Source organism: Leptonotus elevatus, chromosome 18 (assembly GCF_054856555.1).
Source record: "Leptonotus elevatus isolate MCC_2025b chromosome 18, RoL_Lele_1.0, whole genome shotgun sequence".
Lineage (NCBI taxonomy): Eukaryota > Metazoa > Chordata > Actinopteri > Syngnathiformes > Syngnathidae > Leptonotus > Leptonotus elevatus.
The window spans coordinates 13,401,119-13,521,982 of NC_141256.1; the positions used below are offsets into that span (position 1 = coordinate 13,401,119).

The following is a 120,864-nucleotide window of genomic DNA, read 5'->3' on the forward strand; positions in this document are numbered from 1 at the left end:
AGTGTGTTTGTTTCAGTTACCAACTCAGTTAAAAAAAAAAAAATGAAAAAAAAAAAAAAAGGCTCATATCAAAGTTTAACCCGTTTTTCCACACCATGTAAAAGACCGTCATGCTTTTCTGTTAATGGGACACAGCAAAAATAAAGAATTAAAAGCGGCATCACTGCTGGTGTAAAAACTGAATATGCAAATTATTCATGTATCCCCCCCCACCCCCAACCCACCCCCCACCCCCACCACCACCATCATTTTGTACAAAGAAAAGGTTTTCATTCGTTTAGTGACTGTTTCATTGGCAGTTATTAAAGCTGTTTTGACACGTTTTGATCACGCTTGTAATATTTGCTTTTCTGCACAGACTAGACAAAACTAACAAAATAACAACTCAAAGGACTTAAGCGGGGGGGGGGGAGGGGGGGAGAAAGTGGTCTTAGACTGGCCGAGTCAATCACCAGACCTTAACCCAATAGAGAATGCATTTTACCTCCTGATGAGAAGACTAAAGGGAGAAACGGCCAGAAACGGAAAGAACTGAAAGAAGCTGCGGTAAAGGCCTGGAAAAGCTAACGGCTCGGTAATACGGGGTTACGCTATGGAGGACATAAACGGCCAAAATTCAAAATAAATAAATGACAAAAAGTGGAAATAAAAACATAAAAAATATCATTCAGAAATTACATAAAAAATATAGAAATAAAATGTATATACATGAAAAAATAAAAGTATACAACGATCTTGTCCTCTGTCACCTCGACTTGTTGTCCAGCAACTCAAGTCGTAAGTTGTGGCGGTGACAGAAGATAAGATTGTCGATAGGACCGCCCCCTCATTTGAATGAAATAAATAAATGTTAGAGCAGAGCGTTTGTATTTATTGATATTTAATTCTGTTTGTATATTTATTTTTGTATTTATTTCGACATTTATTTTTATATTTTGAATCTCATTTTTTACTTTTTTTTTTTTTAAACTTTATTTATGGATATATATATATATATACTGTTTTTATTTCCATTTATATTTATAATTTTTTTATATGCTTTTTTTTTTTTTTTTTTACTTTTAGTCATTTGTTTATTTATTTAGTCATTATTTATTTTGAATGTTGGCAGTTTTGGTCCTCCATATACCCCGCCAAATGTTGAAAAATGTTTGTTCCAATTCTTTTGCTCACTTGGAAAAACTTCGATCTGCCCAATACATTTGCCCCGGTCGGCCCACCCTTGACTAAAGCAGGTGAGCCGCAGTTGCCATGGCAATTCCTCAGTCACTATTATTGAAGTCAATGCGGCCATCCGCACGATTTTCGCAGCTCTTCAAAGCAATTACTGCCTCTTTCTGCTTCAAAACAGGCCACGGAGTGCAAACGGAGATAATACGCTTGTAAGCGTTCAGCCGTTCTCTCAATTTCACTTTTTTTTGCGCTGATCAGCAGAATTTGATCCGCTTTGTGGAAGGACCCCAACGCGCGTTCGTTCCCATCATCCGCCGGTAATTACGCGTACATGAAGAGTTGAACTTCCCATCTCTCTATATTCATCCTCGCCCACGTCTGTGTGTGGGCGAGGATCAAATCGATCCCGAATCGCTCGGCGCGGCCTCTCTCGCCGTCTCACTACACCAATAGAACCTCGTCTCCTGTTCTGGGCCCATCCGGGCTGCGCCAATGGGGGAGGCTGGCCTGATGTTTCTGCTCACATGAAGATGTGAATGTTTCATGAGTAATGTTATGATGCTGAGCAGGGGGTGGGCCGGGACGCCGACTCCCATGGGTGCCCACGCTAATGGGACCTTTCCGTGGACGCTTAGATCAGATCGACTTACACAGAGGGAGGATCATGTTTACGGAAATATAGTGTACGCGTACGGAAGCGTATTGCATTCACTTGAAGAAAAAAAAAAGTCCTGTTTTCTTGACTCATTTTTGGGGGGAGCTTTGTTTTTTGGAGTATTTTTTTTTCTCTTTTAAAAAAATTATTTTCCTCCGTTTTTCCAGATTTGTTTTTTTTTAAAGGGTTTGCCCTCAGGGATTAGAGAACAAACTACAATACAGTATACACATTCATTCCTTTATTGAGAGCCAGTAAGTAAACATGACCATCTTATTGCATATGTATGCGGGAAAGTGTCCGCTATACAACAAGTCACTTGATAAACATTTTTTAAATTACTCCCAAAAAAAGAACACCAGCTGTTTTTTCCTGAGTAATTTTTCCTCCTGTTTTTATGAATAACTTTTTTCAGCCTGTTTTCCTGAATATTTTTTTGACAGAATTTTTTTTCTGTAAAACTGATAAAAAAATATTCAGGAAAAACAGAAAATTAAAGAAAAATACTCCCAAAAAAAGAACACCAGCTGTTTTTTCCTGAGTAATTTTTCCTCCTGTTTTTATGAATAACTTTTTTCAGCCTGTTTTTCTGAATATTTTTTTGACAGAAAAAAAATTCTGTAAAACTGATAAAAAATATTCAGGAAAAACAGAAAATGAAAGAAAAATACTCCCAAAAAAAGAACACCAGCTGTTTTTTCCTGAGTAATTTTTCCTCCTGTTTTTATGAATAACTTTTTTCAGCCTGTTTTCCTGAATATTTTTTTGACAGAAAAAAAATTCTGCAAAACTGATAAAAAATATTAAGGAAAAACAGAAAATGGAAGAAAAATACTCCCAAAAAAAGAACACCAGCTGTTTTTTCCTGAGTAATTTTTCCTCCTGTTTTTATGAATAACTTTTTTCAGCCTGTTTTTCTGAATATTTTTTTGACAGAAAAAAAATTCTGTAAAACTGATAAAAAATATTCAGGAAAAACAGAAAATGAAAGAAAAATACTCCCAAAAAAAGAACACCAGCTGTTTTTTCCTGAGTAATTTTTCCTCCTGTTTTTATGAATAACTTTTTTCAGCCTGTTTTCCTGAATATTTTTTTGACAGAATTTTTTTTCTGTAAAACTGATAAAAAAATATTCAGGAAAAACAGAAAATGAAAGAAAAATACTCCCAAAAAAAGAATACCAGCTGTTTTTTCCTGAGTAATTTTTCCTCCTGTTTTTATGAATAACTTCTTTCAGCCTGTTTTTCTGAATATTTTTTTGACAGAAAAAAAATTCTGTAAAACTGATAAAAAATATTCAGGAAAAACAGAAAATGAAAGAAAAATACTCCCAAAAAAAAAACTCCCCCAAAAATTTAGTCAGATAAACAGGAGGGGTTTTTTTTCAAGTGAATGCAATACGTGTAGATGTCAAAAAATTATTTTAGTGACGCTGTCTAAGGGATATCAAGCTGTATTTTTTATTATTATTATATTAAGTATACCCACGGGCCAAATTCAGCCACACGACATCAACACAAAAACCATAAAATCATGTTTATCTACTGTCACTTCCTGGCACAAAGTAGTCTTTAACTCCTGTACATCCTGTGTGCATCAATACGCCACACTGACCCCAGACTGCATCAGTAAACTGACACCAGACGGGAGAGTTAGCCAAGGACGCTGTGTACGCTGTACGCTAGCTGTAGTACTACACTGAGCTTGCACATGGAAAGCTACAACAACAAAACATTTGCTTTTTTCAAAGATGAAAACACACAAAACACATGTATGTGCCATGAGTGAAAATTGTCACTAAACAAGAAAGACACAAACGTTTATTTTTTTTTAATCTATTTTTATTTTTATTTCAATTACTGTATGCTAACGCTTAAAGTAGCATTAGCTAACAATGCCACTAGCGGCAATTTTACGACATTATTTTCTGCCTCTACGGAGAAAATGCCACAGTGTCGATTATGAGAGTGTACCTAATAAAGTGTCCAGCATGCGCACATTTAATAAATTGCTCTTGTCGCCGATGACATGGCTGCGTTACGGTACGTTAGCCGTGGGTGGTCTTTTCATACTCAGATGTCAGATTTTGCTACACTGACAGCAAAAAGGGCAAAGGGCAAAGGAGGGTAAACAAACTGTGAATGTGAAACACACGCATGCGCACGCTGCCTTGTGTTGGTCACTTGAACAATAATTAGGAAGAAATTAGTCTTTAAAAAAAAAAAAAAGCAGAGCGGGAACTCATATATCGTAGTGATAGACATAAATACACAACAATTCTCCTCGCAATGTTTGTTGCTACGTACTGTGTGCATGTCTGTTTGTGCTTCTCGCTCAAATGTCAGCGTGCGGTGCAACCCAATCCGCCGTACAGTGACATGTGCAAGGTCAATTTGCGCCTCCTGAGCTTGACTGACGTTACAGAGTGCAAAATACCGTCAGGAGTTTAAACGAGACAAGGAGTCTCCAACACATACTGTAATAACTTAAGACGACTGAATGCATCCAAGATATTCTCAGTCTACTCCTTAACCCAACACTTAAGGGCACGGTCTTCTGCATTGCTAGCTAGCTAGCTAATATTCAAAATACATATCTTAAAAGGCTACAAAATCCGATGAATCAGAGGTCCATTTATTGACGTCTGTTAGGTCACACGATGATGCGATAATACTGTCATATTCCAAACGAAATGTCATTTTCTTTCAAAATAGCGCCCAAGCTAAAAATAGAATTTGATCTCCAGAGTTTGTAAGAGCGAAAAAATAACTAAATCTAGGATCAATAATAACATTAATCACATGAATACTGATAAGTTACATTTACATAGTAAATGTGGCACTTCCTGTATTAGGCTCTTATTCTGAAAATTTTGAATTTAGTAGCTCTGTCTACTAGCGAGCTGGTTTAGTAGCAAGCTAGCTAATCTATTAGCTCTACTCGCGTAAAACTTGCTTTGTAATGTATTTTTTTGTATTATTGTTTGTTCGATAAAACAAAATAAAAAAAATATATATATATTAGCTCTGCTAGCTATAGTGTACTAGCTAGCTAGCTAGCTAACTATGAAACACATACACGTGTTAAAATGAATACGCATTTAAAAAAAAAACATTTTATGTATCTGTTTCTTTTCCACCAAGCTTTTATCATGACGGTAACAGTTTCAGTTTTGTATTGAAATTGACAACTAATCGGAGGTTGACGTTGTTGTCCTCCTAAAAGTTTCATTTAATTTCTAATGAACTTACGTTAATTGAATCTCAGCGGCAGCCTTTTACTAAATATATCCGTGGCTTTATTTCTGCTGGTAAACAAATGCCTTTACATAAACATCTGTCATGAAAACACGTACCCGCCCACACTCACCTCAGCCTTGCGTGAAAGAAAACTTTGACTCACTGCGATCGTCGACAATCGGAATGATTTTGCAACATCACACATTCCTGTGTTGGTTGGGACATGCCACAGAAATATGTTGCGCTATGGTGAGCAATTACAATATGTTTGACTCACAATCGGCAAATAAGCCGCACTAATGCTTAACGCCGCTTTTTACTGACTGATGGCGACTGTATTGCACAAAAGGGCGGAGATGAAAAGTGATATCCTCAGGCAGCGCTTTTACCCTCAAGTTAAGATTAATGTTGTCACAAGAGCAGAAGAATTAGGGATTGCTCGTTTTAATTGCAGCGCGAATTTGTATTTAATAGCATAGCGGTGTGCCACACAATACAAAAAAAGCCAGGAAGCCTCAACATCAAATTTTCATTTCAAGCATTCCGCATATAATATCCTGCCAAGATATCTTAACCCATAAAACACTTCAAGTGTGATTAACGATATAAAATTCAACTGAAAGTAAATCCGAATCCCGTTCGATCCTTTAATCAATTGGCCCGACTTGACACTTGACAGGGTTGACCTTCTGAAAGTGATTGGGGGGTGGGGGGGTGGGGGGGGGTCAACTCCATCTGTGCTCTCTCAAGAAGAAAATGGAATAACGCCAAGATGGAAGTGATTGATTAGCATTTGTCAATGTTGGCCATTTTAGGGTTAAATGTCTAACATTGAACGAAGAAAACAAAGCATTAAGACCTAGCAATTTTTGTTTTTATCAGTTCTCTTTGATACAGAAGTCTAACCGGAAATATAATGTGTAACTAATGCCAATATGAGCTTTAGCAGTCCCTCACTTTATTGGTGTAATAAAAGCAGTGGATGTCCTCGGCTGGATCCTTAAAAATGCTCTTAATGACTACTGGTCTTCGCTTAAATGTTTTATAGGGATGATCAAATTCACTTCACATGGTTAATTACACAGGTGGCAACTCCAGGTCCAGAAAGTAAAAACCCTGTCACAGCCTGATGCTAGCCTAGCTAGCCAGCTAGCTAAGCTAGCAGGTAAACAAGCACCATGGGAGCTAGCAAGAGAGCTAAGTCAGGACTCAGGTCCAGATCATCCGAGTGAGGTTCTAGTAACTATTCAAACGACTTATTGTATGTCTCACCCCCCCACCCCCCCTTCCCGCCATTTTTATATTTCAGTTACACCTTGCCAAACCGTTTCCCATAAACCCACTAAATAAATAACGGTTGATAAGATTGTGTCCACCAACTGACCAACTAAGTTCCTGTTCCCACCCGGGGCAGAAAAGTACAGCGGCAGAAGATTCGGAGAGTAGAAAACACTTTCTTTTTACGACATCAAGGCAGGCGGCCTCGTCTGACAGGGAAATTGGATCCGGACTTAAGAGGGGAGGGGGGGGGGGGGCGTAATGCGGTTAAAGGCATCATGATAAAGGCAGCTGTAACAGCATTTTGTCAATCGTGACCGCTGCCGTGAGGCCAGCCATTATGGGGAAATGGCCGCTTTTGTGTTTGCGTGTGGGTCTCATGCGGGTCGGCGCTTGCGTGTCTCGTTGATGATAATGCAGTTAGGTCAACGGGTATTTGGGACGGGTTTCCAGGGGTTTGTCTTTACTCACCGGTTAAAGGGGCTCGCGATACTTGGATGGGGGAGCCTTTGCGATCGATGGTGGCCGAAAGCAGGGTTCAGCAACCTTTACTGTCAAAAGAGCCATTTTAGGCCAAAAATGTGTGCGGAGCCGCAAAATATTTGAACTTTGTGAGGAAGGAAGCTGTGTTTGTTAGTGTTTGTGTAATGTACTGAGGGCCCAAAAGCTAATTAGAGCGGCACCATAACACAAAAATATGCAGCATCCAATACTTTGACCTTCATTTTCTTCTATCCTTTCGTCTTGGAATTTTTTGGGGGGTGATTTTTCATACTTCATTTTTCATAAATTTTTAGACTTCTGCCTTTCTGTCAAATTTTTGGCAATTTTATGGTCTTCTTTTATGTTGACATTTTATGGCAATTTTTTAGGATTTCTTCTTCTTTTGTAAATACGTGTTCTGACTTTTTTTTTGGGGGGGGGGGCAATTTTGTGTTCATTTTATGGCAATTTTCTGGAATGATTTTTTTGTTTCTAGACATTTTGTAGTTCTTTCTTTTTTTCTTTCTTTCTTTTAATAAAGACATTTTTTTGCAAATACAAAAATATTTCATGGTAATTTTTTTTTGTTTTTAGACATTTTTAGACACTTTTGGCAATTCCGTGGACATTTTATGATACATTTCTGCTTTTCCTCTTCTTTTGGGGGACATTTTTTAGGTAATTAAAAAAAATAATAATTATTAATTTTTTTATCTTTTATGTTGACATTTTATGCCTATTTTGTGAAAAATTTATGGCAAATTTTAGGATTTCTTCTTTTGTTTTTGGACATTTTATAGTTACTTTTTCTGTTCCTTTTTTTAAATACATGTTCTGACTTTTTTGGGGGGCAATTTTGTGTTCATTTTATGGCAATTTTCTGGATTTTTTTTTTTGTTTCTAGACATTTTGTAGTTTGTTCTTTCTTTCTTTCTTTAGTAAATACTTTTTTTGCAAATCCAAAAATATTTCATGGTAATTTTTTTTTGTTTTTAGACATTTTTGGCAATTCCGTGGACGTTTTATGATACATTTCTGCTTTTCCTCTTCTTTTTTGGGACATTTTTAGGTCATTTTTAAAAACGTTTTCATATTATTTTTTCTTAAAAATTTGGACTCTGACATTTTTTTTGTTGAATATTTAATTATTAATTTTTTTAAATCTAAATCATTAATTAATTTGAAGAATATATTAGCTAAAAATACAAATAAATATCCAATAATAACAATAATAATAATTTCTACAAATTTTTTAAGAAAGCAACAGGGAGTCACAGGAGAGGGACTAAAGAGCTGCATGTGGCTCCAGAGTTGCAGGTTACAGACCCCTTGCTAAATGATGGGTTGTTGTTTTCCGTCACCATCCTTTTTCTCTCCCGATCATTCCGATAACAGCTTATCCTGGCTTCATCACTCCAAACAATCGTTTTCCAGACTTTTTTTTTTTTTTTTTTGCTTTGCTATACAGATGTTGTGGACCAAGACGACTGTATGTGTTTGTGTTCCATAGAAAACAATCCTAATAGCTTCTCGCCAAGGTCAGCGCCTTGACTGTGCTATGCGTGGAATGAGCGAAAGCCTTGTGGTGCTCTGCCTTCAGACGACTCCAGAGAGTCGCGCTCATTGTGTGGCAGCCGAAGGGGAACAAAGACATTTCCACTGGAGGAACTTTAGGTTCCTGTTGATAAGAGGGCAGCATTCTGAGCGCGACTGTGTTTACATGCGACTTGTACAGTGAGGGCCTACGAGAGCGACGCAGGCTCGCACTTTCCAGACAACAAGTGGTGACTGGACTGTATAAATAGTTACCCTTGGAGAACCATCAAAGGGAGGGAGAAAATTCCAGCCCGAGATCAAGATTGTCAGTTTGAATGAAGCTGATGTATGTGCGCGCCGTTCAACACTTTTCTTACCTACAAAACGTCAAATGCGCCATATTTGTCTCCAAACTGTGAAGGTAATATCGTTGTTGTTGTTGTTGTTGACATTTTCGAAATTAAAAACCAGGACACTACAATTTTTCTAAATAAATTCTCACCAGGAACGATTTATGACAAATTGAATCGGGAGTCAACCTGTTGACTGGTGGTTGCGTTGTTACTTTCGCTAATGCTATCTTGGTTGACAGTAGTGATGGGAAAATGAAGCTTCATGAAGCACTTGTAATATTTTTTGACGCCTCTAGATGCCACTCTTGGTTGAAAGATGCAGTGGAAATGTAATCAATTTCCTTTGCACTAGCTTGCTTTGGGTCTGACCAGCGACTAGCAACATTTCCTATTATTCTTAGGAATGGAAGCAGAGAGTAGACCCCCCCCCCCAAAAAAAGCTAGTGCTAGCGATTAGTTGAGAATGAGAACGCAAACGTGAATGTGAAAGTAAACAGGAAGGAATTTAACAGTTAAATTCAATGCTGAGTGAACTAAAAAAAAAAAACTAAAAATAATTTCCAGACAATCGTCTGTCATTAATGGTCACCCCAGATCACCTACATTAGCTTTAGCATCATGTTACTAGCCAAAATTAAACCGAGTTGGACACACGCTATATAAATAAAGCTTACTTACTCACTTACAGGGCTTTTCTTTTTTTTCTTTTTTTTAACGTAACGAAACTTGAATAGCTGTACAATAGCTAACAGTATTTTTGCTCATGCAAGCTTACTGACTTACTTCAGCTTTAGCTTCAGAACTGTAGCTTCCTTTGTAGCCTAATCAAACCGACAAGCCTCTCTTCAAGGACTCTTTTATCAATTGACTGGTTTGGGATGACGACTCTCTCGTGTGGTGTCTGAACTCCGTTGTGACATTCCCACACTGTCTGCCGCCTTTCCTGCCAACAGAAGCAGCCGCTAAATGCAATAAGGTAGCCGAGACAACATTGCATTTCAACCGTCTGTCCACTTATCCTTTTATGTCCCTCTATTCCCACGGCCCGCCGCGGGACTTTCCTAACTGTGTCAACACTAGCATTTAGCATTAGAATGAGAATTTGAACTGTGGACGGATGATCAAAAAGTGTATCTGTTTTTAATATACCACTTCACCTTATCTTTTGGGAACTTACTCGAAAGTGTAGCGGACGCTTCCTTTTGCCTACTGGCCTCGCTTTAAAAAAGCAAGGTGTGAACGGAAACAAACACGACTTGGGTGACACCGAACCCACAGCTGACACCTGATAAAGGGCTTGAGCGCAGCATGGACACCGGCAGGCGCGGAGCCAAAGATAAATCCGCGGCGGCGCACTCGCGGCGAGGGCTGAGCGGGGCGCTGAGAGGCGGAAGGCATGTGTGGAAAGGAGGCAGACTCGAGTTTTGATATTGACGGTTCCATTGTGACTGAAAAAAAAAAAAAAAAAAGATTCACTAATTCCTCTTCAAAATCACACAAGATGTTAATGTTGATGATTTGGCATTTGCATTCTGCAAAGAGGGGAATCGTTCCAGTGGGACTCAAAAAAAGAGAATAGAAATTCCTTTCACAAAAGAGATGACGTTGTGGCTAGCCGCTAGCGGGTTATGTGGTTGATGGAGATGAACCTAAGATGTTAGAAAGACGGGACTCAACCATTCACATTCTCGTGTTGGCCTTCCTAAGGTTCCACTGTGACTCAAACTGTTTATCCGTCCATTTTCTATGGCACTAGCTAGCTAGCTAACAAAAGAGAGGACGTTGTGGCTAGCCGCTAGCAGGTTAGCCTATGTGGTTAATAGAGATGAACCTAAGATGTTAGAAAGACGGGACTCAACCATTTACATTCTCGTTGTTGGCCTTCCTAAGGTTCCACTGTGACTCAAACTGTTTATCCATCCATTTTCTATGGCACTAGCTAGCTAGCTAGCTAGCTAGCTTCCTGGTTCGTGTAGGATGACACAAGATGACAGGACTGTTAAGATTTTTGATTACGGGGCAGGTGATTGTCTGTCCTTAAGTTGTTTAGCCTTCGACTTACTTCCTAGTTCATGAAGAATGATGACAAAAATAAGAGAAGAGAGAAAGAAAACAATCATTCATCTATCAATAGATGCGCCTGGATTTTGGATTTTGTGAAAATGTTTTGCATCATCCTGCTGCCAAGCAAACACACAGCAACAATCCTTGGCTGAGGTAACAAATCTTCAGTTTTATGGTGTTACCTATACGCCTAAACTCTGTGTCTATTTTATCCCTTGCTCATTGATTTTTGTTTCCTCCACAGAATGAGTCAATACAACAACGCGCTGGACTGCCGCAGAAAACGAGGCCAGTACAGCCAAATGAGGACAAGGTTGGAGATTTTAAAATATGTTCATACACAAGCGTTTCGGGTTATGCTGTTGAGATACCGTAATATGAATTTTACATGTGAGTGGCCTCTTTACACTAATAGTGAAATTACATTTGTAATCTTAATGATTGCACACTGTAGTAATGTATACACAACAAAATGCCATCTATTGTCCACATATTCAAATATTGGCTAATTTGGCCATCTAGGATTTGTTTGATACATTCTGATTTGGGGATTTTAAAACAAACCTCATGGCAAAAAAAAAAAAAAATCACGAGTCTGCTGTAGTACCAAGACTGACCTGTGAGAGGCAGCATAGTTCCACAGTGCATCCATTCAGTTGGGAAATATAAAGAAAAATAAATAGTAGGATTAGCACAAGGAAAATCGTTAGCAACAATTATGTTGGAAAATGAGAAATTGCAAGGCTGTTACAGTTTGTCATCCAGATTTGTGGATGTCCTTTGGCGCCATCAGCTGGAATTAACCTCGATGCAAGTGGACTGTGACATAAAACCGTGAAAACAAATGAAAACACGTGCCACTCCTCCACAACATTTCATGGAAATTACTATGATTACTGATTATTATAATTTTTTTAGAAAATAAATAAATAAATAAACGTTTACAACTAAAATGATGGCAACATTCCTGAGGGTAAATTGAGCTAATTTGGTTTCTAAAGGAAAAAAAGAAAGACATTTGCTCCACTTTTTGGTCCATGTTAAGCAGCTGTTTAAAAAAAATTAATAAAAAATTCAGAATGTGGAAAATTGCTCAGTGCAGGGGCGGATCTATTATAGTGGGATGCAGGGCTGAGGCCCACCCCATAATCCCGAAAAAAAATGAGTTGCCTTGTCACCGTTCACAGAAATCAGGGATTTAGCAGTTTTTCAAAACATTAACATGATATAAATTCTTGATAGATTGTTTATAAAATGTTTCGTAAATTAAAGTCAGGATGCTGAAAAATAGACATTTAAAATGTACTCAACATCAGATGCATGAGTAAATATAAAATAGCTGTCTGCCATTGTATTTGTGCATTTACTGTACAGTATAAAAAAAGATTCAGCAGCTGATTTAGTTCTCATGCATCACATTGCTCTGTGCTACACTTGATAATGCTGCCCTCTACTGTCGGAATGTTGCACTAATATATTTAGAAGTGGGGGTCAGAGGTCAAAACATTGGGGGATAAAGTGAAAATGAAAAGAAAAAAAAATCAAAGTGGAGGATAGTTCGTCTAAATCTACCTGAATGTTTGCTAATGGGAGCTGCAGGGACGGCTTAATGATTAGCACGTTCCCACGTTGAAGCACAACACGCTACCCGATCAGTGTAAGTCTTCAACATTCCAGACTTTTATTCCCGGCACACAAAGGGAACCTTTTTTTAGCCGCTCGGCTATAAATCAGAAGCCGTCGTCAAGCCAGCGAGGGCGGAACACAACGTAAGTGACGTTTGTGTCACGCTGGTGACTTCGGCGTCACACATTTGTGACCTCCAGAGTGCAAAAACCTTTTTAGGGTACCCTAAAGCATGACCGGGAGGTTAACCGTTAACTAGCACTCATGTGGGCTTGTTTGGATTCTATAGATCAAGTCAAAGAGCATTTTTTCCCCCCGTTAATTGAAAGACATGGAATAAGGATTCAACTCCTTTTTTTTGCGCCTGCAGTTAAGACTCGGAAGGTTATGAGCTCGCACACGGACGCGCTCACGCAGCAGGCCGGTCTCGGGGGCCAAATGTGTCATCCCGCTGAGAGCGAGTTGTAATCACAACAGGCAGGTGGTAAAAGCTGCAAGTCACACACATCACACAGGAGGATTTATGGCCCAGCTGGTGTCAGGCTCACACTGGGAAGCAACGCGCGCACACACAAACACACGACTCACTTTATGAAGGCAAAAAATAATAATAATGCAGGAACAAACATCAGATGGCAGATATTTATTATTTATTAATTAATTATCAATGATATATATGAGATCTGTAATATATGTTGCTCTAACTTAGCTGATTAACCCCCCCACCTCTCTAAAATGGGTCATTTATTTATTTATTTATTTTCATGTGTCTCATGAAATTGTATCATGAATTTTTTTTTAACTAATTAGTATTATTATTATTATATTTCAACTAATTATAATTAAGTTAATTTTAATGACTGTATATTGTTTTTAATATAATTAAAAAATATAAGTGCAACAATTTTAAAATGAGAATTAATTAAGAAAAAAGAGTTGAATGCACTCTGTGTGAATAATTAAATAAAGTATATTAGTAAAATATAACCAATTTTACATATACTATACATGAAAAATATTTTAACTAATTATTATTATTATTATTATTATTATTATATTTTAACTAATTATAATTAAGTTAATTTTAATTATATTGTTTTTAACATATTTTTAAGTACAACAATTTTAAAATGAGAATTGATTAAGAAACAAATGAGTTTAATGCACTCTGTGTAAATAATCAAATAAAATATATTAGTAAAATGGTACATGGAAAATATTTTAACCAATTATTATTATTATTATTATTATTACATTTTAACTAATCATAATTAAGTTAAATTTAATAAATTTAATTATATTGTTTTTAATATAATTTTGAGTACAACAATTTTAAAATTAGAATTAATTAGTGCTGCAATGTTTAAAATAAATTGAACTATTTTACATGTTTTGCATTAAAAAAAAAATCTTATTAATTAATTTATTTATTTATTTACATTGTCAACAAATGGCCCGGTTGCTTAACTAAAATTATTATATTTTTTTTTAATACACACTGCAGCTGTCAACTGTCATGTTGCAATGACCATAAATGCTATAAAAAAAACACAGTTTAACAGCATAAAACTGTTCCATGCATGTACATTGCTATAGATGTGTTTTGCTAGTTTTGCCAACCAATCAGAAGATGTACATCCAAGAAAAATCAATTTCATTTGATCAGGAATAAATGAATTAAATTTTATGGAAGAAATATTCAAATTAAATCTGTAAATGTTGGTCATACACAAAAGGAGGAAAAAATAAAAAATAATCAATGCGCTCGTATGGCGATTGATGAACTTCCGACTGAAAGCGTCTGACCGGCACTTATTGGAGCTAATGAATGTGGAAACAAAACACAGAGGCTGTAAGTGATCCATAAAATAATGAAGGTGCACAAATGGAGGCAAACAGCAGCAGATGGGAGAGCAATGCATCTACTAGGGGGGGGGGGGACTCAATTTGGGGAAGGGGTGTCTGGTGATGGAGTGCTGTCCTTTCCATCAGCCTCATTAGTTAATTATATTGTCAGAGATCCCATTAGAGTCTTACAGTTCACTGAACTCCTCCCTTTGTATCAACATCTATTCAGGGTTTGTGTGTGTGTGCGCGCGTGCTGTTTGTGCTTGTTTTGTGATTAAAAATGTATGGCACAAAAATGAATGGATATTTTCATGTATTGTTTATTTTATGGTGGGTGTTATCAACTGTATAGGCAGTGATTATTTTGCGTACCACCAGAGGGCGTCCGTGTACCAGTAGCAGCACAAGTACAGTCGACACCCATGAATCCTCGCATTCGTATTTTTGTGGATTTATTTCTCCACATTTTTTATTTTCAAAAACAAATAAATAAATAAATAAAATAAAAAAATCCCAATACATTTCATTTTACAATCACACTCCGGCATTATTAAAATAATAATGTGTATTATCTTGACTATAAAATAACAGCGTACGCTAACTGGGACACCTCTCATGTTTTGTTAGCAACTTAGCATCGATGCTAATGTTGTTGTGTGTACAATGTACAATGTGCATTCATTAGCATCAAGTTTATGAAATGTCTTTGTGGTTATTCCAAAAGTTGAGTACATTAACTAAGCAACTGGTGAAAGAGAAGATGCACGTTGACATGCCGAACAACTCAACATTTTTCCACTAGGTGGCACAATGTACATAAAAAAAAGGTTATTTAACTATTTTTAAAATATGGTTGTTTTACTATAGATAGATAGATAGATAGATAGATAGATAGATAGATAGATAGATAGATAGATAGATAGATAGATAGATAGACAGATAGACAGACAGACCATTGGTGTGCTGTTAGTGTAAGTAAGAAGATGAACCGCTAGGGGGTAGTGTAACACTGATTGTGTTTTATTTTCCCTCGTCTTTTTTTTTGTTTTGTTTTTTTGTCAAGCAAGATGATTTAAAGTCTTGCTGATTTTTACAAGCACAGAGTGGATATTTTATGGTCTCACACCACGGGACATCAGGACTGAGTCGTCTATTGGAATTAATTTTTTTGTTCAGTCTTTTTTTATAAAACCACAGTGTACTAAGAGAGATATTAAATTATACGGTCACTGCAAATCTTGATGCAAACTAAACTAGCTAATGAAGCCCATAAAAAAAACACACAAACTCATTGTTAGAATTTTTTTTTTTATAGCGCTTATTCTTGTGAGTCACTCATGAGTTCTCCTGCCGCTTCTGATTTAAGACAAATTTGTAAATAAAGTTGATAAAAGCATTCTAGGCACAAAATGATTCTCATAAGGTTGAGAATAGTAAAACAATAGAAAGTGCACAGCCATCTAAGCAAGTTTGGCTGTTTTTTTCTTCTCCTCCTGGATCATTGTAATTTATCTCGACACACCATAATGTTGTGTGTTTATTCGTGATTCATAGGCTCGCGTTAATCTGCGTCTGAAACTGAACTGTGACCAATATACTTTAAATCTGTCAGCTCGCGTCAAAACAAAACCTCGTAAACACGTCGTGTCTCCTGCTGACGACGTGATTCATATGCAAACACACTCAGCCAAGTCATTAAATGGCTTTTAAGTTTGGTCAGGAAGGAACACAATCACAAGATTTTATGAATTCCTCATGCAGAAAATCGGCAGAATTTCCTGGTTGGGGAATATTAAAACACAAAAGTACGGCGTTTGCCTTTCAGTATGCTACATCTGCACAAAGTGTACATTTTCCATGGAGTCAGTGGTAGAGTTGACTTCTGTGGGTTCAGTACGCTGCAATTAATATCATGGGCTGGTGAGCATGGAAAGTTTCAGAAATACTTTTCTTTCAGAGCAGTACTAGTGCTGAGGCTAACGCGTTAAGCTAACAGTTAGCCTAGCATCTTGTATTGATTTGTCTTCCGCTACAACGTCAACTACTAGATATTGTAAAGGAACAAACACGTTATTATGAGAATATTAATAGTGCTGAGGCTAGCATGTTAAGCTAACAGTTAGCCTAGCCTCTTCGATTTCTTGGTTTTCTACTACATAGGACTAGATATGGTAATACAACAAGCATGCTATAGGAGCAGTACGTGTGCCGATGCTAACACATGAAGCTAACAGTTAGCCTAGCTTCTGCTACTAGCTATGACAATTCAACAAACATGCTACAAGAGCAGTAATAACACACATGCTGATAATTTCCTTGTCATATGTGGGGTCTCTCAAATAAAAAAATATTTAAGATGTTAAGAATGAGTAAGTGTGTTTCGCTTACAGGTATTGAACATTAGAGGTCGCAGTTTGCTCCTTTTTCCTCTCTCGTTTGAGGATATTGAGTTAGATCGAATGAGATTTTTCCAAGACCATTCTAAACAATGCCTAATTATAAACAGAATACAATATCAACGGAATGTTTTAAATGTTGAAGGTGTCTCCCTCCTGGAAGACGAAAACGATTTTTGGGCTGAATGACAGATGGACAGGAATGTGTGTTATCTCTGGAATAGATGAATTTGATTTATTCTCGTTGGCCTTATTTTAAGAAAGCGCCATAAAAATCTAAACCCACTTCAACCTGTGAAATAAAAGAGATGAATATCATTTCTCAGAAATTAAACGTGGAATAATTGTGTGGGCTGCTTCTCTTTTTTCTTTTTTCTTTCTTCTTTTTTTAAATAGTGTGGATGGTTTTAATTGCTTTTCAGTGGAGCTGCATTACTCCCACATCACAACGTGTACCAAACGAGTATGTGAGGCACGCCGCTCTGCGGCAATAAATAACCTCTTCAGTCCATTGGAGGAAACCAGCAGCAAAAATCCAAAAAAATGACATGCAAATCTTTCTGCAGTCTCTCTCTCTCCCACACACTCCATGAACTTTTCCTTCTTTATGATCAGAATGCTGGCCAATTATTAAAAGCTTGGGACATTAAAATTGGACACTGAGATCTCAAACTCAAATTTCACAAACTGGGTGGACAATGTTATTATTCAAGTATAAATCAATCCAAATTTAAAATAAAAAAAAGAAACATAAAGTGCTTTATGGTTAAATTAACCAATCAATGAATGGCAAAAAAAAAAAAAAAAAAAAGCCTGAGCAGTGTGGAGCCAACAAGGGTTCAAAGGGTAAAAGTAACTCTAAAAGATAGGATGGCCCAAGACCATGAAGACACTTAAAAAGCACATGAAACACATGGTGAGCCGATGCAGTAATTGAAAAAATAAGGTAAAATAATGTGCCCTCACTGTAAACCTGAAATATTATTTTTGGGAAGACCAGGCGATAAAAGCAGGAATTAGGGTTTCCGTGTTCGGCCAAGACATAATGGCGTGGGCATTGGCTATAAGTGATAAAATCCTGTTTTTACTATATTTTTGATACGTGGCATAAAAGTGAGTCCAAAATAGCGCCCAGATTTCCACCCCGTGACGAAGGATTTAAAGACATTGCTTGCATTTCTTGAGCCTCAAGACAGACGACAAAAACGTCAGTTTTGTCCTGGTTAAGATGGAGGACGTTACATCTGCCATCCTGCATTAAATGTTTAAAGTGGAAGTCAGCCTTCAACATTTCTTGACAATAATATGCTATATGTCACCTCAATAGTCTAAACATGACTTTCTGATTAATTTTACATTTGTGTAATATGAGTTTTGCAGCTGTTTTTATCCATCTCAGGGGGGCGGCCATTTTGCCATTTGCTGTCAAGGGAAGATGACATCACAGTTGCTCAGGAGCTCAGACAACGGCCAATCACAGCTCACCTGTTTTCTGAAGCTGAGCTGTGATTGGGCAACTGTGATGTCATCTTCCCTCGACAGCAAATGGCAAAACCCAGAAAACCTACTTTGTCAGCACAGGTGATGTCATCATCAGTCGTCAGCAAGTGAGAAAATTTGTTTTTAAAGGTATTCATTGTACATGAAAAATAATGAAGTTATCAAATAAATTCTGGACAAAATATTAACTTTACAATGCTGAAAATGATTCAATGAGTCAAGTATCCCTTTAACTCATATTCCACTAAAGCAATATTTAAAAAAAAAGAAGAAGCCATATTTAGACTAGTGGGGCTGCATATCATCATTCACTGCCATTAACGATTATAAACGTCAAAAATCATTTTAACTATTTCTATAACATTTGTGATTAACTTATTTACTGCCATTGACAGAAATAGACCTAAACCTAGATTTTTTTTTATTGTACATTTAGAATAGATTTAAAATTTCTGATTAATCGTGAGTTAACTAGTGAAGTCATGGGATTAATTATGAAAAATTCCAAATTTTTAATAATCTTTTCTTCTTCTTTAAAAAAAAGTATTTTTTGTTATCTTTTTTTAAAGAAAATATTATTAAAAATTAAGGGTGTAAGGCAATTACATTTTTTAATCATAATTAATAGCATGACTTCACTAGTTAACTAACGATTAATAAAAAAAAGTACATCTGTTCTAAATAAACAATAATAAAAGGTTTTCATACTCTTGTATGTACAACAAAAGTGGGAAAAATATTAAACTAATAGAAATAGATACAATTTATTTTTAACCTCTATAGCCGTCAATGGCAGTGAATGAGTTAATCGTGAGTTAACTAGTCAAGTCATGCAATTAATTACAATTAAAAATTTGAATAGCCTGACGAGTTGTATATTAAAAATTAGGGGCGTCATATTTGATATCTGTTCTAAATATACAATAAAAAAAAATCTAGGTTTTCATACTCTTGTTAACAAAAGTGAAAACAAATATTAAACTAATAGAAATAGTTCAAATGAATTTCTGACGTTTATAGCCGTCAATGGTAGTGAATGAGTTAAAGTCAAGATTTTTTTGCGGGGGTTGACTTCCTCTTTAAAATTAAAATAAAAACGGTTAAAAAAAAAAGTTCATTCCATACCTCCTAATGACACCGCCAAGATAGGGCATGTATAGATTAAACAGTAGAGTGCCTAAAATGGACCCCTGTGGAACATCATGTAAAGACAGACACTGGAGCCATTAATTTGATTATTGCCTTTCCTCATCTATCCATCCATTAATGTTGTGCGCTGCTTATCTTTACTAGGCTCCACAAAACGCTTTTACAGGTCTTATCTGGTATCTGGATCATGAGAACACCTGCAACTTGCGCTGACCAAAGGACACTCACGTGCCAATAACGCCAGATGTCTGAATTCATTGTCTGGCTTTGCTAATAAAGCGAAATAAATTCACATCGATCGAACTTTCTTTCTTAATGATACTTTCTGCACTCGATAGCATAAATCTTACGATGTAAATCAGTCATAGAATAGAATGCACATCTAAGCAGCACAAAAAAAAAAAAAAAAAATACTGAGTTTTGGCCCCCTTGAAGAAATAAACCGAATTTGAGACCACATTTTATGGATACATTGTTTGTTGTTTCTAATGTGCAAAAGGGCACATTTCGAGAGCAAAAAAAAAAAAAAATGATGATAGATAGTCATGATCCAGCTGTATAAGTGTCAAGACATAAATCTCTGGATCGCACTCTGGCCTTGACTCTGGTGATCAAAAGAATTCTTGTCTTTTTTTCTTTTACTTTAGCAGACGGACTCGTTTGGAGACGAGTTCTATCGACCAATCGTCATTCAAGCCACATTATTTTCATTTCGAATCGAGACTGCTCCATCAAGCAGACCTCAGCGCCTATTATCTGATTTCCAAACCTGTGGGTGCTGCTGATTTGCCGGATCTGGTTGGTTACTGCGTCGCTTGGCCCCGATGCAAGTAGACTGGGAAAAGAAAAAGTGGAAAAATACATTCTTGTATCGACCCTCCACAAAATTTCATTTCTCCTCCGCATGCTTGGTTGTAAAAGTGCATGATGAATTGCCACCTTGCTCAAATCTAATGATAATAATGACTCTACATCATCGGGCTGTTGATCAACATTGAGGAAAACTGATCTCAAAATAATAATAATAATAATAATAATAATAATAATAATAATAATAATAATAATAAACATTTAAAATCAATCTCGGAAGCTCTTATGAAATTAATGAATGAAAATATTAATTAAAAAAAAACAATTATTTTAGTTTTAGTATTTGTTTGAGCTTTTTATATTTGTGCAAAAATAAAATAAAGGTTACAGTAAGTATTGTGTAAGAAAGTTAATTGTAATTCCCAAATAATATATAATAATAATAATAATAATGATAATAATAATAAGAATAATAATAATAGGAAGAAGAAGAAGAAGAAACATTTAAAATCAATCTCGGAAGCTCTTATGAAATTAATGAATGAAAATATGAATAAATAACCATTATTTTAGTTTTAATATTTGTTTGAGCTTTTTATATTTGTGCTAAATAAAATAAAGGTGTAAGAAAGTTAACTGTAATTCCCAAATAATAATAATAATAATAATAATAATAATAAACATTTAAAATCAATCTTGGAAGTTCTTATTAAATGAATGAATGAATGAATGAAAAGACAATGTTTTTCCACTCAATTTTCATGACTTAATGCCATTAACACAAACGTGTTTTTTACAATTCTAGTTTTGGTTCGTTTCTAGTTCACTCCAATAACCTTGCCGCGCGTTTCAAATGATGTACCCTCTGCCATGCCGTCCGCGTCACCCCGTGTGCCAGATCACCAAAATATGAGCAATAACTTCCCACTCTCACTTCTACAAAGCCGGCAGGCAGCATGTGATGCTGCCACGTCCCATGCCTCAAAGGTCAGCGTGAACCTCTGACCTTGGCCTGACCTTGCCAGCCTTGAGGTCAAGCAGTTTTGATTCCTGATTTTGAAAACATCAAATTTGCCCTTGGAAAAAGACTCGGACGCAGGGAGCACGAGGTTCCCCGGTGCGGGTCGTTGTAGCCGGAAATGCAAAACAGTGAGTCGGTTCCTCCGAAGTGTTTGCGAGGCACGTTTATGTCACATCTCGCAGTAAACAGCGAAGAGCTGCAAAGATTGGAGCGCTGGAGGACAATTCTTTGGGATAATGAATTTGAAAGGAGGGTATAATCATCTGTGTTCCTCTTACTGATGGCTCCATCTCTCTCTGTATGGGCACACAGGACTTCTCCTTTCTCTCTGCCAGCTGTTTCCGCCTCAAAAGAAAAACACACAAAAAAAAATGGTGATAAATAGCCGCGCACAACAACACTGGCGATATGTTGCATTATAATAATAGCAATCACGTAAGAGTCCAAACTCTCAATAGAAGAAATGTTATTGTGCTGCCAACCAAATTTGGATTAATATTACATATCAAATAAGGCCAATATTATATTATTATATGTCCCATTTTTAACAGCATTTATTAGACAAACTGCACTGTAAAAAAGAGATTCATATTTACTTGGAAAAAAACGTTTTTTTTACTCAGAAATTTGAGAGTTTTGAGGACATTTTACTAGTTAGAAAAAAAAAACTACTCAAGGGTTGTTGGACACGCCAGTAATGCAGTATCGTGGCAAACAGCAAGTGTGGCATGGCTCAGGCGGTAGAGTGGCTGTCTCCCAAGCTGAAGGTCATGAGTTCCTTCCTCAACGCTTGAGGAACGTTTTTTTTTAAATAATAAATTGGTAAAATGTACTCAAACTGTTCCTTGTAAAATTTACTTAGAATTTATGAGTGAAAAAACTTTAATCGTTTTTTTTCTTAAGTAATTTTTTTTAATTTTTTTTACAGTGTACTGAGAGTTATTCAATCAGGTGAGTGACATGAATTTTGTGAAGAATCGCTACGTTGTGGTTTTTGACATCTTGGATTTCATGGTATCTGTATGACACTTCCAACAAAGTCTATCATCAATGATTAATCCAAGGAATGTATTTTCCTACGCTCCATTTTAGTAGAATTTATCATGATTTTTGCCATTTTATCTTGTCTGGTGTGAAATATGTCAAACTTTGTAATTTTTTAAAATGATAATTTAGTGAGAATTTATTCATGTCGAAGCAGTTTTTCATTGTTCATTTTCCACCGTAGTCACAAGATGTTCTAGGGTTTCCCCTGACATTTGTGACACATTTGAAGACTTTGGAGTCATTCTAGATATTATTATTATTATTATTATTATTATTATATATTTTTTGTATGATATAATTTGTATTATAGATTTTTTAAATTATCGAATTAATTAAATACATAAATAATTAATAATAATAATAATTTGGGGCCCAACACAGACCCTTGAGGAGCCCCACAAGTGATCTTTAATAGCCCCCCCCCCCCCCCATTTTTTTTGAGGGTTGTTTTTTAAGCAGACACAAAAAAACACACAAACAGAACAAAAAAAAAACTTGGCCCAAAAGAAAAATAGAACAATATCTATCAATATCAACATCTTCAAAAAATAATCCTCCTTGTGATTCAATCGCCAGGTCAGATAGTCCAGGTTGAAAATAATCTCATGCCATTGTGTCACTTTTGTTAACAAGAGTACGAGTGTACTATTTAAAAAAATTATTGTACATTTAAAACCGATATAAAATTTGTGGTTAATCGTGAGTTAGCTAGTGAAGTCATTACAATTAAAATTTTGAATCGCCTGACGAGTTGATTATTAAAAATTAGGGCCGTCAAATTTGATATCTGTTCTAAATGTACAATAAATAAAAAAATCTAGGTTTTCATACTCTTGTTAACAAAAGTGGAAAAAAATTGTTAAACTAATAGAAATAGTTAAAAAGATTTTTTGACGTTTATAATCGTTAATGGCAGTGAATGAGTCAAAAAGGAATAAGAAATAATGAGTCCCGGTTCGAGAAATATAATATTATGCATTAATAACAATACGAAGCATATAAGGCCACTCTGGGTAAGGTGGACAGCTGGTGCCGAATAGTCTACTCGCAAAAATATTGCCTATAATCATTATAGCAATTATTTTATAACGATGCAAAAGGAAGATACAAGATGTCCAATCTGCCTTGTGACTGCCATAAAATGTTGCTTGCAGCGTTGCAGAGTCAGCACATTAAAGAAAGAGTGACTCAGGGAATTTCAAAGTCAAACAAAAGTAAGAGGAGAGCATGGTTATGCGGGAAAAAAATGGCTTCAGGTTACTGAACTTTGACTTGTCAAATTTTCGATCATAAAGCAAAGCCAACTTTTAAAATCCCCAAATTTAGGACGAAATTACAAATCAGACCGCTGATGGGAGAAAACGTTGCAGCCGTACTGACTTACAGTATAGCACAATTTACAACTCGCAGCTCGGGGGGGCAGGGGGGGGGGGGTGGTCCAAACCGACGGGAGTCCATTACCTGGCCACGTCAGATGAGCTACTGAAGCAGTGCTAGATTGTGCAACCACAAAACGTAATCACCAAAATTGGCTTTTGAGTGGTGGCAAATGAGTGCATCGTAATTTGGAAAGATTATCTTGGCAGGTGAGGTGCTGGTCCATGTTGGGGGGGGGGGCGGGGGGGGGGGGGGAAGTTACAAGGATGAAAATGCTCATTTAGACACACATCATGTCTTATGGCAGCGAGCAAGTGTGGAGAGGGGAACTGAGGCAGGAGAGGGATCCATTTTGTCTACCTCTTGAATTATTATTTTCATTTTTTTTCTTCTGGAAAAAATAAACAAAAACAAAAATATGTTTTAATTACTGAAGACATAAAAAATACCTAACTACCAAACTAATTGGAAGAAGCTTCACTATGCAACAAGAAAATGACCCAAAACACACTAGAGATGTTTTTTTCAGGGCCGATGCCGATGCTGATGATTAGCAGTCAAAAATGCCGATAACCGATATTTGGAGCCAATATTCATTGTCAGTAAAAAAAAAAAAAAATTTTTTTTAATGGGGTTAACATTTTTTAATCTTGACTCTGTTGTAATTTTCCTGACTTTTCAAAATGTACTTCTTTTTTTTATTTTTTATCTTATACATTAGACATTCTTTTAAATTTCTAACAAAATGTTCAGGGAGCTCCCAAAGTTATCAGTACGTCTTAAAAAGTAAAATGGAAACTTAAACAAGTAAATACCATATACCGCTATAGTTCTCGACAGTAAATATTTTTTTCCCAAAATGTAAAAATACCTGGGATGTTTCACATTTCTTAGTTTTAACTCATTCACTGCCATTGACGGCTATAGACGTCAAAAATCCATTTGAACCATTTCTATTAGTTTAACATTTTTTCCCACTTTTGTTAACAAGAGTGTGAAAACCTATATTTTTTTCATTGTACATTTAGAACAGATATAAAATTTGTGATTAATCATGCGTTAACTAGTGAAGTCATTCGATTAATTACAATTCAAACTTTTAATTGCCTGAAGTTTTAATTATCTTTTTTTAATCTATTTTTTTTAATGAAGGACTACAGAAATCAGTCACAGTTGATATGCTGAAATCAGAGGATTTGGACAGTTTTACATTTAAAAAAATGGCTCCAAATGATTACTTGATTATTATATATATATATATATATATATATATATAAAAGATTATTTAAAAAATTAGGGGTGTCAGGCCATTAAAACGACTCCACTAGTTAACTCACAATTAATCGCAATTTTTATATTTGTTCTAAATGTATAATTTTCATACTCTTGTTAAAAGTGGGAAAAAAAGTTAAACTAATAGAAATAGTTCAAACGGATTTTTGACGTCTATAGCCGTCAATGGCAGTGAATGAGTTAATGTCAACAAAAACAAAAGGTTGAGCATGATATCTTATAAAGTTAACTGAAATTAAGGAAGGGGAAACATGGTCTTAGACTAGCCAAGTCGATCACCAGACTCTAACCCAACAGAGCATGTATTTGACCTTTTCAAAGAGAAGACTGAAGGTCGAAACCCCCCAGAAACAAAAATAACTTAAAAAAAAAGCTGCGGCAGCTCTTAGGAAAGCACAAATACAACACAAAAAGAAATAATTCTCATTCACGTTGTCAACTTTCTAGTTTCGCATTAAATCGACCTAACATGCATTTTTTTGGGGGGGGGGGCGGAGGAATGAGGGAGGAAGCCGGCACATCCGGGACAACCCACGCAAGCAAACGCCACATAGGAACAAAGAACCTCAGAACTGAAAATCTGACTTTGCTTTCTTCTGTCACTCTTCATGTACTTTGTATTGTACACATCAGTCATTATAAACAGCAGCAAGGATTACGATGTTTACAGCAACACGCAGCACCTGGCCAAGTACACCTTATTTTATTGTTTTGTAAATATACAACCATCCATTTTCTATAGCGCCAGTTCTCATTAGGGTCGTGTGGGTGAGCTGGAGGCCAACCCAGCTGATATTGTGAGAAAAAAAAAGGTCAGTCACATGGTCAAATATGTGTCCAATGGATTAAAAAAAAATAATAATTTCTTCTGACAAAATGTTCAAAATAAAGAATCAAACTCATTCACTGCCATTGACGGCTATAGACGTCAAAAATTCATTAGAACTATTTCTATTAGTTAAAAACAAATTAATCAATTTTTGTTAACAAGAGTATGAAAACCTAGATTTTTTTTATTGTACATTTAGAACAGATATAAAATGTGTGATTAATTGTGAGTTAACTAGTGAAGTCATTCGATTAATTATGATTACAAATTTTAATCGCCTGAGGCACCAACATTTTAATAATTTTTTCCTTTTTTTTATTTTTTATTAATTCACTGCCATTGACTGCTATAAACGTAAAAAAATCTTTTAAACTATTTTCTATTAGTTTAAAAAAAAAATCCACTTTCGGTAACAAGAGTATGAAAACCTAGATTTTTTTTATCGCACATTTAGAACAGATATAAAAATTGTGATTAATCGTGAGTTAACTATTGAAATCATGCGATTAATTACAATAAAAAAATTAATCGCCTGTCGCCCCTAATTTTTAATCATCTTTTCTTTTTTTTAAATGAATTTATGGCAGTGAATGAGTTAATCGTATTATTACATATGTAGAACACATTCTTGCAAAATGCCAACGTTATTTATTACACGTAACAATTAAAAATGTTGGTCCATATTTTAGCAAGGATCATGATGGTTGAAACACATGGTTTGCTTCTTGTGAGCCACATAAAATGATGCGTGGGGGGGCATATTTGGCCTCCGAGCCTTGAGTTTGACAATAGTGAATTTGTGAGGCATCCAAACATGGCAATGGAGGACTGAATGCATTTTTTTTTTTTTTTTTGCAGCAGACTTTAATTGAGTTCAAAATAAATCATCTTTCACTGAGATACCAACAAAGAAACCTATTTAAGAAAGTAAGTTACTCAGACTTTTGCTAAGTGTTCTTTTTTCTAATGTTCAAAATGAATTCAAGCGAATAATACCCAATTCCAACATGGGTCGTGAGCAATGTATTGTTTATTCGCTGATGACAAAACCAGCACTTCACAAAACAAAAGCGACGGAACGACTTTATTTTGGAGGGACTAACCGGATCTTGCGCAATTTACTCTGCTGAGCTTGACCAGGTTCCAGTAGGTCGCCCTGGTTCGGAGCTGGATTCGCCACTTGCTCGTTTTCAACGCAATCTTTCGGCGAACTCGGTCCACTGGTCACTTTTATCCCAGGCTTGAGACATCGCCGAGTGACTTGTCGTGGCCACGCCGAGCCGCGACAACTTTGTGCGGCTGCCGCATCTGGCAGCGGAGGTGAGCGTTGTTCTTTTCATTCTCTATTTTTTTTTTTTTTTTATGTCCATTATTGTTGTTGCCTTCACGGGCACCACGCAGGGTCCAAGGTTCGATTATAGCCGGCGCATGTCAAACATTTTGTGCTCAAGCAACAAGTTGAAGGCCTGCGGCTGCGTGCGTGCGTGCGTGCTTCATCCGATTTCCCTTGAACGCCTCTGAATTGACTAGTCGGTTAAACAAACAGGTGACAGATAGTAGTCGCGCAAGAGAACAAGTTATAAGACTTTATGACGTGTTGTAGTTTTTTTGGAACCTTAATAATACTCTCCGCTCGGCACAAGGAGTGCCACATATTAACGTTGAACCGGCCTCCTCGATTCGGAACGAGTGTGGGGTCATAGATTTTAAACAAGCCTTATGAGAACATTTCAACAAGCACTTATCACCGCGTGTAAACAACAGTCTGCTATCACTCAAGCACGCAGAGGAGATAATTATTCTTATGTTTGTTCTTCTAGTTGCAACTGCAGCGACGCATGCAGATTTTCAATTAATTGATCACTCCCGTTTAGTTTCTTCGGCTTTTGCAAAAAAAAAAAAAAATAGTGACTAAATGATTTATGCGCAGGAAATTCGTCTCATGTGACTGACAGCTCGGCTGATACAAATGTTAAATGTTATTGCTTATCTAGTTGGCTACGTTTTTAAATAAATGATTTATCGCCGTCATTTATAGCATTAGTAGCAAAGTACAATGAATCGTCATCAAATTGAAAGTCACGCTAATCAACAGATTTCAAAATAAAAGCATATATATATATATATATATAGATATATATGCTTTTATATATATATTATGGATACAATTTCAAGATTACACAAATATTAACAAGTAAGACGCAGGCGGTTTAATTCGTCTCTTTATTAAAATCCCCACTTTTGACTCCCACCGGCTGGCACGGGCGGGGCGCCCCCCCCCCCCCCCCCCCCCCACTGCACACCCCAGTGGGGAAGGTGCAGCTCGTCGGTGCACAGCCGTTTCATATCCGCGATATTAAGGAGGCGGGGAGGTTTTATTTGGGAGGGGATGGATGGGAAACGGCAGCGACCTTGAGCTTTTTGTGTTCAAAGCAAAGCAGGGACTTGTCTTTCGTGGCTGGGAAAAGTTGTGTCATTTTATAGTCTGACCTTTTTGGGCTCATGGTGGGAGTGTGCGCCAATGTGAAACATCTTTAAATGTAATTAATGTAGCTTTACAGGTGCTCGAGATTTATTATCTTTCATTTAAAAACAACTTTGGAATGAAGAGTGGCGGAGCAAACTCGCTGCTTTCGCTACTAGCAAAATTTTTGTTAGTAAAAAAGAGACAAGAGGGGAGGCAACTTGAAAGTCAAGGCCAAAGCTTCCAACGAGGGCGGGTAAAGCGTCCACATCTGCGTTTACCCCCAAATGGCAATTTAAGAAGCACAGTTTTTTTATTTTTTTTATTTTGTTGTTCTCCTCGCGTGACTCATCTGATTTAGTAGTCACTTAGTTGGATGCAGACTTGACTTTATTGCAAACTTAATGGCTCACGACCATGTTGTTTTTATATAGTTTGCGCACGATATCGTCAATCAGGGTGAAAAGCCCGGTTGTTGAGTTACTGTAATTGCTTCTGGTGAGTCATACTCGTGTTGGTTAAATTAGTTAAGTGTAAGTCGGAGTTATTAACTCATTCACTGCCATTGACGGCTATAGACGTCAAAAATTCATTTGAACTATTTCTATTAGTTTTATACTTTTGTTAATAAGAGTATGACCCCAGCCCAAAAAAACATATTGTACATTTAGAACAGATATAAAATTTGTGATTAATCGTGAGTTAATTATTGAAGTCATGTGATTAATTATAATTGAAAAAAAATTAATCACTTTGCGATAATAAAAAAAAAAGATTATTAAAAATGATGGGCGTCAGGCGATTAAATGTTTTTATTGTAATTAATCGCATGACTTCACTAGCTAACTCACGATTAATCACAAATTTTACATGTGTTCTAAATGTACAATAAAAAAATTCGAGGTTTTCACACTCTTGTTAATAAAAGGGGGAAAACATTTTAAACTAATAGAAATAGTTCAAATGAATTTTTGACGTCTATAGCCGTCAATGGCAGTGAATGAGTTCAACTTCAGACCGAGTGTATGTCCACTTTTCTTGAGCTGGTTTAGAATAGCGATAGACCGATTGTCGTCCGGTAAGATTATCGGTGCAGCTTTTTAAAATTTTTATGGATTTATTTTGATTATTGCTCGATAAGAAAGCAATCAAAAATTTCATTTTATTTTTTTGCCACTGCATCAGAGGAAAACATTGGGAACTTTCAGCCCCGTTTTGATTTGATTTGAACTGAAAGCAAAAATTTGTGGAAGACTAAAATTTCTGTTATATTGGCTACTAATAACCTGTATCGGTATCAGCTCTGGAAGAAAAACAAAAACAAATCGGTCTATCCTAGTTACTGGCGAGACTTGATAAACTCCAAGGTGACTGAGGTAAAGGTCACCTGCAGTCAACACACTGTATTGGACTCACTTCTATCTGTTTGCCATAATTGGATCATTTTCAAAGTAAACGTTGAGCCAATGAACTCAAACGAACACAGAATCGCTCATATGAAACGATCGTTTTTAGGATGCGTTCACACAAAATGAAAAAGCGTTTTATTTTATTTTTTTGCGCTTTTGAAAGACGCAGACATGTTAGTCTGTTTTTTACCATTATCCTTTGTTTACAATACACGGCACATTTGGTGTGCTGGCTTCTGTTTTGAGCGCGTGATTCCGTAGGAGTTAATGAAAAATCAACAATTATTAAGTTGTAACCTGTTAAAAAAAATTTGGGGGGGATTTGCATATGACTCATATCAGATATCACTCCGCTTACATGTATGTATAGGACACAAGTCTTAAAACTGCTTCGCACCAATGCAGAAATGGAATCGTGATAAATAATTACTAACACAATACATAAAATAGCATCGCAACGTTCATTCTCTGCTTTCTGATGGTTAATTTTTTATTTTTTTTTAAAAGACAAATTGGGCAAAATATGTGTAATACGAATTCACGTGTACAACGGAACGTATGGTGTACCACAGGGTTCAATTCCGGAGACCCTGCTGTTTTCATTGTATCCACTGACTCTGCTCTCTAAAAACAGTTGGGTCAAAAGTGACCCAATTATGGATCATAAATGGACCGGGTCTACTTTCTGGGTTAATTTGACCCCCCAACTTTCTGGGTTGTTTTACACCCAAACAAAACAAAAGTTGAGGATGGGTCTATTTTGTTTTTGTTTTTAGAGTGTGGGTTCCATCTAAAGAAAATAGGTTTGTTTTAAAGTGCTCTATAAATTTGGTGGTTTAGTCAGCGTCCTAACATCGTGACTTGCAATGCCAAGTGTTGTCCCAACACAGCTAGCTTGCTAGCTAGCAAAACTAAAGGAACGTAAGTAGACGTGTGTGGATGAACATTTCCTGTTAGCCAACACGCCCCTGGTCAAAGGTAAAAAAATAAAATAAAAAGTTCCGGTACATAAAGTCCTTCTCAGCGCAGTTCTGTTCAAACTTCGGAGATTATTGTTGGAAACCACCCCCCAAAAATTTGTAATTGTATTTGGCACCAAAACCTGAGAGCGGTTAAAACGTGTTTGATTTTGACTAAGTGTTCCTTACTACTAATCAGTGATCACTTCGCAGGGTCACCGCGATCCGGGAACGCTCTCCCGTCGAATCCCCGCGTCAATAGATTATAGATACAAACATTTGACCGAATGTTGATACCAACATGGTGTGAAGTTCAAAAAGATGGATCACTCCTTAGTACATGGTTAACCTTCCGTCGCGTCGGACGACGCTGACAATAAATGAAAGCCAAAAAGAAGCAAAGAATGTTCTCCAACCGGGAGTGAAGATGAGACAGCTGCCACCCAGGAATGATTAACTCCGCTGGGGTTTGCTGTATCAGATGTTGTAAAAGCAAACGGACATGTCCTTTACTTTACTTTCCCGCGATCTGCTGTTGCGTATTGCTGTGGCACGTGCGTGTCTAAAGTACGGGATTAATTAGATTTCCTTGTCTGGCTAACGGCGTCAAATATGCAAAATAGCAGGCAAATTGAGAGGGCGGGCGGGCTTCGATGACTTTTTGACCTTTAACAACTGGAACTTTGCCGAGATCGCATGAGGCTTTCGAATGGATTTGTGCTCCATTGACTTGTTCACTGCCATTGACGGCGATAGACGTCAAAAATTCATTTGAACTATTTCTGCGAGTTAGATTTTTTTTTTCCACTTTTGTTAACAAGAGTATGAAAACCTTTTTTTTTTTTATTGTATTAGAACAGATATAAAATGTTTGATTAATCGTGAGATAACTAGTGAAGTCATGCGATTAATTACGGTTAAAAATGGTAATCGCCTGGCTCCCTTAATTTTTAATAATCTTTACTTAAAAAATAAAAGAAAAAAAAATATTAAAAATTAAACCAACATTTTTTTTTTTTTTTGGGGCATCAGGCGATTAAAAATTGTAATTGTAATTAATAAAATGACTATTAATCACAACTTTTATATCTGTTCTAAATGTACCCCAAAAAATCATACTCTTGTTAACAAAAAATGGAAAAAAAAAGTTTAACTAATAGAAATAGTTCAAATGAATTTTGACAGTCTAGAGCCGTCAATGGCAGTGAATGAGTATTAAAGTATGACGTGAAAATTCTAATTCGATAATTGTAAATATAAACTAAAAAGATTCTGAAATGTCTTAAAGTGCAATAGGTCAGGCCTTGCGTAAATGTAAGAAAATACTTTTAAATTCATGTAAAATTGATGGTTTTATGAATCGGTATTGGGCTGGAAAAGGAAAATTGATTCAATGTTAATTATTCAATTTTTTAAAAGCAAAGAAATAAAAGTCGTAAAAAAAAAAATGACTACATGCAAAATAAAAAATAAAAAACATGCGGCATAACAACTAAACGCAGCTTCACCATGTTTACTTGGAACTCTGCTCCACTATTTGATCCACTAGAATTCTAGAATCGTGCTGAGAGAAACTAGGGCAGTAAGGTGAACTAGTAGTTATTTATTATTATTTTTAGAAAATGATGGGAGATAATACGGAAAAGCTCAGCACAGCAGAATAGCTTTTGGGCGTTTGTATGTACTGTATAGTGTATTTGGGGGGGAAAAAAACCAAGCAATTTCCATGAGAAGTTGTAAAGAAGGTCAAGGAGGACCCCATTAAATCCGGTCTGGAGACTGTCTCGGTGTATTTAATGGAAAATGAAACGCTGGTTTATCGTCTTATTCACTGTAAAAAAAAGAAAACAAAGTGGTTACGCTTTGGAATCCATTTTCTTACTTTCAAGTCTCTCTCCTCACATCAAGCCAAGAAAAAGGATTTATTTAACAAAGAAAAACCTGATGTACAAGGAAAGGTCAGAGCTGCAGAGGAGTTTATACAAATAAGGTGCAGTTTTTTGCACTGAATGTAATCAACAATGGTAAGACATTGAGAAATGTGCGGTTGATATTTGACAGCGTGTGCAAATATTGTTTACAGTATGTTTGCAGTCCAACAGGGCACTGAGAGTATAAAATGTCTTTACTTGTCCGTTTGGGACATATCCGATAGGTCAACTTTGATGCGGCATCATCAGAGCTGGACGGCCATCTTGCATAATCTTTTTTTTTCTTCTTTTTTTGGGGGGGGGGGGGGGGTAGTCCTGGACGTCATTATGTTCCGCCATAAGGTCAGACGATTAAATGTTTTAATCGTAATTAATCACGTGACTTTAGTAGTTAACTCACGATTAATCGCAAATGTAACTCATTCACTGCCATTGACGGCTATAGACGTCAAAAATCCGTTTGAACTATTTTTATTAGTTGAACAGTTTTTTTCCCCACTTTTGTTAACAAGAGTATGAAAACCTAGAATTTTTTTTAATTGTACATTTAGAACAGATATAAAATTTGTGATTAATCATGAGTTAACTATTAGTCATGTGATTAATTACAATTAAAAATTGTAATCGCCTGCCGCCCTTAATTTTTAACAATCTTTTCTTTAAAAAAAAAAGCTTATAAAAAAATGTCTAGGTTTTCATACTCTTGTTAACAAAAGTGGAAAAAAATGGTAAACTAATAAAAATAGTTCAAATGAATTTTTGACGTTTACAGGCGTCAATGGCAGTGAATGAGTTAATATCTGTTCTAAATGTACAATAACAGTTTTTATACTCTTGTAAACATAAAAGTGGACAAAAATGTTCAACTAATAGAAATATGTCTGCATCTTTTAGTCATTGAAACATTAATTTCATAATAATTCATAAAATTTAGTTCAAATTGAAAATCTATACTGTAGTATAAAAAACGTTTGATATTGTTTTGTTTTTTGAGGGGTTTTTTTTGCCACTAGATGGCATAATTACATTTGTAAGACATTGGTGACAGCTCAGTGCATTTTTCATTTCATATTATATAATCTTGAACATGAAGTAACACATTTTTAAAATTGACCCTCATCTCTACAAATGTATGCATTATTATTTATCATTGCAAAATTTTGACGTGGACGTGTCTGGAACTGGAATTCCCCCAATACAGGTTTTCCAAGTAAGGGGCGGTCATTAATCGCGTGTTAAAAAAAATGAGTGGCGTTCTTTCAATCAACTCAAAATGAACGCACCGATTTTGACACTCCTATTCAAAACCAATCATTTGTTTTCCTTGCAGGGATGATGTCCCGCTTTCCTCAGTGACTCTTCACGGGCCGCTCTAAGGACAGACGTCAAAAATTCCCGGATATTTTGGAATATCAAGCCAAGCTTCTCAACATCTTCACAATGTATGGGATGCATCCTAACACTTAAGACGAAGCGGGTCACAGTGGCCTAACGGGATTTGATTTTACGCAGTAGAAAAAAAGAAAAAAAGAAAAGCGTATTGTTGAAAACCCGTATTTATTATCCTACATGGATGATGTAAGACTTCAAACCTTAGAGAGACATCCTCGTAGTCGCGATGGCCAGTCTGCCCCTCCTCCAACTCCAGGAGGTGGATTCCAGTCGAGTGGGCTGTCGCGTCCTGTCCCCCATCCACAACGCCTCCTCCCCGGGTCTGTCCCTCGAACCCAGCCAGCCCATCTGTATCCCCTCCCCTTACACCGACCTCAGCCATGACTTTACCGCCATCCCTTTCTACAGTCCAACTATCTTCTACGCCGGCCCGGGACTTTCAGACTGCTCACCCGTGCACCAGTCCCTAAGGCCCTCCTTATTCTGGCCCGGCCACGGCCACGGCCACATGGGCCCGCCCGGAGCGCTGCACCCCTCCCAGGCACGCCCACAGCAGAGCCAGCCTGTCCCGAGTCCGTGGGCGGAGCTTTCACCGGGGGCCTGTGAGTTAACTAACAGGTAGGACTCAACGTTTGCTTGTTGGACTTTTTACCCTTTGCTGCTGTGTTTCTCGAAGGCGGACATTTTGAATATCGGCCTCGCAAATTTTTTTTTAGTAATTGAGTCATTTGACGGCCAAACAATATTACTATTAAGAGTGAGTGATACATTTGTGTTGAGGTAATTTTCTGCCACTAGGTGGCACTGGTGTTTCATGTTGAACATTGGTGACAGAAGTAGTACGTTTTTCTTTTCAAATTCAGAGCAATTGGTATTTGGAACATGAAGCATGGAAACTCATGGCCATAAATTACAACTAGTCACCACAAATACATAAATATTTTAACTAGAGTTGTCAAGATTAGTGCAGTCATTTGGAGTTAATTTAAAGTGAATTTAAATCCATAAATTTTTTTAACGTGCGATTAATGACCGCCCCTTACTTGGAAAGCTTGTACTGGGGAAATTCCAGTCGCAACGCAGCAGACACGCCCACGTCAAGATTTAGCAGTAATAAATTCAATAATGCAGATATTTGTGGAGATTGGGGTCAAGTTGTATTTTACAAATATAAAAATGTGCAGAATTTCACGAGTAGCTCTTAATATGAAAAGGAAAATGCACTGAGCTGTCACCAATGTCTTACAAATGCAATTATGCCATCTAGTGGCAGAAAAATGACCAACACAAATCAATATTACAATAATTTAGTTTTAACTCAATTTTATGAATTATTATGAAATGACTTTATCAATGACTAAGAGTATGAAAACGTATTTAATTGTACATTTTATTGTACATTTAGAACAGATAAAAAAATAATTGTTAACTATTGAAGTCATGCGATTAATTACGGCAACAAATTTAAATAGGTTGATACCCCTAATACACGTATACGTGTATATGTGTTTATAGATACACACATAATTAAAAAAAAGACCAACACAAATCAATATCACATAGATCTTTTTTATTTTAACTCAAGTTTATGAATTATGAAATGACTAAAAGATGCAGCCATATTTCCATTAGTTTAACATTTTTTTCCTACTTTTCTGCAAACTTAGTAACAAAATATTTTAGAACAAATATAAAATTTGCGATTAATCATGAGTTTTTTCCATTTTTGTTAACAAAAGTATGAAAACCTAGATCTAAAAAAAAAAAAATTACACTTTTTTTTATTTTTACGAAAAGATTATTAAAAATTAGGGGCGTCAGGCGATTAAATTTTTTAAACATAATTAATCGCATGACTTCACTAGTTAACTCACGATTAATCCCAATTTTTATATCTGTTTTAATACAATAAAAAAATTATAGGTTTTCAAACTCTTGTTAACAAAAGTGGAAACAAATGTTAAACTAATAAAAATAGTTCAAATTAATTTTTGACGTCTATAGCCGTCAATGGCATTGAATGAGTTAAAAAAAAAATTTGTCTGACACATTCATTTATTTTTGGGGGGCCTATAAAGCTCCGGAAGAAACCCTGGATGACTTTATTATGTTTGCAAAATGAGTCTCATTCACAGGATTTTGCGATACATATTTTTGCGTGGTTGCCACTTCCAACCAAATTAGCATGTCTAGCATACCCCGGCTCTAAAATGTTTACTGATACGCCTGCTTGTTAGCAAGCGCAGGCGTTCCCAGGAGAGCGAGGAGGCTGTGGTGTCATCCGGCGGGAAAGCAGACCTCCACTTCTGTGCCGTTTGCCAGGATTATGCCTCCGGCTACCATTATGGCGTCTGGTCTTGCGAAGGCTGTAAGGCCTTCTTCAAGAGGAGCATTCAAGGCGAGGCTCCGTAAACGTCACGTCCTGATTTGAGCTCATTTGTCCTCGCTTGGCTTCATCTCTGATTTTCGTCTGTCCCGTCGTCTTTGATTCAGGCCACAATGACTACATCTGCCCGGCGACCAATCAGTGCACCATAGACAAGAACCGTCGTAAGAGTTGTCAGGCGTGCCGCCTTCGCAAGTGCTATGAAGCGGGCATGACCAAATGTGGTGAGTCATGTTTCGAAGGCGGTCTTCGGTTTACCCACGGCCCGCCGTAAGACTTTAGGTTTGTACAGCGTTGCATAAAAAAATTAATATATATTAAAATTTTTGACATTTGTCCATCAAAAGTCAGATAGCTTAATGCTAACATATAATATAAGCGCTAACATCACACCAAAATATTTCAGTAGTTATAACCAGTGTTGGACAGTAACTAGTTACTAGTAATGAATTACTGTAACTTAGTTACTTTTTACAATAACTAATACTCTTAACGCATTACTTTTTTTTTTTAAATACAGTAACTCTATATTTTAACTTTACATAATTTTTTACATTTATCTTTCAAAAGTCAGATAGCTTAATGCTAACATATAATATAAGCGCTAACATCACACCAAAATATTTCAGTAGTTATAACCAGTGTTGGACAGTAACTAGTTACTAGTAATGAATTACTGTAACTTAGTTACTTTTTACAATAACTAATACTCTTAACGCATTACTTTTTTTTTTTAAATACAGTAACTCTATATTTTAACTTTACATAATTTTTTACATTTATCTTTCAAAAGTCAGATAGCTTAATGCTAACATATAATGCAAAATATCACAGACGGGCTAATGGAAGTTAGCACAAATATTGCGGTAATTACACGGCGATATAGCGGAAGCGCTAACTTCACACCACAAGATTGCAATCGTTATGACCAGTGTTGGACAGTAACTAGTTACTAGTAATGAATTACTGTAACTTAGTTGCTTTTTACAATAACGGATTGCTTTTTTTTAAGTTACAATAGGTTAGTCAGTTACCTGATTAATTATTTTTAATTTCATAATTTAATCGTGCAACACTCGTTCAGAATCAAATAATGAATGGATGTCTGCTGTGTACTGTACTACTTCCTGTTCCTTTTTTTTAAATTATTTTTTTAACAAGCATTTAACATTTATTTCTTCCATCTTTCTTTCGCTGCCTCAGGCATGCGCAAGGAGCGTGGAAGCTACCGGAACCAGCAGAGGCGGCGAGTGAGTTTGTCCTCCCACAGCAAGACCCACGGGGCAAAGGCCCTAACGGAACCAGCGGCCCTCTCCGAGCTCCACCCGCCGGCGTTGAGCCCGGAGCAGCTAATACAGCGAATAATGGAGGCGGAGCCGCCCGAGATCTACCTGATGAAGGATATGAGGAGACCGGTTACCGAAGCCAACGTCATGATGTCTCTGACCAACCTCGCTGATAAGGAGCTGGTTCACATGATCAGCTGGGCCAAGAAGATCCCAGGTTGGTGGACCTGGATCTGTCTGGTAACAATATTACACACGTTTTTTCGATCAGGGATTGGCCGACTGATGCGTTTATAAGCTTTTTTGAAGATTATTTTTGATCATTATTTTTCCAGAATCTTTTTTGTTGTTGTTACTCAAATATATTTTTTAAAAACACGAATAAACATTCAATAATTCGTTCTCTGTAGAAAAAAATTATAAATGATAAATAATCCTGGAAAATTTTGAAAATCTAAAACATGAAAAAAAAAGTTAAATGTATTTTTTTTTTTTTTTGAAAAATCCACAATTATTGTCTTTAAAAATATATATTTTTACAAACCCAAATAATATTTTTTTTTAAAACACTGATAAACATTCAATATTTGGTTCTCTGTGGGAAAAAAGGGCGGGGGTGGGGGGGTGGCTAAATAATCCTGGAAAATTGTGAAAATCCAAAACATGAAAAAAAAGTAACATTTGTTTATTTTTTGAAAAATCCACAATTACAGTTTTTTTTAAATGTATTTAAAAAAAATTTTTTTTTACAAACAAATAAAAAAAAAATTTTAAACGCTGATGATCATTCAATATTTCGTTCTCTGTGACAAAGAAGGGGGAAAAAAAGAGAAATAATCCTGGAAAAATGTAAAAATTCAAAACATGGGGAAAAAAAACACAGTTAATGAATTTATTTATTTTTTAAAAAATCCACAATTACTGTCATTCATTCTATTTCCATGGCAAAATACACCACGCTAATTTAGTTAAGAAACTAAATATGCATGCTAATCAGCACGAGGGGCGCCGCTTTATGGAGTGCCGTTCAGAATCTGCCACATCCAATATGGCAGACATGCTGATGCGTTCATCAGCAGGCCAACTTCAGACATCCACGGCTTTGATTTGTTTACATTTAGCGAACAAGTTAGCGCCGCCGTTAGCACAACTAGCTAACGTGCTAGTTTGTCTTCTGCGCATGCTATGTTCTCTTTAGATACTTGTACATCTTTAGATATAAAAAATAACAGTTAAAAATACCAAAAAATCACCCTTCTCACTGTAGTAGTTTGCTAGCAAACGGCAGGTAAAAAAAAGAAAAAGAAAAAGAAGTTGCCATAAGATTTTTGACATGTCAGCGCTAAGCATTGCTACACTGTAACCTCTTCAGGGTTTGTGGAGCTGAGTCTTCTGGACCAAGTGCACCTGTTGGAGTGCTGCTGGCTGGAGGTGCTAATGATAGGACTGATGTGGAGGTCGGTCAACCACCCGGGGAAACTCATCTTCTCGCCTGACCTCAGTCTGAGCAGGTATTCATTTTTCATATGAATAGAATTGTCAGGTTTGTGATTCCAAGCGTTATCACGATTCTGTGATCGGCTTCAATTTGTTTCACAAGCAATATCGTATCGTTTGGCAACAGAGATTTTTGTATGTAAGTGCGGCTGGTGGCTTGAGGGTTGGAATATAAATAAACAAAATGAAGTTAAAGGGCAAAGAGAAGAATTAATGATTAATTCAGGGTTGGTTAATACAGCTTAGCAACAAGATAACATCTGATGTTTATTGTGATACAGATGAATTTATTGCTTTTGTTTTTGAGGTGTAAAAAAAATAAATATATTTGTCAAGTAATCGATTACCATCAAATTAATCGACAACCATATTAGTAATCGAGTAATCGTTTTGAGACATTTTTATCTTAAAATTGTCCAAATCCTCTGATTTCACCCTCTCAACAGTAATTATTCTCTCTATTCTGTAGTCATTCATCTGCTTTTATTTTGGAAAACAACGACCACACCAGTAACTGAATCTCCTTCATATGATGAGCACAATGATTTAGTTTTTTTTTTTTAATCACTGAAAGATGCTAAATAAACAACAATAATTGGTAAATAAACAGTATCAGTTTTGTAATAGACTTTATTGCAAATGAAAAATGTTATCCGATTATTTGATTAATCGATTTTTATCATTAAACAATACCAAATAAACAACAATAATTGGTAAATAAACAGTACCAGTTTTGCAAATTAAAAATGTTATCCGATTATTCGATTAATCGATTCTAAAAAATATTTGATAGTGATGTTTTAGCTAAAAAAAAAAAATACACGTGACGAAGACCTTAAATAAATAATCGCATATTCAATCATAACCGCAATATTGAGAGCGGGAAAAAATTGCAATTAGATAATTTTTCAAACTTGTTCAGCCCACCCCGGAACGAGTGTTCACTCCAACTCCTCATTAACAACATAAGTGCGAATGCTTAACTTGCTCTGCATTCACTCGATTATCCTCCTCTCCGTTTTTGCGCGGCGCTTTATATGAATAACAACGCTTGTGTTTGCGTGGCAGAGAAGAGGGCAGCTGCGTCCAGGGCTTTGTGGAGATCTTCGACATGCTGGTAGCCGCCACGTCCCGGGTGCGAGAACTCAAGCTGCAGAGGGAGGAGTATGTCTGCCTCAAGGCCATGATCCTCCTTAACTCCAGTGAGTCAACACAAAGACAGACACACACACACACACACACACACGCGCACGCACGCACGCACACACACACTGCTGCCGTGTGTTCAGTCAGCCGTGCCCTCGCCGAATGTTTTTTGCGCCACGCGTTTGTCGGTGTCTTCCTTTGAGATGACTCCCGGCTAACAAATCTGAACAGACTCGGTGTTTTTTTTTTTTTTGCGGCATCTCCCCCAGCAGTGCTTTCATCATGTCCCATCATTTGTGTAATGGCCGTGAGTCAGAACCTAAAATGAATTCGCGTTAGCGAAGCTCTGCGGAGCATATGCGGCGCTATCCTCCCCCCCCCCCCCCAACAACAAAAAAATCTGATTTAATGAATACATCTGGGCCAATTTGGATGCCTCTTTCCGTTGAACCTTTGACGGAGGTCTTGGAGAATCAGCCCAGCAGACCAACAATGTAGGGCTGCTCGGAGCTGATTAAAAAAAAAAAAAAAAAGCTCGGAGGTAAATTGCTCATATTTTGAAGAGAGATAAGAGATTAAAAAAAAAAAAAAAAAGAGAAAGAAAGAAACCTTGTTGGAAAGAAGAAGGGGGTTTCTTCCATTGGGAGTGTTCATACTAGGCACGGGCCGATATTACATTCTGACGAGACGAGCAAAAATATATCATGGTATTAAAATTATTCATTTATATATATTTTTTTATTAATTAGTTAAAACTAATATTTGGGTAAATATAAACACCAGCTTTTCCCCTTTGAACACTTTTATTTTTAAATAAAATGTCGAATATTTTTGTACATTCTGACGATGACAAGCAAAAATATCATGTTTCTTAAAATTATTCATTTTTTTACTAATTAAAAAAAAATATTGGGGTAAATGAAAACACCAGCTTTTCTTTTATTTTGAATTAATATACAGAATATTTTGTACATTCTGACGATACGAGCAAAAATATCATGTTTCTTAAAATTATTCATTTTTTTATTCATTTAAAAAAATATATTTGGGTGAATATAAATGCCATCTTTTCCCCATTGAATTATTTTATTTTGAAATAAAATATAGAATATTTTGTACATTTTGACGTTACGAGCAAAAATATCATGGTATTAAAATTATTCATTTATTTTTATTCATTATTTAAAAAAAATATTTGGGTAAATATAAACACCATCTTTTCCCCATTGAATAATTTTATTTTGAAATAAAATAATATAATATTTTGTACATTCTGACGGTACTAGCAAAAATATCATGGTATTAAATTATTCATTTATTTTTATTTTTTAAATAAATTATTTTTAAATATATATTTGATTAAATAAAAACACCATATTTTCCCCGTTGAACACTTTTATTTTTAAATAAAATCTAGAATATTTTGTACATTCTGACGGTATGAGCAAAAATATCATGTTTCTTAAAATTATTCTTTTTTTTATTATTCTTTTTTAAATATTTGGGTAGATAAAAACATAATCTTTTCCCCATTTAACACTTTTATTTTGAAATAAAATATAGAATATTTTGTGCATTCTGACGTTATGAGCAAAAATAAAATAAATAAATTTCTTAAAATTATTCTAATTAAAAAATTTTTTTTTTAGATATTTGGGTAAATAAAAACACCCATCTTTTCCCCATTTTAAATAAAATATAGAATATTTTGTACATGAAGAAACGTGTACCATGTTAAGTTTAAGTAAATATGTCAATTACAGTGTCCCATCACTGGTGAGCTATTTTTAGAACAGATCCTAGGGCTACTCATGTTGTCCTTGGCGCTAATTAGTACATGCTGGCACCACAGAAGGCGTTTGGGTAACTGTAACAGATGTCTTTCATCTCACCTCCTTCACCCTTCTCTGATTGGCTGCAGATCTTTGCCCGACCCAGCTGATCATGTCATGGCCGCAAAAAAACCCAAAGTGGTTCATATGCAAATGAGCTATTCAAAATTATTCAAACACAGGCAAATAAAAGATTTATGTGGCTGTTTAATTTGCCGACCATTTTACATACAAACAATAAAAAGTCAATTTTCGATCATATGAACTCCAGCTCTCGAAAACCGAGACATTTATAGAACTTCTGAATGAAAAAGAGTTTTCAGTCAAGACTTTTTATGGAAAACGATATATCAAATGTCCAATTTTATTGGATTCGTGGTTTCGACATCTTATTTTACAAGCCCAGAGAAGTCATTAAACGGGCCGTTTTCACTTTGCACTTACTGTTTAATGTCTTTCGGTGCTTTTTCAAAAGAGGACAACTGCGCTTCCCTCCAGGTTGTGAACCATCATAAAAAAAAAATCTTTGATTTCAATCTTTGATCGAATAGTGCGTGAAACGCCGCTATTTTCTCTCCACTTGAATATTTGGAGCTCAAAGACGCCATTTGTGACTGAAGAGCCCCTGATGTGTTCAGCTGCCGAAAGCACGCAAGGGTTCCCGCAGGACTTTTACAAGACCAAAAACAGATGTTGGACATAAAAAAATACGATGATTTGAACCTGGAGAGAGACAAAGTAGTGAAAAAGTCTCCCGAAAAGAATCGAATGTTGCCGGTTTCAAAAATGTTTATTACACGCCAGTTGAAGTTAACTCAAGCAAAACCGATTAAAAAAAAAAAAAAAAAAAAAAAAAAAAACTGAAGAGAATTAAAATGACACGATACGTTTTTCTTTGTTTCCTGAACGTAGCTAGCACAAGGCTAACGCACGATGGGAAATGCTATTGGCATGCTAACAAAAATTAGCACGCTACTATTGTATTCATAAAAAAAAACTTATTTCAACCATATTCGCATCTATACGTTCTACCTACGCTGCTTTATTGACGAAACTCGATCGCGACTTTCTTCTTCTACTCCTTAAAGAAACCGAAATGGTGTATCTCAATGCGAGGAGCCACACTGCCCCTCAGTGGCCAAATTGCGTACAGCATGAACAAGCACAAACGCAGGGGCAATACACTAGTCCCGAAATAGACATTTTTTTCTTTTTAACCAATAACATAATTCATTTTGAATAACATCTAAAACAGAATTTTGAATGACAGATAGATAGAAGAAAAAAAATCAAGGTTATTTTATTTTCAGTGCTCGCGTTCGTTGCATTTGTCACCTGATCTGCTTGAATTCTTTCAAGGGATTTTTTTTTCTTCCATTTTGTGTCACTGTTCAAGTTCACAATAGTAGTTGTTGCACTCTAGTGATCAAGGTCAAATAGTCCGGCGCTCTATATTTAACCAGCAGTCCCCACATCTTATCAGCGATGTTGTTGTGGCGGACTTGAGAGTCACCTGTGCGAGTCCAACACGAGATGTGGCTCGCGGCAGAGGTGGCAAATCCGGGTCCAGAAAGTAAAAAAACCCTGCCACAGTTTGGCTCCCTAGCTTGCTTCCCGGGTGGTTTTTTTACCTGTTAAGGAGCAAGCTAGCCTGCCGCAGTTTGGCTTTAGCCCCAGGCGCTAGCTAGCTAGCTCCCTAGTTAGCTCCCCGGGTGCTTTTTTTACTTGCTAAGGGGCTAGCTAACCTGCCACAGTTTGGCTTTAGGCCCAGGTGTTAGCTAGCTAGCTCCCTAGTTAGCTCCCCGGGTGCTTTTTTTTTTTACCTGCTAGGGAGCTAGCTAGCCTGCCACCGTTTGGCTTTAGCCCCAAGTGCTCGTTAGCTAGCTCCCTAGCTAGCTCCCTAGCTAGCTCCCCGGGTGCTTGTTTACCTGCTTGGGAGCTAGCACGAGGGGCTAATGCCAAACTGTGGCAACTTTCTGGACCTACATTTGCCATCTCTGGCCAGCGACTGCGTCATACTTTCGTAATGATCTTGCAAACGGAGAAAGCATCCATTTGTGACCCCCTCCTCCCCACACGTGTCTTTTGTTTCCAGACATGTGCCTCGTCTCTTCCGAGGGCAGCGACGAGATGCAGAGTCGCTCGAAGCTGCTGCGCCTCCTCGACGCCGTCACCGACGCCCTGGTGTGGGCCATCGCCAAAACCGGCCTGACGTTCCGCCAGCAGTACACCCGCCTGGCCCACCTGCTCATGCTGCTCTCGCATATCCGCCATGTCAGGTAAGGGATCGAACACCTGAGATGACGGTGACAATAGGCGAAATCCTCATTTGCGTCTCACGTCTCCGACGCGTAGCAACAAGGGCATGGATCATCTCCACTGCATGAAAATGAAGAACATGGTGCCTTTGTACGACCTGCTGCTGGAGATGTTGGATGCCCACATGATGCACGGGTCCCGGCTGCCCACCAGGGGTTCGCAGCAGGAGGCCTCGGAGCCGGAGGAGGTTCCCGCCAAGCGCGAGGACGCCGCCGGCGCCTCCGCCGATCGCTGCACTGCCGTCAACGGAGGTGATGCCCAGTAGCCGCTTTTGAAAAAACGCGTCCACATGCAAATTATTTGTTTCACTTTGCCTGAAAGTTGTTAAAAAATTCATGATTTTCTTTGCACATCTTAAATAACAACTCATGTCATTCTTGCCTTACCCGCACCAAGGCCCATAAGTACCACTCGTCGTTGTGAGAAGATCATCTCGTTTCAGTAATGATATGAAGCTTGGAAGACAAAAAAAAAAACATTTTGTTGACCAAATTGGTCCACGCGGGTGCCATTTTGGAGATCCGTGTTCTCAATTTGATTCGATTTTTTTTCTTCTTGTTGCTCTGCTCTTTTCTGTTTACTGGTAAAGAACATACTAAGAGGACCCTCTTTTATTGAACGATGACAAAAATGTTCTTACAATATGCTGTATGCACCCCCGCGAGTATAAACATGGCATTTCTGCGATGTCGTTTTCAGTTGACAGTGACAAAATGGCCGCCCCCAGAGATTGGTAGTGCCTTAAATCCTAAATGGAAATGACACTGAATGACTCCAACATTTGCCTTAACTAATAATTCAGACAAGTTTACAATTTTCTACTTTAAAGTAGACGATCCATTTCTATGAGAGAAAAAAAAAATGGGACCAGATAAACAAAATGGAGGAAATGGTCATTTTCTTCTTTGGGGCTTGTATAAAAGCATGGATGTCGCTTCACGATGTAAGCCAATATGAAAAGTGCCTTAAAGCTGTAGGATTGTCCTTATGGCCAGCAGAGGGCGACCTCATTAATTGCAGTATAACTTTAAACTTTAAAAATCATTTGGCAAGTTGTGCGGCTCGGCCCGACAAACATCATTTTTTTCAGCTGAAACGAAACCACGAGGAAAAAATTCCAAATGAATTTACATCAAAACTTTTTGTCATTATCCAATTAAAAGCACACATCTCAAAAGGGTAGTAAAAAATACTTTTCATTGGACAACCGACAAAATTGGTCCCAGCGAGATCAAGTGGAAATCTTATATCAACTACAGTTTTTGTATCTAGTGCCAAATTTCCTTCAAATGTGGCTTTTTGTTGTTGTTGTTGTCAAGTTTATAACCACTACTGTACTTATGACAAAGTTGCACTTACCTGTTGGGAATTTTGATCGTGAGGGGGGGGGGAGAAAAAAAAAGCAACAATTTTTGTATCTTCTTGTAGCTATTGCTGTTGTACGCCTTGTTAAAAAATAATGAAATGTTTTGTGAGAAAAAAAAAAAAAAAGAAGGTTGAAAATATGTACCAGTTCAGCCTGTCTGCTTTGTGCTTTTTGAACATGAATTATGACTGCTTCATATCTGGACCGCCGTGCTTATTAAAGGAGCAACATTTAAAGTGAAAAAGACCGCCGGGCAACGTTTTCATCATGAATCATCTCGCAAACACACTCTTTGTTGTACCTGTAAGTGTCGAGGAGAGCGCCTCGTTCCGCTGCTTATTTGTCACAAAATGAGCCCAAGGTTACGCGGATCCTAGAAATGCTTATTCGTGTTCATAAATGTAAACATGTTTTTAAAATGCACATAGTACACTTAGACAATAAATGATTGTGTCGTTGGCGAAATGTGATTTCATTGTCGGCCTCCAAATTGACTTGGATCAAAAACGGTTGTGATTTCTTTATGATTGAAATCCCTTCATACCAGGTCGCGCAAAAAAAAAAGTGGTCGTACGAATATGTGTAATAGGAATTCATATGTACAACCAGAGGTGGCAAATCCAGGTCCAGAAAGTCAAAACCCTGCCACAGTTTGGCTTTAGCCCAGGAGCTAGCTAGCTAGCTAGCTAACATCAGAGGCTAAAGCCCTAGGTGGCAAATTCAGGTCCAGAAAGTAAAAACCCTGCCACAGTTTGGCTTTAGCGCCAGGAGCTAGTTAGCTAGCTAACATCAGGGGCTAAAGCCCCAGGTGGCAAATCCAGGTCCAGAAAGTAAAAACAATGCCAGTTTGGCTTAAACCCCTAATGTTAGCTAGCTAGCTCCCTAGCAAGTAAATGCGCAACCTGAGGAGCTAGCTAGCTAGCACCTAGCGCTAAAGCCAAACTGTGGCAGGGTTTTTACTTTCTGGACCTGGATTTGCCACCTCTGTGTATATAACGGAACGTATGGTGTTCCACAAGGTTCAATTCTGGGGCCTCTGCTGTTTTCATTGTATCTGCTGTTCCCTGGGTTCCATCTTAAGAAAACAACGGTGGTCATTTTAAAGCAATTTGAAAAAAATATATTTTATTTTTCAATAAAGAAGGGTTCGGTGAATGCGCATAAAAAACTGGTGGGATTCAGTACATCCAACAAGGTTAAAAAAAACCACACAGATATAGACAGCAAATAGTTGCTAGAAATGCAAGACCAATATCCATTCAGGAGTGGTTATAAATTATTATATTATTTTTGTACATATAAAATGTGCTAAATCTACAGTGAAGAATTACCATAAATCTAATTCTGTTGGACTATTTTAAAAATACAATGAGTCGCTGATGACCTACTTTTAACGTAAATGAGGTTACTGACTAATGAGCAAAAGTATTGAGACACACCTCGGAAACATGTCACCCCAAAAATTTTGATTTGATGCCCCAATATTTTTTTGTCCCTATCGTGTCCTTTCTATAATAAATACATAATATTTGTAGACTTTGGATATTTTTTTGCTCCAGTTCAAATCCAAGCGTCAAGTTTTCAAAACATTTGTTCATCGTCCACGCCTATCTCTCGGATCAGGTGGGCGGGGGTCCGTTTGTGTAGTGCAACATGGGATGAAAAGATCGGGCAAAGTTGTTGGTGACGGTGCAGCTGGAGTCTCTCTCTGACCGGGGGACCAAACACGGGAGGAGCAGCAGGAGCAGCAGGAGGAGGTGAAACGGGATGGCGGCTCGTAGGACCCGACTGAAGAAGGATGGAGGTGGGGAGGAGGAGGAGTCTTTCTTCGTTCTGGGTGGCACATGCAAACAATTAGGAATAAAACAAACAAACAAAAAAGCTCTCTTAACTCATTTACTGCCATTGACGGTTATAGACGTCAAAAAATCATTTTAATTCTTTTTATTAGTTTGACATTTTTTTTCTACTTTTGTAAAGATTTTTTTTTTATTGTACATTTTGAACAGATAACAAATTTGTGATTACAATTACAATTAAAAAATTTAATCGCCTGCCGCCCTTAACTTTTAACAATCTTTTCTTTAAAAAAAAAAGATTATTAAAAAAAATTCTAGGTTTTCATACTCTTGTTAACAAAAGTGGGAAAAAAATTAAACTAATAGAAATAGTTAATTTGTGATTAATCGTGAGTTAACTATTAGTCATGCAATTAATTACAATTAAAAATTGTAATCGCCTGCAGCCCTTAATTTTTAACGATCTTTTCTTAAAAAAAAAAATTATTAAAAAAATGTCTAGGTTTTCATACTCTTGTTAACAAAAGTAGAAAAAAATTAAACTAATAGAAATAGTTAATTTGTGATTAATCGTGAGTTAACTATTAGTCATGCGATTAATTACAATTAAAAATTGTAATCGCCTGCCGCCCTTAATTTTTAACGATCTTTTCTTAAAAAAAAAAAATATTAAAAAAATGTCTAGGTTTTCATACTCTTGTTAACAAAAGTGGATTTTTTTTAAACTAATAGAAATAGTTAATTTGTGATTCATCGTTAACTAGTCATGTGTCATGTGATTAATTACAATTAAAATTTTGAATTGCATGACGCAAAAATCTTTTTTTAAATCGCGTCAGGCGATTAACATTTTTAAGTGTCATTAATCGCATGAATTCAATAGTTAACTTCCAATTAATCACACATTTTATATATGTTCTAAATGTATAATAAAACAATCTAAGTTTTCATACTCTTGTTAACAAAAGTGGAAAAACATGTTAAACTAATAGAAATAGTTCAAATGAATTTTTGACGTCTATAGCCATCAATGGCAGTCAATGAGTTAATATTGAGAATTTCTGTACCTTTTACTAGAAGGAGACTTTTTTGTTTGCGTGACGTCCTGAGAAGATTCAATAGTGATATTTTGACCTCCGGAAGCGTCGCACTCCTGTTTAAAAAAAAATAAAAAAATAAAGAATGTATTATAAAACATTTTTCAAATCTCAAAAGGATGAAAATGGGAGTTTACCAGACGTTGTCGCAGGACGCTCACATCCTCGGTGACGCCCTTCACGAGTAACTTCAATTTGGTGCCCGTCACGTGGAGCTTCTCCCGAACCTCGTCCTGGCCCTCGTCCCCGTCCTCCGGCCGCAGTTGAGACCACAGAGACTGGAGCGAGGCCTGCTGGGTCTGCCTCTCCAGCAGCTCCTCCAGCAAGGCCTGAATGCAAATATTACATTGATGACAGATTGCTTTCACAATTTTTTACATCCTTGACAAAGTGCAATCGTTTTGGTTTCGTTTCAATGACCTTGTGACGTCTTCCCAGAAGTGGGGAGCCACTCGCTGCGTTTATTAGGATTGCGTTCAATTCAAAGTCAGCTGAGCTGAGCTGAGCTGAGCAGAGCAGCCACAACAACAAAAAAGTTTGACTCCTTTTTCCATTCTCAAGTAGAGTTGTCAAAATTCCTCGATTAGTAATCGATGATCAAATTAAATCGACAACTATTTTAATAATCGAGCTATTTTTTATTTTTATTTAAAATGATCCAAATCCTCAGCAGTCATTTCTGTAGTCCTTCGTGAAAGAAGACTGATTTTATCTACTGTGACATTTTCAAACATCTGCTTTTACTTTGGAAACCACTGACCGAATCGGTTACTACAGAAGAGGATTCGGGCCAGTGAAGAGAGAGAAAAGGTTTGGCAGGATTCTCACTTTATTCTCAGAATCGTAATTTTGAGGTCAGAATTTTGACTTTAATCTCAGAATTACGATTTCACTCTGATCTCATAATTCTGATTTTGAAGTCAGAATTGTGACAATTCTCACTTCAAAGTCAGAATTATGAGAATAAAGTGAGAATCCTGCCAAAATGTCACTGGCCTCTATCCTCTTCTGTAGGTTAGTTACATAGTACAACATCAACACCCCACCTTTTTATTTTATTTTATTTATTTTTTTTATAAATAACTATACAAATACGAAGTACGAAATAACCACCAATCACTGGTTAAAAAACACTAAATCAGGTGAAAAAAATGCTTTTGTAATATACTTTAATGCAAAATTAAAATGAATCCGATGAGTCAATTAACTGATTGGATAATCAACAGCTTAATAAATTTATGCATTCATTTATTTTTTATTTAACCAAATTAATCCGATGAGTCAATTAACTGATTGGATAATCAACAGCTTAATAAATGTATGCATTCATTTATTTTTTATTTAACCAAATTAATCCGATGAGTCAATTAACTGATTGGATAATCAACAGTTTAATAAATGTATGCATTCATTTATTTTTTATTTAACCAAATTAATCCGATGTGTCAATTAACTGATTGGATAATCAACAGCTTAATAAATTTATGCATTCATTTATTTTTTATTTAACCAAATTAATCCGATGAGTCAATTAACTGATTGGATAATCAACAGCTTAATAAATGTATGCATTCATTTATTTTTTATTTAACCAAATTAATCCGATGAGTCAATTAACTGATTGGATAATCAACAGCTTAATAAATGTATGCATTCGTTTATTTTTTATTTAACCAAATTAATCCGATGAGTCAATTAACTGATTGGATAATCAACAGCTTAATAAATTTATGCATTCATTTATTTTTTATTTAACCAGGTAAAAAATTTGCGATTCGATTCGATTCGATTCGATTTTTTATCATACAAAATGTGTGGTCGCATAAGAATATACCAATTTGCTATTAAATCCAGGAATAACTTGACAGTCCAATATACACTTTTGCGGAAAGTAAGAGACGTGCTTACAGTGAGCGAGCGATGCCGCTGTTGTACGATTTGAACAGGTGTCTCCGGACCCGCGCCGTCCACCGCGTAGCGTCTCTTCTCGGCGCGCGCCAGCCACAGCAGCAGAGAATGGAGGCTCTCGTCAAACTCCTGCATGACGGATGCTTTTTTGCGGTTAGTGCCTCCGAGGAGGGCGCGTTCTCGGACGCATCTGTTGGTTTGTTTTTCCCTCCGTTGCTTAACATCCTGGATCCACTTAAATAACTAAGAAATGGGTATTGCGTTAAAAGTGGTTTTGTAAATGGACGTTTTTTTTTTTTTTTTTTAATCTACTGTTGAAATCATTGAACAAGAGGGTGTCAAACTCCGTCTCACAATAAATACGCGACAAAATGCATGTGTTACTCGTTTTGAAATCACAAATCAAGGATAACATTTTGTGTCGAGTTAGGACTGACAGCTGTTTTAAATTTTGGGGTGCGGAATTCAAAACTGTTCTCAGTTTTTCTCTCACATCAAGCTTTTGAGCTATAGGATCGATGTTTTCTTAAAAAAATGTGAAATAAATGTGTATGTAAATAAGATTCCAAGATGGAATAGCTACAAGCTCTAAAAATAAATATTTTCATGCAGCCATCCGTAGAGGAGTCCAATCGCAATCTGCTCGTCTTACTACAGTCTTTCTACAGTGGAATTTTGCTTATCTGGGAGGCGAACTGTGGAGAATTTTTTATTTTTTTTATTTTGATAAATTGGTCTCTAGTATAATACTATAGTTTGTTATAATACTATAATTATTGTTCAAGTTAGTGTAAAAAGGGTACATTTTCAACGTCATGCGTCATGGAAGTTGACGCACATGATTTACTTTCGCGGATCACATAAATGTTTATTCTAGTTAACAAAAACGAAAAAAAACAAACAATTATGTTAACAAAATAAAATAAAAACAAAAGATTAATTTTTTTAACGAAAACTAACTGAAACTACATTTTACGTTTACGCAATTAACAAAAATTCCAGCAAAAAAGTCCTTCATTTGAGTCTTTGGAAATTCATTTGGGGATTATTTTAAATGTTATTTTAAGTACATTTATTTACCTGGAATAAAGACGTTTGAAAGTGTGTCACACGGAAGTGATGTCATCTAGCAGCAGCCAATAGAAAAGCACTTTCAGATGACGTCGCTCTTAGGCGTGCTTGACTTTTGCCTCCAATGGTTCGGCTCGTCTGCTTTTTCATTTAACTCGAAAATCATTTTACCATGGTGGTTTTTTTTTAAAATATTGAGCACAAGTAATACACTTTTTTGTTTAACTAATACTAAAGCTAACTCATAGGGGTGGGAATCTTTGAATGTTTCACGATTCGATTCCGATTTTTTGGGTCTGCGATTCGATTCAGAATCGATTTTCGATTAAGGACGCTTTTTGATTCAAAATGATTTGATTGACAATGATTTCAAGGAATTGTAATGATCTACTCCAGTCTGACTCGCTAATGCTAATTAGCGCGCTACTCGCGGCACTTTTATCACTCAAAAGAACAGCTCCACACTGCAAAAAGACAACTTTTATTGGAATAACTTGATCGTGACTTTTTCCTTCTTTTTTTCTAATGTGGCTACAAATTAACAGTGTATTAGACCGCGTGGAACCACACTGCCCCTCAGTGGCCAAATCGAGTACAACATGAACAGCGCTCCAAAAAAAGGCACACACAGACAAAGGCAAGACAGTATAAAATAATTTAAATAAAATCGATTTTGGGACAATTAAAATCGATTCTGAATCGTACTAAGTGAGAATCGCGATTCTTATGAGAATCGATTTTTTGGAACACCCCTTCTAACTAAAACTGTACACTTTTTAAATAACTAAAATTCATCAAATCAAATAAAACGAACAGAAACACAATGAAAAACCAAATTTCAAAAACAAAACTCAATACAAAATAAAAAGTATAAAATGAAAATTTCCAAAACCCTAACTAGACTAAGTGCAATTTGAAAGCTGAATGCTAAGATTTGAATGCATGTGGAATGCTGACGAAGTTGATTGAGATATAAATGATGAAATTAGGACCTCCCGGTTACTTTAACAATCATTTCCACTTTTTCTAACCTGGCATCGCATCAGAGTCCTTCTCAACGTGCTCTCCCACTGTTGAAGAAGTGTCGACGCTCGGCTCCAGGCTTGGTTCAAATCAACCAGCCTCTCCTGCTGCTCCGGGACTTGCAGAGCACGCAGGTTGACCGACAGCATGATCGGCTTGTAGTGTGTGAACATCTTCTGTATTTCCTTCAAAAAAAGAGTAGAAACATATTGCAGTTGTTTTTGTTGTTAGATAGCGGGATTAGTTAAAAGAAGTACAAGCCACAACATTTGGCGCCCATGTGGATGCATAAATGTAATCGTACTTGCAGCACATGATTTTTTAGCAGGACAGAAATGGCAAAGAAACTCAAACACAGAAAATTAACTCATTCACTGCCATTGACGGCTATAGACGTCAAAAATTGATTTGAACTATTTCTATTAGTTTAACTTTTTTTTTTCCATTTTTGTGAACAAGAGTATGAAAGCCTAGAATTTTTTGGGGTACATTTAGAACAGATATAAAATTTGTGATTAATCCTGAGTTAACTAGTGCAGTTATGCGATTAATTACGATTATAAATTTTAATCACCTGATGCCCCTAATTTTTAATAATCTTTTATTTATTTAAAAAAAAATCATTTTATTTAAAGAAAATATTTTTTTAAATTTGGGGCGTCAGGCGATTCCATTTTTTTATCGTAATTAATCGCATAACTGCACTAGTTAACTCACGATTAATCACAAATTTTATATCTGTTCTAATACAATAAAAAAATTCTAGGTATTCATACTCTTGTTAACAAAAGTGGGATTTTTTTTTTAACTAATAGAAATAGTTCAAATTAATTTTTGACATCTATAGCCGTCCGTGGCAGTGAATGAGTTAACAATCCAACAGTTTTAGTTACCCTGATTTCATTTTGGACCTCACTGTTACCTTCATCTCCTTCGCTCTGGTTGCCATGTCAACAATCCTGTCGCTCGGGTGCGCCTGCTGGAGGCGGTCGAGTTCCGGATGAACGTTGTCCAGCCAGGAAATGATATCATCGAGGTCAGATGTGACATTCTGTGCCTCGGCCTGTTGGTTCCTGGACTGAGCCTGGAGCAGCTCCCAGCGTTCAATCACCCCTGCGAGAGCAGACGCATCAGCTGGGGGAGGAGCCTCTCATGCAAACAAAACTCTCAGCATAAGCTAATATTGAACATTTTGTTTTGTTTTGCAGGAGCTGCTCACCAGACTGCTTGTCGGAGGCATCCAAAATGGCCAAACCAATTTCTGGCTGCTTTTCATCATCCAGGATCAGAGAAGCTCTTTTAATGTCTTCGACGTTGTCGCCGCACTGGGACATTTGTTGCGACTGGAGACAAAATAACACTCAATTAGCACACAGTTGAGGGTATAGTTGTAAAAAAAAAAAATAATAATAAAATTGTGAAACGTACATAGACCTGCTTTGCAGGGGTGCTGCTGAGAGTGGGCGGAGCCTCAATGTTGCCTACGCCAGCATCTCCTGTTGATCGCCATATCGGAGACTCATGGGCAGCCATCGACCTGCCTGATACTGAAACATAATAACAGAACGTAATAAACTTGAAATGCAGCCGAGCCCATTCAGCTCAAATGTCTTCTTCCCAAAAATATGTTTATAGTGTACCTGTCAAATCTTTGTGGGCTAGTAAAAATATCACATGATTAATAGAGTACCGGTCAGCAGCAGGGTCTCTTATGACTCATTCAGTGAAGGTGATTCAAGCTTTTTTTCCCCCTGAGAGAGCTCAGTATTGTTCATTCGGTAATCTTACCGATTCGACATGTCCTTTTTAATACTCATGCCTCATAAAAGCTTTCTTACAATTTCACGGTGTAAAACACTCTTAGTGGATCTTTATATTTTTTGTATTACAGATACTCCAGGGACACTGTGTATTATTTAGTGCCATCTAGTGGTGAACTAATAGAATGCAATGTTTTTGAAGCAAGAGCGCCTAGCAAAAACTAGCTGGAGCAGCTAGCAAGACCTAGCTGGCGTGGCTAACACGAGTGCCTAGCAAAAACTAGCTGGAGCGGCTAACAAGAGTGGATAGCAAAAACTAGCTGGAGCAGCTAACAACAGCGGCTAGCAAGACCTAGTTGGCATGTCTAACAAGAGTGCCAAGCAAAAACTAGCTGGAGTGGCTAACAATAGCACCTAGCAAAAACTAGCTGGAGTAGCTAACAAGAGCAGCTAGCAAGACCTAGCTGGCGTGGCTAACACGAGTGCCTAGCAAAAACTAGCTGGAGCAGCTAACAAGAGTCCCTAGCAAAAACTAGCTGGAGTAGCTAACAAGAGCAGCTAGCAAGACCTAGCTGGCGTGGCTAACACGAGTGCCTAGCAAAAACTAGCTGGAGCAGCTAACAACAGTGCCTAGCAAAAACTAGCTGGAGCGGCTAAAAAGAGTGGCTAGCAAGACCCAGCTGGCATGGCTAACAAAACTAGCTGTTTTTATACAAACAATGTCAAAATGACAAATATCGGCCAATAATCGGTCAATCGCTTTATTTTAAAAAAAAATGTACGTTGATGTGATAGAACTTTTTTCTTTACTTTTTTTTTTAAATAATGGGGTTATAAAATGAACTAAACTGCTATTTTGAGAGGGGTTCCTAATATTTTGGCCTTGTTTGAGAGGGACAAAATATATATATATATATATAAAAAAACTAAAACACAAAAAAAATCAATTGATATATGATAAGTAAAGTACAGTCTGACACATCTGTCAAAGCAACCTTATTAGTATTTTTATTAGCGCTCGTGTCAGACGAGATTGTGCGGTCGTGTAACAAATGTGTCCAGCGAAGCTGCAGCTGGAAACTTTCAAATGCGTGTAAAATCAGACTAATGACTTGTAAAACTGAAGTGGACACATTAGAATGTGCTAAATACAACAGAAGGGGGACAGTAAACGTCATTATGCTGGTTAACGGAGAGGGAGGGGGCTTCACAATTATCGGCAGGTAAGCGGGAAGGGTCGATTTTCTCGCTCAGCTAGCAACGTGATTGGTTGGGACCATCGTCAGGAAATAGGAAACCACGTGGCCGACGGATCCCAAAGCGTCACGTTGACGCGGTTGCTGCAACTTTTTCAATCAAGAATGTGTCAAACGCAAGAAAAACGAGCGTATCAATTTTGCTTGGCTTTGAACGCTTTTCCAAAAAGCGGCTTCATGAGGAAAAGGGTCGGCAGACGCAAATGAGGCAGAAAATGTTGAAATATTTTTAATGGGGGGAAAAAAAAGAAAAAAAGAAAAAAAAAAAAGAACGGACCCACACACGATCGGTCTCATGAGCCAGCAACGTCTTTGGGGAAGCGGCCTGCAGCAGATGCGCGCAATCCTAATCAAATTCAATTTTTTTTTCTGGCATCCAATCAAATATCACTATGGAAACATTTTCAATGACTGAAATTTTTATAAATGAAGTAAACGATCTTATCGAATAGAGAAAAGAGAAAATATGCGCTGCTGGAAGGTCAACAAGTACATTTGTGCATTTTATGGGAGTATTAAGTATTATTTCTACCTGACAATGCACTGAAGTAAATTCCCTCTTCGTCGTCATCCTCGTCATCCTCATGGGATGAAGACCCTCCCACATCGCCGGTGTGGTCCCACTCTAACGGCAGCGAGTCCACGCTCGCGGGCGTCTCCCGCCCCGAATGCTCCAGCGGGAAGGCCAGCAGGTGTGAGGGCGTGGTCGGGAGGCTTCCTTGGCTCCGCCCCAGCCAGGGCCGGCCAATCAGCTCCAATCTGGACTCCAGGGAAAAGGTGGTGCCGGAGAATTCTGGTTCTTCGGTGATCATCTAAGGTCAAAAAAAAAAAAAGGAAATTCTTCAAAATAGGAAATAATATATACAATTGTAAAAATTATGGATGGGCAAGTAGTGATACCAAAAAATTAATCAATAAATGCAATAAAATGGATAAAATTGAGCTGACCAAGGGCTGACTGAGACGTTGGTGGAATCGAACCAGTCGGCTGAAAACCTCCTGACAGTAGGAGTGAAGCTCTTCTAGTTCTTCCTCTATCAGGGCAGCATCCTGGGGCGAACTCTTCTGGATGAGACTTTCTCCAAACACGATCAGCCCGTCGATGCGCTCCGTGTTGACGATGATCTCCTTCTGGAAACTCTGCTCAAAGAAAAATGGAGACCTTGGACTCGAACCTTCACGTTTCAAGCAGGTACCAAGTCGCGACATGTCTTCTGCACTCATTTAGTTAGCTGCACTAATACATTCCCATTTCATATTTTTAACGTATTCAAACCCAAAAACGTGTATATACGTTTTTTTAATGCTTTGTCTTTTAGTCCCCAAAACGTGTTTAGACGTTTTTTAATGCAAGAGCATACAGAAGGCTTTGATGCAGATTCTGACGTGAAGAGGACGCTTAAAGCAATGGTAGTTATTACCAAAAAATGGCCAGCAGGTGGCAGCAGAGTATAAGAGATCAGCCAGGGCTATGTTACAAGCTCTTAGCTTAACTTAGTTATATTCTAATGCTAATTGCTGCAAAACGGAAACAGATAGAAAATATACTTTTTTTTCCTGATGAAAGAAGAGACTCTAATCTTTATTTTGGTAGGTTCCGTGATTTCGTAGCAATGGAACACAATATTTTGTGGGCCTTGCAAAATCAGTCAAAATCCAGTAAAGCAGCCGGGAGTGAAGGGGGTTGCTTCAGTGGAAATGGCGGGGAGTGAATGAGTTAATGGTCCCAAACCATTGTCTGTATTTTCTAGCACACACTCTAAAAACAGTTGGGTCAAAAAGTAACCCAATTATGGATCAAAAATAGACCAATCCACTTTATGAGTCAATTTGACCCAACTTTCTGGGTTGTTTTATACAAAATTACCTCCTTTTTTTTTACCCAAGGAAAAGATCTAACCAATATTTATGAGTTGTTTTACAATAAAATACCCATTTTTTTGACTCAAGTTGACAAATTTTGTGACCCAAGTAGAGGATTGGTCCATGAATGACCCAACTGCTTTTTGAGTGCGCCCAAAAGAAACTGGCCCATCGGGTATCAGCCCTGAATGCCAGATAGCCAGGCCAGCCCTGGCCAAGGATCAATTATTTTGTTTTTTTTTCACTCACACTCAGCTGTTGTATCTTGTGATGAACGTCGCTCTCAGAAAAGTGCTCGACGTTGGTAAGCTGCAGGTCCAGCTCTGTCAGCCACACCAACATGCTCTCCCGAGTGCCTTCAAATTCTTCCCTCTGACCGGTGAAATACTGGAAGAAGAAGAGTAAAAAATTAAAAATAAATAAATAAATAAATGAAGGATCAGGAAATAAGCAACAAGATTTGTAATATTCAACTTTGGTCTTTGGAGTTGACAAAATATGATGAGCTGATGAAGTGTTTCTGTATGGAGGACCAACACTGCCAAAATTAAAAATAAATAAATGAGTAAAATAAATAAATAAATAAATAAATGACGAAAAAGTGATAATAAAAACGGATATAAAAAATATAATAAACAAAAATAAATAAATAAATAAATAAAAGGAAATAAAAACAATATATCTAAATATATATCCATAAATACATAAATAAAAGTAAAAATAAATGTCGAAATAAATAAATAAATAGAATTAAATATCAATCAATTAATAAAAACGCTCTGCTCTGCTTTATATTTAATATAAAAATTATCTTTTTAATATAAGATGTATTTTTTATTTTGGCAGTTTTGCTCCTCCATATTTCTGGCCTGTACCTTGAGCCTGCGGAGGATCGCAGCCACTCGTCGGTGCAGAACGTCCCAACGCCGGTTGCCCTCGTGGACCATAGCTTTGAGCTGGCTGGCGCGGTCCGTCCGGTTCTCCCGGGCCAGACGGCGGTACTGCTTGTTGACGAGTTCTAAGTGGGTAAGCCGCTCATGGACCTGCCTTTGGAAACTCTAAAAGGGACATGGGCATGATCATTTAGTATTGAGAACGGAGTACCAATCACGTCCATCCTCTCAACTTGCTTCAAACTTCTTTAGCTCCTCCTTGGCGACCGCGTAGAGAACATCGCCTGAGTTCGGGTTGGCAGCAGAGCTCTCGGCCATCTTGAGCCAATCCTCAAACTGTGAATAGTCCTCGAGGAACTTGCACCACAGTCGCCATGTTTCCTCAATCCTACAAGGAGGGATGAAAAATTGACAGAAATTGTGTGTGTGTGTGTGTGTGTGTGGGGGGGGGGGTATTTTGTGAAATTTGTGTATAACTACACCCTTCGAGACGCCGTTCCAAATATTCAGTTTCATTAGAAATACAACACATAACGGCAGTAACAAAATAGGTTAGTGATAGTCTGATATGTTGTTGTTTTTCATGGCCTGCACGATACCGATTATTAGTAGTCAAGGAGACCGATAACCGATATTTCAAGCCGATATTCGTTTGCAGTAAAGGATAAAATATTAGCGTCAGCATTTAAGAAATTATTTTTCCTTTAATTTTAATCATATAAATAATTGACAGCTTTGTTTAAAAATTCTAACAAAAAATGAGCAGCCTCAAGGTGTCATCATCATATGTTAAGCTCAATTAAAAACGAAGCAAGTCAGCAGTTCCCTAAAGTTTTCTACTTCAAATAAAGTTTTCCAAAATTTTTAACATAACTTCTTAATTTGATTTTATTGTTTACATTTTTGAAAATAAAAAGTGTAGGGAGTTCCTCTTAATTTTATTTATTTATTTTTATAAAAAGTGTGTAGAGTTCCTCTTAATATTATTTCATTTTTTTTAATTTTTAAAAATAAAAAGTGTAGGGAGTTCCTCTCAAAAAAAATAATAATAAAAAAAAATCAAAAGTGTAAGGAGTTCCTCTTAATTTTATTTATTTTATTATTATTTTTAAATAAAAAGTATAGGGAGTTCCACTTAATTTTATTTTTATTTTTTTAATTTAAAAAAAATAAAAAGTGTAGAGAGTTCCTCCTAATTTATTTATTTCATCCATCCATCCATTTTCTTAACCGCTTGTCCTCACAAGGGTCGCGGGGGGCGCTGAAGCCTATCCCAGCTGGCTTCGGGCAGTAGGCGGGGCACACCCTGAACTGGTTGCCAGCCAATCGCAGAATTTATTTATTTTTAATAAAAAGTGTAGGTAGTCCCTCTTAATTATTATTATTATTATTATTATTTTTAACAAATTAAAAGTGTAGGGAGTTCCTCTTAAATAATTTTTATTTTTATTTTCAAAATTAAAAAGTGTAGGGAGTTCCCAATGTCAGCATCATTTTTCTTTTTATGAAGTGGAAAGTTAAATAAATCCATAAATGAAAAGTTCGCTTTATCTGACTGAGCGACAAATGCATGCGAATGTAGCGTTTGAGTATTCATCAGGGTTCATAAAAGGTTTAAAAAGATCCTGATGAAAACCCCAAATGTTGCTACGTTCGCAAGCACTCATTGCTCACTGAGATACCAGCTTTATCGGCCTTCAGATTCGTAAAAAGGCCGATAATCGGTCCAGCCCTAAAACAAGTAGTAGCATTTCATGATATGTAGGGACGGTCAAGGCTTATTTCAAGTTATCCGTGGTTCGTTCCTACCTGAGTCGCCTGTCGAGAGCAATAGCGCAGATGGTCCTCCAGCGCTGGTCCAGGCTCTGACTGGTTTCCTGCAGGGAGTCACATTCCACCTCAGCGCTGCCAGCGGCATCTTCGTCCCTTAGCAAAAGGTCGCAGAGGTTGAGGACAGACGTGACGCCTTCCGTATGCTGCTCTATGTCCCGTTGCAGATCCTGAACAATGGAGCGATTTGTCATGAATTATTCATCAAAATGGTAAGAACAAAAATGATAAGGGCGCGTCAACAAAAGCGGAAATGGCCAATTGCGTGGTTTCCTGCGCGTTACCTGCTGCTCAGCCAGCCTCCTCTGTATCTCCTGGTGGTGACACACACTGTAGGTTATGGGCCGGGACAGTTCAGCCTCCACGCGCGACAGCCAGGATCGGAGGTTGCTCATGTTTTTGTCCAGTTGCTGCACTCTCAACAAAGTCTCCTTCAACTTTGTCACTCTTAACAACACACAGACACGTCAAACTTCAAGTTTGCCCATTTCTTTGAGATGCTTAGAGCTATTATTTGTTTTATTTTTTTATAGTGTGAGCCGCAGAAACAGAAAAAGACTTCAGCGGAGGTACAGCAGCAAATTAAATATTATATCTAATCAAATAATGACACAATTTCCAGCTATATTAAAGGCAAAATGTAATCGTTCTGATTTTACTGTGAGAAAAAAGACGGGAACTCCAGAACAGAAAAGATTTTATTAATAAGGGCTTGAGGTTATAATACAAAGACGGCAGATATTTATCTTCTGACTTGGAATTTTAATGAGATTTGGAATTGTTGTTGCAATGAGATTTTTTTTTTTTACGGAAGAGGATTAGGGCCAGTGAAAAGAGAAAAAAAAGTTTGCCGAGGATTCTGACTTTATTCTCAGAATTCTCACTTTAAAGTCAGAATTTTGACCTTAAAGTGAGAATTCTCACTTAATTGTCAGAAAATTTGGACTTTATCACTTTAATCTCAAAATTCTGACTTTAAAGTGAGAATTCTGACTTTATTGTCAAAATTCTCACTTTAAAGTGAGAAAAAGTCAGAATTCTCACTTTAAAGTCAGAATTCTCAATTCTCACTTTATTGTCAAAATTCTGAGAATAAAGTCAGAATTCTGACCTTAAAGTGAGAATCTCACTTTATTGTCAGAAAATTCGGTCTTTATCACTTTAATCACAAAATTCTGACTTTAAAATGAGAATTCTGACTTTATTCTCAAAATTCTCACTTTAAAGTGAGAGAAAGTGAGAAAAGGTCAGAATTCTCAATTCTCACTTTATTGTCAGAATTCTGAGAATAAAGTCAGAAGTAAGTGAGAATCTCACTTTATTGTCAGAAAATTCTGACTTTATCACTTTAATCTCAGAATTCTCACTTTAAAGTGAGAATCCTGCCAAACTTTTTTTTTCTCGTCACTGGCCCGAATCCTCTTCTATAATATAATTTTTAATAGATGTATTTTAATTGACTATTTTTGCAGCAACAACAACAACAAAGTATTTTTTTGCTCTGATGAGCCAAATGTCTCCTGTTTGATGAGATTCATTTTCCCACCCAAGGCATGGTGGGACCAAAGCCAAACAGATAAAAACAATCAAAGCAAAGAGAAAAATGTTCTTCTCAGGTGTCTTCTATTAAACCCCCCCCCGCTGTCTCCATGGTAACAGCGACTCCCTAACTGGCGTCATAGTAACACCCAGGACAATAGAAGCTCTCCCCAGAGACTTCAAAAAAAAAAAAAAAAGCCTGAAGTGTGCCCCATTCAGGAGTTTTGAGTTAATTCCCCCATCGGATCCTTCCTCTCCTGTTGAGGACCATCAAGGCCGGCCGGTCAGCGTTGAGATGGAGATGCTCTCGGCTCGAATAATGAGCGCTTAAAAACAACTCGGGAGTGTAAATGGGAGGCTCGAGAACGTTTGCGAGGGTCGTAACAGATGCTGGAATTCAAGCACGAAACCCTAAGCAAACTGTAAATGCGACTTGAACGAACACGCACACCCTCAGTGTGACGCAATCCAAATGGCGGCTTCAAGTTGACATTTCAGGTTTGATGGTGGCGAAATGAAGACAGTGTCGTAGGTGTAAATCCCCCCCGCTGCAGTCTACTAAATTGTCTTTTGCGCTCATTGGCCCGATCTAACCTTCGACAGCTCAACAAAAGCCAGAAGCTTAATGCGGAGGCCGAACAAAGACACAAAACCCGGTCAGGGGTCCATTCGGAGAAGGACAAGAGCGGAATGTGCGAAAGGGGAAAGCTGAAGGATGAGTGAGGATTATTTGCTTGGTGGACAAAGATGGGCTTCAATTTACAGCTACTTGTTGAAAATGAGGTTACTACCTTTCAAACATCTGCCAAAACAATCGGCCAATCGGGGCAAATGGCCGATTATTTTCCACTTAAAACGTTATCATCGAAGAAAACCAAAGTTTCCGACGCTGTGAAAGTACCCTGAATGCACCATTTTTGCTTGCGTAGCATTAGCAACGAGCAAGGGTGTAGCGTATCTTATTCTGGTTATTCTGTTGTCCCCCCCCTAAGCGTCCTTTAAGATGTCCAATGACATGCCATTTGGAGTTAACTGTAAAACTTAACACGCGACAATAAGAATAACATCCACTGGATATTGAAATACAACACATGCTTCGTTTTTTTAAACATAGTTAGCCTAGCGCTCATGCTAAAAGCGAAGGGAGGATCCCATTCAAGAGTATACATTTAAACAACTCAAAAAATGTGTATGAACCTTTTTCTCTTTTTTTTTTTACGATTATGCTGATTTTGTAATTGTGGAGTGTAATAATTGAATTTCGATGAATTGCACAGCCCTAACTCAACCTAACTGGGCGGCGTTTTCTTTCTTATTTGTCTTTTGGCATTTGCTCCGGTGCGCGCCATTGTGGGAGGGAACGCAGCCAACTCCCGGCCAATCGAAGCGGCTACCTCATTTATCCATTTCAATTCAGAACAGGAAATCGCCGTGTGTCGTTTACAATTTTCAACATTATAAAAAAAAGAATAAACACTATATTTAACATCTCGTTGCCGCCACTATTTAGACAGTGCATCCTATTACATGAGTCATTGTTTATAAAGTCACTTCTCTCCTTCTTGTAACCCAAGACAGCAGTTGGCTTTCGAAGACATACAAATGGACATCTCACATCTTAAAAAGGCATTAGTACAATTTATGGGTAGTTGTCCTCTGTCTACGAGCTATTTCTTATATGTTGACTATAAAGACTTCACGAGACAATTCCAGGGAATGTTTGGAATACTTTCTGTTCGTTTGTGAGCAAATTCCAAACAATGCATCCTTGTTGCCATCCATATTTTGCCGAGGGTGTCCCCCCCCCCCCCCCCCACTTGAATGCTCATTTTGAATCGCGCTTTCAGGATTACTGATATAATTGATGCTGACAGACCACTCCCCTTCTCCTATTCCTCCCTACCCTGATGGGGGAGGGGGGGGGGGGAGGGTTATAGTCGAAGTGGACATAAGGACATATGGCCCTGTCTAAGTTTTTTTTTTTTCTGTTGCTGTGGCTGGGCTGAGTGTGCAGACCTATCAGAGGATTCAAGCAGCTGCTCCTGCACAACATTGTCTTGCGGGGGTCTGCTTTATAATTAGGGGGGGGGGGGGGGGCTTAACCTGCTTTGTGAATATTAGAAGTCATGTTTTCCTAACAGCTGCAAAGCTGAGGGAGCAGCAGCAGGTGGATAGATTCACATTCGACATATTGTGCTTTTTAAAAGAGACATATATATATTAGGCAGTTTCAAATGGTTTCCCTTAACTAGGATCCTGAGCTGCATTGTGACCAAAGGTTGAATCTTAATCAGTTATTGCATATTTGGTGTTGTAAATAGTAAAGCCTTGTGGCGTAAGTAAGCCATATGCTAAATTAGCGATACGTCACACCAGGGTTATAGTTTTTGAAATTTTCATTTTAGTTAGTTTTCAGGGTGGTTATGTTAGTTATTATTAGTTGTAGTTAATGTAATAAATGATTAGTTTTAGTTTAGTTTTGCTTAGTTTTAGTATTAGTTTTAGATTAAAGAAAAATGTGTATTATCTGTGCGCAATATTCAAAAAGAAGCATGGTAAAAATAAATCTACTAAAAATAACATTTAACTCATTCACTGCCATTGACGGCTATAGACGTCAAAAATTCATTTGAACGATTTCTATTAGTTTAACATTTTTTTTCACTTTTGTTAACAAGAGTATGAAAACATAGGGGGGGAATTATTGTACATTTAGAACAGATATAAAATGTGTGATTAATTGTGAGTTAACTAGTGAAGTCATGCGATTAATTACAATTTTAAAAAATGATCACCCGACGCCCCTAATTTTTAATAATAATTAATTGCATGACTTCAATAGTTAAGTCATGATTAATTACAAATTTTATATCTGTTCAAAATGTACAATAAAAATGTTTTCTCTAGGTTTTTATATTCTTGTTAACAAAAGTGGGAAAAATGTTAAACTAATAGAAATAGTTCAAATGAATTTTTGACGTCTATAGCCGTCAATGGCAGTGAATGACTTAAAATCATCTCCAAAGGTTAATGCATTAAATTAATTACCAAAGACTAAAACGAAGGACATTTTCATATCAAGTTTTGTAATCGTAAAATGTAAGTTTTTTTTTCTTTTTTCTTTTTCTTTTAAAGCTTTTTCGTTTTTATTTTATTTTGTTAAAGAAAATGCTATTTGAATTTCAGGCTTAGTTTTTTTGTTACTTTTCTACTTTTGCTGCTTCCACTTGTTCTTCTACAGTCAAAAGAAGAAAGTCCAAAGAAAATCAACACGATTAAGGAACGGGGATGTGCGCCTTACAGTCTGAATTTTATTTTATTCTTTAAATGGCTCAACAAGTCCGACAAAGACGGAAACTTATATTACTGATTTTGGTAGAATTGCCTTCTTCTGTATCTCTGACCGTATATTCCTGCTGACCCCGCCTGTCCTTTTCTGCAGCTTTGCCCATTACAGTCAATCTATAGCCAATCTCCAACACGGACATTCAGGTTGTGTACTGACCTGGCCTCGATGTGGCTGAAAAGGTTGTGCCACCTCTGGTTAACCTCTTGCAGGGAGCCGCATACTTGAGTCTGCTTGGCCTCGTCGCTGGCTAACAGCAGCTGCTCTCCCAGATGCTTCAAGTGGCTTTTATTCTCACTGAACAAATTGATTTCCTCCATGCAATCCTATAGAAAGATGATAAACAAAGAGTGCCCCAAAATGACTGACTTTTCCTTTCCAAAGGAATTATTTTGCTGACTGACGCCTGGTGATGAGACGCGGAAGGTACAAAAGTGACTTTTCATTTCCAATGGAATTATTTTGCTGACTGACGCCTGGTGATGAGACGCGGAAGGTAACAAAAGGTTTTGTTGCGTATGAACAAAGCCATTCCATTCCAGGCCACCGTCTGCTACAATCAGCATGGACCGTGTTGCGTATATACGGATGTTAATGTTGCGTGCCCCGATTTACAGTGGGACCACACTGAATTGTGATTGCCCCCATTCTATGACACCATTAAACCACTTCATAAAGATGACAAGACAGTAAGTTCTCAAAAGAGGCCTGGTGTGTTTTTCCTAGGGGTGTCGTTGTTTTTTTAATCGTAATTAATCGCATGACTTCAATAGTTAACTCAAGATTAATCGCAAATTTTATATCTGTTCTACAGTGACAATAAAATGTACAATAATATATATATATGTTTTTTTAATTATAGTTTAACAGTTTTCATAGTCTGGTTAGCATAAAAGTGTGTGTGGGGGGGGGGGGAGTTAAACTAATAGAAAAATGGCTGCATCTTTAAGTCAGTGATAAAGTAATTTCATAATAATTCATACAATTAGAAAGATATACTGTACTGTAAAAAAAACTAGAGTGATATTGAGGTAATTTCTTAGCCACTAGATGGCATAACTGCATTTATAAAATGTTGGTAACAGTTCAGCCAACAGTTGTTGTTTTTTCATATTAAGAGCTATCTAATCTTTAACATGAGTAACTTGTGTAATTCTGCACATTTTTAAAATTGTAAAACTTGACTCCAGTCTCCACCGATATATGCATTATTATTACATTAATTACTGCTAAATTTTGACGTGGGCGTGTCTGCTGCGTTGGAATTCCCCAGTACATGCTTTACAAGTCAGGGGCGGTAATTAACCACTTGTTAAAAAAAATGAGTGGCATTAAAGCAACTTAAAATTCTCCGGGAAAAAAAAAAAAAAGCAACTTAAAATTAACTCAAAATGAACACACTCATTTTGACACCCTTAGTTTTTGCTAAGGATGCACGATAATATTGGTGGCCGATAATTATCGACTAATTTGACATCAAACGGATTAACCAGATAATATTTTTATTTATTTATTTTTTTACATTTTGGCAAAATTTAAATGAGTTACTGGTTTTCTTTGAAGCAGAGATAGTCAATGAAATTCAGCTTCCTGGTGCTTCAACACAAGGTTTATGTAACGTATTTGTCCATGTTAGCGTTATAGTAGGACTCAAAAATAGATTTGCATTCCAAGTCAATCTTGCAAACAATTACCGCCTTACTTATCGGTTATCGACATCGGCACTTTCTAAATGATTGGTTTATCTGTATGGATTGAAAAAAAGCATAACCGTGCATAAAAACTAGCCCCGAATTACCTTTTTCAGCTTTTCCACCATTCCTTCAATGCTGAGATCTGCGCTGTGGCACACCTTGTTCTCAATCTGGGTCAGCCAATCGCAGAACTCTTTGTTTTTGTCATTAAAAATTGTCCAGGCGCTGAGGCGGTCAGCAATCTCCTGCCTGCGCAACGACACCTGGCAAGGGTGAAATGCGATAGTGAGCAAGACATACATAGCTAAGAAGACACTTTTCGTAAAACTTCACAATGGCAGATGTAGCACTAAGAAGCATGCGCGGTTTTTTTACATTAGCCGAAAAAATATTGCGCAACTCTGAAAATTGATTACAGGATTATAAGGCATAAATAAACAAAGCGGTAACTCAACTCCAAATCTGTGTAAATGATGAGAGATGATGTCACTAAACCGAAATGTCAAAGCAATAACTTGAGGGCTATAAATAACTCATCGCGTAACAGCAATCCCAACATACTGTAAAATTATGACCCCTGGTTAGAATAGGGATGACATCATAGTAAAGCGACTGGATGTTCGGTTTGTATTCTGTGGCGATGCCATGACATCATCGCTGCGTCATTGCTTTTGTATCTGTGAACTTTGATCTTGTTGGTCATTTGGAATCGAATGTATTTGGGCTAAGAAAATTGAAGAGATGTTCTATTTTGAACAAGTATTTTCATCTTTGAAGGAAACAAAAGTGGAAAAAAATGTGAAACTAATAGAAATAGTTCAAATGAGTTTTTGACGTCGATAGCCGTCAATGGCAGTGAATGAGTTAAGGTCTTGCGATGAATTTTAATTTTACTAAGCTTTTTTTTTTCTTCTTTGCTTTTAAATCTCTTAATTTAATTTAATAATATTCACCTCTCAATCTAGGATTTTTTTTGTGGGGGGGGGGGGGGCAAAAAAAAGAGCATTATTCATTGGATTTTATAGTAAGCGTTCAGATATTGTCTTTGTAATAAAATTTAAAAAAACTGAGCATGAAATATGATTTTCCTGTTCTATAGTAATCGTCTAATCTCTCAGTAATCTTAGTAATCAGCTGAATGGGAGAAAATCTTCAATAGAGCCTGGCTGATTAACAAGGTCCATTTTCCTAATAACAGCTTAAGGCCATGAAAACATCACATCGCACAGCAGAGGCGGTGATGATCTTTTGTTTGGTCAAAAGTGGTTTGTTTGCAGAGGTTGTATTTTCCCGTTTGGTGGCATTTATTTGATCCAAACAAGCCCCGGTTCTGTTTCAACACACGATTTGTGGCCCTTGAGTATTAAAGGAGGCATTCGGAGCCGCTGTCAGCCCTGTGAGGAGTTTATGCTCCCCCGTGAAAACAATGGCCGCCGCCCCCTGAATCACTTGAGCTCAGCCCGGGCCATCTGGTTGTCGGAGCCATTCCAGTGGCTTCCCCCCCAACATACAACCTGTTAACTAGGCGGCAGAGACGAGTGTGGCTCAGAGATGACATGGAATCAATAGACACTTTTATATACTGTGCAAATTTAATTCCACTTTAATTGCACAATGTCTTGCTGCTGCTGTTGTTGCATCTGTGAGTCTCATTAACTGCTGCCAAGGTGGAGCAGGTGACGGCGTCCATTTTCAAGTGGAGACCCAATTAGTGCCAGCGTAAATCACCGTGCGGCCATCTTTGTTCACTGACGGAATGACATAATGGCGCAAGAACAAGAGTGAGTTTGTGTTTGAGCCAAAAAGACTTAAATGTAGGAATTTGACCCTGCGTTCATGCAGTGCATGCACGGAATCAGCTAAAGTGCTATGTGATTAGTCAGCAAGCAGGTTGAGCTTGTTAAACGCCGAGAGCTGTCGTAAACATTTGGATTGGATTGAAAAATAGGCAGCATTTTTATTGCTGAAAGTTTCCCGGCAACTGTTATAGAAATGTGGGGAAAAAACATTTCGATTTTAATACTGACCAGGGGATGGAGCAAATTGCCAGGCAACTTTTTAAAACTTCTAAATGAATCATTAAAAGCTGCCAGACACATAATAAAAAGATAGGGCAGGTTTTAATTTTGATGTTGAAATCTGTCAGTCAACATCTGATTGCACAGAAAAGTAGTCAAAAGTTTTCAGCTGAAAACTAGTAGCTAATTTGTTCCAATTTTTGACTGGACCATGAAAACAGAAAAATGAAAACAGCAGAGGTCCTGGAATTGAGCCCTGCGGAACACCATACATGTGAATTCACATTACACTTTTTTTTCTCTCATATTTTTCTTTTTCCTTCATTTTTCAGATTTGTCCTCTTTTTCTCTCTTTCCCCCCCAGGAGAAAACAGAAGAAAAAAGAAAAAGGAAGAAGAAAAAAAATGGAAAAAATTAATTCATATTACACCTTTTTTCTCTCCTTTTTTCCCCCTTTTTCTCTTTTCCCCCTCTTTATTTTCTTTCCAGGAGAAAAAAAGAGAAGAAAAAAGAAAGAATAAAGAAAAAAAGAAAAAAAATTAAATTCATATTACGCATTTTTATCTCTCCTTTAATTTTTTTTTTAAATTTTGCCCTTTTTTCTTATTCCTTTTATTTATTGCGTCCTGACAACGCGGCCAGTTTTACTCTTCTTTTTGCTTTCTTTCCAGGAGTAAAAAAAAAAGAAAAAATTAAGAAAAAAAAGAAAAAAGAGGGGGAAAAATGAATTCATATTACACATATTCGTCTGACCGCGTTCTTTTTTTTAGCTTGACATTGTTAGCATGACGAGATTACAAAAATATAAACAAATCACATGGCGTACCATCACATCAGTCACAACTTGACTACCGAGCGCACCAAATTACCTGCACCAACACTTCAACATGTCTACTGTTGTGTCCGTCATCTTCCGGCCTTTCCTCACCTTGGCACACAGTTCTTCCCACTGGATGTGAAGCTGTTCCAGCTGCTGTTCCAGCAGAGCAGAATCGGCCGCCGCCACGTACTGGGACAGGTCAGTCTTCATGGAGGCCAGTTCTTTCAACCCACCGGCGAAATGGCGCAGAGATAGGTCCGTCTTCTGCATCGCACCCAAACAAAAAAACAAAAAAAACGGTCACACAGCCATAAACGCGCCGCATGTACACTTTCTTGCTCCTGTTCCCTCTGACCGGCCAGATTAAAAGGACTGTGGATGGGACAGGGGGAGGGTAAAGGGGGTCGAGGGCTAAAAAGGGGGAGGGGAGCAAAGCCATGAGGGCATTTAATAAGGGAAAGGGGGGTAAACTCAAAAGTATCCCGGCGACACGGGCGGTATAATTGGAGGGTGGTTAAGCACGGAGGGGAAAACTTTGCAGTGCAATTGTATACAAGCGTGCTCAATGTTTTTATTGTTTTCAGTCATAATTGAAGTAAAGAATAAAGTTTGTGAAGATCAGAGTTCAATTTCAGTTGTCTTCATTAGTCATAAACAATTATTTTAAAATGGACAAAAACATGCAACAAGTCGTCTCATCCAGAGTTATAAAAGTTTGGGATTTTTCATTATAGTTACCGTAGTTTGTATTTTGGTTTGACTTTCTTTTTTTCTTTTTATTCAGTTAGTTTTATTTTATTTTTTTGGAGCAAGTTTGTTAGTTTTAATGTTTTTGAAAATGCTCAATTTTATTTATTTATTTTATTTAATATGGAGTGCTTGTCGAAAAAAAGGGGACACTTAGTATTATGTAATAATCTAAACTACAATTCTCAAATGAGCATCCTTCTTCTGTACAGACGTACAGCAAATATATTCAAAACGATGAAAAATGCCCCTTTCTAATGTTGATTGACAACGACGAAAACAAAGGATATTTTCACAATTTAGACATAAGATGTAGTTTAGGTTATTTTTCATTTTTATTTTACTTCATTCCAAAAATATATATATATATTTTAGTTTTAGCAAGTTCATTAGTTTTCGTTATAATGAGTACGTTTTGCTAACATAATGACAGCTCTAATTGTAGTTTCGAGCTCCTGATCGTAGCCGCCTTCACGAGAACCGATACCTTGAAATAAGGCCCGGGTATCGTCTCAAAACAATGCCTGGTAAACTAAATATTTAAGTTTTTGTAAATTGATTTTACAATGCGTCAAAACAGTCAAAAGCACAAGTCCTTACAGATGGGCTACTGTTGCGTAGTTTCATTACACTTACTAACTGTAGAGGGAGCCCTTGAGCAAAAAAAGGTCCCAAATATTTCTTATTTCTGCCTTAACTCATATGATCAAATATGTTGTCCGCCAAAAGGCACTGTATTCTAATCACCTGAATGAGCTCCTCTTCCTCCGACTCCATCTTCACGGGTAGCGGCCTCTTCAACCGGGTCCTCAGCTCTTTCAGTTCACACATCCTGGTGTTTATGGCGTCCTGACAACGCGACCAGTTCTATTACATGAACAGAGATGCAGGATTGGAGCGTGTAAAAAACGAAGGGGTCTTCTTCTTATTGTTTTGTTCCAAGCTCATGCGCTTTTTCTGTTTCTTACATATGCTTTGCATTTTTTTTTTTTTAGGGAGCTTCTGTGTCGGTATGAACGGGCAGTTGGTAACACCCAGCTGTCCCTGGATGTGGATCAGAGATAGATTTGAGCTGTACTTTGATCCCTCTTGGCAAGGGAGCTTTGTGCTCGGGCTCACGCCATGCCTGAGTGTGAGCGTGTGCGTGTGCGTGTGTGTTTATGGTGGGATCAGGGCTTGGATATGGGTCATCCGAAGCTGACCCCACCCCCTCCTACCACATTAACACTGTGACCCTCGCTCGTTACAGTATGTGGACTGTCAGTCCAGAGCTTGCGTTCATTCTTATAGTAAAAATAAAATAAAAATTCCACTCATTAAATAATACAATTGGAGGACTGAGTTACGAGTGCAATTACCTGAACAGTGGTGCTGACCAGGCCTCTCCTTTTTTGGACCAGCACATTCGTGTGTTTCCAGGCCCCTTCTATGGCCTGAATATCCGACTCCAGTCCACTGCGACTGTCTGAGTCAGACGTCGCCTCGCACAAAAGCCTGCCAGCCTCCAAAGTCTCGGTGAGTACGGGTGCGCGGAGCCCCAAAGCTTCCTTAAGACACTTGAACAGATTTAGAGGTGGATTTTAGAGAGTTTTGAAACAAAAACAAGTCTATGCAATGATGTTAAGACAAGTGGTTCTTTAACCTGGGTTCGATCTAATCCCAGGGGTTCGGCGGAGGTCAAGCCACACACCCGACTCGTGATTTGTGATGATACGCCTCACTAAGGTGATCGTGCCACATTGCGCTTGGCCCGTCTGTGCTGCGGTGAATTTTGGTGCGCTCAGTAGTCGACTTGTGATGGTACGTCGTGTGATTTCTTTATACTATGTCGAGCGAAAAAAGAAAGTGGGCGGACGAATATGTGTAATAAGCTCTTCCATTTTAAGAGAACAGCAGAGGTTGTTTTGGGTTCAGTGTATCCGCCATTTTCAAATTTTGTCTCAGTTTTTGTCCATTTTCAATCACGCTTGTTAGTTTTCGTTATAGTTAGTTAGCCTCATCACGTTTTTATTTAGTCCATTTTTATTATTATAAATTTAGCATTTTAGTCCAAGAAAACGTAATTTTATTCATCTTAGTCAACAAAAACTGTCAACGTTTTAGTCAGGACAATCATTTTTGCCCCTGTATATTTTTTTATGTAACATTTCGGATCTAAAACTATTTCACATCAAATTTTCAAATATTTTTGATGAAAAACAACTTGACACACAATTACAGTATATTAACACAAATATTTGTCTGATATTTAATGGGATAAAATGTCAAATTCAATTTTAAGACCCTAAAAAAAAGAAAACGAATTATAGTTACTGAGAAATTAATTTTTTCATTTTGTTTATTTTACCATCATTTCTTTGTGAAAGTTCTGTAATGTCCTGTAGATAGTAGCATTCATTGTATTAACATTTATTTTGAAAGGACATGTGATTAGATATACACTGTAAAAAAAAAAAAAAAAAAATTTAAACCGGTAATTTTGCAGCAGCTGGGACGCCAGAAAAATACTGTGAAATAACAGAAAATTACTTTCTAGTGTAAAAAAAAAATAATAATAATAAAAAATTAAAAAAACTGTAATTTTCCGGCAGCTAGGGCGCCAGAAAAATATTGTGAAATAAGAGAAAATGACTTTCTCGTACAAAAAAAAAAAAAAAGGTTTCCTAGTTGTAGTCAGGTTAAAAATATGTGTTGACGAAATTAACACTAGTGAATACGCATTAAAAAAAAAACTGGTAGGGTCCAGTACCTCCACCAAGATCAAGTACCACCGTGTAAGGTTAAATCAACACTTCCTATCAAACTAACCTGGCTGTGATCTGCAAGCTGATGTGATGCGACAGGCAACAGAGCAAGCGGAGGGTGAGCAGAGGACAGCAGGGGTTCGACAGATCTCAGCGTCTTGCTCAGAAGCTTCATTCCACGTTTATAGCGCCTCCGCTGGTCGATCTGTTCTCTCGCCGTGGCCCGGTGCTGGCCAGCCAGCAGCGAAGATCTGAACCACCTCTCTCGGAGGTGGACCGCTCGTGTCAGGAGCTCAGATCTGTCACAGCGCATATACCTTATATAGTCATATTGCTGATGGGTATGATTTCAAAATACAGATATCAAGGGTTTTACAATCATTTGTTCAACATGACGACTCTTTCCTTGTTAAAACGCAACACATAAAAACGCTAATAAAACAACGGCAACAGAACACACGTCAGTCACAGTTCCTGCGACCAATTGCCAAATCAGCTCAAATCCAGTCGGATTTTTACGACTTTTAACAGCCTTTGGCACTTCCAACAAGCAGAGGAGAAAACAAAACTTTCCTTTAGACCTCGTTGATAATCCTTGGGCTGTCCAAGTATCAAGAGACCACAAACAGGATTTATGAAAGGATCAAGGAGAGGGACATTTAGCTCTTCCAAGACCGGAAACATCTGCAAATTACTACATTTTGTTGCATTGGCGCGTATCCAGTGTCTTTATACGCAACACGCGAAAAATCAAATGCAGCTGGGAAACCGCAGATCGCTTCATTTTATTGATGACGCCGTACGACCCCCACAAAGGCAAGATTCTCTGACTGGGCAAGAACCTGCAGGGTTCTTTAAACAAAATGTTGTGTTAAAACGTCAATGAAACCGTATTTAATGATTTGTAAAATCCTTTTTTCAACATATATTCAATGACTACATTACAAGGACAAGATACTTCACGTTCAAATTGGTGAACGTCACATCGTATGAATCACATTTCGACGCGGCATCGGGCATACTTCAGAATACCATTGCCAGTTAACAGAGTTCATCGCTACATCTACAAATTGTAAATAAATACAAAGATCATCTGAGATGGATTGACACAAAAGGAGGAAACGTGTGCTGCGGTCTGACGAGTCCACAGTTCAATTTGTTTTTGGAAATCATGGACATTGTGTCCTTGAGGTCCAAGAGCAAAATAACCAAATTATCATTATAGCTATCAGCACAGTTAAAAAAATAATATATATATTTACAAAAAAACAAAAGACAAGTCAGGAAACATGCAGGCAAGTAAATAAAATAAATAATTAAATAATTAACATAATAAAAAAAAAAAATAATAATAAAATACATTTAAAAAAGTAACAACCTGCTGTTTTATTTTATTTTATTTTTTTACTGAAGTCCTAAAAACAAAATCAATAAAACTGAGAAAGCTGGGCACTCTCAAGGCTCTCATCCGATACAACAATAAGAAAGTATCATAAAAAAAAATACTTAATTGCTCCATCACTTACTTTCCCTCCACTCTTTGCTCTTCCATGGACTTGATTGCATCACAGAATAGACTTTGGAGAAGCTCTTGTCCGCTTATCATTTCAATCTGACGCCTCTTCATGGGTAAGGGACAACAAATAATGACAAAAAGGTATTATTACAGCACGCGATTCAGAAAGTAGACGCCCTACGTTGTACCTGATGGACTGCGAGTATCTCTTGGAGGCTGAAGCCACTTGGAAGTTCTGACTCCAGCTCCTCCAGGATAAATGTTAGCTCCTGGCACTTCGGATGAAAGTCTCGGGACTGCTGATGTTCACGTTGCAGAGTTCTGACGAACCGGCATTCGTACAAATTGAGAGGGAAAACGCCTTTTGTGCCAAAAAGTTCATTTTGAGCATTTGAATTACATTCTCCCCCACAAGCGTCTCGTTTCACTTTCTCACCTGTACAAAAAACACATATGATTCACACCACGGGTCCATGTTTTGCTGAGCATGTGCAGCGCGTCCTTGTTCTGCTCGTCGAAGGTCACGCAGCCGCTCAATTCGCTGACATCAACCAGCGATGGAAGCAGTTCGATAAGTTTCAGCAGCTCGTGCTATTCGGCCAAGAAACAAAAACAAGGTTTTAAGAGCCAGGGGTGAAAACAAATCTTTAAGAAGCAACTATTGCTCTTGTCTGCTGGCGAGAACTCAAACCAACCTTCACAACGTCTTTGTCGTTCATGTTGGATTTCACTCCATGCAGTATGTTTTGTGTCTGCTGCTCAAGGGCTTCCAGCCGCGTGTGAAATAGTTTGTCGTTGTCTAAATCTTCCTGCAGAAAGAAACGGGACAGATCCAAATCCATATTTGTATGACGTTTTGTGATTAACTAAGCTTGCGCTCCTGGCAATACCTGAATACGTTTCTTTGTGTCTGAAATCGCCTGATTCAGCAGGAAGACCTCAAGCGACAGCTCCGTGCTCTCCGATTGGATCAAATTTTGGACCAGTGGTTTGAGACATCCAATGAGAGGCTTTGACAAGGCCAGCACATCTGCCGCGCTGTTTTGCAGGTCCTCGGCAAAATTCTGCAATTTCTTTGCAAAGATGAAACGAGGTCAACAGTATATCATAAATCGGTTGCAGAAAGAGGGAGCAGTGGAAAGAGTTAAAAACCTTGGTGACGCTAGTGACTGGGCCTTTAATAATGTAATTGTCAAAGCGTTTAGAACAGTGGTTCTTAACCTGGTAGAAGGAACAGAGACAAAGAAAACCGCAGGGGCCTCGGAATTGAACCCTGCGGAACACCATGTCAATTCATATTGCAAATATTTGTTCAACCGCTTTCTTTTTTCACACAACATAGTTAGTATGAAGGGATGACAATTTTAACCACCCCAGAGACTGACTCACCGAACCCCTGGGGTTCAATCGAACCCAGGTTAGAAACCACTGATTGAAAATATAAATGATTATATCCATTTTCAATTTTAAAAGTAATAAAAAATTGTAGCATGAATGCGTCGGACTAAAATTTAGTGTTTGAGGCAGGATGTGGAATATGTGAAAATTTGGGACCCGTGACCCTCGGGCTTGTTTTTCAAAACAACACTAATGCAGCATGTGGACAGTACAAAATGAGGTAAATAAGTGCAGCACGGCAAAACAAGCAATAACAGCCATGAGTTCATCCTCTGAATCAGCGTAAGTGCATGATGAGTCAAGCAGGTTATTCAATCATTCTCTAGAACTAAATAAAAAAGAAAAAGAACAGAAAAAAGGTTCTAATAATTAAACTAAATTGATTGCACTCGGTGACCGCCCACCTGTTTGGTAATAGAAATAAACACTGAAATTCTGGGTTGAAGATTTCCCGTTAAAATGATCCACTTCATTTGACAATTAACGTGAACTGCACGAACTAACCTCTGCTGAGAGGACCGCAACCTGAGGTTCCTGTCGGGGTGAAAATGAGGAGACCTGACACCGAAGGTGTTCCAGCTGAAGGGAGCCGTTATCAAAAGCCTGATTATACTGCTGCCAGAAGCAAAGGGTCTCGTCAGTCTTCTGGTGTTCCTCCTTCAACTTTTCCAACATGTCCTCCCACCTGGGACGAAAGTCAGTTTGAATTTATAACTTGAGAGTGAACTCCTGTGTCCTGCACATGTGGGAAACATTTTTTTGATAACCTTTCGTAATAGAAAGAAAGCCCCCACCATAATGGCCACCAGTATAACTGACATTTTTCAATTGGAGCTGTCGGAATTAATCTATTAATCGACAAGTAATTGATTATCAAATTAATCGACAACTATTTTAACTCATTCAAACCCAAAAACTTATAAATAAGTTTTTAATAATTTGTCCTTCCATCCCAAAGACGTATTTATACGTTAAATAATAATAATAATGTTTTTCATGCTACAGCATACAGAAGGCTTCGATATAGCTTCTGACATGAAGAGGTCGCTTAAAGCAATGGTAGATATGACCAAAAACGGCCAGGAGGTGGCAGCAGAATATAAGAAATCAGCCAGTGCCATGTTGCAACAAGCTCTTTTTGCCAGTGTTTTCAACAGTTTTGTGAATAATGATTAAACTTAGCTATATTCTAATGCTAATTGCACACATACAAATATACTTGTTTTTCCTGATGAAAAAAAATCTTTCTTTTTGGTATGTTCCATGTTTTTATAGCGCTAGAACACAATATTCTGTGGTCCTTGCAAAATCAGTAGAAATCCAGTAAAACAGCCGAGAGCGAAGGGGGTCGCTTCAGTGAAAATGGTTGGGAGTGAATGAGTTAATAATCGAGTAATCGTTTGGAGACATTTTTCAATTTAAAATTGTCCAAATCCTCAGATTTCAGCATATCAACAGTAATTGTTCACTGATTTCCGTAGTCCTTCATGAAAGAAAAACGGATTATCTTCTGTGTTTAATCAAAATAAGACATTTGCAAAAAGAAAACAATGACCGAACTGGTAACATAGTACAAGTATCAATCCCCCTTTTTTTTAATCACTATATGAATACAAAGTATGAAATAACCACCAATCACTGGTTAATAAACTATAATCAGGCAAAATAATAATAATTATACACTTAAATGTAAAATTAAAATGAAGGCGATTCGTTGATTAATCGACTGAATAATCGCTAGATTAATCGATTTTAAAAATATTTGACTATTTTCAATCATGAAAGTCACGGATGGATGGATGATTATGAATCAGTGAGTCCATGTTACGAACCGTTTTCGCTCTTGTTCTACTCGATCATTCAATGACCGAGACGTTCCACCATCAAGAGTCTTCAAAAGAATCTCAAGGGAATTTGTGATGTCCGCCCAAAGCTTCTTCCCTTGTCTGCACATCTCCTGGAATTGCTGTCCACAAATGCCAGATGTATCTCAAAACAAATTTCATTTTTGAGTCCTTATTACATTTCTCACATAAGTTACATTGAAGCTGACCTGCAGAAGCTCCAGATAAATTTCCGTCTGTTTCAGTGAAAACAAAAGAGCTCCATAAATCTGCATGGTACAGCGCACCCTGCTGGTGTGCAGAGAAACTTCCCGCAGATTTCTGTCCAGACGAGCCCATTCCTTGATAGTTTGCTGTAAAGTCGGCTCCAAAAATCGCATCTGAGAATCAGCACAAAGCAAAATTAGTGGGATTTTTTTTTTTACCCCCTTTGAATGTTTCATCTTTTGTTAACAAGAGTATGAAAACCTAGATTTTTTTATTGTACATTTAAAACAGATGTAAAATTTGTGATTAATCGTGAGTTAACTATTGAAGTTATGCGATTAATTACGAGTAAAAAATGTAATCGCCTGACGCCCTAATTTTTAATAATCATTTCGTTAGGCGATTAAAATTTTATATCTGTTCTAAATGTATATTTTCATACTCTTGTTAACAAAAGTTTTTATTTTTAATAATCTTTTTTTTCTTTTAAAGAAAATATTATTAAAAATGAGTGGCGTCCGGCGATTAAATTTTTTTATCTTAATTAATCACATGACTTCACGAGTTAACTCACGATTAATCACAAATTTGATATCTGTTCTAATACAATTAAAAATCTAGGTTTTCATACTCTTGTTAACAAAAGTAGGAAAATTTTTTAAACTAATAGAAATAGTTCACGTTTATAGCCAAGAGTATGAAAACCTAGAATTGTTTTTGTACATTTAGAACAGATATAAAATTATTACGATTACAAATTTTAATCGCTGTCGATGCCTCTAATTTTTTATCATCTTTTCTTTTTTCTTTTTTTAAATATATATTTATTTATTTATATTTTTTATTTTTAATAATCTTTTGTTTTCTTTTAATGAAAATATTATTAAAAATTAGTGGCGTCCGGCGATTTTCTTTAAAAATCGTAATTAATCACATGACTTCATGAGTTAACTCACGATTAATCACAAATTTTATATCTGTTCTAATACAATATAACAAAATCTAAGCTTTCATACTCTTGTTAACAAAAGTGGGAAAAAATGTTAAACTAATAGAAATAGTTCAAATTAATTTTTGACATTTATAGCCGTCAATGGCAGTGAATGAGTTTTAATAATATTAATTTCAATCAAACTACATTTTCTCAAGTGTGTGCTTTTGGTTTTTGTGTGGAACAATCAGTTGACTAATCCTGTTAACAGCCCGCTGTGCCATCTATTGTTCAAATATGAAGTAGTGAATTATTCCTCCTTTGAAGTCCTATTTAAGTGATCTCAACACCTTCAAAACCATCATTACCGTTTGTGTTCTATTCCTACCTGCTGACTGAGATCCTCACAAGCAAGACTGACAGCCTGCGCCTGGTCACAAAAAGCGACATCACACGGATGCTCCTTTTCAACAAGCGCATGTGTGAATTTCACCCCCTGCAAAGCTGCAGCCAAATCCTTTATTCGTCCAACAACAGCCTGGAGGGAAAAAATACAAGAATATCAGATCAGATGAGAAAGGCAAAAAGTGCGGCGCAAATAATCTAACTTCCATCTTGTTTGCATACCTTCCACTCCTGCAGAACCTTTTGGGTTTGGGTTTGACTCGTTGGATGTTTCCACTGATTCAGATGCTTTTTTTGCTGTTCAAATGACCGACGGAGACGTTGCAACTGTCTTTCTCTGGCAGTGCAAAAGTACCGGAACTCTTGATCTCCACGAATCTGCACGAGAAATCAAGTATATAATCAATATGAGATCACTTCATATAGCAAATCAAATACAATTGATTTTATTGATGTTTATGTTCTTAATCCAAACTACAATGTCAAGTTCCTTATACAGTACAATAAAAAGGCCCAACGCATCACTTATACAAGGTGAATAATAGTAATCAAAATTCAATTACAATTTCAATTACACTCCACAATTACAAAATCAGCATGAATACTAATTTTGAGTTGTTTAAATGTATACATTTGCACTTTTTTTTTTAAAATTTAAAAATAAATAATTTAATAAATTGTGTTTTATTTAAAAGGAACTTGCATAATTATAGTGTTTTAAAGAATTTTATGTTTTAATATTAATTTTTTATGTGTTGTACTAAAAAATTAAATATCGTCCTAATCGTAATTTCAATCGATACCAAAATAATCGTAATGACTATTTTCTTCATAATCGGGCAGCCCTAGTAAATAACTATGCAAGCAACCTGGTTCTCCAGCGCCCCCTGCAGGTAAAGCCACCGCTCTCTGAGGGCACCGAGTTGCTCCTCGTAAATTGTTCGCTCGGGAAGACGAGCCTGGACGTCCAATCCAATCACCCGAGGACGAGTTTGGGAGAGGAATTCCAAAAGAGGCTGCCCGTTGACCAAAGACATCTTTAATGCCTGTAGGGAAAAAACAAATATCATTAAATCCGTAAGGAGAAATGTCAAGGTAGTCAGAAAGTGTAAGACAATTAAATGAATTAAACAACAGTTTGTTTTTATTTTATTCTGGGATGTGTCATATTATCTAATGGTTGCCTTATTTTTAACATCCCTTTCGCAATGGTTCATTATCAGTTTTTAGTACTTAGCTTCTATAAAAATAGAAAATAATTGTTTATACAACGTGTACTTTTTTTTAGCCCGGAGTGCTTTTGTACAATGTGCTTTGCGTGGGATGTGCTTTCCAGACAGCACTGACGTAACGAAGGATTGTAGGGAGGTGATACGAGCGCACAATAGCCTCTTTAAAGACGGGAGATGTCGGCCATTCTCGAATGCTTAGTCACAAGAAGTCCGGGTTTCTCGATCTTCTTGCTAGAAATGACGATGGGGTACAGCCAATCGATTTCTTAGACGGAGACTCGGGGAGCGTGTTGACCTGGTAGCGCTGAAGTGTTCTACGGATCTGAGCGGCATCTGTAGCCTTGCGGACTTGTTCTCTGGCCCGCTCCAGTTGGACCTCCAGATTGTCGAGCCAGTCCTCCAGGTCCGACAGCAGCTTCCTCGGCGGCCACATCGGGAGCAGCTTCTGATTACACAAGCAGCTCAATCTTTAAGTATTACAATTAATCGTCATGTGATTTAAGCTGGTATGTAATGAAAAGTAGTCATTGGTGATAAATGGTAGTTCAAAATTAAAGGTGCCCTCCCACTTGTTGGACTTTCAATCACGGCGTGACTGAAGTGATTTTCACTCCCTTGCGCTGGACGAGATCACAAAAAAAACCCCTCATTATCTTTGATCAACTGCCCGCCTTGAATTCATCTGAATTCAATGAGATACTGAAGGTCCAAAAAGAAAGACCCGCTGATGCCGCTATGAAAATCAACGTCTGCTTCATTTATTTGACACAAGTGCCAAAAAACATTTGCACCTGCTGCAGCTGGTCTTGCGCATTTGCCAGGTCGGAGGTGAGCTCGCACCAGGTCATCTCCAGCTTTGCGAGGCGCCCTCTCAGGCCGGGGCATTCCGTTTCCCTCCGACGGAGCAGTCGAGCGGCTTCTCGGGAGGCGGATTCCTTGTGAGCAGACATGGCCTCCATCTCGATATTGAAGTCCTGCAGAAAATGCTAATTTTAAGGTTTACGTTCCATATCTCTAATGGTGCGGTAAATAACTTACAGTGGCTATAATGTGTTGTTTTTATGTCATAAAATAGCCTTAAGACACTAATTATGCAGAAGACAATATAGAGGATATGTGCAAAATTATTTAATACTAGGGGTGTCAAAATGAGTGCATTCGTTTTGATTTTAATTTAAAGTTCCTTTAATGCCACAAATTTTTTGGTGTGCAAAATCAATGGCCACCCCTGTAATGGGGGAAATCTAGTCGCACCACAGCAGACACGTCCACGTCAAAATTTAGCAGTAATAAATGTAATAATAATGCATACATTTGTGGTGACCGGGGTCAAGTTGTATTTTACAATTTTAAAATCTGCAGAATTTCACAAGTTACGTCATGTTAAAGATTAGCTAGCTCTTAATATGAAAATAAAAATACACTGAGCTGTAACCAACGTCTTACAAATGCAATGATGCCATCTAGTGGCAGAAAAATGACCTCAACACAAATCGATATCACACTCGTTTTTTTACAGTACATCTTTTAAATTTTAACCGAATTTTATTAATTATAAAAAAAAATGCAGTATCAATGACTAGAAGATGCAGCCATATTTCTATTAGTTTAACATTTTGTTCCCACTTGTATGTTAACAAGAGTATGAAAACTCAGAAAAAAATTATTTTATTGAACGTTTTATTGTATACACAAATGTGCAATTAATCGTGAGTTAACTATTGAAATCGTGCGATTAATTACAATTAATAATTTTAATACATAAAAAAAAAAAAAGTCGCCACTTGAATCAATTGACATACAGTACTTCAAAGTCTTACCAACAGCCGGATCAGACCCCTGCAAACACCCTCCTGGCTCACATGAGAGGCATCAGTGAGTTCTGAGCAAATCGTCAGGTGTTTGTTAGCGTCAAGGAGCCATTTACTGACGGCGGAAAAGTCTGTCTGGAATCTGTGGGGAGGACAAATGCAACACAAAGACAGTTCAGTTAGTGAAGCAGAACATGACTCTTCTCTCTTAAGTGGGAGGGAGAGGACAGGCTTCGGTCCAATACTGATAACGGAACTTTCTTTTAACTCTCCGTGAGATCATGCATGTTCCAGATGAATCCACTAGATACCGAAGAAGTGAGGTTAAACACAGTATTCGTTTCAAAATTAAAGATATTAAAGACTGAAATGAATGAAAGTAATGTGAAAACCTGGTTTAAAAAAAAATAAGCGATATAGCGGGGTAACCTTGTATTTTAACTCATTCACTGCCATTGACGGGTATAGACGTCAAAAATTCATTTGAAATATTTCTACTAGTTTAACTTTTTTCCCCACTTTTGTTAACAAGAGTATGAAAACCTAGAAAAAAAAATTTGTACAGATATTAGTTTTATTGAAGTCATACAATTAATTACAATTAAAAAATGTAATCGCCTGACGCGATTTAAAAATGAAAAGAGTATTAAAAATTAGGGGCGTCAGGCAATTACAATTTTTAATCGTAATTAATCGCATGACTTCACTAGTTAACTCACGATTAATCGCAAATTTTATATCTGTTCTAAATGTACAATTAAAAAAATCTAGGTTTTCATACTCTTAACAAAAGTGAGAAAAAATGTTAAACTAATAAAAAATAGTTCAAATGAATTTTTGACGTCTATAGCCGTCAATGGCAGTTAATGAGTTAAGCTAGCCCACCTGACCCAGCAGTCCCAGATGTCACTGTAGCGCTGAACCTCCTGTTCCATGCGGCTGCAGATGCTCCGCCATCTTAGCTCCACAGCTCCCCCTGTCTGTCTGACAGAGTGTGCAAATGAAGGATCTGTCTGCAGCTCACGTTTCTGATCCAGGAGCTGTCCCAGGGCAGCTCTGTTGGCTTCCAATTGGACCAAAGTTTGCTGAGTAAAAAAAGAGAATCGACAGTAAACTTAGCCAGTAGCTTCTAAAGCCAACTATTAGCGTGGTTATAGGATCGTAAAACTGCAGGACCACTGGGCAGACGTGGAAGTAGATTGCAATTACTCAATGAACTGAATATGTTTTGCAAAAATGAGAAGTGGGAAAACAGATGCAACCAGTGCTGTCCAATTCTTACCTGACAGGTATGTAGACGGTGTCGTATATGGGACTCCTCATCATCCTCCGCCTCTGCTTCGGCACTGCTGATGCTGACTTCAAGCTTGTCGAGCAGTCTCCCCAGTTGACCACAATTATCTTCCCAGCGGGTCCACTCCTGCGGCAGATCCAACCATAAACGTTTCAGGATTGCATTCTTGGATAGTTTCTGCATTATGTATTACCATATGTGTAGTGTAGGGATAGACCGATTATCGGCCGGGCCGATCATCGGTGCCGATATTTGTCAAAATGCTAAATATCGGCATCTGCCTTTTTACGAATCTGAAGGTCAATAAAGCTGGTATCTCACTGAGCGGTGAACGCTTGCAAACGTTGCACATTTAGGGATTTATTTAAATTTCCACATGCTGACACTGGACTTTTATTTTTTTTAATCAAATAAAATAAAGAAATTATGCTTACATTTTGGAAAACTTTATTTACAGTAGAAAACTTTAGGGAACTATTTACTTGCTTAGTCATTCATTTAGCATGAGTGAAATGAATTGATGACCCTGGACGCTCCCTGCAATTTTTGTTATAATTTTTAAACAAAGCTGTCAATTCTGTCAAGGTTTTTTTTATTTTTTATTTTGACGCTAATATTTTCTCTTTTACTTCAAATTAACTCATTCACTGCCATTGACGGCTATAGACGTCAGAAATTAATTTGAACAATTTCTATTAGTTTAACATTTTTTCCCCCCTTTTGTTAACAAGAGTATGAAAACCTAGAATATTTATTTTGTACATTTAGAACAGATATAAAATTTGCGATTAATCGTGAGTTAACTAGTGAAGTCATGCGATTAATTACGATTAAAATTTTTAATTGCCTGATGCCCCTAATTTTTCATATTCTTTTCTTAAAAAAAAAAAATATATATATATATATTTTTTAAGATTATTAAAAATTAGGGCCGTCAAGCGATTACAGTTTTTAATCGTAATTAATCGCATGACTTCACTAGTTAACTCACGATTAATCACAAATTTTATATATGTTCTAATACAATTTTAAAAATCTAGGTTTTCATACTCTTGTTAACAAAAATGGAAAAAAAAAAGTTAAACCAATAGAAATAGTTCAAATGAATTTTTGACGTCTACAGCTGTCAATGGCAGTGAATGAGTTAATATCGGCTTGAAATATCGGTTATCGGCCTCCTTGACTACTACTAATCGATATCGGCCTTGCAAAATTCAGTCTATAATGATAGACTGAATATGGTGTATATCTTTTGGGAATAACAGACCCGGAGCCTCCACTGTGATGCCACTTCCTGTTGTAGCGACTGCTGCAGCAAAGCTTCGCCCCGAACCTCAAGCTGCGCTTGCTCATGAGCCTCTTGAGCCCGCAGTGCTTCTGGATTTCGATGGAACAGATGTTGCATGAAACTCAGCCGAGCGCCAAGAATCTGCTGCAACTTCTAGATTCAATCAAATTGAATGGAGATCAGTCAATATAACAGCAACTGCGACACAAAATGAAGGAGACACGGACCTGGTTTCTGTGGAGACTCATGTGGAGTTGGCTCGTGTTTTGAACACGTCTCGCCTGCCCCTCAGCAAGGCATCCTTCACCATGATCCAGTAGGCTACTTGTCCCGTGTAGTAAGGCCTGGGTGGCTTTCTGTATCATGGTCTTGACTTCTGAACTCTCTCTCACATGTCTGCCCAGCACACACAGCTGAAAGGCAACGTATCGTTTATTTTATTTTGAAATAACAAAGCCCACATGAGCAAATTGATTAATATTGACAGTTCAAAAGTAAGCCATTCTAAGATTGTTAAATACATTCAATTCGATTCAATTTTCAATTCAAATTTTTTTATTTCATTCTTTAAAAGAAAAGAGAAATGAAAGAGGACAGAAAGAAGTCAAACAAAAATGATCAACACAAAATAAATGACAGCAAACAGTCAAGACACTTTCAAGGTAACAAATAAACAAAATAATTCAATAGCATGACATTGTGCTAAATATATTTTACCAGTAATTGTGGTTTAATAATTAAAAAAAAAATAGAAATAGACTGAGATGATTTAGTTTTATAATCCAGATTGTTCCACAAACTGACACCTTGAGTTGAAATACATTGTTCTTTTTGTTTTGTTCTGTATTTAGGTTTGGAAAAAATATCTGTTCCTCTTAATTCGTACTCACTTTCCTTTATTTTATTTTATTTGATTTGCATGTTAATTGGTAAAATTTCATGATGGGCTTTATACATTATTTTAAGGCGGTTAAACTCCATCAATTACTTAAATTTTTAAGTTTAGAGTTGTATAAATATAAAATATATATATATATATATATATATATATATATAAACACAAATAGCACGTTTCTGTAAAAGAAATGATAATACATCATAAAATATGAAATGATATATCATCAACATCAGCAAAAAACAGTACAAAATCACATAACATACCTCGAGAATGGGAGTTTCCTTTTGGTTTTGGGATATTTCATGACGACGCAGCTCAATCTCCTCCATAAAACATAACTGTTTGGTGAAGAGATCCTGAATGGAAAGTATTGTGTTTACTTCATATGATACAGTTTACGGATCTGAGTAAATATAAAGAAACGGTCATCATTATTAAATGTATATAAAATATCACAAAAATTGAAATAATTACTTCATAGCATCAAAAAATAATTGCCTATGTTTACCATTTAGAAGTCTTCAAGTACAGTATTCACAGTGACCCTTAGAGGCTAAAAAAATTACGTAACTCATTCACTGCCATTGACGTCAAAAATTCATTTGAACTATTTCTAATAGTTTAACTTTTATTTTTTTATTTTTAACATTTTAACAAGAGTATGAAAACCTAGAATTGTTTTTATACATTTAGAACAGATATAAAATTATTACGATAATTTTTAATAATCTTTTCTTTTTTTAAATTTATATTTCTTTATTTATATTTTTATTTTTAATAATCTTTTTTTTCTTTTAAAGAAAATATTATTAAAAATTAGGGGCGTCCGGCGATTACAATTTTTAATCGTAATTAATCACATGACTTCACGAGTTAACTCACGATTAATCACAAATTTTATATCTGTTCTAATACAATTAAAAAAAATCTAAGTTTTCATACTCTTGTTAACAAAAGTAGGGAAAATATTTAAACTCATAGAAATAGTTCAAATGAATTTTTGACGTCTATAGCCGTCAATGGCAGTGAATGAGTTAATATAGTATAAAGCATTTAACAATCTTTTTAAATGTCATTCTAAACTCATTTGACATTTAGTTCAAATGAATTTTGGACGTCTATAGCCGTCAATGGCAGTGAATGAGTTAATATAGTATAAAGCATTTAACAATCTTTTTAAATGTCATTCTAAACTCATTTGACATTTTAATAAAACAACCATTTTAATACGACACTATAAAGTACAGCTTAAATAGCTTCCATTTGGGTTGATAATACCTGTTAAAGGTCATGATGAGCACTTAAAACATATTCCAACACACCTGATGTTGGCTTTTAAGATCCAAAGAATCAAAGGAGAGTTTGTTGAAAGAGGTGATGACAAATTGGGAAGTCTTCACACATTTCTGCAGCGATGTTAAACAGCTCAGAGCGTCTGCATCCTCACTCTGAAGTACCGGACTGAGCTTCGACTCCACATCGTGCAGCAGGCCAGCCAGACTCCCCAGCTCCATTGATACACACTACACACAATTTGAAGATGAGACCATCGGGGTGGTTGAAGTTGAGTGCCACAAAATCATTTCGATGGATTAGGTTGTTTTACTTCATGCTTTAAAATCCGCAGCTGGGTCTCTTCATCCCCAACACCTCCAGGAGTCGACAGAAGGTCTGCCAAGGCATCCAGGCATTGAAGAACTCGCCGCGTAGCCGAGTAGAACTTCTCCTTAACGTCTGGATCATCTACAGACCTCATCTAAGAATTAGCACAGAGTTGTCATACAACAATTATTAAAGACAAGGAGCAGTAACAACCAAGAATGCAGACCAGGCTAACAGTACAGCGAGAGATATGTTTTATTTATTTATTTATTTATTTATTCATTCATTCGGACATGTTATTACAACAGGCTTCACCGACCACATCTCATTTAAACATGTTAGATGCCAAAGAATTTAAATATTTGACCTACGGAAGCGTATCGCATTGACTTAAAAAAAAAAAAAAAATCCTGTTTTTCAGTCTAAATTTGTTTGGAGGAGCTTTGAATTTTTGTGTGTAATTTTTTTTTTTTTTCAGTTTTTCTGAATATTTGTTTTCTGTTTTACTGATTTTTTTTTCTGTCCTAAAAAAATATTCCAAAAAACAAAGGGTAAAAATTATTCAGGAAAACAAGAGGAACATTTACTTCGAAAAACAAAGTTCTCTAAAAAGAAGTCAGAAAAACTGCATTTTTTTCCAAGTGAATGCAATGCGCTTCCGTAGCAAATATCAAAAAAAATTAATTAAAATTAATTTTCATAAAATAATAAATGTGCTGGTTTTGCTCTAAATTTAATTGTAAAATAGGTGGAAAAAAACGACATACGTAATAGAATAATACTGGAAGATAAGTTATAATAAAAACTTGATATACTCCCTACTCCTATAAACTTAATGCAAATTTGTCAGATTGCTCATGGACATACTATTTGACTCAGCATGGCGATGGACTCATTTGCATGCAGGAGAACAGCTGAAGTTGACAGCAGTTTCCCTTCCGCAACCTAAACAGAAATGTACATATCACATTCATGATTATTTTCATTTTTTTTTGGTGGGCTTAATTCAATTGTAGCAATGTTGTGTTTGGGTTGACTTGCTCACCATTGCAACCTCGCCATCGCTAATCAGCCTCTGATGCGCTTCCTGAAGTGTTTGCAGGGCTTCCAGTTTCTGAGAGATTTGAATGTGAAGCAGGCTCCACTGTTGCTGCTCTGTCTCGTCTTTGCTGGATTCGGCCAATCTTGCATACAAAATGATGGATTCATGTTGATGGCAACATTTATTTGACTGTGTTCATGAAAGTGAAAATGAGATTTTACATGATAGACGTTGCTGAAGGCTTGAAGTTGTGTTGGTCTTTTCCCTCTTTGCCATCACTGATGATGAGTCCACTTGGCTCCTTAATTCACAGATAAAAAATTTGATGTGAATATTAATTTGGGGTGGAAATCTTTGAATGTCTCACGATTCGATTCGATTTCGATTTGTGGGTGTGCGATTCGATTTGGGACGATTTTTTTATTCACAATGATTTGATTGACAGTGATTTTTGCTTCAATTTATAGATGTTCAAGGAATTGTAATGATCTACTCCAGTCTGACTCGCTAATGCTAATTAGCGCGCTACTCGCGGCACTTTTATCACTCAAAAGAACAACTCCATGCTGCTGCTGCAAAAAAAAAAAAAACTTTATTGGAATTACTTGATCGGGTCTTTTTCCTTCTACTCTCTAATGTGGCTACAACTTAACAGTGTATCAGACAGCGTGGATCCACACTGCCCCTAAGTGGCCAAATCGGGTACAACATGAACAGCGCTCCCAATAAAGGCACACACAAACAAAGGGAAGGACAGTATAAAATAATTTAAATAAAATCGATTTTGGGACATTTAAAATCGATTCTGAATTGTACTAAATGAGAATCCCGATTCTTATGAGAATCGATGTTTTGGCACACCCCTAATATTAATGTATCAAAATCTTTTCAGTGGCTTACTTGACTTGGATGTGGAGCCGTGGACTTCCTTGTGGCTGTAATATGTTGTACTGCGCCCTGATTGGACAGCATATTGATGGTGGGGACAAATATGTCCAAATCTGGAAATGTATAATGGCCTTCTGGGGCCACGGCACTCGAGCGGTCTTGATTGGCAGAAATGGTGGAAGTGATTCGGGACTTAGGAGCCACAATTTTGAACCCAAGTACTTCACCAGCATCAGTGTCCAGTCTTGTTTCTGATGTCATGAATCCACTTTGAGCATTTTCGAGCTCAAACTTCTTGGAATCAAGCCCAGATGATTCAGTTCTATTTAAACTCGTCTCTTCGGAAACTGGTTTAGAAAATTGGGCAGACACAGCGGCCAAGGCCTGACAAAAAAAAATAAAAAAAATAATAATAATAATAATAATAATAAAAATAACATTTGATCTCTTAACAAGTCAGTTTAAGGATTACATTAACGATATGTTATACGTTATAAATATAATTTACAACTACAGTAGTAGATATGATAAGATTATTTACCTTAGCGTCAGACAGTGCCTCCCCATCGATGATGTCATCACTTTTCACCGCTGAAGCACACAGTGTGTCCTCTGGGTCCTAGCACATGAACCATGTCGGTCTTGAAACGGAAATGCTCGACATGCACATGCAGACGCATTTATGTCTTGAATGTGTGTGTGTGCGTGTGTGTGTGTGTGTGTGTGTGTATTTGTGTATGGTTACTGAGAAGCGACCCATTTAAAGCAGCTGTTTGTGACAGCGCCGTAGAGAAACTGGACTGCTCAACTGACACAGCCTGATATCAACATGTCATGTAGATGAAAAAAAAAATGAAAGAAAAAAAAAGATTTTGATTTAGACAGCGTATGAATAAAAATGTCAATAAAAGGACAGGAAGATTTGTGACAAGGTATAAAAGAAAAGATGATCGAGTTTAATTTCAAAATAGAGTAGAGTGAACATATATTCGTCTTGCGAGTAATCTGATTACTTTCAAGACGTTTTGAAATGAATATAGGCTTACCTCAGGAATACTGCTTGTTAGTGTGTCAGAAGATGACGAGTGACAGCTCTCGTCTTCGTCCGTCTCGTCTTCTGAATTAGACTCCTCAAATGTCTCCCGGTTTAACTGATAAGGGTCATGTAAATTTAATTTTCAAAACATGCAGGAAAGGGGCGGAGTTTAGCAAATTATTATTATTATATATAATAAATTATTAAATTAAATAATCTTCTAATCACAAACACACTTGTTTGTAGAACTATTTCGCCTTGGCTGATGTCAGCGCTCCATTGATTCTCACGGTCCAACGATTTCCCGCAGCAAATTCTACAATCCGGTATTTCATTTAGATGTAGCTTTACCTGCAGACGAATGGCTTGTCGCTGGGTGAGATCTTCCAAGTCGTTCAGCACCTGCAGGAGAACTTTTATTCCGGAGAACACAACGAGGCTCTCCTTTGTTTCCTGCGGGAGGCGTAAATCTCCTTTGTAGCTTTCCATGTCCTCTAATGTCTTCTGCATTGAGTGGACATTGTCCAGGATCACCTTTAGAGTCCAAGTCAAAAGTGGAAAAGGGAAGTGGAAGAAAAAAAAGCAGATTAAGCACAGATTATTCATAGCTGTGTGTTTTCATTTTTTTAGTTATATATAAACTTGACTTCACCTGTTGGTTTTGAAGATGCTCTTTCAGTGCGATGCTGGAATTGTCCATCGAGGATAAAATAGTTCTGATTTTTGGGACATTCTTCTCTAAGGTCTTGAGCTCATCTTCCAAGGCCTCCACGACCTGCAAAAAAAAGGACGATTACATGGGACGAAACACACAGCAGAAAATTGCCAAATCTGAAACTGAGCGCTGATGAATTGTCCTCACCAAAAGAAAAAAAAAAAAGAATCTTACAATTGAATACTTTAAAAACGTACGGCACCTCAACAGCCTGCTTGAGGCTCTCCATCGGCTCCAGAATGCTCTTTTGCATCTTTTGAACCTGTCGGTCCGTGTTATCAATCCTCTCCCGCTGCGCGCTGAGATCACACACAGCGGAAATCTCAGCTAACACCGGCCGGAAATCCTTCAGCGCGCTCCTGATTCTCGCCGAGTCATCCAGGACCAGCTGGAGACATGGACGGAAGAAATCGTTGTGTTTTTTGATAGAGAATCAAATAGAAAAGGCGGTTTGTAGTCACTAACTTGTAAGGACTTTGCATGATTCTGGAGGCCTTTGGATGTCGGGATAGAGCAGGGAGTACTCAGCCATGCCTGGGCTTCACCGAACCAACAGGTGGCGCTGCGCAGGAGGTCTTCGGACTCTTGAAGAGAGGCAGGGATCTAGGACGCACATGAAGCATAATACAATAATATGTAAGGCGTCTTTCTTACATCCTTGTTTGTATCATAACAACTTCAAGTAGTGTGGAAGAGAGCCGAAAACTGTTCTAACCCTTTTGGGGTGAACTACAACAAAGATGTGGGCCAAAGTGCTTTCAAGAAAGTGGAAGTTATGTTCCAATAACTTCGTCTAAATATCTTTGGAAATACACTGATGATCGTCCGGGCCGATTTTCTACGTCGATATTCAGCATTTTGACAAATATCGGAATCTGCTTTTTTTTTCTTTTTTTTTTTTTTTAAAGTCAGATGGTCGCTTATAGAGCAATTTAAAATTGTGTTAACTTCAGGTACCTATTTATTTACACTTTCATGCTGCTGACCCTGGAAACTGCATATTATTATTTTTTTATTATTATTAAACTAAAAATAAGATAATGTGAAAATTTAACATTTAAGAAATTTGAGAACACTATTTATTGGAGGAAACAATAAAAAGCTATTGTTTAAGTTTGTATGTAATTTTCTAAAACATGCTCATGACCCTGGGAGCTCCTTGAACTTTTTGTTAGAATTTTAAAACAAAAATGTCTATTATTATTATACAGAATTATATAATTTAAAAAAAACAGAACTGAAAATTGAAACTGAAAAGTTGCTCAATAAACATGTTTAACTCGTTTGCTCCCAAAAACGTATAAATACGTTCTATTTTAAATATTACCATGGTCCCGAAAATGTTAATGGTTTTTTTATGCTATAGCATACAGAAGGCTTTGATGCTGCATCTGACCTGAAGAGAATGCTTGAAGCAATGGTAGTTATTACAAACACGGCCAGCTGGTGGCAGCAGAGTATAAGAGATCAACGAGGCCATGTTGCAAAAGGCTTTTGTCCCCACTGTTTTAAACAGAATTGTGAATAATGACGAAACGTAACTATATTCTAATGCTAATTGCTGCAAAACAGAAACAGATAGAAATATACTTTTTTTTCCCCGATGAAAAAATAGACTCAAATTTTTCTTTTGGTACATTCCATGTTTTTATACCAATAAAACACAATATTCTGTGGGCCTTGAAAAATCAGTCAAAATCCAGTCAAACAGCCAGGAGCGAAGGTGGTTGCTTCAGTGAAAATCGCTGGGAGTGAATGAGTTGAAGACATTTGAACAAAGTAAAAATTAGCCACTTGTATTTTTTTTTTACATTTTGACACCAATATTTGCCCTTTTTAGTGAACGTGAATATCCGCATCGGTATCAAAAACAAAATGGTCCATCTCTGCTGACCTTCCTCAGGAAAGCAGTACGATGCTCAACCATCTGCACTGCATCTTGGTAAAGCTGCAGCGGTCGTGTCAGTTGATCCATGAACAGGTGAGCCTGGTCTGGCTGTTCTTCCACAAGATCCTGCACCTCGCTCTCCAGGAGCATCAACCGACTGTGACACGAGTCCAACTTGTCCCACACGTGCTGGCAAACAGCGGAACATTGGATTGAGACGTCAAGAAGTTGCGGTTCACTCAAACATTTCATGGCAGCTCACTTCGCTTACCTTGAGAGCATGCTGTGCCTCAGTGACAGTTGAGCTCTTTTGCTCTAGAGATAATTTCACTTGCTCCAGGCCCGATATCAACTCTGACACTTGACAAGCAAGTTTTTGAACTGACACGCTCGGTTTTGTTAGCTGCAGAAAAACCAGACCAAATGTAGATTAACTCATCAATACTGTAATAAAAGTCATGATTGATGATGGTCTTCATTATGATCCACTACCTTCTTTTCAGCTTCCTGCATAGACTCTTGAAGAGTTTGCATCCGCTGGCCGATATCAGATGGAATCTCTGCATATTGCTCCTGCACACTGTCCAGGATAGCCTTTAGCGTAACCCTCAGATTGGACACATCCTTTGTGAGCTCCTTTCAGTGTGAAGATAAAGAGAAAAAAAATGGGAGGCCAGGGGGAAAAAAAAGGACAAAGAAGATAGTGGTCCAAATTGAATTCTTGCAAGCACTTTTTTATCTAATAATGGAAGAGAAGATTCTCTAGCTTGAAGGTAAAAAAAAAGAAGAAGTTATGTTTAGATAAATATCAATATCAATTAAATAATGTAAATTAAATTGCATCATCATGCAAGCGGAATATTTTCCCTTCTCATGTGGCAAAATAACAAAACTTTATTAAGCCCGTATCCCACAAACAGGACGAACATTAGCAACGCTAATAAATGTTGATTCTTAAACAGTCTTTAAACATTCTTAATGGTTCCCTAAACCGTCTTAATGGTCTTTCTTGTTGCAAGGAAATGTTGAAGATGTTACAATATTTTGAACATCTTCAATATTTATTTTAGAGAACCATTAAGACTGTTTTGAGAACGTTTAGGAAACGCTGCAACCTTTAACGAATCCTGATGTCAAATCAATATTCGCTAGCGTCGCAAATGTTCATCCCCCAGTGGGATAAGGGCTTTAGAAATGACTTTTTGTAAGTACAGTTTTACACCACAAACCAAAAAGACTTACCTGCTGTTGTGCTGAACCCATTTTGTTGGCCAGCATGGGAAGAATAGTACACATGCTCTTCTCCACCTCTCCTAACCTCTCTTCAAACTGCTGTCTGTCCCTCTCCTCGATCTTGGCAACAGCTATCACCTGGAGATTTCTTTCCTTCAAACTGTAGAGAACAGTTTTTAGCATGTTTGCTAACAATGCAATAAAGGTCGTATGGAACCTAACGTACCGTTTGATATTTTCTTGAATCTCCACTAGTGTGACACCAAAAGGCCCAGAGAGACGACTGGGATTTCTGGAAGGAGTCAAGCTCAAGACATGGTCCAGTCGGTGTTCCAGTGAGACTAAGGTTTGTCGCTCTTGTTCCAGGCCAACCTGCTGCATCTCTGCTCGGGCGACGAGCTTCTGGAGCTCATCTTGTGTGAATATTTGAGCAGAGGAGTCGGGAACCTTTGCCTGGAGTGTAGACAATGAGCTGCAGCTCTGCTCCACCTAAAAACAATTTCATTTTAGTGTGAACCAATATAAAAGTATATATTAATCATAATGTTGGTGTACAAGTATCACTAGCACAACTCCTTTTTTTTTTTTTTGTATTAAAATTTGTTGAATTTTTTATCAAGGCTGCCCTATTGTTTTGGTTCGTACTTTTGTTGGTTTTACATCCTGGTACATTGTTAATGTGTGGTATGTATGAATATTTCAGTGGAAGTTTCAGACTTACACTAGTTGTGATATCCTTCCATTCCTCTACTCTCTGATCCGCTTGCGCCTTTAGCAGACCGACACCACGCCGCAGTGATACCCAGCGCCTCCAGAGGGCGCCAAGCTCCCCGTCCTTTCCAGTGCCACATCCCTGCATGGGGCATCTTTCTCTGAGTTCTTCAATCTTCCTAGCAAGGTCGCAGACACCCTCCATCAAGTCCTTCAATGGCCAGAACAAAGTGTCTTGAAATGCGCCAGTAAGTAAGTTTGATGTGTTTTTATTATCATTATTTTCAGTAAAACCTCAAGTGTCCAAGTAGGGTTCTAAACAGTTCCGCTGGAGGTTTACCACATACATAGTATACGGCTTGCCGTCCCTACCTGAGACCGTTTGTGTTGTGCAGCGCATTTATCATAGGACGTCACTTCTTCTGCTGCACAAGCTGAAAGCTTTGCTTCAAATTCCGTAAGACGCCGTTGTACGTCTTTGTGACAAACCATGTGGCTTTGTTGTCGAAGTTCACACCTGTAACACCGTTTTCGTTACTTCCCTTTAAAAAAAAAACAAGAGAACAAGGCATAATAATAGAGCCGGTACCTCTGCAAGGACTCCAGTCGGAGCTGAGCCTGAGCCTCCAGTATGGCTCTTCCCACTAACAACTGGCTCAGGATGCCAACGTGCAGATCTTGAGTCTTTGACCAGGAAAGGCAGACTTGTTGGGGCACCAATTCAACAAGGTGCTGAATATGGGCAACAAATCCGTCCTCGAGAGCTTGGACGGCCTGTTGGGTCTGCGTTTGCTCCTCCGTACAGTCGAGAAACCCACCGGGAGCTGATAAAAAGGTTATTTCAGCATTGTGAAGGAAGTTGATAGCGCCCTGAGCGGCCCACTGGTAATCTTGCAAGGATTCTCGAGTCTTGGATAAACACTCCTGTCGAAGATAAATTCAAGAAAAATCGGAACATGTCGGACCTTGAGTAGTGTCCCCCCCCCCCCCCCCCCCCCAAAGGGATTGCGTTTGACCTTCAAGGTTTCACTGGACTCACCATTTGTAAATGGCACTCCTGCATGACAGCATCTTGAAGTAAATGCAAATCAGTGTGACTCTTTATGTTAATTTTCCCTTTCCGAGCCAGAGCGCGCAACACTCCCATCCCAGACTCCATGTTTCTCCAAATCACCCATCGCCTTTGCAGCGCAACATCTACGGCTCTCTCATCCGGACCGACTGGCTCCATACCCTTAAGCTCTTGCGCTGTTCTTCGGAAGAACTCCATTAAGGTCGGGAGCTCAGAGGAGAATTGCAGGCCCGGGAGAAGCTCGCCCTCTAAATGTTTGACCTCATCTGTGGCAGTGCGCTCCCAAGACACAAACATCTCCACAGTGCGGCGAATGCTCCGCCTTTCTGAATCCGTCTCGGCCGGGCGCAGCTCCTGAGAAATCACCTCCAGTTGGTCGGCCGCGTCTTGACACTGCGTCTTCATCAGTGGGAGGTCAGCTAAGAGCGCCTGGCAAAGTTTGAACCTCTCGCCCAAACTTAATGTTCTATCTTTAGCCTTCTGGAATTGCGCTTGGGAAACATCCCTCGAATCCTCCATTTGCTTCTTCAGTTGCAGATATTTGTCTTGCTCCAAAGCATGAAAGCTAAGAACTTTGCATCGGTCTTGCAGTTCCCCGACGGTGCACAGCAGAGAGCTGCGTTCCGTTTCCTGGCAGTGTTGAATCTCTTGCACTTGACACTGATGCTCCATTAGCGCGTGCTTCAGAAGTGCGATAGTCAAAATGGTTTCCTGCGTCATGGGGAAGCGATGCCGGTCCAAGCATGAGGAGATGTTCTTTAGGCTATCCTCAATGGTTGGCAGCTCCTCACCAGAAGACGTGCGCTCGTGAATCAGCTCCTCCAAATGCCAGCTGGTTGCGCTCTCTTGAGCCAGCAAGCCATCAAATCCTGTCCAGATGGCCGACAGTCTGTTGACAAGGTAACGGCTCTCTCCGGGGCTCAAGCCTCCCGCTGCTTCCTCGCACCTTGTCTCTAAATCATCGACGACACTCAGATGGTTTTCGATATCATCGGCAACTTTTTGGTGATGTAGTAGCTTGTCTTGAAGTGAGCTGAGGTCAACCCGTGAAACATTCTCGACGTAAGCACAGGTTTCTCCGCTCGCATTTGCTTCGACGAGCCACGTGTCGACGCCGTCGAGGTGGTCTAGCAGTTTCTCCCTCTCCTGTAGATTCTTCTTCATTGTCTCAAGAACGTTAGCCAAGGTTTTAGCGATAGCGTCATATAGGTCTTGTACTACTTGTAACCCTTGGGCATAGCCCTCTTTGTCCGCGTCTGACGTTTCTTCGCTCATTTCTTGCAGTTGCATCTTTGACCTTCTGATCATGATATCTGTCCGATATTTCTCCATTTTAGCAATCTGAATATGAGCTTCCTCCGGGAAGAGAGACGACTTTTTGCCAATGATAATATGGTATTCCATCTGTTTTGCCCATGTGATCCATTCTTGGAACCGCTTGTTAGCATCCACACCACATACGGCTTGTTTTTTGCTAGCCGTCAGTAAGGTCGTCAATTCTTCAAGGTCACGTTTAATGCCGTCCTTCTCTTTCCGGCCTATAAACGACTGCAGAAGAGCATCTGAGAAAGACTGTCCGAGATGCACGTGCAACTGGTTGCACACTTTTAGGTCTTCGCTCAAACAAAAAAGTTCTAAAGCGCTTTTGGTGTCGTGGCATTTCTCACGCGACTCCAAGGATTCCTGGATTGCTTCAATCTTGTCTTTAAGCCGTCCTGCCTCTTTAACGAGGACAGACGATTGACAGGAAGAGTTAGCCGCCTGACACGAGGCTCTCTTGATACTTCCACTCAAAAGCCTCCACTCATCTTGCACATCTCCAAGTTGAGCAAGAAGGGTGCCGGAGCTTTCCGCGTCGCTCAAGTGCACGGCCAACTGGCTACTCAACGCACGGAGCTCTTGCCACATGTCTGCGCTCCGCTTTAAGGTTTGCAGCAAGGAGTGGAGTTTTTCAGTTTGGACAGCACTGCTTCCCAAGGCGCGTCTAAAAAAAGACATAAAACGATCATTTAGCAAACTTAGATCATACAAACATACATTAATATTAGTTTTGCAGAGTTGGCAAAGACTCGCTACTGACCAACCATGAAATTACTCACAAGTTCATTTTTTTCTTTTCAGCATCGACTTCATGGAGGAAAACTTTGATTTTCTCCAGCTGTTTGTGATACTGTTTGACTTCATCCAGCTGAGCCGTTTTGACTTGGACTGTGGCGGAGGCATCCAGCAGCGCTCTACTCCACTGGGCTTCTCGTCTTTTCAGGACATTTGGACCACAAAGTTGAGAGGAGCTGGTACTTTTCATCAGAGCAACTTGGTCCAGGACGCAATGCTTATAAATCTGCAGTAGCCAGAATGAACAGGCTTGATGGAATTTGTAGTAACATACAAAATATCCTAAGTCGTGTAAGATAAATGAGAATTACTACGTACCTCTGCCTTCTCCAGTTGTTTGGCCATAGCGGCGACATCCAGCTGTGCTGGCAGATACCGACATGCCAGCACATTTTGGACCGCTCTGACCAGCCTGATCTCGGCTTCACTCGGTGAAGACTGAAGGTACCAGTTTAAATCCAAGTGCGTTGTCCTCTATAACATAAACTCAATTTAAATGCAACTTGCTATACCGATAGCTTCTATGCACGATGACAGCGCATTTGCAGCGTTACATATCTGTCATTTGTCATTAGAGCTATTTTATTGATATACAGTAAATGTTGAAATTGAAATCTTGAACAGCTGTAAATTATTTGATGGTGATCACTTTATGGTAAAATTATTTTTGAAATATGGACGAAACAAAGGTTGACCAATGACAGACTTTTTGGGGTTCTACTGGATTGAAACAACAGATTGCCAGATTGTTCACTCTCGGGAAGCACCAGGAAATCACTGCAACTTCCCATAAGAGGCATGATGGGAATAACAACAATCGGAAACATCTCATCTGCTCACTGTTCCACCACAAGAATCGCATATTTAAAGAAAATAGAACATTATTTAGAATAAAAACTCACATTTATGATGTTGTTTCTGTCTACCATGCTCTGGATCTCAGACAAAAGGTCCTGCATGGTGGAGCTGTGTTTGTACGAGGGCAGTCCGGGCGATTCACAAGTCTCCTGCTCGGATGCCAGCTCTTCCAAGTTGGAAGACATCTCTTCTTCTTCGACCTAAACATTACACATAGAAACATGGGCAGTGTGGCAAAAAAAAAAGAAAAAAAAAAAGCCTCCTTCTGTTCCTGTTTGGGCTCAGATAATAACAGAGCTTCCTGTTAATGTTACTTTGTTGACAGTAGCCAGGCGAGTCAGTGCAGTGAACACGAGAATTTCCAAAGTGTGGAATAGTAAGCCTCAGGGCGAGGGGGGGGGGGGGGGGCTGTTATGAGCTTACAAGTATAGACCTTGTCGATAAAAATGAGTAGGCGGCATGAACATGCGCCAAACAGCTGAATGTCATTTCGTGTAAAAATACCAAGCAAGTGTGACTTTTAGCGCTTAACATGGCGGAAAGCAGGTCATAATTAGTGACACAGATGACAGAGTGCCTCGGACAAAACATCTTAAATGTGATACCAATCACAAGCTCGCCTGTTTTCTGACTTTGGTCATGTGACATTTGCAAGCTGAGCCGTGATTGGTTGTTACCTGAGCCCTAAGCAACTGTGTTGTAATTTTAAGTGGAAAGCGAGTTACAAAATGGCTGCCCCCTGAGATGGATGCAATGGCTAGATTTGACTGCTTATGTCATATTCCACAAACGCAATATTAATCTGAATACCGTGTTTAGACTAGTGGGGCGGAATAGAACATATTGTAAAGAACATTTTGGACTCGACTTCCCATGTAAAATACAAAAGCCGCATACTGAGAACAAATAAAAATGAGGAAGAAAGAAAAAAAAACTTACTTCTGCCATGTCTTTGGCCTCCAAAGATAACAGTAAGTCACTTTCCACTCCAGCCATGGAAGAATCGCTGCATCTTTTGGGGACCAAATATTTATTCCGGTGTGTTTGCCCCCTGGGGTGACTGTTATCTGTAATCTCTTGTTTGGCATGCGGAAATGTGTTTTTTGTATCTGAAACATCAAGGTTAAAACTTGACTGAGAGGACCCGCCATGTATGACTTCCCAGACTTCTTGGTTTGCTGAGAATGGTGATTTCAAATTGCCACTTGATTTCGACGTACACATTTTAGCGCTTAGACTTGATGAGGACACACGAGACGCATCCGATTCAGGCTCATCTGATGTTGGCATTTCCTCCGTACTGCCATTCTTGCTCTCTGCTCCCTTACAGCACACAGCGCCCTCTGTCTGCCGCATGTCCGTTGCAGTTGTAAGCACGGTCTTTGGTGTTCCTCTATTTTGATGTGATTTCTCTGTATTTGTTATTATCGTCATGATTTCTGGATATTCTGCTGGTCGTCCACAACCCGGTCTTGCCTTATTTGACATTTCCGAGGATGGACATTTAGTTGGAAAAATGATTCCATGTTCTCTTCTTAGAGGACTGTAAATAGTGCTGATGTCATCTGTTGGCCCAGGAGACCACAACATATTGCTGCTCTCTTTTAACTCCTGTGATTGCCTGGTGGTTTTAGATTGGGAAATATCAGGACACGGGAATTGCAATGGATGAAAGGAGTCTTCGTCGCCATGTTGTTGGACTGAATTACAAGCTTGTTTAGTATCCAGAGTGGCCTCTGTGGATTTGCGATCTCTTGATATATTGCAGTCTGAGGTGAAGGTGCGTTTGAGTTCCATGTTGTTGTCAGGTGTACCTGGCACAACTTTTGAGTCCACTTCTCTTTGGCCTTGGCTCATGTTTGAAGCCTATAAAAATGAACAAAAGCACTAAATTACAATCGTATTAGACATGGACAGTTTCTCAAGTCAACTCTATATTTATGGAGCACTCTAAAACAACCTCAGCTTCTTCTTTTTTTTCTTAAGAGGGAACCCGGGCAACAGATACAATGAAAACAGCAGAGGCAGCAGAATTGAACCCTGTGGAACACCATAGGTGTGAATTTATATTAATGAAAAATCAGGTGTGTGTCTTGACCTTTGCTGAACTCCTGGGGTTAAATTGAACCCAGGTTAAGAACCACTGTACTAAAGGTATTAAAAGCACGAATAGCATGACAAATCTCTGAGCATTTCTACTCTCTGCCTTTAGTTTTTTTTTCTTCTCCTCTTGTTGCTTTTGTTTAAACACATCACATACAATCAGTCCAAAATTGCCTCGTTTTTTTTGTCCTATTACCTGGCCTGGCTGAAATGCTTCTGCTCGAACAGTTTGGCTTCTAAATTGCAGCTGGCTGAAGGCCCGCTTCACCCCATCAGTCATGTTGTCAACACAGTTCTGTTTCTCTCGTTGACAAATGGACCACAATCTACAGAATACAAAGCAGAAAAAAATTAACTAGTTAGGCATTGAAATAAGAAAACTAGAACAAGATGTTGCAGTTCTTTAGTACCTGTCAAGGTCTTCGTTAATTGTGCAGAGAGTGAATTTGATATCTTCTGGAAGCATTTGATTTGTAATGTTTGACGGTGCAGTCCTTTTTAGGTCAGAAACTCCAGAGGTGAAAACTTTCAAGCTTGCATCATAATCCTAAGAAAAGGAAATAATCTATTATTGGTCTATATCTGCTTATTCTGATTCATGTGTCAAAACACAAATGATATATGTCAAAGAACGATGAAGATTACATGGTTATAGAAGTAGCAAATAGAAGTCCCTCTTCGACCTGCATTATATGCCTAAATTGTACTCCAGCGCCACCCAGTGGTTTTGCGTTGGACTTACTTCCTGGTGGAGCCCAGACTCGGTTTCAGATGTGCTCATGTTGCTGGCTGTGTCTTTGAACGTGGCAAGCTCCACAAGCTCCTTTTCTATGTTGGTTACTTCTTGTTGCAAAGTCTGCTGAAGCAGAAAGAAGAACTGGTGAGTGAGTAACGCACAATAGGATGAGTGTTAAGAAACATTGGTAATGATTTGATAGCTAACAATTGAATGGGCATCACCTCAAGAGCTGCAGGATTGGTGACATATGTGACGGAGCTTTCTGACATCCTTTCCTGTAGTAATGCCAGTTTAGAGCGGCAGCTTTGCAGCAATTGGCCAAAATCGTCCATGTTCAATTTGTCAAGAAACCCTGTAGAAATGTAAATCACACCAAGTCATAACCAGAGCGTAACCTAACCACACTATTCATCGCCGCCGACGGTATGTTTATTCATAGTAACGTCAGATGAGCAGCACGATTATTCCGCTCATTTGAGCAATTCTCTCCTCTGCTCATGTGATGAGTGGCCTGAGCATGTGATAAGATGACCAATCAGGAGGTTAAATGAAGTCCAGTGTTGCATTAGGTTTCTACATTTCAAATTCAACCATTTAAAGTGCACAGAACACTGAATTGAATATAGGACTGCGACAGCCGATAGCCCATACGCGCCCGTGCAAGCCGTTGAAGTTACAGGGCGACCATCTTGCTCCTCCCATCTCGCGAGCAGACCATTTGTTTATTTAATGTTTGTTTTTTTACTTAACCTTGATTTCACCTAGGTAAAATATTTGAGATTACAAACAGACTACTGTATAAATACATACATACAGATGAGACATATACAGCTCGTAGGCAGCTAACATAAGGCCGGAGGTAAAAAAATTAAAATAAAATAAATAAATAAAATAACAAGTGGACGGTATGTGCTGCCTTGAAGACCCATTTTTCTTTTATCACTCAGTTCTTGAGACCCCAATATTAGATTTTTTTACATGTATTTAAGGCAAGTGGTAAAATGTCTGAAGTCCTCTTGTTTATGTTTAACAAATGTAAAACATCATAAATCATGCTGTTTCTACTAATTACTGTCTCAACTATCCTCCAATTTCGTACTGTAAATTTATAGGATTGTATGCCGAGAAACTTTTCTTGGGAGGAGCAATATGGCGGTCTCGCAACCTCAAAAGTCTTGGCCTATCTATCGGCTATCCACAGTCATATATTCAGATCAGTGGCACAGAAGCGTCATCACATCAAAGCCAAAGGGTAAGCAGAGCTGCAATGTCAGCAAAATTTTGAATTAGCTAATAGTTTTACAGTATCGTTGTTAGCTTCTGATAACTGGCACATTCTAGAATGTTCCTTATGTTTGATGATGTTCACTGTATGCGGCACATACAGTACAGGACGAGGCTACATGAATTGACAAATAAATTAATTTGTACCTTTATTTTTTAACTTTTAAAAGCATTCACCCTTTGGGGCTGACAATACTTCTGTTGGCAGCTTATTCTGTTTGTGTGGAGCATAACAACTAAATGCTGCTTTGAACTCTGGGCTCCACTATTTGACCCGAGTCTGACAACGTTGCACATGCAGAACTAGCATACTTGGGATATTGTCTTGTCAATGAGCAATTGGCCTTTTTTTATGTTTTGAAACGTGGGAGAAGGTCAGAGCAGCCGGAGAGAACATGTAAACACCACACAGAAAGGTCTTCACGACAGAATTCTAAATGTCAAAGTGTACATTTTGGAGCTCATCCTAATTAGCGCTGTTCGGCCTTGGAGGAGGTAGTATTTATTGAGTGCCATTCTCCGTCTGTTTCAGCTCACTCACCTGAGACAAGGTTGGACTGACTGCAGAGCCTCCTTCCACCTCGGCTCTGTTTTCTGATCGGAGTCTTGAATTTCCTGTTCTGGGTCGTCTCCTTCCAACAAATAGTAAATCTCAGCTCCAAAAGTTGTGCTCTGCCTTTGAATATATCTGCGCAAATGAGTGCAAACAAACAACACCGTAATATAATACGCTGTGTGTGGTGACGAAACAGACCTGTGTAGCAAATCGGGCTTGTCCAAAAACGTTGAAAAGCAACAAATGGACACTCCTTAGTGAGCAAGTGAAAACAAATAAGGGATAAACAGAAACGACAGATGAGTGTGAACACGCCCATATATGACACCATGCCACGGAATCCTCCTCTACTTACTTCCAATGCTTTGTGCCACTTCAAAGCTTCTTGAAAGTCTTCTTTACATATCTACTATGGTCTCTACCACCAGGGCAGACTGGTGAACTTGAGCTGTAAAAGTGGCAAAATGATGACCTATTTAATACATGTTATATTAGATGAAAACTACCTTTTTGCTGGTGCGCTTCCTCTTTCACGCTCTCCTTGCGTTGAAATGTGTTCACACGCTTTCTGCAGACGGCAACAACAACAGGACGAATACAGGCGTGAGCATGTTGGAATACACACGCACGTACAATTTTTGTGGCCCGGTACAGACACAACATCAGGAAACAAGTCAAACTTGCCACACTACTCTCCCTTTTAATCTCAACCTTTTCAATCAAACGTAAAAAAAATAATAATCGTTTGTGAAAATGTGACGGGTAAAATGGTCAATCTAAATTATGTTAATACGCAATTGATTAAAGACATCAATTGTTGTTATACGCCACTTAATACATTATTTATTCAAATATAAGCCTGTTCAAAACAACAACATCATGATTTCACCAGCTCTTAGGTCTAACACTTTAAAGCAGTGATTCCCAACCAGGGTGCAGTGGTAGTGCAAAAAGTCCCAAATATCCATGCCAGTGACATTTAGTGACAGGAAGAACATGCTCTTCCATTACATGTCGGAAACCGCTGTATGTATGCCTTTGTAGCAACAGAATTCTTAAAAAAATGTGTATCCTTTAAACAGTTGATCCATCCATACATTATCCGAACCAGAATTGGGGTGTATATTTTCGCTTTTATAGAGGCAACTCTTGCCTCAACATGAACAGAAACTTAAAAAAAAACTGACTTACTACCTCCTACATACACAACTTCGGTGGTGGAAATTAGCAAAGCATTTGTACTTCACAACTATAATTATTTTCATAAGCTTTATGAATACGCTGTTAGTGGGTATTTTGTCCATTAGGTGGCGCGCTGTATACAAACCCAGGAGGTAAACTGTGTAATTTAGAGTCGAAGAAGATTTACCACCCGACCACTGGTGCTATCTTGACCTTCCTTCTGCTCCGTGACAAATAAAGGTACTGCTTGTAGATTGTAGCGCGTACAATCATGCATTTCGTTGGTGCCTAACAGCTATTATGAAGTGAACGTCTTGTAACACAATGCGTACTAATGGCTACATTCGTTGGCGTGCTTAGTAGGCTCGTCTTATTAGCCTAAAGCTAGTTTAGCGTTAGCTACGGTTTAGGGAACATATGAGCCGCATGCCTTGTTGTAATCTTGCACAGCAAACTTGACTACACAATAAATGACAGAAAATGTGTTTAAATAAACGTAAAACTATTGTTACCTTTCCTTTTTTGTCGTGACGTCAGTGTCCTCTAATACCCCCAAGTCTTTAGTGGGACCTGACAGTCAAGCTATCATTGGTGACATTATATAAATAAATAAATAAATATATATATATATATATATATATATATATATATATATATAGAGTGATAAATTGTCACTAGGGCTGCTCTTAGCCTTACACCTTAGTTATTAAATTCGCTAAACACAAAGAGAAAGCCGGTGTGAACAACGTCGGTGAAGATGCCACTTAAAGTGTCTGTTGTCGTTTCCTCCCGCAGATGGCTGGACGCATTTTTGCAGCTTGGTGGACTAAAATGAGGCCTTACTACGGCAAGGCGTATACAGAGGTGTGGGTGGGCGTCGGCATCATGGCGTGCCTCTACTACAAACTGTCCTACGGAGGTGCGTCAAGGTTTTGCAATTTGCAGCTGATCTGTGCAAGTTTTTTTTTTCAAGTGTTGAGAGGAGCGCATACAAATGCAATTTTTTTTTACACATAATATAATTTATTCGGATTAATATTGCGTTTGTGGAATGGAGATAACAAAGCAAAATCCACCCGTCGGGGGGGGGGGGGGGGCAGCCATTTTTGCCACTTGTTGATTGAAAATGACATCACAGTTGCTCGCTCAGATATTGACCAATCGTGGCTCCACTTGGAATGTCACATGGCTAAAAACAGGTGATTGGTCGTTAGCTGAGGCCTGAGCAACTGTTATGTCATTTCCAGTTGTGAGTATCAAAATGGTTGCCCCCTGAGATGGGTCAAAACGGGTGGATTTTGCTGCTTTATTCATATCTCGCAAACACAATATCAATCAGAAGTGTCCAATTGTGATGTTGCGTCTTAATGTTGTGATCTAGTGACAAATAAGTTTATTTTTTCTTTTTTCATATTTTAGGCAAAGCAGTGAAGGACAGTAAGTATCCCAACTTATCATTTCACATTTATAAAATACTGTTATGATTTATTTTGGCAAGTGATCCTTGGTAGCAATCTGCACTTTAAAAAATAATCTTGTCATTTATAAACATTTTGAAATCTTGACTCCAATCTCAGTAGTGCAGTTACATGGTTTCTCCTCTAGATGTCACTGTCACAATAGCTAATCAAATTATTTTGTGCAGGTGAATTTTCTGAAACATTCTTTCATCTACTAAAGTTGCCTTAATTATTTTTGTTCTTTTTACAGAGCCAGCTCATTAGGTTTAATATCCTAATGACCAACCCCCCCTCCTGCTGTAAAAATTGCCTCCATCCACATCTTGTTCATATGGAACTAATAAAATTGTCCGTGAAACAACAAACTTTATTTTTTGTTTTCATGAGTCTGCTGCTGGTCCAAGTCTGACAAACACTACAGAAATCACTTTACTGATTTTTCTGGCCAGGGTATGCAATTGTGTATTGTCTGACTTATTATTTTATTATTATATAAATCATGGTAAGACATGAATGGCAATTACTGACCTGACCATGGTTAGGGCGGCAGGGCAAAATATTTGTATGTGGCCATTAGCTACATTAGGATGTTGTATACATTCACACTAAATATGTCATCTTCAGCAAGTAAGTCTTACGATTGTGGATTGTTCTACTCACAGGTGATTATTTTGTACTTGTCATGTAGCCAAATGGAAATAGCCGTCCTCTGAGATGGATGGATTTTATACCAGAATACTGTGTTTAAACTAGTGGTGTAAATACATTTTTAAACTTGACTTAAGACATACTTTTCGTCATTATAATTCATTTCCACTTTTAGACTTAATGGAGTTTCATCAGTATTCTTTGAGATGGCAGAAGTTTCCCATTTTTTTCTTACTCATCTTTGTTGTCAGTATGTAGCGTTTGTATTTTACAGGGGAAGTCAAGTCTGAAGACGGTATTCTGGTTAATATTGTGTTTGTGGAATATGAATTAAGCAACAGAATCTACCCATTCTTATCTATCTCAAGGGGCGGCCATTTTGTAACTTGCTGTCGACGGAAAAAAAAGATGTCTCTGTGCTGCTCAGGTAACAACCAATCACGGCTTGCTTTGCAAATGTCACATGACCAAATTTAAGAAAAAAGATGAGTTGTGATCGGTCGTTACCTGAGCCCTGCCCGAGCAACTGTGATGTCATTTTCAGTCGACAGCGAGTGGCAAAATGGCTGCCTCCTTAGATGGATAAATGTGGATGGATTTTACTTTTCTGCATTATAATTAATTTACACTTCTGCTTATTTCAGCCGCCTCTGTGTGAATAATATTGCTACCCAAACGGATAAGAATGTAGTAGAACGTATTATGTTCGTTTTCTCATTGAGCTTTGCTACTTAAAACACTTTGCTAGTTGACCATAGTGTGATAGGGGTGACGGGGGGGGGGGGGGGGGGGGGGTTGGGGTCTCCGACGCCCTCCCTCATCTCTCGGCTCACCGTCCGCAGCTCTTTTACTCCCACTTTCAAACATGGCGAAACTCTTCACGACTACTCCGCCACCTTCACCTCCATGCTCCTCCTCACCTCCATCCAAGCAACCGCCGCCATCTTCACGCTCGTCCTCATCTCCGGCACAGTGATGACCCGGGAGGATGGAGAAGTTGTCGGCGAGCCTGTCGGAGATCTCCTGGAGCCCGCTCGCGCTGCCGTTGGACGCGGTGGTCAGCAAGTTCCGTCTGCCCACCCTGGTCCGCCTGGCACACGGTAAGAGAATTTCACTGTCACGCAGGTGCTTCGAAACACAACCTGACTTTTAGGTTAGTGGGGTTTTTTGGTGGTTGTTTTTTTTCTTTTCTTTTTTACAGTTACGTTGGCTAACCATGACCCTTGCTCGCCATACAGGTGTCATAAAGTAACAATTCAAGTGTTGTAATTAGGAAAACGAATTAAGACAACAACTAAACTACTAAATTGTCTATATGCGATGCTGACTTTGAAAAAGTGCGCAGGTTAAGTGTAAAGTTTTAACTATCCGTTTTTTTTTAATTGCGTCAGGTTAGCTAAAATGTTTCATACTTCCGGTAAAACCTACAAAAATAAACCCGATATTTTTCAAACACTTTCTTTACACATGACGATGTTTTAACGTAACAATAACGTAACCTTATCTTGCTATGGTGAAAAATATGCAATACTTAACACGACATCCATATAAATACGTATAGTCAAAATATATGTGAAAAGGGACATCTTTTTTTAAAAGACGTGAGTCCGTTTCCGTCTCGCCTCATTCACTTGTGCTACTTGACACGGGGACAAAGTTAGTGTTCTTTGCTTGTTTTGAGTTAATCTTAAATAGGAGACGTGTGAATATCATGTTTCTTGTTTCCGAATTGAATGTGTCGTATGTGCACATCGGGGGGCTTGACTTTGGGAACGGGCAGTGCATGTGGGTGTTCCGTCCAAGTTGTTCTACTGGCCCAGTGCTGCCCGGAAAAGCCACAAAGTGTCTGTTGTGCTGCTAAAGTGCCGCTCAATTCTTTTCACATGCAAATGATGCAACGTGTCTGTCGATGCGCTGAATACTAAAAACCGCCGAGGCGGGGAAAGTCTCCAGCTTTGCGTCGTGCGCCTCCATCGAAATGTACAACTTGTGCGTGCGCGCGCACCTTGCATTTGCTGCGCGCTCCCGCGATGCTCGTAACCTCACAGATGGTTGCTTGTTTAACGTTTTAAGATAACGTTTTAAATCATACAGATGCATAGTTCACCAGATGGGGTCGGATGTGTGTTATGCTGATGTGTCATGTGATTCTCAGGTGAATGTGTTGAGGGTCTGTCGGAGGAGGATGTGGTTCTCCTCCACTCTTGTCGCCAGTGGACAACAGTGACCGCTCATAGTTTAGAAGAAGGCCATTACGTCATTGGGCCCAAGATTGACATCCCTCTACAATACCAAGGTGAGAGGATACTATATACAACTCGATTGGTACTTTCATACCCAACCTCAACATAAAAAAAAAAAGACCATTGAAATACACTTTACACAACAAATCGACGCTGGTCGTTTCCCCTCACGCCACTCCATTGGACTGCAATGCTGGACACGGGACGAGCCTGCTCAGTATGACCTCACCGAAGCTCATCCCCGCAATGGCGTTCTTCCGACTGCCGGGGCCAGTCGTGTTATTCAGTGCGTAACTGGAGCTTTATGCCTCCGCTGATGGAGCGCTGATGTCACCGCACACCACTCCCGCCTCCCTGGCTCCTTTTTGGAAGAATGAAAGAACATTTGGGGGTCAAGTGGAGGGAGACGATTGGACTCGGAGATAAGCCCGCGATTGGGTTTATGTCCATTATTTTTGTCATGATTGAAAGCAAAACGTGAATTCAGTTCATTGTGCTATTTTGGCACGTGAGACATTTTTGACTAGCGTCCAAATATGGCAGGTAACTGCGGGCGGAATCACAAGCAGCGATGAGCTAATGTCTGCGTGGTGACTTCATCCAGGAAGTCCAAATATGCTTAGGAGGAGAGTAATATAGGTTTCCCCCCCGAGGATGCACAACAGGATGCTCCTCTCTCTCTTTCGCTCTTCCCTCCTTCTCAAGTGATGACTGAGGTGTCGAGGACAGAAAAGCTGAATGATCCCATTTCATGAATGGGCCTTGAAAGTAAGCGATTAGCGTGATTAGCGTGATTAGCGTGACTTGGTCTTTTCGTAATCTTTACGAAACAAAGCTGGCAGTATACGTAAAACTGCACCGAAGCTTACCATGATGTCCCAAGTTCATGCAAACAAGCTTTCTAATTCAGTATCTATATTTTGTATTGCTCTATTAGCATTACTTGCTGTACTAGCTAACATATTGCTAGCTAGCTAGCTATCCCACTGCTATGCTAGCTATCCCACCAAGTGGGATATTTTCTTTATCATCTATGAAGGGATGTTAAAGTGAAGCAGTTGGGACCTTGCTCAAAAGCACTTCAAATTCCATTTGGTTGGATTCTGAGTCAAATCCTGTCAATAGAAATGCAATGATTGATCGACAATAAATCGATTATCGAATTAATTAATGACTTTTGATAAACAATGAATCGTTTAGATATCCGTTTTAATTTGAAATTCTCCAAATGCTCAGAATTTCAGATCCGATTTCCGTAGTCCTCCATGAAAGAGACTGATCATCTTTGTCTTGAACCAAAATAAAGCAGATGCTTTTACTTTGAAAACGATGATCAACATTTTTGCCGATTTTTGTTGCGTTACAGGCCAAACCAGTATCTGAATTGTAAATCCTTTATGTTTGTGCATTGTCAATAATAATATGATTTTTGAAGAAAAAAAAGGGTAGAAACTAAAGTTTTTAAAATCTGATTCATCAATTAATTGAAAAAATAATCAACAGATTAATCGATTACTGAACTCATTGTTAAATCTTCCATAAAAGCCACTTTTAAGGATTATCAGACAATTTTATTTAGACCAGGTCATTAATGTGGTGCTCAAAAAGACCATGAGTATCCCGCCGTACTGTTCTAAAAATAACTTACCAGTGATAGGACATTGTAACTTTCTAGAAATGTTGTAAAGTGTAAACACTGGCAGAAATGTGTCACATATTGATATTTATCTGTTTCCTAATTATTGTGAGAAGTCATTAACGCGAATGCAGTCTTCACATGAGTGACTCATTAATACTAACATGTTGCATAACATGACATTCAGAATTGAAATAGATCAACGAGGGGAGCCTCAATTTCAGCCAGTCTTCCCACTCGTAACATGTTGGACTTGTGGAATTCCCGGTTCAGTCCTTCACTTTTCATCCGGCGAGTGTTGGGATGCACCGTTTGCTTCTATTGTTCTGTCTTGGGAGCTGTTTGGCTGCAAAGTTGGCTGCAGGGAAGAATGAAGGAGGGACTTGCTGGCGAGTAAGATGCTGGAGTTTGGCATTCTATTCTGTCTCCCAGACAAAAAAAAAAAATCTCATCTCTCTCTCTCTCTCTCTCTCTCTCAGGCAAGAAATAGAAGCACCTTTCTCAGTATTCAATACAGCATTCCGATGAACCTGTATGTGAACGAGCGAGGCAATAGCATTTTAAAATGTGCTTCATGGTAACCTGACTTTGAATTGAATTGAAAAAGTAGCAGCCATCAAACCGAAACAAAACCGCGTTACTCGTCTGCTTCCCATCACCGGCCCCGGGAAAGATTTACAGACTGAAGACGGCGATGAGGAAGTGAAAGAAAAGCGGAGGGCGGCGTGTGTGCGTGCGTGCGTGCCTGAGTGTGTAGCTGTCTCCATGGTGATGTCTCTACGCTCTGCGTGAGAATGGGGGTCCTTTACCCGTCGCCATGACGACCCTGTCGACTGTTGATCGGCTCGCGAGCCGGTGCCAGGTCAGAGGTCGCTGAGGTGTCTTTGTGCTGGTGTAATTCAAAACTGTTTTTGGTAAGAAGAAAAAGAATGTCGGCAAGCAAAGGGGACGCAAAACACTTCTTATCGTCTTTTCCAATCAACGCTTTTTTTGCCCTCTCATGCGTCAATGATACCTGCATGGAAATGGTCTTAACCCCCTTTTTTTTATGGAGGACCAAAACTGCCAAAATTCCAAATAAATGACTAAAAGTGAAAATAAAAACGGATATATAAAAAATAAAAAAAAGTTTTTTTTAAATACAAATGTATTTATTTATATATTTTTTGTTGTTTTTATTACCAATTATATTTATATATTTTTGTTGTTTTTATTACCAATTATATTTATATGTTTTTTATTTAATTTTGGATTTATATATTTTTTTTACATCTGTTTTTATTTATTTATTTATTTTGAATTTCCTCAATCGCATGCGTCAATGATACCTGCATGGAAATGGTCTTAACCCCCCTTTTTTTTTATGGAGGACCAAAACTGCCAAAATTCCAAATGAATAAATGACTAAAAGTGAAAATAAAAATGGATATAAAAAAAGATAATTCAAAAATTTAATACAAATTTATTTATTTATGTATTTATATATATATATATATTATTTTTTTTTGTTTGTTTTTATTACCATTTATATTGGAAATGGTCTTAACCCCCTTTTTCAATGGAGGACCAAAACTGCCAAAATTCTAAATAAATAAATGACTAAAAGTGAAAATAAAAATGGATATAAAAAAAGATAATTCAAAAATTTAATACAAATTTATTTATTTATGTATTTATATATATATATATATATATATATATATATATATATATATATATATATATATATTTGTTTGTTTTTATTACCATTTATATTGGAAATGGTCTTAACCCCCTTTTTCAATGGAGGACCAAAACTGCCAAAATTCTAAATAAATAAATGACTAAAAGTGAAAATAAAAACGTATATAAAAAATATATAATTCAAAAATTAAATACAAATGTATTTATATATTTTTTTGTCGTTTTTATTACCATTTATATTTATTTTTATGGATTTATATATTTTTTATATCCGTTTTAATTTTCACTTTCAGTCATTTATTTAGAATTACTGCAGTTTTGGTCCTCCTTACTTTTTTACCCTTCTTGTCGCTCCGCAGGAAAGTTCAAATTGTTGGATGAAGACAGAGACATCAGGGACCCCGTCCAGTATTTCTCCAGCGTGGAAGAGGTTGCCGGAGCGTTCCCCGACCGAGTCTTTGTCACGGAAACAATCGCTTTCAGCGTCAAGGTTCATGCCCCGTTGCTTCTCTTTAGCAATGCGCAGACTTGACTGCACTTTCGACATTATGTGTGCTCACTGACCAAAACATTTGGGACGCATTCACAACCGCAAATGTGAAAAAAGTTGGTCCTAACTAGAATGACATTCAGTAGAGCGCAGATAATCGTAAAATGGATCAGCACCAAATTCTGACTGCCCACCTAAGCGTATGCCGTAAATACAGTAAGTTTCATTATGTGAGGGAGATGATTGGTCGACACAAGGGAGCGGTCTGACGAGAACGGGATGGATGGAAAAAATCACTTTCAGAATGTTTTGAACTCCTTGTGACATGTCCTACCTGTGTGCAACCGTGCAGGTGGTTTCAGGGGAGTTCAGCGAGGACAGCGAGCCCTACAGCTTCACGCTGCAGGCTGGAGATGAGCTGTCTCTCATGGGGAAGGCGGAGCTTCTCTGTGCCACGCCCAACAAGGAAAAGACAGGATTGAGTGCATTGTTGAGACGGCTGGGAAAGACTCCCAGAAGTAAGAAAGGATTTATTTATTTTTTTACCAGATGAAGCCTGTTTATGAGTGGGGGGGAAAAATAAAAATGTTAAAATTTCTTACAGTTAAAACATTTTTAAAATAAATATTTTTTTTGCTCTAACAGCGGAGACATTTATTTATTCATTTATTTTTTTACCGTCACTGGCAGAAATAGGCTTCTTAAAGTAACACTAAGGAACTTTTCAACCTTAATAAAATATTTTCATAACTCTTCTGATACCATTTTTACAGGCAATAAGCAACTTTGAGGATGGTAGGAACACTGGCACAGAACTGCTTTATGGAATACGTCGCTTCCCCCTTTCCCCATTCGTTACAATTTGAATGTGTGTGAGCTCAAAAACAACGCAATACGCATGTCCCCGTGGGAAATGTGGTCTTCCTTCTGGCAAAACATTACCACTTATGTCCATATGGCGATGATCAATGTAAACTAAAAGCTCCTTAGTGTTGCTTTAAAGTAAAAAAAAAAAGATAAATCATTCTTTTTTTCCCCTCATGGTAAAAAATAATATTTTTTTAACTTCTACAGTTAAAAAATAATTCCTTTATTTATTTTTATTTTGTTACTGTAATAGGCCCATTTCTGCCAATTGGGTGATTTTTTTTCTTATTATGAGCGTCACTGATATAAATGGTCTTCTTACATTTTCCTTAAACTAATTAGTTTTTTTTTTTTTAATAATTAAAATTCTTTAATAATTTTTTTCTTTTCTTTTTGGACTGAAGCCCATTTCTACCAATGGGGTGATTTGTTGTTCTTATTTTTACCGTCACTGGAAGAAATGGTCTTCTTACTATTTTTTTTTTTAAACAAATTACAGTTTAAAAAATAATAATTTAAATTATTTTATTATTTTTTGTCTTTTTTTGGGGGGGGGCAGGTTTGGGCTTCCATAGTTAATGTGCAATATCAAAAAAATAAAATAAAAGGTGCCAGCGGGTACTAGTTAGCCCCAGGACAACATGAGTTGCCCATGGGTCTGTTCTAAAAAAGTGGTGGGAACAGTGACTTACTAAGAAGCTAAGAAGAAATAAAACAAATAATAAATTTTTTGTATTGATGGCATTTAAATGGCATGGTACACATTTTTTAATTACTCTTGACAGTATTTTGTTTAAAGATAAAATTGTGTTCAATGGGGGTAAAATGCTATTTTTAAATACCCTAATATTCCAAACTGTCATTTTAGTACCTTGATATTTGCATATTTGAGGTCTACGGTATATACAAACACTTCAGGTTACTTCCTGATCGGCTGATGTATCCTGCATCTAACGAGTATCTTTTGATTGCGTAGGTAAAACTCCCTGCCTGGTGTGTATGAACCATCGCACCAATCAGAGCGTCAGCTTGCCCTTCGCCTGCCGCGGCCGCTTTTGCACACGCTCCCCGTTGGAACAAGGCATGCTGGGCGGCGAGCACACGGTGCGCAGCATCATCGAGCGGGTCCGCCTCCCCGTCAACGTGTCGGTGCCGTCCCGCCCTCCGCGAAACCCGTACGACCGCCACGCGGTCCGAGAAGGCCACCGCTTCAAGCTGCTCAACATCGTCAGCAAGACGGTGGTCCTCTGCATGGTACTCCGCCAGCAGGAAGTGTCGCCCTCCCACTTCCTGCTGCTGCGCTGCATGCCTCGCTTCAACGTGGCCGACGCCTCGGCGCGCGCGGCGGCGCTGGAGAGCCTGCTTTTGCGCTACGCCTTCGACCCCGACGCCTACTCGCGAGCCGTGAGGGAAACCCGTCCCGAGTTGGAGTGTATGACTGAAGAGTGCGCGAGCCCGCGCCGCGCGTGCGTGTCGGCGCAGGACCCGTCGGCGCCGGCGCTGCGGCAGCTGTCGATGTGCAGCTACGGGGGCGGGGTCTCGGACAGCCTATCGCAGCGCTGCGGGGACTCCCTCGGGGTCCGGCTCGGGGAGGGACCAGGTGAGGAACGGGAGTATGTGACGCCTGAGTGGACCGAGGCCGAAATGAGGACCAGTGAGGAGATACCTTACGAGGAGCTTTGGACCAATCAGAATGCGGACGGCCTCGGGAAGGAACCAAACCTCATTTCCTTCCATTCTTCCTCCTCGCTGGATGGCTCCCTGGGCACCGTGGTGACAACAGTGGCTATTCCACCGCCCGTACCTCCAAAATCTGATGCTGTGAGTTGCCCCGCAACACGTGCTGAGCTGCTTCTTGAAGGGAAAGTCAATGCGGCCGTACTGGTCGAAACACAGCAGTCTGATATTGCGTTTGTGGAATAAGAGATAAGCAGCAAAAGCCGCCCGTCGAAGGGGGTGGCCATTTTGTCACTTGCTATCGATTCAAAATGACATCACGGCGCCTAAGGGCCCAGGTAACGACCGATAACGTCATTTTCAGTCGACAGCAAGTGACAAAATGGCTGCCCATGAGATGGACTTTCCTGCTTAACTCATATTCCACAAACACATGAATCAGAATTCCTTGTTGAACTCATTCACTGCCATTGTCAATGTCAAAAATTATTTTGAACTATTTCTATTAGTTTCACATTTTTTCCACTTTTATTAAGAGTATGAAAACCAAATTTATTTATTTTTTATTGTACACTTAGAACTGAATTTGTAATTAATCGTGAGTTAACTGGTGAGCCATGTGATTAATATCGATTTAAAAAATTAATAATCTTTTTAAAAATTTATTTATGGCAGTGGATGAATTAAGATATTATTGTAAAGAATATTGTTGGGTTAAGGATGCTGCTCATTAGCAATTTTAAACCTCAGTTACACAAACATTTCCTAAGAAAGTTTTCTGTATAGGGAAGACCAAAACTGCCAAAATAAAAAAAGTGAAAATAAAAACGTATATAAAAAATATATATCATTTAAAAGTTAAATACAAAAAAATCATATAAATGGGAATAAAAATAATTAAAAATAACAATAAAAAATGAGAATAAGGAAATGTTATTTGTATTCAAATGAGGGGCGGTCCTATGTGTCTTGTGTGTATGTGCACGTGTGTGAGACTCAAAGTACCTAAATGTCAAACAATGTTTGAAATACTGATGCGTTGTTTCAAAATGCACGCCAAAGTTATAATCCTTTTTTATTTTATTATATTTTTATTTATTCTTTACAAATTTGGCAAAAATGTAAGACGTTCTTTCAGTTAGTTTTCTTTTTATAATTATTACATTTAACTGCCATTGGCGGCTATCGACGTCAAAAATTCATTTGAACTATTTCTATTAGTTAAACTTTTTTTTTTTCCATTTTTGTTAACAAGAGTATGAAAGCCTAGATTTTTTTTTGTACATTTAGAACAGATATAAAATTTGTGATTAATCGTGAGTTAACTAGTGAAGTCATGCGATTAATTATGATTAAAAAAAATTATCACCAGATGCCCCTAATTTTTAATAAACTTTGCTTTTAAAGAAAAAAGAAAAGATTATTTGAAAAAAAATAAAACCATAAAATTACTTATTTAAAAAAAAAAAAAAAGAAGAAAAATAAAAATAAAAGATAAAAGATAAAAAATTTGGGGCGTCAGGCGATGAATTTTTTCCCCGTAATTAATCACATGACTTCACTAGTAATTAATCACAAATTTTATATCTGTTCTAAATAAACCATTTTTCCCCCTAGGTTTTCATACTCTTGTTAACAAAAGTGGAAAAAATGTTAAACTAATAGAAATAGTTCAAATGAATTTTTGACGTCTATAGCCGCCAATGGCAGTGAATGAGTTAATATAAATATATTATTTTCATTTTTATTTTATCCGTTTTTATAATAACCTTGTTGCACACCAACCACTATATCCCCTTGTAAACCTATGAGGCTTCTTTTCTTTCTTTTTTTTCCCCCAATTTAAATTGCACACTTTGAATCATGGCGGCTGACAACAAAATTGGAACGACGCGTGGGAGCTCATGTCGGCGTCTGAGTTATAGCCTGACTCGCGTTGTGTTCCTCATTCCCGGGTATTTCGTCTGCCAAACCTCATGTGTGTGTGTGTGTGAAGATCGTAGCTGTTAAGGATTTTGTCGGAAGTGCAAAGGTCACCCGAGTTTGACATTTAGCAACCAGAACACGAGGCGACAGTACACACATTCTCCTTTTTTTCTGTGTGCGTGTGTGAAGGTGAGAGAGGAGTGTCGCTACTTGATTGCTCCTCCAGTGCCTCCTCGCGGCTCCAAACTGGGCTCCATCTCCAGCCCCGCCCCCAGCCCTCCCGTCCCCCCTCGCTTCGCCAAGGCCTCCTCCACCTCCCCCAGACCGAATCTTTCCTTCTACTCCTCAGGACTGCAGGACAGGTATACTGTCACTCGACATTTTCAAACACTGGCAACAAATCATCAGCGTCCTTTTTTTTTTTAAATCCTGCAAAAGTTTGCATGACTTTTTTTTTTTTTTGCAGACTCCCTCTGACTTTTTTTTTAACATGTTTCGTTTTGTAATCGACAGCAGAGCACGAGTTGATTTCACCAAAAACAAAAGTCAGAGGGAATGAGCGTCTCCATATTCAAATCCTTGAAATAGTTATTGTTTTGATGAGAGGTGTCAAAATGACAGCGTTAGTTTAGAGTTAATTTAAAGTTTCTTTAATGCCACTCATATTTGCTCTGGGAATTCCAGTCGCAACGCAGCAGACACGTCCACATCGAAATTGAATAATAATGCAGATATTTGTGGAGACTGGGGTCAAGTTGTATTTTACAGTTTTAAAAAAGTTGCTTCATGTTAGAAGATTAGATATGAAAAGAAAAATGCAGAGCTGTCACCATCTTACAAATGCATTCATGCCATCTAGTGGCAGGGAAATGAACTCAACACAAATCAATATCACACTCGTTTGTTTTTTTTTGCAGTTCATCTTTTTAATTTTAACTAAATTTTAGCATTAACATAGCATTTATCATCCACTGATGCCATCACACCCCAACAGGTAAGGTAAGGTATTTTTATTGTTTAAATACTGTACTGTACTGTAAATGTAAAAAAACATAAATAGAAATAAAAATCAGAATTTTCTGTTTTCGGAGCTTGGGAACAGATTAATTGCATTTACATTATTTCCTATGGGAAAAAATGTTTTGGAGGTTGAACAATTCGGACTTTGAACACTTCGCAGGAACGAATTATGTTTAAACTCCGAGGTACCACTGTATTTGTGGGGACCGGGGTCAAGTTGTATTTTACAATTTAAAAAAAAGTTGCTTCATGTTTGAGATGAAAAATGCGTCTTACAAATGCAATTATGCCATCTAGTGGCAGAAAAATTACCTCAACTTTTTTTTTTTACAGTACATCTTTTTAATTTTAACTAAATTTTATGAATTATTATGAAATTATTGTATCAATGACTAAAAGACGCAGCCATATTTCTATTAGTTCCAAAAAAAAAAAACTTTTATGTTTGTACATTTTATTGTACATTTAGAACAGATACAAAATTTGCGATTAATCGTGAGTTAACTATTGAAACCATTTTCTCTGCTGGCTTCCAGCTGCTCACACTCTCCAGATACATCCCTCTACTGTTACCCATGTTCCTGGGCCGACTGCCCCGCCCCCAACCCCGAGCCGTCCTCGACCATCCCCGCCGACACCCCGGCCAACCCTCAGACGGCGCAAGCCACCTGGGCCGAGCCGTGGTCGGACTGCTTCACCGCCGGGCCCCGGCTGAGACCTCCGCCCCCGCAAAGTCGCTTTGCGCCTTTCGGCGCTTTGAACCCTTTCAACCGCCAGTCTCCTTGCCCGTCACCCGAGCTGGCGGACAGTCCCGAGTCCTCCAGAGGGGCGGAGGGAGGCGGGACGAGCGACGGCGACTCCACCTGGCGCCCTCCCGCCGACTTGTCGGCGCTGTCGTTGGAGGAGGTGTCGGCCTGCCTGCGCTTCATCGGCCTGTCGGAGGCGGCGGTGTCGGTATTCCAGAGGGAGCGAATCGACGGCAGCCTCTTGGTTCAGCTGACCGAGGACATCCTGTCACATGACTTTCACCTGAGCCGACTCCATGTCACTAAGATCACGCAGTTCATACAAGGGTGGAGGCCCAAGATCTAACGCACAAGTTCCCTGTCAATCAATTCAAGTGTTGAACCTTTTTCACACTGCGATTAGCAGCCTCCTTTTTTGTCAAACCCATTCATTGTGTATGTGGCCGGGACCACAGAATGGTTACGGTTGCTGTCCAAAATATCCATTTTTTACTTCCTGCTTCGGCTGCTATATCAGCACTTCCAAATATGGGCACGCTGGTAACTCATCATTCGCGTTGCTGCGTGACTCTTTCATACTGAGCGCAGTGTGAAAAGGGCTTCAATTGGGGCAGAATGTGCCATCCTAAATGTGCCTTCCACTTCCACAAGCAAGACTTGAAAGAAGTTCTGTCACGTCATTTTCAATACATTCTTTGAGATATATATATATATATATATATATATATATTTTTTTTTTTTAAACATCCACCCTTTGGATAACACACACTGTTGTTCTGTTTATAGTCGCGTGTGAATTTGACTGCCTCAAAAATATAGTTTCTAAAAATGTACCTCAGATGACATCGAAATGCTTAATTTAGTCATGCATAAATAAATAAATAAATTAATTAAATCATGCTTGATTATTCTCACTGTGTTCGCATTCTGATTGCATACACAAATACACGATATATATTCAATATATTACGTCATATTCAATATATATTCATAAAATGTCGACCACGTTTTCGCCGCCGTCCATGTTTCTACGCGGACCTTCTCTTTTTTTTGTGCAAAGTTTTTGGGCTCTATATAATTGATTACTTGTCGATTCATCGTTGCATCTCCAGACATTTTTAGGCTGAAAAAAATATCTCTAATTGTTTATTTATTAAATCTAAAATCTAATCCAAACGATTCATGGATCATCAATAAAAATGTCAATTAATTTAATAATCAATCAGTTGTTGATTAATCGGTCAATCGACAATTTTAGGCTTGACAATTGTTCTAATTGATTTTTGATTATTAAAATAGTTGTCGATTAATCAATCAATTTTAGCACCCACAATTTAAATGATTCATGGGTTTAGCAAAAATATCTAAACTGTTGATTCATTTGATAATCGATTACTTGCCGCTTAATCGATCAACTTTGACACTTCTAATCTAAACGATTCATGGATGATCCAAAAAAAGTGTCAATAAATTGATAATCGATCAGTTGCTGATTAAATTAAAACAATTTTAAGTTAAACAATGGCTTTCAATGATTACCCGATTATT

The 120,864-nt window shown here is 38.0% G+C and overlaps 4 protein-coding genes across 11 annotated transcripts; 3 read left to right on the forward strand and 1 right to left on the reverse strand.

Moving 5' to 3' along the window:
* The first annotated feature begins 26,812 nt into the window (after positions 1 to 26,812).
* On the forward strand, positions 26,813 to 46,134 carry esr2a (estrogen receptor 2a). 3 transcript variants are annotated; one of them, XM_086061168.1, is made up of 10 exons: positions 26,813 to 26,997; positions 33,771 to 34,152; positions 34,241 to 34,450; positions 36,070 to 36,230; positions 36,326 to 36,442; positions 37,422 to 37,721; positions 38,877 to 39,015; positions 40,070 to 40,203; positions 44,075 to 44,258; positions 44,335 to 46,134. In XM_086061168.1, the coding sequence occupies exons 2-10, from the start codon at positions 34,010 to 34,012 to the stop codon at positions 44,561 to 44,563; spliced, it is 1,617 nt and encodes a 538-aa protein (XP_085917294.1). In that variant the 5' UTR covers positions 26,813 to 26,997; positions 33,771 to 34,009; the 3' UTR covers positions 44,564 to 46,134. The 3 variants fall into 3 exon arrangements, with proteins under 3 accessions (XP_085917294.1, XP_085917292.1, XP_085917293.1); XM_086061166.1 differs by having other exon boundaries at positions 33,771 to 34,450; XM_086061167.1 differs by having other exon boundaries at positions 33,771 to 34,450; positions 36,079 to 36,230.
* Positions 46,135 to 46,747: 613 nt separating this feature from the next.
* syne2a (spectrin repeat containing, nuclear envelope 2a) lies at positions 46,748 to 104,306 on the reverse strand. Of its 6 annotated transcripts, none has more exons than XM_086060922.1 (71): positions 104,245 to 104,306; positions 103,724 to 103,870; positions 102,120 to 102,250; positions 101,902 to 102,018; positions 101,570 to 101,706; positions 101,356 to 101,485; positions 99,996 to 100,922; positions 99,101 to 99,256; positions 98,517 to 98,672; positions 98,183 to 98,424; positions 96,051 to 98,067; positions 95,601 to 95,935; positions 95,384 to 95,528; positions 95,022 to 95,222; positions 94,527 to 94,789; positions 94,310 to 94,460; positions 93,560 to 93,703; positions 93,339 to 93,470; positions 93,074 to 93,256; positions 91,645 to 91,782; positions 91,382 to 91,567; positions 91,117 to 91,239; positions 90,816 to 90,998; positions 90,475 to 90,579; positions 89,970 to 90,047; positions 89,441 to 89,812; positions 88,762 to 88,841; positions 88,544 to 88,682; positions 88,366 to 88,443; positions 87,503 to 87,652; positions 87,219 to 87,419; positions 86,160 to 86,252; positions 85,226 to 85,411; positions 84,978 to 85,151; positions 83,699 to 83,836; positions 83,302 to 83,501; positions 82,426 to 82,558; positions 81,397 to 81,579; positions 80,901 to 81,050; positions 80,243 to 80,419; positions 79,596 to 79,751; positions 79,357 to 79,506; positions 78,040 to 78,210; positions 77,819 to 77,952; positions 76,491 to 76,671; positions 75,479 to 75,661; positions 75,284 to 75,397; positions 75,025 to 75,179; positions 74,777 to 74,909; positions 74,599 to 74,693; positions 73,137 to 73,371; positions 71,687 to 71,884; positions 71,076 to 71,195; positions 69,690 to 69,845; positions 66,848 to 67,006; positions 65,209 to 65,375; positions 60,449 to 60,611; positions 60,144 to 60,334; positions 58,572 to 58,722; positions 58,317 to 58,499; positions 57,691 to 57,828; positions 56,527 to 56,718; positions 56,111 to 56,390; positions 53,991 to 54,109; positions 53,782 to 53,905; positions 53,485 to 53,675; positions 52,571 to 52,747; positions 50,469 to 50,597; positions 48,698 to 48,889; positions 48,531 to 48,616; positions 46,748 to 47,497 (listed from the first exon to the last, which is right to left on the reverse strand). In XM_086060922.1, exons 3-71 carry the CDS (start codon positions 102,228 to 102,230, stop codon positions 47,284 to 47,286), a joined length of 13,851 nt encoding a protein of 4,616 aa, XP_085917048.1. In that variant the 5' UTR covers positions 102,231 to 102,250; positions 103,724 to 103,870; positions 104,245 to 104,306; the 3' UTR covers positions 46,748 to 47,283. The 6 variants fall into 6 exon arrangements, with proteins under 6 accessions (XP_085917048.1, XP_085917046.1, XP_085917047.1 ...); XM_086060920.1 differs by lacking the exon at positions 104,245 to 104,306 and having other exon boundaries at positions 99,996 to 100,165; positions 100,277 to 100,922; positions 103,724 to 104,020; XM_086060921.1 differs by lacking the exon at positions 104,245 to 104,306 and adding an exon at positions 103,937 to 103,981 and having other exon boundaries at positions 103,724 to 103,858.
* A 739-nt stretch (positions 104,307 to 105,045) lies between these two features.
* Positions 105,046 to 106,745, forward strand: atp5mj (ATP synthase membrane subunit j). The gene is made up of 4 exons (XM_086060924.1): positions 105,046 to 105,160; positions 105,716 to 105,839; positions 106,340 to 106,357; positions 106,631 to 106,745. The coding sequence occupies exons 2-4, from the start codon at positions 105,716 to 105,718 to the stop codon at positions 106,642 to 106,644; spliced, it is 156 nt and encodes a 51-aa protein (XP_085917050.1). The 5' UTR covers positions 105,046 to 105,160; the 3' UTR covers positions 106,645 to 106,745.
* A 1,094-nt stretch (positions 106,746 to 107,839) lies between these two features.
* On the forward strand, positions 107,840 to 120,178 carry garem2 (GRB2 associated regulator of MAPK1 subtype 2). The gene is made up of 7 exons (XM_086061188.1): positions 107,840 to 108,128; positions 109,184 to 109,324; positions 112,950 to 113,080; positions 113,433 to 113,598; positions 114,924 to 115,768; positions 117,740 to 117,912; positions 119,107 to 120,178. The coding sequence occupies exons 1-7, from the start codon at positions 108,017 to 108,019 to the stop codon at positions 119,660 to 119,662; spliced, it is 2,124 nt and encodes a 707-aa protein (XP_085917314.1). The 5' UTR covers positions 107,840 to 108,016; the 3' UTR covers positions 119,663 to 120,178.
* Positions 120,179 to 120,864: the final 686 nt, after the last annotated feature.

Bases quoted from the DNA above. Each gene is read 5' to 3' on its own strand.
- esr2a (XM_086061166.1), top strand. From the start codon at position 34,059: ATGGCCAGTCTGCCCCTCCTCCAACTCCAGGAGGTGGATTCCAGTCGA. The intron at 39,016-40,069 runs GTATTCATTTTT...TTTGCGTGGCAG, and splicing joins CCTGACCTCAGTCTGAGCAG to AGAAGAGGGCAGCTGCGTCC. The intron at 40,204-44,074 runs GTGAGTCAACAC...TTTTGTTTCCAG, and splicing joins CATGATCCTCCTTAACTCCA to ACATGTGCCTCGTCTCTTCC.
- syne2a (XM_086060922.1), bottom strand. From the start codon at position 102,230: ATGGACGATTTTGGCCAATTGCTGCAAAGCTGCCGCTCTAAACTGGCA. The intron at 90,580-90,815 runs GTAAAGCTACAT...GACCCTTATCAG, and splicing joins GACAAGCCATTCGTCTGCAG to TTAAACCGGGAGACATTTGA. The intron at 60,612-65,208 runs GTCAGTACACAA...TGTGTTGTTAAG, and splicing joins TTCAGCCACATCGAGGCCAG to AGTGACAAAGTTGAAGGAGA.
- atp5mj (XM_086060924.1), top strand. From the start codon at position 105,716: ATGGCTGGACGCATTTTTGCAGCTTGGTGGACTAAAATGAGGCCTTAC.
- garem2 (XM_086061188.1), top strand. From the start codon at position 108,017: ATGGAGAAGTTGTCGGCGAGCCTGTCGGAGATCTCCTGGAGCCCGCTC. The intron at 108,129-109,183 runs GTAAGAGAATTT...TGTGATTCTCAG, and splicing joins CCTGGTCCGCCTGGCACACG to GTGAATGTGTTGAGGGTCTG. The intron at 109,325-112,949 runs GTGAGAGGATAC...GTCGCTCCGCAG, and splicing joins CATCCCTCTACAATACCAAG to GAAAGTTCAAATTGTTGGAT.